Source organism: Python bivittatus, unplaced genomic scaffold, assembly GCF_059951505.1.
Source record: "Python bivittatus isolate LINGU-HERP-01145 unplaced genomic scaffold, Pbiv_v1 ctg000970_np1212, whole genome shotgun sequence".
NCBI classification, from domain to species: domain Eukaryota; kingdom Metazoa; phylum Chordata; class Lepidosauria; order Squamata; family Pythonidae; genus Python; species Python bivittatus.
This window is the reverse complement of record NW_028277121.1, coordinates 1811682-1955860: the sequence shown is the minus strand read 5'-3', so window position 1 is coordinate 1955860 and position 144179 is coordinate 1811682. Positions and strand designations below refer to the sequence as shown.

The 144179-nt window shown below is 38.2% G+C and overlaps 2 protein-coding genes across 6 annotated transcripts; one reads left to right on the top strand and one right to left on the bottom strand.

Moving 5' to 3' along the window:
• Window positions 1-26248: 26248 nt before the first annotated feature.
• On the top strand, window positions 26249-129085 carry ATP8A1 (ATPase phospholipid transporting 8A1). 5 transcript variants are annotated; one of them, XM_088131096.1, is made up of 37 exons: window positions 26249-26577; window positions 41456-41570; window positions 42432-42531; window positions 46478-46576; window positions 50956-51001; window positions 52675-52715; window positions 55567-55640; window positions 57630-57699; window positions 59832-59959; window positions 64387-64498; window positions 65201-65366; window positions 65960-66087; window positions 66704-66781; window positions 75843-75931; window positions 79289-79333; window positions 80022-80094; window positions 82232-82337; window positions 83478-83560; window positions 83705-83754; window positions 84996-85065; window positions 88335-88419; window positions 90187-90326; window positions 91109-91247; window positions 92509-92573; window positions 94602-94774; window positions 96950-97133; window positions 97234-97344; window positions 100281-100355; window positions 100458-100580; window positions 102778-102856; window positions 103868-103929; window positions 106298-106354; window positions 109886-109993; window positions 117007-117095; window positions 117694-117786; window positions 123715-123806; window positions 124626-129085. In XM_088131096.1, exons 1-37 carry the CDS (start codon window positions 26529-26531, stop codon window positions 124721-124723), a joined length of 3495 nt encoding a protein of 1164 aa, XP_087987222.1. In that variant the 5' UTR covers window positions 26249-26528; the 3' UTR covers window positions 124724-129085. The 5 variants fall into 5 exon arrangements, with proteins under 5 accessions (XP_087987222.1, XP_087987223.1, XP_087987225.1 ...); XM_088131097.1 differs by lacking the exon at window positions 55567-55640 and adding an exon at window positions 54304-54377; XM_088131099.1 differs by lacking the exon at window positions 79289-79333.
• Window positions 129086-132713: 3628 nt separating this feature from the next.
• On the bottom strand, window positions 132714-140815 carry SHISA3 (shisa family member 3). The gene is made up of 2 exons (XM_088131178.1): window positions 140530-140815; window positions 132714-137571 (listed from the first exon to the last, which is right to left on the bottom strand). The coding sequence occupies exons 1-2, from the start codon at window positions 140813-140815 to the stop codon at window positions 137183-137185; spliced, it is 675 nt and encodes a 224-aa protein (XP_087987304.1). The 3' UTR covers window positions 132714-137182.
• Window positions 140816-144179: the final 3364 nt, after the last annotated feature.

The following is a 144179-nucleotide window of genomic DNA, read 5'->3' as shown; positions in this document are numbered from 1 at the left end:
AATCTAGGGAAATCAGCTACTTTCCATTATAAATTCCCCCTATTGCTTCCCACTGGCAGGAGAGAAGGGCCCAGCTGATCCTAACAAGTATTGCTTTCTAAACAAGGCACACGGCTTTTTCTGAAAGCTTTAATCTTTAATCCTAATTACTCTTAGTTGGCCCTAAGTTTCATTTCTGGGATTGAATTTGCATTTCATTTCGTGTCCGTTACGCGTTCAGCCTGGGGTGGATTCTGTCCTAGCTTCCCCCCGCCCCGCCTGTTTGACAGAACAGGAGACAGAAGTGTGCACATTCAGGTCAAGGAAGTATATTTACAATTGAAGCTCTTGTCTTCCCAGCCCACGACAGGCATTGAAATCAATGCGGTGAATAAAAGGCATGGCCATTGTGTTGAGTGAACCATAAAAGCAACTGAAAGAAGCACCGTGGTGGGTAGGAGGAAAAGTTACTCAAGGGAAAATAAAGGAAATGTTGTAAGATCAAAACCTGTATTTTGTATGGGTTTACTACAGTACATAGGGCAAGAAAATCTTCTTTCCGTGTACGTGCGTATCATTACATTGGTTTTCAGCTCCTTTCAAAAATAAAACTATTCATCTGAAAATGAGGGGTTCTACAGGGCATATGACTGTAATTTGGGTGCTGTCCCTCACTAGCCATTTTCCAGTTCAATCCAATTTCACCCATGTGTATTTTACAATGAATTCCATGATGCTCGAGAGAATGGGTGCAGGATCATTCAGAGAGATCTCTGAATACTTTTGGGGGCATGTATATTATTTGCAATAATAGAATGCAAGAACAGCATTATTGTGTCAGTCTCACCCAAATCATGAATAATCTAGAATAAACAATGAATCATCTGGTTAAGAGAATAAGCATTGTAAATTTAGTATGCAGGGGACCAGCGAATTGCTCTAGGAATAATTACAGTGATGATCACTACAGTATGAAACTCTGAGGGTACAGATACTGTACATAAAGGCTGACATAATTTGCTACGGAAAGAGATTTCAGATGGTAATATGTATTACTTTTGGAATAACTGGTTATACGGAGGCAAAAAATCAGAAGTCTGGTAGTAACTTTTCCGACTAACAAGTTTTATTAAAAGGCATAAGATACTTTCAGAGGCTGCATTCATGAAAGCTTATGCTTTTTAATTACATTTGTTTAGTTGGAAAAGCCGCTACCAGCCTCCTTCTGGCTTTTTGCCATGATAAACTAACACAGCCATCCTCCTACAGTGATTCTATAGAGGGGGCTCCGTAGATAGTAATGAGCGTTACTTTATTTACTTCAGAATGTAATCCTGGAGTGGGGACTCTTCTCCATTCTACTAAATGGGAACCTAGAAACTTTTAATCAGAATTCTACAGCCACGAGCAGGACTGAAAACAACCAACCAAAGAAACGAGTCTCTCTCAGATGTGATTAGTAAACTTTATTAAGAAAAAAAGGTTAAGGTGATAGCACAGGAATTCTGACCAATACTTTTCCCTTCAAGCATGAAGTATGTAGGTATATGTCTGTCTGTCTGTCTGTCTGTCTGGCTAGCTAGCTAGCTAGCTAGCTAGCTGAGTGCCATTCAGAGCTGTTAGCTTTTAGCTAGCTATCTTCTGTGCTTTTTGGGGGGGGGGGGCTATGAAGCCTTCTGGGAATATGAACTGGTCTTCACCTGGACAACATTTTCATGTCTACCAACCTCCTTATCAGTGTGGAAGTTCACACAAGATCTCTGAAAGTTCTTAATCAAGGAATCCATTGAATTTTATGACTAAAAGTACAGTATACTAAAATGAAATTGTCCTGCCTTTGCCCCATCTGTTTTGTGCTCAGTATCTTATTCCTTGGTCTTTTCTACTCTTACAGCATTGGTGTATGTCTTTAGCCTTTTCGATAGCTACATGAAATCACTGAGTGAGGTCACCTGCCAGTTTGGGGTTCGGTGTGATCTGTATGCTGATGATATCAGTCGTATCTTTCAACTCTGGGCTGACCAAGTGTGGCTACTGAGGTTCTGTCCCAGTACCTGGAGGCTGTGAGGGTTTGGATGGGGAGGAACCATCTGCAACTCAATCCTACCAAGACTGAGTGGCTGTGAGTGTTTGGACTGCCTAGATCTGGGGATATTCCAAATTTGACCTTGGATGGGGTGGTGCACAATTTGAGGGTCTTCCTGGACTTGCAGCTCCTGATGAGCAAGTGGCAGATGGGGCCAGGAAGGCCTTTGCCCAACTTCATCTGGTGCCAGTTGCACACTTTCCTAGATTGGGGGGGGGGGGGCTTCAGACAGTCACTCATGAGCCAGTCATCTCATGGCTTGACTATTGCAATGCACTCTACATGGGGCTGCCCTTGAAGACCACCCCGAAGTTTCAGCTGGTCCAGAATACAGTGGTGTGAGCAGTGATGGGCATGCTGAAGCATGTAACACCTCTGCTTCATGAGTTGCACTGATTGCCGGTTTGTTTCTGGATGCAATTCAAGGTGCTGGTCACTACCTATAAAGCCCTACATGGCATAGGGCCTGGTTACTTGAGGGACTGTCTGTCTCCTATAGTATCTGCCCGGATGGTTCGATGTGGCAGGATTGGCACGATGTGGATTCCATCAATTAAACAAGGGATAAAACTTACAGGAAACCTGTGTGTCAAGTTTCATAGAAATTAGTGCAGGAATTTTCAGGTTTACGTGCTCAAGAGACTTTCAAGTCAAAAAATTTTCTTCCTATGATTGCTTCCGTGGCATTCACAAATATTTCAATAATCATTTATGGGTATAATCTGACAGAGACTTGCTCCTGTTTAGTTATCCTTAGGGAGGACACTACCTATAAACTAACAAGCACATAAATTCCTACCACTATGGCCAAAATGGGAACTGAGATGGAGGTGAGGGAATACAGTAAGGTTAAAAGATAGCATGAAGGCAGATATATTGAACATTGTTTAAAATTATTCTATACAATAAGAATAGAAGCTGATTAATTATTTGCAGGAGAGATGAATTAAGAAATTAGCACAATTAAAATTTTGCTTTTAAACAAAATTAAATATTGGAATATGTCTTCTGAGAGGAAGAGAAGAAGGAAATGGGAGGGAAAGGAGGAAAACAAGTTAGATGAAGAACCTAACTGAAGGAAGCTTAAACTAGAATAGGAAGTAGGACAGCCAGAAAAAAAAGTAAACCTGCTGCAATTCATTCAGAAGAGGGTGCCATCGCTACTCAAGTCAGGACAACGAAGAGGCAGAGAGGGCGAGAGATCTTGCATCATCTTGCCACTCATTCAAAATTCTGGGCTTGTGGTGACAGAGGGTGAACAGATTGTGATCTGATTACAAGGATGACTCTTAATAAGGGGCAACTTACCATCACCAGAGATTCAAGTACCCACCTTCCTTTCCCCTCAAGACGTTTTATATGACCAAGGGCCAAAAGATTTTAATGTAGTTGTAATAATGACACTTCTCCCTTTGAATCACATTCAACTCAACTACAAACCAGGGCTCTACCCTACGAGTTAAAAAACATGCAGAACTGCCCTATTCTGAACTAGATTTAGTCAAGCCCAGCTCTATTTTATGTCAATTTTATCATATTACTTGGGGGGGTTTTCTACTATCTATCTCTAATTGCTCCCTATCTCTAGTCTTTCTGTTATTTAAACAGTTCAGCTCTGTACTTTTCTTATGGAGCCTATATCTTTACCTTCCCTAAGATTACTAATATCAATGAGTTTTGTGAAATCTGGTCGATAAAACACAAAGAGAATTCAGACCAAAATCATTTCAGTGTAAAATGGATAATTTTTATGCAGTTGTATAATTGAGAAATATGTTTTAGAAAGCTTTATGGTACACCACACAAAATAATAATATTTCTCCATAGCAAGGCAAGTTTTCTCCCAAAATAATTACCTGTGAATGACGGGGGCAAGTGTGGGCAAGTGGATGGGGCATCTTTACTGAAAGGAACAGAAACAGAATTGGAAACAAAGGAATGAACCGAAGGGTCAATGACTGCAAAAATCAGCTGCTGAAAAGCCTGTATACCTTTGAATATTGCTCTCACAATTCACCCTAACTTGAGAGGGACTCTTTGTCTGCAGAATTCAGCCCTTTCTCTTTACTTTCTTTCCTTGCTCAATTACCACTCCTCCCTCATCTCCATATAGTTTCATTTCCCATTCTCTTTCCTTTCCCTTTCAGGGACAGCTATGTCTTCCTCTTCATCTTCCCCCAAATTCCTGTTGTTTTGCTTTCCTTTGAGGTTTCTGCTGAAGGAATGGAGGGGAATGTGTGTTTCTGTGCATATGGGAACCCTTGGGATATGCAGGTTGGAATCAATTAATTTGGTAAATGGGGTACCATATTCTATAATTAATTTTAATTCCAGTTTTTCTGTTTTGCTTTGTCTGTCCGGTGCCTGCCCTTTTTCCAAGTATGGCCTTGGTCATGCATACAGTAGTCCTTGCTTACCAACATTCATTCAGCTACTGTTTGAAGTTATGACAGTGCTATAAAAATAACTCTATGACCAATTTACAACCATTTACAACATTCGCAAGATCGCTCAGTCACATGATCACCTTTGCACTCAGTATGTGTTGTCCTCTGCCTGACCTGTGGTTTTTTCCTTTTTCCCACACACATGGATCTGTGAATGCCTGGCACTATACAAAGTCAACAGGACACTAAGGACCTTCCTCAAGAACTCAGTGGGATTGTGGAAGACAACACTGGAAGTCAACTCAAGACAGCTCACACAAGTGGCCATCAAGGGCAGCATATACCAAGGTGATGCACTGTCCCCACTGCTCTTCTGCATAGACTGGAATCCCCTCAGTCAGATAATCACAAGGATTGGATATGGATACAAATTCAAGAGTGGAACTACCATCAGCCTCTGGTGGTACCTCTACCTGGATGACATCAAGCTGTATGCTCAGAGTGAACAAGACATCAAGTCGCTGATCCACCTGACACGGATCTACAGTGAGGACATTGGGATGTCATTCAGACTGGAGAACTGTGGCCAGATGGTAGTAAAGAGTAGGGAGGTAGTTAAGACTGATGGGGTGGAACTACCAGCAGACCACATAGTAAACATACAGATCAGCTACAAGCACCTTGGTATCCCATAGTCACATGGGAACCACAATGAGAAGGCAAGGAAGACAGCAACATCCAAGTGCCACCAAAGGATAAGACAGGTCCTGAAGTGGGAAGAACAAGATCCATGCCATCAACACATATGCCCTGCCAGCTATCAGATACCCGGCTGATATAGTGAGCTGGCCAAAGGAGGACATGGAGGCTGCCGATGTGAAGAGCCAGAAGCTCCTCACAATGTACAAAGGTTTCCACCCCAAATCTGACACCCAGAGACTGTATACCAGACAGAAAGAGAGTGGGTGGGGTCTGGTGTCAAAGCCACTGTCCTGGATGAAATCCAGAGCATCAGGAGTACATCACTAAGATGGCAACCAAAGATGAGCTGCTGAGAGAATGCCTGAGGCAGCAGCAGACATGGGAGGAAGTTCAAGCAGAGGAAGTGCCATGGCAAGACAACCCCTTGCATGGGATGTACCATCGACAGATAGCTGAGATAGCTGACATTGGGAAATCCTACCAATGCCTGGAAAGAGCTGGACTAAAAGACAGCACTGAGGCACTGATCATAGCCGCACAAGAACAGGCACTGAGCACCAGATCCATAGAAGCAGGGGTTTACTGCACTAGACAGGAACCAAGGTACAGACTGTACAGAGGGGCCCCAGAGACAGTCCAACACATCACTATAGGTGTAAGATGCAGGCAGGAACAGCATACACTGAACAGCACAACCAAGTAGCTGGCATTGTGTACAGGAACATCTGCACAGTGTATGGGCCAGACCCTCCCAAGTCCAGATGGGAGATTCCACAGAAGGTCGTGGAGAATAACAGGGCTAAGATCCTGTGGGACTTCCAGATCCAGACGGACAGGCAGGTACTGGCCAATCAACCAGACATCGTGGTAGTAGACAACGACCAGAAGACAGCAGTGGTGATAGATGTAGCAGTGCCAAGTGACAGCAACATCAGGAAGAAGGAGCATGAGAAGCTGGAGAAGGACCAGGGCCTGAAGGAGGAACTAGAGAGGATGTGGAAAGTCAAGGCCAAAGTGGTCCCAGTGGTGGTAGGAGCACTTGGGGCCGTGACTCCTAAGCTGGGAGAGGGCCTCCAATAGATCCCAGGAACAACTTCAGAGCTCTCTGTGCAGAAGAGTGCAGTGCTAGGAACAGCTAAGATACTGCGCAGAACCCTCCAACTCCCGGCCTCTTGTAGAGGACCTGAGATTGAGGAAGACACAGACCACCCATCGGGATGAGAGGGAATTTTTTTTTTACAGTCATGTGAAAAAGTAAGTACACCCTTGGCTCTAATCCCTGATATTGCCCACTTTGGCAGAAACAGCCTCAAGTTGGTGCTTCTTATAACTGTCTCCCAGTCTCTGACATTGACTAGGAGGAATTTTTTCCCAATCCTCCATGCTTAATTTTTTCAGCTGTTTGAGGGGTTCCTAGCATGCACAGCCTATTTTAAATCACCCCACAGCATCTCAATGGGATTTAGATGTGGGCTTTGACTTGACAATTCCAGAATCCCCCCCCCCTTTTTTTTTAACCATTCCTTGGTGGATTTACTAGAATGTTTAGGGTTGTAGTCATGTTGCAAGGTCTACTTTTGGTTGAGCTTCAATCTTCTGACAGATAGTCTCACATTATCCTCCAGCACCCTCTGGTACAATGAAGAATTCATAGTGGATTCTGTGATGGTGAGTCACCCAGGCCCTGATGCAACAAAGCAGCCACAAACCATAACATTTTCACCACTATGCTTTACAGTTGGTATCAGGTGCCTCTGGTGAAATGCTGTTTTCTCCAAACGTGTCTTCTGGTACTGTGGCCAAATAACTTTTTCTTTGCCTCGTTTGTCCAGAGCACATTATTCCAGAGGACCTGGTCTTTGCCTAGGTGTTCATGAGCAAACTTTAGCCTTGTCCTGATGTTCTTTCTGGACAGCAAAGGTTTGTGCAGCTTCTTTCTAATGGTAGACTCATCCACTTTGACATCAACAGTGTCGAGAGCTATCATGCGATGTAGGTCATGTGATGAAATTCTGGGGTTCTTAGGGACTTTTTTCAGCATCTTGCAAAATTCTACTCTCTGGCTGGACTTGTTAGGACAGCCTGGCCTGGGCAAGCTGGCAGTTGTTTGAAATCTTCTCCACTTCTGGATGATGTTCCAGACAGTGGAATGATTGATGTCCAGTTGTTTGGCAATCTTTTTAAGTCCCTCCCCAGATTCATAGGCATCTAGAACTTTCTTTCTGAAGACCTCAGAGAACTCTTTTGATCTAGGCATGGTGATATCACACACTCCAAGAACAAAGAGGAAATCAGATTAAATGTCTGAGGTTTAAATAAGACAGGTTCCTCCCTAGTCCTCTCTAACAACATTCTAATCATTTGCACCTGATCCGGTACACATGATTCTAATTTTAGGTATTTTAAGTAGTGATAAATGTAGGAGTGTACTTACTTTTTCTACATGTGAAACTTGCATTTATGTTTATTGAAATTTCACAAGACTGCAAAATGTAAATGGTGTGTGATATCTTCTATATTCCCTTTATCAATATTGTTGAAATGAAGATCAAATATACTTATTTTTTCACAAGACTGAACATACAGTATACAGATATACATACATACAAAAGTGTGTCATATACACACATTTATTGAGTGAAATGAGGAATCTCCAAGATTGGTTTCAGTTGAACTTTGCAATCCTAATGTGGTAAGATGGAAAAATGGAGCACTGCACAGGATTTTTGTTACTGTTATTATACATTTTTTCCTGTTTAGTCTTCTGGAGGGAGGGGGGATCATTTTTAAATGTGAAGTCCTCTTTCTTTCTGGTAAATACTACTTGTTACATACTGCATTGCTTTATTAATAATTTACTGTATGGTACTCCTTCTCTAAATAGATATTTTTAAAACTCAATAGGAAAAAAGCATTTTCCAAAACTTATTTGTCGTGGTGGTCATTCTGAGAGCGCTACTGTAAAATTTGCTTTGTTTTTTTCACAAAAGGAAGAACATTCCCGTCATGGACTTCGAAGGGATGTGTCTCTGAAGAGCCCCATTTGTACAAAGCCAAATGCCACCTGGGCAGAACTGCAGTGAGGTTTTAGTATAGAGCAATTTCACAAGAAGGGAACCAATGGAAGCTAAACTATGAGAGGGAGAGACAGGGAGAGTATGTACACAGAGGAAACAGAATTAAGACAATGCCAAAGGGCAATTCCTTTTTTTAATTCAAATGTATTGCTTACTCATAGATGTCTGCAGTCTTCTTCCTTCTGTTTTCAAAATATTAAGAATACATCTCATTCTTGCTTTCAGCTTCCCTAATACATGTTATACACTAGAAGAGCAATGGAATAAACAGCTGAGGAGACCATGTTTTCCCTTCCATTGCCCAAACCTCTTTTTTAAGTTCCTAAAAGGAAACAGTTCAACACTTCTCAGGGCATTGCAACAAACCTCCGGGCCAACTGCAAATCATACATAAGACAGAGGCTTAAGAAGCCGGCTGCCATAAAGAATACACTCTGATACAAGTTTGGGATAGTTCTAACCAAGAATAACGCGTACCCAGTTTCATTCTTGTTCAGCTACAGTCCAGGCCAAAGGATTTTAAGATTTTGCTCAGCAAATGTAGACATGGTATGGCAAAACAATCAGAGAAGTCTTGGGGAACATTTTGGCTGTGTAAGATCAATAAAAAAGATTTGATATTGAATTTGCTAAATATCGTGGTTGCCTTCCTGAGCAACGAACACGGATGTGTCATCAGTATTTGCTTTAGAGACCCATGGGGTGGGAATTAGTTTACTAGCAATTCAACAAAAGTGTGTACTTATTGGTAGGCCAGATTCCAGTTATATTATCAACACAGTAACAGTTATAAAAGGGAGAAAGAGAAAATCATCAATAATTAAAGTGAAAACAGGAAGATTTACAACAGAATAAAGGAGATCTGCTTTAGGTATATTTGTCCCTAATGAAGAGCAGAAGACAATTTCCTAAAGCTGCAGAGGAAAAAGAAATAGAAACAGGAGAAACAGAAACAGGCTTTTTACCATATATGTACAAAGTTTGTAGTTAATATAAGTGAGAGAGAAAAAAGTTACTGGTTTTCTTTTCTATAGCATGAAATTGGATTGTCACATGAAACTGTACTGAGAATGGTATTATAGTGAGAGTCCCGATACAAATTATTCTAAAATCATAAAAATACAAAAAAGAAATCCATCTGTTGATTGCTGCAAAACAATTAGGTGTGTAGCTGAGTGAAAAACGTCTTCCTTTTTTCCAAGGTGTCCATGTATGTATCTCTCATCTAGTGGGCATGGAAAAATTTAAGGGCCAAAATTCAGAGGAACGTAGAGTAAAAGAGTTGACAGAAATCCTACAATGAAGTTAGGCTGAGATCTATAACAGAAAGAAAGAAAGAAAGAAAGAAAGAAAGAAAGAAAGAAAGAAAGAAAGAAAGAAAGAAAGAAAGAAAGAAAGAAAGAAAGAAAGAAAGAAAGAAAGAAAGAAAGAAAAAGATGAAATATCAGGCATAGCTTTGCATGAAGACACATATGTACTCTGTCGAGATTTTAATTCTGGTTGGCATTTATGACATCAGTGTTTATAGGGGTTTGTTTGCTTTGTTGAAATAAATTTAAAGGGCCAATGAAATGGCCATATTAAGAGCCAATAAACATCAATGGCCAACCATAAGCATCAAGAAAGCTCATAAGGAATATATTCAGCTCAAAGAAACAAAGACTGCTTCAGAATATTGCTTCAGAAGCAATGTATGTGGAGGGAAAACTTTGAGGAACAGTCATTAAGATGAAATGTGGCATGAGAAGGAACATAAGCATGACAGAAAACGAGTAGAGAAGATACAACTTAAAGAACAGTATCCGATACAACTCAAAATAGAGATCACTATGACATCACCCATAGCCATAGCCAAGGTAACGCCTTAAGATTTTACACCTTTGGTTCCAGACAATGCCCTCAAATCTTCCTGCTGATCTTAAAAAAAGCAGCAAGGAAAAATGGTATACTGGAGAAGGACTTCATGAAGTGAATCCCAAATACATCAGGGAGAGTTGGCTACCAGCTATTGGGGCTGCAGACTGAAGTGGAAGATGGAGAAGAAGAGGTGACGCCTCTTCGAGTACAGCCACATACTCCCCAAATTGCGGGCATCAAGACAATAAGGGTTAGAGAGAAAAAGTGTTGATGCCATAAAACATTTATTCTGAATCTAGGTGGGAAAAGGATGGGGAATGATGGAGATTCTGATCTTACCCATTACTTCCTCCAGACCTGCCCAATACTGGGAAATAATCCCAACGCTAATGCGGCCTTGGGAAGTGGAAAGATTCCCTATGCCTAACCCATAAAATGGGCTTCAACTTTTCTCATCATCATTCTGCCTCTTTGGAGAACTGCAGGAACACAGTTTTGTATTCTTCTAGCCCTTTTATCCTGGAAAAGATGAGACGTGCAAATAAAGACATCTCTCGTGTTGTTTTTGGCTTTTCTGACATATTCAAATCAATCTCAGGGGCCCTCGTCTAACTTCTTGCTTTTTGGAGCCCATTCTGTTAGGAATTATAGTTTTATGTGGGGTGCTATCGATCTCTGCCATTGATTCTCTATACTCTCACAATATAATAATTTCAGGATTCTTTGGGAAAACTGATCGGACTTAAAGTGGAATACAACCAACCTTGATTTATAACACAAATACACTCCATGTCATTTGTCTGGAATAAAAGTTTCTGCAAGCTCTGGTACTATGCCGTTGGCATCGTGTTTCTCTTGCTTCAGTCTTCATAAAGAAAAACCACTAGCATCTCATACTGTAAAGTTAATGCAGGGAGATTCAGGACTTATAAAAGGAAGTAGTTCTTCATACAACACATAGTTAAATTTTGGGGTTTTCTGCCAAAATATGTGGTTGTGATCATCTATCTAAATGGTTGTAAAAGGGCAAAATCATGGGGGATTAGGCTATCAATGATTACTCATCAATGGCTGTTCACTATTTAGGAAAAAAATATGGAAAAGGGCCATCTCTGTGAGACAGAATGCTACACAGAAAGGGCCTATGGCCTCATCCAGTAGATTTTTTTTCTGTTCTTATTTAAACTAAAATGGGAATCTTATACACTTGCTCATTGGGCACCACGCACAGCACATCGCCTACAGCATTTTCCCCTTACATAATTCCTAAAATTATATAACAAAATAGATGGCTATAGAGCTCTTTTGGGGCATGCAGGTCTATGCCATGGTTTGGCTGTACACTGGAAAGTTACAAAGATCACAGGCTTCCAATATCTATTTCAGCCACAGCATGGAATCTCAGTGCCCTCTGTTTTCTGACAGCTACAAGAAAAGCCTATTTGTTCCAGCTCTCAGTTTATATTTTTCCTAGCCTGTGATGAGCTCTTGTGTGAATAATGCCCACACAGGATTCAGTTTTTGCTGTGATACTAGAGATAGAATTTCTTTTAACTCTCCCACAACCGTAACAGGTGTTTTTCCACGCCAGCCAGGAACTCAAGTGATTGTGAGAAGAGACTCGTTCAAAAGTAATGACCTGAACAACAGTTATCTATATATGACAACACATAAAAAGGCACAATTGAAGTCATGTTCCAGATGTATTTTTCTTTACCTAAAAATAATTATATATGAGAAACAAGTATAGCACAGTATAGGGAAAAAAGAATGCAACATATAGAGAATATTCAAGCATGATATTTTTGAAAGCAAAAAGGTAAATCATAGACAAAGACAAATATAATGTGGTCAAAATGTTACTTAATTATTTAAACTATTTTTATGCCATTTCCCATTAAAAGAAATCTTGAAGAAGTTTAACAACTAAAAATTACAATTGTAACTAAAAACAAGAGCGAGCCAGCATGGTGTAGTAGTTTCGGTGCCAGAGTAGTCCTTTGTTAGCCATGGAAACCAGCTGGGGACCAGTCACTCCTTCTCAGCCCTAAATCAGTGTCAGGCTCTCTGACAAGCTGGCTGGTAAACAAAACTCCTCGCTGCATTATGCGCCAAAAGCTTCATTGTAAGAACTAGGCAAGCACAGAGCAAAACAAGCAGACCCTGCAACCATGCAGGAAAACGCTAAGAAAAACAATAATTAAAAATAATAGGTAAAAATCATAAAAACATACATTATGACCATTTATGGAATACAAGATAAAAATACAAATTAAAATCAACAGGACTGATGCAGCATACCAAATTAACACGAAGATTCAATGGTATCCGCAGTAAACCACGATGAAACCAAAAGGATGACATATGCAAAATGACATAATCATGCAAATGTTGTTATTTGCCCCTCCTGTTCCCCTGTGGATACCCATACAAAGAGCTGCTCTTTTTGCACCAGGGCTGAATAATGAATGTGGAAGCAAAGAAGAAGAAGCCGAAGAGCTAGCGTTTCAAAATGCGGGGACATCTGCATAGGAGTGGCCTGGAGTGGAATGTAGCAGAGACCTGAACTGGCAACGGTAAAGCAGGCAGTAGTTGGAGCAAGCAGGAGATACAAAGCAGGGAGGAATAAGAGGCAAATCAGGAAAAGCCTGCAGCCGAGGTCTTTGACACATGGTTCAGTGTTAGAGATCAGGATTAGTACCGCGTATGACTTTATCTTAGGCTGCCTGGTCTGTGCTCCCAAAGCTGGAGTTATTTGCATCACTGGTGCCATGCTAGCACAATGGACAAAGGTGATGATCTGGAATATTTTGATGGGCATATTAAAATGTGGCTTCTACCAATTTTGTTGATCAACGAGGAGCAATTATTAATTAATTTTCTTGGGATGTCATTATGGGTTTATTGTGTATTGTTGTTCAGTCGTTAAGTCGTGTCCGACTCTTCGTGACCCCATGAACCACATCGCGCCAGGCCTTCCTGTCCTTCACTGCCTCCCCGAGTTTGCTCAGTGTCATGCTCATTATTGTGTATCATTACCATGGAAAAATGGCATAAAGTTGAGGAGGAAGAAGATGGATAGAAGACACTATGCCTCACTATACCACCCCCTGTGACTCGAACAGATAGCACTACCAAATGTGTTCCAGATGATGCTGATCCCATATGCCCAGGGAAGCCTACAAAAATAAATCAAAGAAAGCAGTCAATTGTTTAAAAATTGATCTGTAGTAATTTGCATAAGTATATTATTATTTTTGATCTTGTAGAAAAGTAGAGAAATTTCAACGTATGACTGAAATTGTTTTCTTTTTCATTATTTTTAGTTTAAAAATAGTGATTTCTGGGGAGGGGTTGTTTGTTTGTTTATATTGTATTATTCGGCCTTTTTAAATAGTGATTTCTGGGGTGTTTTTTTCTGTTGTTGTTTGTATTGTATTATTTCAGCCTAGTTTTTCTTGAATCGTTTGGAAAGAAATATATGTTTCATTTTTATCATTTGTACATAGTAAAACTCAATAATACATATACACATGCTCAAAAACATGGACGGTTGTTAGAGAGCAGCAGTTTTCTCTCTGCTTTCATGAAGAATACTCTGGATTTTTGCAGCCCAGATCTGATACCCTTAATTATCCAATTATGGGCCAGAAATGAAAGCTTTAGGGTACAATCATATCTATGCCTACTGTCAAATAAGGGTATACAAAAATAAATATATTTAGAACCAAAGCTTTAGTTTGCAGCTAATGTTCATTTTTATTAACTAGTAATGTCATATATAAGACGTGTGCACATCTTTTATTCTGTCCTCCACCAAGCTGAACAGTGTAGCAGGTGACTCTAGTAGCCCAAATAAGGTTTTAATTACTTCTTGTATTTTACTTTTGCTTTTTGTCCAAGATCAGTAAAACGTATTTAGCTTTCCCTTACTCCACTACATCTGCTTAATTGGGCTGTGCGTTGTGCCCAGCTTGAGAGTTACTGTATATTTCTGCATAATCGCTCTTTCCTTGCTCATACCACACACTGTGGAACTGCCAGCCACCCACCCTCTAGGAATCCCTTTTCCAAATATCCTTCGTTAACTGTGAGCTCGTCACCCAGCTCTTCATTCGCGTCTTTCCACATTTAACTACCTTAACCTGACCTCCCAGGTATCCTGCATTTATTTATTATCTACCTTACTGAATGATTTCATGCAAATCATTCATAAATGCACTGAATAGTACAGGACCTAGAACAGAATCTCACCATATGTCACTTTACATGTCCTTCCAGCTTGTTGTGAAGCCGCCTGTTGGGTACAATTGTCCAAACACACTTTACTGAATACTTTGCTGAAGTCAAGGTACATAATGTCCACTGCACTCCTGACATCAGTTAAACTGGCCACTATCGAAAAGGGGATATCGGCTTGGTTTGGCGTGACTAATTTTCAATAAACTCATGCTGGCTCCTGCCAAGCAAGGTATTTTCATCTAAATCCTTACAAACTGTCTGCTAATTCATAAGTTCCAAAGTTTCGCTCAGTATCATCATGCTGATTAAGCAAGGCCTCTTTTTCTACTTTTTGAAAAGAGGAACAATATTTCTCCTCATTCCACCATGTCCTGTTTTCTATACATGCTCCTCTTTACCTTCAGTTCAGTCACAAGTTTCCTACGTGGTTCCCAATACTTCCAGTATCTTAATTTTAAGAAATTCCTAGCCATGCAGTATTCCCTTTTACCTGAGGATTTCTCTCCACAGGACTATACCTTTAATTCTAGGATTTCTGGTGCAGTTGTTTGCCATTTTGTCAGACTGAAACAAGAAAATTAGATAGAATTTGAATTACATTGTGTAGGCCAGTTGGTAGCCATATGGCTGGTGAATATTACTGCTGTTATGCAGTCTGCCGGTACAATTTTCCTGGGTGCCTACCGCTCATTCGTTTAATCACAGAAGGTCCGAGGGTGGATACATTTGCATGACTGACTTATGTGGAGAAGATGGATAGTGGCTCGCGGAATAGGGGGGTGGCATTTCTTCAGACAGAAAAAAATACAAACCACAATTCTTTATATAACTGTTGATTCACCTACAGAATTTGCAGCTAAGACGTGTGGTAATGACCAGAGTCTTTAACAGCTTTAATGTGTAAGATGGATAAGTCATTGGCCATTAACCATAAATCTAACCAGGGGCAATGAATATAATTGCCGGAAGAAACCCTTGTCTTCTTCCTCAATACAGGTTTCCTAGAAGCCGTGTTTAATTACGATAAGGAAGAGAACGCTGATCTTCTGTGAAGGTCTATTCATTACAGGTAGTCCTCAGTTAGCAACAGCAATTGGGACTGGAATTTCCATGGCTAAGTGATGTGGTTGTAAAGCATGTCATGTGACCACATCACTTAGCAACAGCAATCCCAGCACTCCCCACTGCCGTCATTAAGCAAGGATCACGGGTTGTTAAGTGAGTCCCAGGTGACTTGCAAGCAGGCCAGCAGGCAGGTAAGGTGCAGTGCAGAACACGAGTGTGGCAGGGCCAGGGTGGCTGTTGCTGGGCAGGCGAGGGTGTACAAATGGCTTGTGAGGCATGGCGTGGGTGCAGCCAGAGGTGGCTGCTGCCAGGCAGGGAGGGTGCCCAAATAGCCCACAAGGCACAGCATGAGCAGAGTGGGGCTGGGGATGGCTGCTGCCAGGCAGGGGAGGTTATGAGTGACTTATTGGAGCAACGTGTGACTTTCCCTGCTGGCTTCCCCTTTGACATTGCATGTGGGAAGCCAGCAGAGAAGGTCGCAAATGGCAATCACATGACCACAGGATGCTGCAGCCATCGTTAAGTGCGAGCCAGTTGCCAAGCACTCAGATCCCTATCACATGACCACAGGGGTGCTGTGACAGCCAGAATTTCAAGGACCGGTCGTTAAGTCTTCTTTTTCAGCACCCTCATATCTTCAAACAGTCACTGAATGAATGGCTGGTAAGCAAGGACTACCTGTTCTGTATGAGCAGGATTTGCCTGGGCACTGCAGTTTGTTTTTCCCAGTTTTGTAATCTGTGAACTATAACGGAAATATGCACATAATTTTTAAAACTGCAAGATACTTCAGCACAGTGTCATAATTTTTGGTAGACTTTTCATGTGCTGGTTTTGTCATTAATACATGGATGACAATGAAGGCCCGCTTAGCCTGGTGTCTTGTTTGTCACACTGGCCAGCCACCAATGTCTATGGGAATCCGAGTTGCAGAATACAAACTATAACTATAAATACAGATATGCCAGCACCTACCCAGCCTTGGCAGATCTTGGAAAAGCTAACCAAGATCAGACATGACTAGTACATAGACAGGAGGCCACCATAATATCCCAGGGCTTTAGAGTAGACTGTGAAGGCAAAAAACATGCCAGAAGGTCTAATCTATCTCGGTTCAATGAGTCAGAACAAGTGTAATTGTTTGTTTGTTTAAATTTGTATAGCTGCCCATTCTTATAGACTCAGAGTAGCTTACAAAATCCAAAAACAATAAGAACAGTTAAAAAAACATACAACAGACAGCCTGGACTAAAACAACCGCCATAATAACCAGGGCCCTACAACACTGACCAGTCAGATCTTGAGGTCTTTTTGGAACCCCAGGGAAGATGGCATCATCCATATCTCTTGGGAGATGCTGTTTCCTTTATATACAGAAAACTAGTCAAGACTTTTTAAACATGCAATCTTTAAACAGCAAACTTGTATCTAAGGGATTATCTTATTTTGTTTTCAGAAGACAACTGTGAGGCTCAGTATGATGTAAACATAAGAATGTGGAACTTCAAGTTCAAATTTTCACCCGTCTAACTGAACTTTGGCTGGCCCATCAGTAATTCCATCTCAACTCAGTATACTTAATAGAGCTATGAAATGAGAGTTTAAGATGTGTGGCCATCTGGCCCTACCATCATCTACCCGATGACATGAGGTGAACCTTGCTATCTCAAGCAGCTAATCTGAAAGTTTTATGAACATTTAATTTAATTTAATAAGTTTAATTGTGCTTCGTTTCCAATATTTCTGGGTTACCTGAGAGACCGCTTCTCCCTGATTACATCTGCCCGTCCCATCAGGTCTGGCAGAGAAGGCATGCTGCAGGTCCCGTCTGCCAGGGAATTACATTTGGCAGGTCCCAGGAGGGGTCTTAACATTCCGCACGTCCCTCAAGACCTGGCTATGGGCTCAGGCCTGGGGGCCCCAGGGGACTGGGGAGATTTTGCGATGGTTCTCTTATTAATATTATCCCCTCCTGTTCTCTTATAGCTTTTTACTTGTAATTGTTTTTATGTATGGTTTTTAATTGTTGTACGCCTCCCAGAGTCACTTTATGTGAGATGGGTGGCTATATAAATACGATAAATAAATAAGGAAATGTGTATTTTTGGCTCTCCATGGCCAGGGATGAGGAGCAGCTGTGGTGATAAAGGTGACTGAGTGCAAATGCCTTTGGGTGCAAATGGGTTGCAAAGTCAACTTGGTCTGCAGCAGCCCTCCACAAGCTCTTGTATCTCTTGGCCACATCCCCACTGCTGCTCAAACAAGTCATGATAATATATGTAAGATTTGCATTTTTGATCGCTACCACGCCATAAATGAATGCAGACTTTTTCCACACAAAACTGATTTCACCAGCAAAAGCTGGAGACCAAGACACCTGATAATTTCACCATCTGGCTCCAGTTTTTGGGCAACCAACTTAGAACTTACCTCAATATGATCAGTTTGGTCTAATGGTGAAAGCACCAGACTAGAAAGCAGGAGACTGTGATTTCCAGTCCCACCTTAGACAAGAAAGCCGGCTGGGTGACTTTGGGCCAGTCACTCTCTCTCAGCCCAACTCACTTCACAGGGTTGTTGTTGTGGAGAAAACAGGAGGAGGAAGGGGTACTGGGTATGTTTGCTGCCTTGAGTTATTTATAAAAATAATAAAGACAGGATAAAAAAAAGTCATATGTATATCCACCTTCTCTTGTAATGGCCTACCTAGTGACCCTTGGCATACCTTCCCCTGCCCACCACAGTCCGTCTGGGGATCCATGCTTTCACACCCAGAGACTAATAACAATCCCTCCCCTATCAGCATCAAATAACGTGTGCAGGATGAATAATTTCTAAAATGAGTACATAAAAGGGTAGTGGAGAAGGTAGGGAATGGAAGTGTAGGTTAAAGAATGGCCATCATTATCACTATTTGGATATTAGTATAAACATCAGTTCAACAGTGAAATCAATTATCCAGACAGATGGTGGGTTCTCCTTTATTGGATGTGTTCAAGCAAAAGTTAAATGGCCACCTGTTTTAATTGGTATTCCTCCCACCAAGCTAAAGATTGAATTTTATGGTCTAAATGACCCTTTCCAACTTTGTATATTGTACATTATTATAAAGTACAGTGCAAGAAGAGCGTGTTGTTTGAGCTCTGCTTCAGACAAAACAACACAAAACAAAGATCAACCATCTTGGGCCAACCCTATTCATGTAATAATTCCTTGAAAGATAGATAATTATCTGTATCAGTTTTAAGGAAGAGACTATGGGAAGAACTGGGGACAACAAATTAAATCCAAGCACCATTCTATAAAAAATCAGAATTGATATAATTGTTTTCTATTGATATTTTCTTTATTTATATCATAAAAAAATTAGAGGAACCTAAAGAAATGTGGTTGATTACCTGCATTTCATATTATTGGTTTTGCTTAAAGATGAATGCAACATATAGAGAATTATAAAAAAATAGTTGTGGATTTTTTAAAAAACATACTCAATATTTGATTTTTCTATTTTAAGTATTCAAATACCTTTTTCATTTATGTAGCCACAGCTCACAGTTCTTTGGATTAAATTAATGGAAGTCTCAAGATTCTGATAAAATACCTTATTTATTGGATAATGCAGGTAGCCACATCAACCATTTACATTCTTCTATTAAAGATAAATTATTATTGAATAGTTTGAACTATCTGTTAGCAAGGCTTTCAGTTTAGAATGATGTTCTCTGATTGGGCCCAGTGATAAGTAGATAGTTTGAGACTATACTGAATATTCTTAGCATGCTGAATCAGATTGGTGAAAGAAGGCCAGCTAGTTCCGTCATTCACAGATTATCACCATCATACTCCCTGCACCAGTTACACTATGTTGTCTATGAGCAACAAGCAACACAGAAAAATGACAGTGCTGTTTTACATAACAGCAAGAAAAAAGAAATGTGAGGCATTCACACTTCTGCTTTCATAAAAGTTTAGTATATAGAGAGATATTCAACTTTTCTTACACCAATAGGCACATTTGAAATTTTGAGCAACATTACATTGCTCTCATAAAATGAATGCTTTAATGGACATGACCAGCTGCAAAACATTAATCTGCTGGAAGGCAAAATAAAGATGTTGCTCTTCACTGCTCCATCTAGCCTCCTAGGACTCTACCATCTTAGCTTGTTAAAATTAAGATTAAGAACAAAGTTCCCCTCAAGATCTAGATGGCCCCTACTGCTGTTACTTAGAAAAGCCTTGAAGACCTGGCTCTTCACCCAGGCCTTTGGCGAGGGAAAGTGAGACACCGGGCTTCATTCCATGTGATCTGTCACGCTTGCCATCTTTTATCTTTATCTTTTAAGTTTTATTGATTAAAAAAATTGTGTAAATCATGGAGAGTAAAAAAACTTGGGTAGATCATGAAGTCTACCAGGCACCATGCTGGGGACAAATTTTAATGATTCATGTGAACTATGATTTCCTTATGAGTATTATAATGTAAATAAGGAAGGAAATAACAGTTCTTGCCACTGTTTTGGCAAAATACTATATGCCTCAAAGTTTGTAGTTTACTTACATAATACAGTAAATAAGAATTCAAAGATCCTTTTCAGTTTTCATTTTAGACATTACTCAATAATCCAGAGTCTCTCAGCATTATACATATGCACACACAGAATGCAAGGTGTAAATAACTGTAACTGACCCATTCACAATATAGATTACTGACAGAATGTATAGAACGTACTCTGAACATTTTAAAGCACCAAAAAAATAATCTTATATATAGTATTCAGAGAGCCTCTAATGATCATTAATAGTAAGGATTTCCACACTAAAAATGTGTACAAAACCTAGGCATTGCAGTGGAAATAAATCATTAATAGTCCTTATTTGCCACAGTGATGACTTGATGGAAACTAGCATGGAAATTCTCAGTAATTCATATATACCAGTTAGATATGAGTATACCCAGATCACATATTTTTTACTAAAAAGTAGGCAAATTATTGGGATTCACTTCTGAATCTAAAAATTTGCAAAGGTATATGTTTATCTATAATAGTGGATATAATTATAAGTTCTGGCAAAAATAGAACTATGAGAACAAGAGGAAGGTATCAACAATTAAGAGGAATTCTGAGGTTTACAAAACTAATGTTTTTAAAATGTATAATTTAAAACCTTCTGTGGTTGTAGTGAATGTGTCACTAACAGGAATGTCCCTGCTAAGAGATAGAGATACCCTTTATTGCTGATCCTTTTTGTGGTTTTATATGAGGATGAAATATATGTCACTCTAAGTTTTATTTATTTTACTACTCAGTTCCCTTTTCTATTTTCAGTTAGGTTTTTCAACAAATGATCACGTAAAATACCAACCTCTGTAGACTGGAGAGACTGCAGAAGACTGAATACTGCAGTGCAGACTAATGATGCAGAGAAACTATTATTTTTTTTTAGTAACAGACTGGTAGCAGGTTTCCTGGCTGAAAATCTTGGTGGAATTCACTTTAACTTCTAAACCTTAAGCCTATATGTCACACCAATGACATAAGTTCCTCTTTAATGATAACAAAGCATAATTTTAAAAACAAAAGTTGAGTTTCTTCCATATGTTTCTCCTTGCTCAACATGTAAATTTTCTTCATTGTATATCAGGAGAAAAAGAATTATTTGTATAAAAACTATTCCACTAGTTAAAAAGAATTTGTCAGGATATATATGTAGCACTACAGCTGAAATTTTGTCATCAACTGTGCTTATTATGCCTATTATAATGAAATACATTTTCTTTTATTTCTGTACAGACAGGATTAATTTGTAAAAGTCACAGTGTTAGCCTGTGTGGGGTATATCTGATTCTAAGAGCAATCAAATTACCTGGAACACAATGTATGCTTTACCTTTTGTCTGTCTCCAGTTGCAGTCAATCAATTCAGTTGTATTTCTTGGTTTAGCTAAACAGGACAGCATCCGCCTGCAGTGTTATTACTCAGCTCTCCTTGCTTAAATTAGAAATACTATTTTACTCCTCTGACATAGTTGACCTGTCACCTATTAATTATTATGCAAATTGTCTGTGTTAGTGTCAAAAGTAAAAGTTGATAGTGATGCTTTTTTCAGGAAGAATGGACAGACTGAACTTTTTAAATCATCATAAATAGAAGGGGATTATCTTAATTTCCACTGGTGAATTTGTCCCACTGTGACAGTGTGGATTTTTTAAGCTATGATTTTGAAATACTACAACTGAAGATAGTTTTATTTTCACAAAACAATGCTTAAATTTTTTAAATGTCTTTCTTTCAATAAATTGTAAATCATCTTAAAGGGGGATTTTTAATTGTTGATGAGGTTTCTGATTTTAACTGTGAGCCACCCAGAGTCACCCGTTGGGGGGAGATGGGCGGCATACAAATTTAATAATTAATAAATAAAAATAAAGTTTAGCCCCTAAATATAATGTGACTGTCAAAGTAACTTCAGTTTGTGTTTCTTTTATTTTGTGGAGAAAGGGGTCTGAACCATAAGTATGTATTGTAATGTGAAGTTCATTTTTTAGACTAGCAAAGCCCATTTGAGAGCAATATTAAGAATAGCAAATGGCAAATACCTAAAGATGTGAAATCCATAAATGCTATATTCTGGTAATTTTATTCCATTCTCAGTTTTAGTCCCTTACCTCCAATATTGAAACCATTTGGGAAATACCAGGCCTTGTGATTTCATAGCAGGAAAACCTTCAGTCACCTATTGTGAAATAGAAAACACACAACATTACCGAGACCAGGTGGATACAACATTGCTTGGTATGAAACTCTCCAACCTATTGTGACAGGTTTGTCACAAGAAAAGTCAGACAATATTTCTGTGCCTGAAAGTATGTATGGTGTCAATGACACTCAATTAGATTCCACCTACAAACCAATCTCCCTTAAATAAAAACATCCTAATTGTTATACTAAACAATCATCTCAATATATGCAATGTTTTACACTCCACATATGGAATTGATGCCTGAGACAAAGAGGGTGATTACCTCTGCCTAATATTATTTATTAGTCTTTTTGCACCTTTTATCAATTGCGTATCTTTTGTCAGAATTTATGTCCATGCCTGTTCTCATTTAAGTAAGACTTTCCTTTTTTAAGAAAGAAGTCTAGTTTTTAATGAATGGCACTTCTGTGGTACCTTTCCTTATATGAGGTACAAATTCTAAGTTAGATTCTACTATTGATGTTTTGAATAATCCCCAAGCATTGTGAAGAGGAATGTCCCTCTTGACTCTCTCTTTTAGCTTTCTTTTCATCAATCCCTCATTTTTGGAAGTCTGCTATTCTGAAGTCAAACATAAGCAAGCATTATGAAGCATTATGACCTCTGCTCCCAGTAAGTCTAATAAATTCTAGGTCTTGGACAAGATTCTGAGTACAACTTACAACTAAGTCCAGTGTTGTGCCTCCTCTTCTTGGCTTCTTGACTAACTGTTCCACAGTACAAACAAACCATAAAGTGATATGGAAACAAAAGTACTGTAGGCAAATTGTACTAGTCACACTGAAATGCATGGATTCCCTCAAACTTCTACAAGTGTCCTACCTACTGTGAGAAAGAAATTCAGGTTAGTTTCTAGTCTTCAAATGGCATTTTAGATGAGTTCTGGTAAAGTAAGAACATGTGAAATCAGCTCAAGAAATTTCTTCAGTCTTATAGATCGAATTTGGTATTTCTGAAATTCTTCCCCTTTGTTCTAAATTTGCTTTGAATTTCAACTTAAAGAAATTTTGATGGCAATTCTTAAATCAAAGAGTTTCTAAACCAAGAATCTCTGCAATTTATCCCATTTCTTGTATATCTAAAATGCAGTGCTAGCACAAACATTTAACCATGTGATACCACCAACAGAACATGGGGAGCAATTCCAGCATCATTAGTGAAGTGACATGGAGCATTGTTGTTGTTCAGTCGTTAAGTCGTGTCCGACTCTTCGTGACCCCATGAACCGCATCGCGCCAGGCCTTCCAGTCCTTCACTGCCTCCCTGAGTTGGCTCAGTTTCATGCTCATTGCTTCAGTGATGCTATCTAACCATCTCATCCTCTGCCGTCCTCTTCTCCTTTTGCCTTCCATCTTTCCCAGCATCAGGGTCTTCTCCAAAGAGATCTCTCTTCGCATTAGGTGACCAAAGTATCTGAGCTGGAGCTTCATTATCAATCCTTCCAATGAGCAATCAGGGTTGATTTCCTTTAAGATTGACTGGTTTGACCTCCTAGCAGTCCAGGGGACTCTCAAGAGTCTTCTCCAGCACCACAGTTCAAAGGCATCAATTCTTCGGCGCTCAGCCTTCTTTATGGTCCAGCTCTCACAGCCATACATTACTACTGGAAAAACCATAGCTTTGACTATGCGGATCTTTGTCGGCAAGGTGACGTCTCTGCTTTTTAATATGCTATCTAGGTTTGCCATAGCTTTCCTCCCAAGGAGCATTGTAACAACAACTAAATAGTATAGTATTCTGGGATACTTGAATATAATTAATCAAAAAACATGCAGTATAAGCATGTTCTTGGTAAAATAGCATTGCAGTTAAAATTGTTTCATTTAAGCATATTGGTCTTCACATTCTTTGTAATACAGATGTTTCAAATCAGACACTAAAGCAAAAATGCTTAAAATATACATTGGAGAAAGAAGCTGAAAACTTTTGTCTGTCTTTCACAAATCATCAGTGACAACTCAGTGAAACAACCCTTACCAATATGTTGCAAAATATTTTAATTTAAATGGCCATACCCTTCCAGAATGGGAAATATTACCAATTGAAAATGTTGCATGCTAGGGCACTAGAAGCTAAGGAAAGGTGCTGCATATATTCAGTATTTCTGGAACTTAATTTAGAGAATAATACTTAAAAAGCTTTCCTTATGCTTTTAGAATCTGAGGTCTCTCTTGAAAATATAGCACGTTATTTTTCTAAGAATTCTATCTTTATTATTTTCTTAAAATATTCTTGCTTTCAGAACCTAGTTTGACATTCACCTGTGTTCCTAACAAAGGTTGCAGGTAAAACTTCTAGCCTTTAAACCAATACTTATTTTGTCTGGAGAGTTCTTTTTTATTTATTTATTTATACTGACAAACATGTAGTTGAGTACAGTGTGAGCTTTATCTCTTCTCCATTACCAAGAATTTGGACTGAATATTTCCCATCCAGCTGAGCTTATGACACTTTGTAAAGTACGTAAAGAATGCAGCTGAATCACAATTGCCACCATACAACATAGGTCCTCAACAGCAAGGATGCAGTAACCGCTGTAGCAATTTACATATAAGATTATCTGGTGTGATGATCTGGCATGTGGAACAGGGACATCTGAGCACCGTATTCTGGAGTTGGCTGGTATTAGAAACCACTGTTTTAAAAGTGATACGTTTTCACAATAGTGATTTATAGCATCCTAAGGCAATACTCAGCCTGCCCTCATTAGTGACATGTCACTACAGCAATGGCTGGGTGATGCTACTGTATAAGATGCTCTGGAGCACTTGTGTGGAAAGGGTTGTAGGCGCAAAGCTCCAGTCACACAGGATGCTGACCGTCAGGCAACATCTGCTGCTTGACAGTGGTCACCTGTCCATAAAACTAACTGCGGCCCTGCTAAAAATGTGTGACAGGACTAGTTTTGGGCTATAGGGGGGAATCGGCTCTACTCCACGTCATGCCAGTCTCTCATGTAACAAGCACGTCCTTGTTAGTGCTCCATTGTCACAGGACGCCCCACGATTACTGCATATTTATGATTTTAAAAAGATATTTAAACATTTAAACACCTCAGAACTCCTGTGATGATTGCTGTCAATGTTATTTAGCAACAGCCCTGGCTATGTTATTTTGCTCTTTACTACCTAAGTTCACTATTGGAGACAGTTATTACGTTATATTGGAAATATATAGAATTTTGCAGACGTTCGTATTCATTTGTAACCATCTAAATGTCTGTGTCGCTGGGATGAAATGACACCATCATCACCCAGCCATCACTGCCACTGTTCTTGATTTTAAGCATATCTTTTGTTTTACATTAACGAAGTTTAATTGTATTGTTATTGTACTGGTATTGCCACTTGTGCACTGTTAACCAATGAGAGTCTGTGGACGCAGCAGGTATAAATATTAAAAGAGATATATACAAATAAACGCACCCAAATGGCTGAGCATTTCCAGACTAGTTACGTATACACTGTTATGGTGATACAGTCACCAGTGATGATGATGATGATGATGATGATATTTTTGTCCTGCCTTTTATTTTTTATACACAGACACGCACATACCTCAAGGGGGCAAACATGCCTAATACGCCTGCCTCTATTTTCCCCACTATTTTCCCCGCCGCTTCCCGCCAGCCTGCCCCCTTGGGAATTTCCTGGTGGTCTCCCATCCGCCGCTTCCCGCCAGCGCGTTCGCCCTGAGGGGGAGCCCGAGAAGGCGGGGCGGGAGCCTGGGCCTGGGCCTGGGCCTCGGCGGGGCCAGGAGCGCCCCCCCGCCCGACCGCCCCCTCGGAGCTCGGGCCCTTCTCCTCCCGCCTCCGCTCCTGTCAGGCGACGGCCCGCCCCAGCGGCGGCTCGTTCCATTATCGGCCCGCGGGAGCGCGAGGGGCGCGGCCAGGCCTGCCGGGGAGGCAGGACCCCGCGCGGCGGGGGGGGAAAAACGCCTCTTTCCCCGCCACGCGCTCCGGGCTCCGGCCACGAGAAGCCCAGCCGCGCCGACGGAGCGGGCGCCGTTCGGGGAAGGAGTTGGTACATTCCGGGCGGCGGCGGCGGCGGGCGGGCCGGCATGGCGGGGGCGGGGGAGGAGCGCGCCAGTCCCGGCGCTCGCGCGCTCGCCGGCAGTTGGCCCGCGGAGAGCGGCGGGGCTGGCTCGGGCGCGCAGGCGCGGGTCCCGCGGGCCTCCGAGTGGCTGCGGCCGCGGGGTCCCGGCAGGGAGGGCGGGCGCGAGCGAGCGAGCGACCGGCGCAACGGCTCTCCCCTGCCCGCTGGAGCCGCGGGCGCGAGGCAGCGCGCGCGCGAGGCGGGCGGTCGGCGAGGACGAGCGCCGCAGCCCTTCCCGGGCGGCCGCCGCTGGAGCCGCCGCGCTTGAGGCGAGATGCCCGCCGTGCAGAAGACCGTCTCGGAGCTGCGGTTCAGGGCGGAGGGTGAGTGGCCGGCGCTGGGGAAGACGTCCGGAGCCCGGCTGAGGAGAGCCCTCGCGCCCGGGGACGGCGGCGCCTCACGCCCCCCGAGCCGCGCGAGCGGCCGGCGAGGCGGCGTCTTCGTTCGCCGCCGCCGCCGCCTCGTCGGGCAGCAGCGCCCGAGCCCGGCGGCGCGTGAGGGAGCCCCGCCTGCGCCCTCCCGCGTCCCCGTGGGGCAGACCGGGCTCCGGAGGGCGAGGAGGCCGCCCCCCAGCCCCCTCGCTGCGCGGCCCGCGGACGAAGCCCCTCGGGGGCCGCGCGCCTCTCCCTCTGCCCGCGGCACCTGTTCCTCTCCGGCCCCTTTCCCGCCGGGAAGCATCCTCGGCCACCCTCGCGGGGATACGGCCGGGGGCGCCCGCAGAGGCGGCAGCCGTGCTCCCGGCCCAAGCCCCGCCCCCTTTCACATCCATCCGTGCGGGGGGGAGGTCTGATGCTGTCACGGCTGCCATTTTGACTTGTTTGACCACCCCTTATACCCATCCCTGCGTGGCACAACTCGGATTGGCTGGCTCTTAGAGCAGTGTTTCTCAACCCCAGCAACTTTAAGAGGTGTGGACTTCAACTCCCAGGATTCCCCACCCAGCACGCTGGCTGGGGAATCCTGGGAGTTGGAGCCCACTCCTCTTAAAGTGGTGGAGCTTGAGAAACACTGCTCTAGAAAACACTGTAAGTCACTAGTGGGAAAATAACCGGCATGTCTAGGTATCTGCTTTTGACAGTTCTTCCATCTTTGGATCGTCCTTCTGTTCTTCTGCTCTTGGATTGAGTTTCTTTTCCCAATCAACTCACACCCCTTCCCCAATAATTAAATAGTCATATGTTTCGTGGAAATACCAATAATAAATAATGTTTGATGGCCTTAGGGGTTGGCAGCCCCTGGCTGGGTGAGGAGGCTAAGCAGGGCCAGAGCTGAATAGTCTTGGATGGGTCTCAAGGCTGCAGAAGTCAAGCTTGATTCAAACATCTTTAACTTTTTACTTTAACTTCATGTTATATTTCACACAGGAAATAGAAAGTGGCTCTCCTGGCATGTTAAAATTCTGCTTTCATGGCTTTTGCTGTTTGCTGTGTGTTTTCAGGACTATTTCATGTTATAATGAAAGAAACAGAATAAAATTGTTGAAACACTGACACAGAGAGTGGATGTGGTGGTCATAGGCCTGTGGAATGGAGATAAATAACCTCAGGTTTCTCAGTTTCTGGGAATGTTCAGGTATTAGGGAAAATGTTAACTCGCCTTTACTGAAATAAAAGGAGTGAAAGAATAGCCCAAAACGAATTGAGGGGGGTTATTGCTTAAAGAATGATAAAATGTTGCTAGCATTTGAACTTCAGAGGTTTGGCTGCTCGAGCCCTTGACGATTTATGAGGTGTATCTCATTCAGTCTTAATCTTGCCCCCAAGTTGTGGCTGGAGTTAAAGGAGTCCAAACAAAAAGATTTATTTGTATTATAGGGAAGACCTTCCTGTAGCAGAAGGTAAATGGAGAAGCCTAGTTGCACACTGTGAGATTACATCTCTTGGTCTCATGTCGTATAGCTCGGTTTTCCCTGCAGCATAAGAAGGAACAGAGGAAAATAACCCATTCTGGACTGTATCCCTTAGGTTTGCGATCAAATGAGCAGCTTCTGCTTACCTAGCTCCAAATCTCTTCAAACAGTAATATACAGTAATGCAATTGCGTTGCAATATCAGGACTACTGGGGCTCAGATTTAGATGAGTAGAAAGCTGTGTTCTGTTGCAATATGGGGAAAATTTTGCAAACATTTACCTATCTGAACAATAGTATTAGAGAATGTGTTTTCTTTTAATAGTCAGAAATGTCATAATAAGTTTCAGTTGATATATTTAAAATAAAATTAAATGCCACAGTACGTTTTGAGAAATATAGATGGCACTTTCTCCAATTCAGTATCGATTAAAATTATTATTCTACTTTTGGAAGGTTTTTTTAATTAAATTATTTTTTGTAATTTCCAGAGCTGGAAAGGCAAACTTGATAAATCAACCCATTTAGCATTTCTTAATGTAACTAAGAAATTGATGAACAGTTCAGTCCTGTTCAGTTCCAGCATTCCACATTGAGACAATATATACCTAGTTTAATTTGTCAAAAATAGTATTGCACTGATTTGTAACCTCTGAAATGGGTAATAAAAAGAGCTCTTGATATGACGTTTATTTTTATAGCCAATATCTGCAATAGTAGTATCTGCAAGTGAAAGTTTTTTTCTGTGTATTTGCTTTATTTTTGTTCTGCTGATACAAAAAAGAAAGTTCTGTATATATCTGGTGTAATACAGTACTAAGTAAAATATTGTGATAAAAGCTTTTGTCATGGTTTATTCCACTGTAAATATTTTTATTGTATCCCTTTTTCTGCAGAGAAGAAATATTTCTTAGCATTAATCAGATAAACAGTCAAGAGCCATCCCAGCTTTTCATTACAATATTAAAATGTGTAGATATATTTATATAATTGTATAGAAGTATATTAATATGTGGCTGAAACATTAGACATTAATATTTGAAGATAAACTACTTCATAAACCACTTGTGATAATAAATCTGTACATAACTAATTTATAGTAGTAGCAGTACAATAGAGAAATATAAGTTTATTGGACTTTCTGTAAACTAGTACATTTGAAATTTTCTACAGATAGCAGTATTCTGTTTCTCTATTAGTTTTAACAGTGACTTCATAGTAGTCATTAGAGTTAGCAACTAATATTTATCATATAGTAGAGTTGAGAGCATTACTGTGGAAGGAATAAATCTGAATAAATTATTGCAAGGTTTCAGTTTCATTTTTGTGAGCATGATTGAATGTGGCATTTTAAATAATGTGCTTACCTTTGTTTTGCCATTCTATATTAAAAAGAAATAACGTTTCTTATGAAACATAAAATACATTCATTTCTTCTTAGTTTTAAATGAGTCTACAGAATGCCATTTGGTATGTAAAAAAATATGTTCAGTTAATTTTTTTCTCTTCTTGAGCAGTGAGGCTGATAAACTGCTTCCACCTGTTGTTACCAATCACATGAGCTAGGCTATTGGAGGAAAAGAGGTACAAAGATTACCCAGAAAGGGGATGGAATAATTTTATCCCATTTCATTTAAGGGAGGATCGCAGAAGTTACTGTAACTCAGAAAGATTTTTCATCTCAGAGGGACAAGGCTATATATTATTTTCTTGTTTTAAAAAAATGACTATGAGAATATAAAGCAGTGATGAGCTTTGGGGCTGAATGGCCATGGTCTACTTTTCTTTTTCTTAACCCCCAAAGCTCATCAATGCTACATTAATGCCAGCTATGAAAGCCTACACCAGTAGACTGAGAGAACAATTCAATATGGAAGGGCATATTTGTTTTTCCAGGAAAAGAAAGTTTTTCTAAGAATAACATATTTTGTTCTTAATCATAACACCTAATACAGTTTATTCCCAAATAAAGGTTGTGGGCACTGGGAAATTCTAATTTGTTCTGGAAGTCACATAAAACTTCTTATAGTTCAGCAAAGTTTCAGCCACATGTTCTAGCTAGTGAGGTGAAGGTAGCACAAATTCTTAAGATACTCTGGAAATAATTTTGAAGCATCTTTTACATCTTAATGCAGGGCTAAACAAGCAGAGCTGATGTGTAGAACCTATTTAAATACATTCCCTTACATTATTTCCCACATAAATGATTTTTTCTCCATTTTGCATTTGCATACAGTCATTGTGGAAGTGTTTAATGGTATCCCCAGAGTTTCCCTAATAAAAAACAGTGATACTTCCTGAAGGAAGTTTGGAGCTGGGAAAGAGGGTAAAACCTCCTCATTGTTCTTGATCAAGATTGCTGTGGGGAAGAACAGGCCTCTTTTCCTCAGCAATCCTAATTAGCATTGCAGGGATGGAGATCTTTAACCATGGCTGCTTCCAATAATCCTCATTAAAAAGCTGTTTCCTAGTGCCTTTTGCCCTCTGAACTTCTTCCCTTCCTGCTTCATAAGATATTTGTTTGTGAAACTGACACTTTAAAGGGAAAAAGCAGTTTCATTAAATAGAACTACAAAATACAGTTTTAAATCTAAATGTATTTGTAAACATTTCAACATGTAAATGTTGAATGATTATTTTTGAGTTTGAGTGCCTATCGGAAACCTTAGTTTTAAAATGACTAATCATATATTTGCAAACTGTTGTATTTGAAATATATGAAAAAGTCCTCATAGCCAAATAACTTACAAAAGAGCAAACCCCACACTCACTAACACTGGTGATATTACCTAGTCAGATAATGAAATGTCTGCAAGCAACAACCAAGCTCGGAGAGCACCCAGGACTCCACAGTTCTTATGGATTAGCTTAGGTAATAGTTTAGTATCAAGCACATACTGTAGTACAATCTACTGTCGTTCTAGATGGGGGTAATATTGCTGAAACCAGTTACTGAATTATTTGACCATATTGTTAATGCAAATGTAAGCAACAAAAATCTGAAAGCTAACTTTATTTCAAACCTATTCGGGTTTATTCTATGAGTCGTACAAATTTATGCCTGTGCATATATGAGAACATAAAGTCGTTTTTAATATTATTTTACATTATTACAAATATTGTTCTCCTGCAGTTTAGTCCATAAAATTGTTTCGTATAATTAAACTGTGTTTGTACATACACTATCTCAACATACTTAGACATACATTTTTACAGTAGAGGAGAATAATTTTCATATTTTCCACAGTTTTTCATATCCTTGAGAGGATTTCTACTACTGTTTCTTGGATTTATCAAATTGATAACCTTATTCAACTCATCTATACATGAGTCTAATTTTGCCTGTTTCCTAATTATCCAGAATTTAATCATTGGTTTTTCTAATAATGCAGTATTGTATACCTTCTTTCAAGTAATCAAATTTGCTATATCCAAGTTCTTCCAAAACCTAACAAATGCCAAGCTGTCATCATAAAACAATCAACAATTTTATGTTTTAAAGATACATTTGTGGGACAAAAATATGTAGTAGTGCTAGCTAGGAATCATATCAATTTCCCACTGAGTAATTTTATTTTCTTTCTTGAAAATCACTTTCCTAAAATTCCTTAATTTACTGTAGGTCCACCATAAGTAAATATATGTTTAGTTCTTAGTTCTTCATCTCATCCTGTAAATGATTCAACATGATTCTTTTATTAATATGCACTGATCTTGCCTGGAATATTATACTGTGTTTGAATGATTTTCTGTGACATTTGTTTGTGACAAAATCGATATATAAGGTAATTTTGCCACATTTTGTTCAACTCCTCCATTCCTCCATTTCTAGATTTGTCTCTTATATTATATTAAGGTACCACAGATTATCATCAAAATGTTTTTTATAAATTATTGATATTAAATCTTTGATTCTTGTCTACCTGTTTTAAATTGTATTTTTGAATTCTATTAGAATCTTAGTACTTGTTATTTTACTTTTTAAAAGAAATGTTCTAATACTGTACTATTCCAACCAAGAAACAAGAATTCTTTGTAGAGTCAACAGAAAAAAAATCTTTTCTAATAGGATTTTTATCTCTATAGAAGTCCTGCAAGTTGAATAAACCTAGTTTCTTCCAATTTTGTGCTTCTCTGTCTTTCTCACTGACATCAGGATGCAGAAAGGTGATAGTAGCAAAAAGCATAGAAAAGGTGCCATTTTCTAAGAGCCAGTTTGGTGTAGTGGTAAAGCCCCAGGCCAGAAACCAGGAGACTGGGAGTTCTAGGCCCGCCTGAGGCACGAAAGCCAGCGGGGTGACTTTGGGCCAGTCCCTCCCTCTCAGCACAATTCACCTCACTGGGTGGTTGTTGTGGAAAAAACTGGAGGAGGAAGGGGTATTAGGTATGTTTGCCACCTTAAGTTATTTATAAAAATAATAAAGGCAGGATAAAACAATCTAAAAAAAAAAGGTTTACATTGTCTTTCATGACATATTTTATTTTAAATGTACATTTTAATTGCACTTTTAATACCTATTATTCATTTCCTTTAAAAGGTCTGCATTTTTTTTCTTCCTAGCGTCTGCCCACAGGTGCAGGGTCCTTATTTTACTTAAAATACAGTATTGTACTGATCTGTTGTTTATCTCTACAAGCTCCATTTGAACTTATGGCTTTGTAGTGTCCCTTATTATAGAGACTAAAGGGTGCAATTGGTAGTCCTCATAATACAGTTTTAAAGAAAATAGAGAAGCATCATTTTCACAGCTATTATTCTACCATTCTAATTCATATTTATTTTTTTACTATTTGGCAAAGTATCTGTCCATAATGGAGTATAATTAACATGAAACGGTTTATTTGGTTGCTTGTAATCTTAATACACCGATATCTAATCTGCTTATTATACAAAATAATACCCAATCTTTCTCTTAATTTTTTCTGCTTCCTTCCAAAATATTAAAATATTCTGATTTCTGCAGATTAATACATAGGCCTAAGACTTCTTCAAAATCTATCAGTTCCTCTTTTAATGCTTCAGATGTTTTAAGTGGATCTGACAACCTGAGTAAAACATTGCCAGTGTATCAAATTAATATTTCTCCACCCCTTTATTGACTCCTGTAATATACATATTCTGTCTTAATTGTTGAGCCAAGGGTTGCATAGCTATAATGAACAGCAATGGAGATAGAAGGCATCTTTGTCCTGATCTACATTAAAGTTCAATAGGATTTGGATTTAAAATATGTGTTATTATTGTACATTGTTGGTATAATAGCTCAATCCCAAATTATTTTAAGTTTCATAAAGCCTTGTTTTCTTTTTAATAAAAATAATTTTAATCCTAACATCACCTTTCATGATGATTAAAACTCTTATGAGAAAAATCTCAAAACAAGGCAGAATCTCCTCAAAAACAGTGTACTTCCTGGAACAGGTAAAACTTAACTGTAAAAAAACATTCCATCATTTACTAGATGGATCCATCCTGTATAGTAGTGCAGTCTGTGTTGTAAGAGACAATTCAGGAAAGAACCCCTCTCATGTCTACTAAACCTGTAATAGTGATAAAAATGCTGAACTCTGAAATGCAGAAGGTAATATATTAGAACAAGTGGCCCCTTAGGCATCCTTCTGATCTTAGATGTCCAGTGCTCCAAAGATTAAAATTAGGAAATTAATTAAAATAAAGCTTTGACCTGTAATACTGTAACATCTATAGGTTCACTGGCTTCAGTGTAAGTTATTGAGATTTTTTCAGTCTTAGGGTGAATGAATGCCAGTTTGCAAAGAGTTAGTTAGGATAACTCTCTGACAACTAAACAACTCATCCAAATGTGTTGTAGGAGAAACTGGCAAAAGGAAGATCAAGTTTTGAGAATGCACTGGATCAGACTGGATCTATGGGAAAAAATCTCCCAGTGCATATCTATGTCCAATTCTAAAACCCTCCCTCTTCCCATTTGGTCATGTGATTCAGAGCAGAGCATTTGCAGCCTGCCCTCTACTTCCCAGTCCCTACTGGGATGCCCAGATGCAGGTTGAAGGAAGAGCAGAAGCACAGGTGCAACCCTTTATTTTGTTACACCATAGTTCTGTTTCTAAATATAACCAGTCATATGCTCGGAAGCAGGGAATGAAGGCTGAAGTAAAACTTCATCTGTGATCTTTTATTGATGTGACATAAATTTTTTAAAAATTATCAGAGACAACTCTATTATAAGTTGCAGCAGAGCTCATTCTTCCCCCTGCTGTTTAACTTCTACATGAAATCACTGGGAGAGGGTCATTTGCTAGCATGGAGTAAGATGTCATCAATAGGCTGATGATACCCATTATATATCTGCATCCTGAGCTGGATAGGAGATGCAGAAGAGGTTCTGACCCAGTGCCTGGAGGCTGTTAGGTTTGGATGGGGAAAAACAGGCTTTAATTGAAGTGTACCAAGACGGAGTGGCTGTGGATTCAGAAGCAGATGGAGTAGCAGATGGATAGCCCTTCTTTGACTCTGAATGGGGTAGCATTCCCCCAGATGCAGTTGCCCTGCAATTTGGAGTCTTTCTGGCCGCACATCTCCTGCCAGCACAATTATGTCTTGTGTGCTAGTTGTAGCTTTTCTGGATCAGGAAACTTTACTCAAGAGATCTATGCCTGTGGAAGAATACCACCCAAATTGAGTAGGTATTTTTCCCTCCTGAGATCGTTTTGGTGTTGCCTGAGAAGGAGGGTTAAAACAGCCCTTCTCCTTAACTGGAGAGTTTGCTTCATAAAAGGGAATCTAAAGCAAGCATTGTGTGGATGTGTCAAAGTAGGAAGACAACAGAGATGCGGGGAAACAGAAACCTCCAACCCAAAGGCAAGCACCTCAGCAGCACTCAAGCAGCAAGAGAAAACTGCAAGATCACTGAGAGGCAGAGCTGTGAGACGGGAGGAAAAGAGCCCAGCCAGAGTCTACAAACCCAAGCAAGCCCACTGCGTGCAGCAGCCCAGTTGCAGAACTCCAAAAACCAGCTCCAGCAACAGAAGACTGTGCGTGTTGGGGGGTGGGGGAGAGAAAAACCCATTTGCAAGTCTGTAGAAGAGAGAAAAGGGTTTTCGCAAGCAAATGGACTGAGATTGGGTACAAGACCTGAAGACCTGGGGGGGAAGGAAATATTTTAAGAGCTAAGAAATAGTTAAGGTAGGAAAACATAGTACTACAAAACATAGAGAAACAGAGAGATAGAAATTTATAGGTTAAATAATAGAAAGTTGTAAACATAGTAATAGGAAGACAGAATAAGATAGCTAGGAAAATAGAAACAGGTATAGAATTAGCATTAAGTTTAGAAGTAAGGAATAGGAATTTAATTTTGTACAATAAAACAGTTTTTTGTGGAAAAAACAAATGCAGTCTTTGTGTCTATGTTCTATATCATATTAAGAAAAACCCTAACACTCCCCTTCTCATCTCATTGCTAGATTATTGCAATGCTGAGTAGATGGTTCTGCCCTTGAAAGCCAACTGGAAGCTTCAGCTGCTGGGTGGTTATGGGGACACCAGCTTTCACACATGTAACAGCATTGCAGGATTCTAGTTAGCTACCAGGTGTAATTCAGGGTGCTGGGTGTAATCCTTAAAACCTTACATGGCTCAGTGACTATTTTTTGCATCTGAATGAGATAGCTTGCTAAGGGTCCTACTTTTCAAGGAGTGTAATCTTCAGGGACTCTGGACTTGAGACTTCTTGTGTTCTCCTTAGGGCCCAGGAAGGTTCCCCTTGTATAGTGGTGCATCAGGTTGATTGCTTATATAGGTAGTCCTCGTTTAATTACCACAATTGGGACCGGCAACTCAGACATTAAGCAGAAGGGTCACTAAGTGAAACGGCAACTGTGCTTATGATCTTACTCAGCTTTGCTTTGCTTTGTTGTTGTTGTTTAGTCGTTAAGTCGTGTCCGACTCTTCGTGACCCCATGAACCATATTGCGCCAGGCCTTCCTGTCCTTCACTGCCTCCCTGAGTTTGCTCAGTTTCATGCTCATTGCTTCAGTGATGCTATCTAACCATCTCATCCTCTGCCGTCCTCTTCTCCTTTTGCCTTCAATCTTTCCCAGCATCAGGGTCTTCTCCAAAGAGATCTCTCTTCGCATTAGGTGACCAAAATATCTGAGCTTGAGCTTCATTATCGATCCTTCCAATGAGCAATCAGGGTTGATTTCCTTTAAGATTGACTGGTTTGACCTCCTAGCAGTCCAGGGGACTCTCAAGAGTCTTCTCCAGCACCACAGTTCAAAGGCATCAATTCTTCGGCGCTCAGCCTTCTTTATGGTCCAGCTCTCACAGCCATACATTACTACTGGAAAAACCATAGCTTTGACTATGCGGATCTTTGTCGGCAAGATGACGTCTCTGCTTTTTAATATGCTATCTAGGCTTGCCATAGCTTTCCTCCCAAGGAGCAAGCGTCTTTTAATTTCATGGCTGCAGTCTCCATCTGCGGTGATCTTGGAGCCCAAATAAATGAAGTCTGTTACTGCTTCCATTTCTACCCCTTCTATTTGCCAGGAATTGATGGGTCCAGATGCCATGATCTTAGTTTTTTTAATGTTGAGTTTCAAGCCAGCTTTTGCACTCTCCTCTTTCACCCTCATCAAGAGGCTCTTTAGTTCTTCTTCACTTTCTGCCATTACGGTGGTATCGTCCGCATATCTGAGGTTGTTGATGATTCTCCCTGCAATCTTAATTCCGGCTTGTGATTCTTCCAGCCTGGCATTTCTCATGATGTACTCTGCATATAGGTTAAATAAGCAGGGTGACAGTATACAGCCTTGTCGTACACCTTTCCCTATTTTGAACCAATCGGTTGTTCCATGACCGGTTCTGACTGTTGCTTCTTGGCCCGCATACAGATTTCTCAGGAGACAGGTAAGGTGGTCTGGTACTCCCATCTCTAAGAATTTGCCACAGTTTGTTGTGATCCACACAATCAAAGGCTTTTGCATAGTCAATGAAGCAGAAGTAGATATTTTTCTGGAACTCTCGTGCTTTCTCCATGATCCAGCGAATGTTGGCGATTTGATCTCTAGTTCCTCTGCCTCTTCGAAACCCAGCTTGTACATCTGGTAGTTCTCGGTTCATGTATTGCTGAAGCCTAGCTTGTAGGATTTTGAGCATAACCTTGCTAGCATGTGAAATGAGTGCAATTGTGCGATAGTTTGAGCATTCTTTGGCGTTGCCCTTCTTTGGAATTGGAACATAAACTGACCTTTTCCAATCCCGTGGCCACTGTTGCGTTTTCCAAACTTGCTGGCATATTGAGTGCAGCACTTTAACACCATCATCTTTTAGTATTTTAAATAACTCGGCTGGAATACTGTCATCTCCACTAGCTTTGTTGTTAGCAATGCTTCCTAAGGCCCACTTGACTTCACTCTCTAGGATGTCTGGCTCAAGGTCAGTGATCACACCAGCGTGGACATCAGGGACATTAAGATCTTTCTTGTATAGTTCTTCTGTGTATTCTTGCCACCTCTTCTTAATCTCTTCTGCTTCTGTTAGGTCCCTGCCTTTTTTGTCCTTTATCATGCCCATCTTTGCACTAAACGTTCCTTTCATATCTCCAATTTTCTTGTAGAGATCTCTAGTCTTCCCCATTCTATTGTTTTCCTCAATTTCTTTGCATTGTTCATTTAAGAAGGCCTTCTTATCTCTCCTTGCTATTCTCTGGAAATCTGCATTCAGTTGCTTATATCTTTCCCTTTCACCCTTGCTTTTCGCATTCCTTCTTTCCACAGCTATTTGTAAAGCCTCATCAGACAGCCATTTTGCTTTCTTGCATTTCTTTTTCTTTGGGATGGTTTTAGTTGCTGCCTCCTGTACAGTGTTACGGACCTCCGTCCATAGTTCTTCAGGCACTCTGTCTACCAAATCTAATCCTCTAAATCTATTCATCACCTTCACTGTGTACTCACAAGGAATATGATCTAAGTCATACCTGAGTGGTCTAGTGGTTTTCCCTACTTTCTTCAATTTAAGCCTAAATTTTGCAGTAAGAAGCTCATGATCTGAGCCACAGTCAGCTCCTGGTCTTGTTTTTGCTGTCTGTATAGAGCTTCTCCATCTTTGGCTGCAAAGTATATAATCAATCTGGTTTCGGTATTGACCATCTGGTGATGTCCATGTGTAGAGTCGTCTCTTGTGTTGTTGGAAAAGAGTGTTTGCTATGACTAGCTTGTTCTCTTGACAGAACTCTATTAGCCTTTGCCCTGCTTCATTTTGTACTCCAAGGCCAAACTTGCCTGTTATTCCAATTACTTCTTGACTTCCTACTTTAGCATTCCAATCCCCTATGATGAAAAGGACATTTTTATTTATTTTTTTTTTGGTGCTAGTTCTAGAAGGTGTTGTAGGTCTTCATAGAAGCGGTCAACTTCAGCTTCTTCAGCATCAGTGGTTGGGGCATAGACTTGGATGACTGTGATATTGAATGGTTTGCCTTGGATACGCACTGAGATCATTCTGTCGTTTTTGAGGTTGTACCCCATTACTGCCTTTCCCACTCTCTTACTGACTATGAGTGCAACTCCATTTCTTCTAAGAGTTTCTTGCCCACAGTAGTAGATATAATGGTCACCCGAATTAAATTCACCCATGCCCGTCCATTTAAGTTCGCTGATTCCCAAGATGTCGATGTTCAATCTTGTCATCTCATGTTTGACCACATCCAGCTTGCCTTGGTTCATAGATCTTACATTCCAGGTACCTATACAATATTGTTCTTTACAGCATCGGACCTTCTTTTCGCTTCCAGATACATCCACAGCTGAACGTCCTTTCGGCTTTGGCCCAGCCGCTTCACTCTTTCTGGAGCTACTTGGAATTGCCCTCCGCTCTTCCCCAGTAGCATATTGGACACCTTCCGACCTGAGGGGCTCATCTTCCGGCGTCATATCTTTTAGCCTTTTAACATTGTCCATGGGGTTTTCTTGGCAAGGATACTGGAGTGGGTTGCCATTTCCTTCTCCAGTGGACCACATTTTGTCAGAACTCTCTGTCATGACCTGTCCGTCTTGGGTGGCCCTGCACAGTATAGCTCATGGCTTCACTGAGCTACGCAAGCCCCTTCACTACGACAAGGCAGTGATCCATGAAGGAGAGATAGAATATACTTACAACTAAAAGATGTAATTAGCGTTAAGAATTACAATGTAATTGTTATTTCTTGCAACATGCAACTGAATTGTAATATATTTATAGATAACTCAATAAAAACAATTTCTAAATAATTCTATGAATTTGGATGGATAGATGAGCCTTACAGCTGAGCAAAGGGGTTAATTAGGTAATGGCTTACAAAGATGGTGGAGGAATGTGTTGAAGAAGAGTAGAAAATGAGTGAGATTGGGATTGGGGAGCAGAGAGTGAGTGAGACCACAGAGTGCTGCAATAGATCACTGGAATTGAAAAGGAGAAGTGGAAGCTGACAGTTCAGCCATGGCTGAAGAAATGAAGATTTAGAGAATGGAAGAGGGAGAAGATGGTTGCAGAGAGGAAAGAAACTGAGAAGGAGTAGTTGCAACTGGAAAGTTAGACCTGCAGGAAGCAGATTAAGGGTATGATGGTTCTGGATGGTGGTAAAGACCCCAAAACCAGTGTTTGGATTGAAAGAGGAAAGAAAGGAAGGTGGAAGGAGGCCTCAGAATAAAGAGGGAGACTTTGGATGATTGGAATGAACTCGCCGTGAGTGGCGTCCCAGAGATGATGATACTCAGGGCAGAAAAACCAGGTGGCAGGCTAAGAGCTACATGTCCTAGAGAAGCAGTGGACAAAGTGTACGTCAAGGGCATTGGTTTTTGGAATACCTTTGGTCACTGGTTTTGGGAGGCACAGTTATTGTAACTTTACAACTGAGGGCAGAGACTAGAATGTTGGGCTAGGTCCCAGTTATTCACCAGTGTGGGCACCAGAAGTATGAATATAAGGCCCATGAATACTAAGGGGTCTTGTTGGGAGGTTCTACTGATGATAGGAGGCCTCAGATAGCTTCTTGAGACCTACATTGGCTTCACTTTGTGTATGTTGATATTAAACCATCATCCTGGGCCAGGCTAAAGTCTTGGCCTAGTATTTGGAAGCTGGACAAATCTATATGAGAGAAAACAAAGCTGAAGTTTAATCCTAACAAAACAGTTCAGTTTTCCCAACAACTATCTGGTTTCCTCTCTACTCCATTTATAATCTTGGATGGGATGGCACTGTCCCCTGAAGGGGCAGGACTGTGACTCAAGTGTTCTAGACTCAGGACTACTATTGGATAAAGAGGTGGCAGCCATAACTGCGGAGGCCTTCACCTAACTTTGGTTGGTACTCCAGCTGTAGCTCTTTTCTGGAGCAAGAGGACCTGGTGATAGTAACACAAGGTCTTATCACCATCAAAATAGACTATTGCAATGTGATCTACATGGGATTATCTTTGTAGGTTACTTGGAAACCACAGTTGATGTAATATGTAACTGTCTATGCGCTAGCAAGCAAGAACAGTTATAATATAGCCATGTGACAACTATATTTCAGGTATTGTACTGGCTTTCAGCAGATTTCAGAGTCCATCCAAAATGTTAGTGTTAACTTTTAAACTGCTTAAGTGTTTTGCTTCTAGGTACTTATAAGACCACCTTCTCCAGGTAGAATCAATCAATTCAGCATGCTCATTGCAGTTGAAAATGTTGAGTATTATTGATTCACAACAAATGAGATTAGTGGCTTAGAGGCAGTGTTCATCTTTGGTGGTCTCCACCCTGTGTAATAGTCTTCTTAGCTTCTTTTTGCTGAACAGTCAAGACTGAGGTATTCTATAAGACTTTTGGGAACTATCGTTACTCAATATTGGTGACTATCCATAACTAAAATTACAGTCACTGTTTTTATTTTAATGGTTTTCGTTATCTTGGCATTTATTTTTGGTTTTAACTGCACATTATTTTTTGTGTTTTACTACTGTAAACCTCTATAAGTTGCAAGATTCAACCATATAAAACTTTAACAAATAAGTAAGTCCCTGCCCAGAGTATACTACAGGCTATAAATATTATTAAATAAATAACATTAAAATGTAATTTATTTCTGTTTAATCAAAATATTCAATTTAAATACTTTGAGCAATTGAAAAAGCTACCATGCCAATAATGAAGTGGGGAAATATAAAATCATCCTAAATAGGAATTAAAAAAATTAATTTTATCAATACAAATGGTACTAGAATATGTACAAAGCATTTTTTTAATATTTCTCACTACTTATGTTTAAAAATAGTTTTTTCTATTTGAATAACCATAGTATTTAAATGTACATATTAAGTATATGTTAAGTTTCTAATATTTTACAGGTTATGAGAAGACAGATGATGTTTCAGAGAAGACATCATTAGCTGATCAAGAGGAAGTGAGAACTATATTTATCAATCAGCCACAATTCTCTAAATTCTGTAGCAATCATGTCAGGTATTTGTAACTAACTTTTTGTATAATTAACTTATATATTCTGATTCATAGGCAAAGCACTGTTGCACAATTGCAGCACAAGCTCTGACCTGTTGTGTGTGTGGTATCACATATAAATAATAAATAAATCAAGTTGCTTTAGTCATTTATGCCCCTAAACCTCACCCATGTATATCTCTGATCTGTTACTAGTTATTGTTAATATTTGCAATTCTACACTATGATTATTATTTTATTTATTTAATTTCTATAGCCACCCATCTCAACCAAGTGACTCTTATATTATTATTTTTTATTATTATTATTATTATATAATTATAATAATTTATAGTAATGGTATTCTCTTTGGAGTTTAGGAAAAATATGGTAGAATTTGTTAACATACTAAATTTTTATTATGGGTGAATACTTGGAAAAAAATAATATGACGAACCTTTACAGTGTTTTAAATGTTATAATCCCTGACTTGTAAGAGGTTTCAGAGAGTTGGAAAAATAGTTTGGTATCCTTACATATTTTTAGTGCAAATCAAAAGAGCTTTTTCTTGCTATTTTCTTTATCTGTTTGCTGCCTTATGGCAGTCACAGATTTTTACAACCCAGTTGTTGTACTGTTCTTATATTTTGAATTGTGGCCCCAAAAGTAAAACTACAAAACAGTAAGAAACAAAAATAAATATTGAATATTTAATGGCAATTCTACAATTTTGTTTCCAAATCTCTTAGGAGTTATATGTATTTAGGCATACAAATACTGAATTAACTCTTAAAATACTCTCTGTATACAGTGCTTAGTTAATTCTGATTACAAATATTACATATTTTTTATCTTAATTATGTGCTTTTAATTTCTGTCTCTTAGCACTGCAAAATACAATGTTATCACATTCCTGCCAAGGTTCCTCTATTCCCAGTTCAGGAGAGCTGCTAATGCCTTTTTTCTTTTCATTGCATTGCTTCAGGTAAGAGCGTGTGCAAGTGCTCTGCTCGCTCTCTCCCTACCCCCACCCCTGAAAAACATTTAATTGTTAGATATCACAAAATCATTTGTAATGTCCTGAATTGTTACAAGTTTGAATTATGTGATGTCCAAGTTCAGAAAAAATATTGGAAGTTCTTAGGGAGTTAAATTTTAAACTACAGAGATGTCTTTTTTTCTCTCTAAATATAGCTATATTTTCTAGCTTTTCTTATGAAAAGATTCCTAAGAAGTGCTTTGGACCCTGTGGAAGCATAGTACCTATCTACTATTCATTAAATTAACCGGATATTTCCCAGGTTTCAGCATGAGCCTGAGAAAAAATACTTCAAGCATTCAAAAATGCTTGCATTAATTTTAATGAGTTTATTCCTTTAAAGCATCATCTTTTTTTTTTCAGGCTCACTCAAAAATCTGAAAAGTCACACCGCTTTAATGATTAACAAAGAGATGCTACACTCATGTGAGGCCTAAAGCACTTCTTCCAAATCATTTTAGAAGAGTATAAATTAATATTTTCTGAAAAACATATATCGCTGTACTAAATTTTAAACTGAAACTTGTTTTACCAGTTGTACTTTCCCATGCATATGAATAGATATAATAAAGAATGGCTATGATGTAAGCATTTTTATAGGAAAGACCAACTCCTAGATTTTCTTCTCTAAATTGTAGCTATCATATAATAATGAGGAATTTAACTCTCCTGACTGAACTTTGTCATTGGGCATATATTTTGACTTCAGTGTTACTATAGAACATAATATATCAAGCAAAAAAAACATTATGGGCTCAGTTAAATAATTGTGATATGACTCCTTTGATATCACGTTAGGGGCTTTGGTTCTGTTCTAGCTCTATACAGTGGGGCAAAAAAGTATTTAGTCAGCCACCAGTTGTGCAAGTTCTCCCACTTAAAAAGATGAGAGAGGCCTGTAATTTTCATCATAGGTATACCTCAACTATGAGAGACAAAATGGGGGGGAAAATCCAGAAAATCACATTGTCTGATTTTTAAAGAATTTATTTGCAAATCATGGTGGAAAATAAGTATTTGGTCACCTACAAACAAGCAAGATGTCTGGCTCTCACAGACCTGTAACTACTTCTTTAAGAGGCTCCTCTGTCCTCCACTCGTTACCTGCAGTAATGGCACCTGTTTGACCTTGTTATCAGTATAAAAGACACCTGTCCACAACCTCAAACAGTCACACTCCAAACTCCACTATGGCCAAGACCAAAGAGCTGTGGAAGGACACCAGAAACAAAATTGTAGACCTGCACCAGGCTGGGAAGACTGAATCTGCAATAGGCAAGCAGCTTGATGTGAAGAAATCAACTGTGGGAGCAATCATTAGAAAATGGAAGACATACAAGACCACTGATAATCTCCCTCAATCTGGGGCTCCATGCAAGATCTCACCCTGTGGGGTCAAAATGATCACAAAAACGGTGAGCAAAAATCCCAGAACCACATGGGGGGACCTAGTGAATGACCTGCAGAGAGCTGGGACCAAAGTAACAAAGGCTACCATCAGTAACACACTACGCTGCCAGGGACTCAAATCCTGCAATGCCAGACGTGTCCCCCTGCTTAAGCCAGTACATGTCCGGGCCCGTCCGAAGTTTGCTAGAGAGCATTTGGATGATCCAGAAGAGGATTGGGAGAATGTCATATGGTCAGATGAAACCAAAGTAGAACGTTTTGGTCTAAACTCAACTCCTCGTGTTTGGAGGAGAGAGAATGCTGAGTTGCATCCAAAGAACACCATACCTACTGTGAAGCATGGGGGTGGAAACATTATGCTTTGGGGCTGTTTTTCTGCAAAGGGACCAGGACGACTGATCCATGTAAAGGAAAGAATGAATGGGGCCATGTATCGTGAGATTTTGAGTGAACACCTCCTTCCATCAGCAAGGGCATTGAAGATGAAACGTGGCTGGGTCTTTCAGCATGACAATGATCCCAAGCACACCGCCCGGGCAACGAAGGAGTGGCTTCGTAAGAAGCATTTCAAGGTCCTGGAGTGGCCTAGCCAGTCTCCAGATCTCAACCCCATGGAAAACCTTTGAAGGGAGTTGAAAGTCCGTGTTGCCCAGCAACAGCCCCAAAACATCACTGCTCTAGAGGAGATCTGCATGGAGGAATGGGCCAAAATACCAGCAACAGTGTGTGAAAACCTTGTGAAGACTTACAGAAAACGTTTGACCTCTGTCATTGCCAACAAAGGATATATAACAAAGTATTGAGATGAACTTTTGATATTGACCAAATACTTATTTTCCACCATGATTTGCAAATAAATTCTTTAAAAATCAGACAATGTGATTTTCTGGATTTTTTTCCCCATTTTGTCTCTCATAGTTGAGGTATACCTATGATGAAAATTACAGGCCTCTCTCGTCTTTTTAAGTGGGAGAACTTGCACAATTGGTGGCTGACTAAATACTTTTTTGCCCCACTGTACTGTACCATTTCCTGCATTAAAGGCTGTAAGGCACACTTGGAGGATGATGGGATGAAGTATAACACATTTTCACATTACAGATTTATATTCTGGCATAATCCCAGTTTCAAAATTGCAGGTAATTTTTTTAAAGTCATGGGCAAGTTAGCAGTATCTATGCTTTATATAGGCTTCTTCCTAGTCACGTTTTTAAACCATTTGAGTTATGATAAAAGGAATTTGATTACCTGAAATGGTAAAGTGGCAGTCTATTCAGTTAAACTTCTCTTGAGGTCACAGATTGTCTAAAACTCCCTAATTACTATTAGTATTGGAATGTCTTTTGGGATGATTATAAATATGCCATGTTTTTAATAAACAGTTAATAAGTATAATTAGGGTAGATAATAGTTATTTGCAAGTATTCTGGAATAAAGTATTGGAATATCCATATTGAAAATTCAGTGGTTAACAGACTTAAAAAATATCAAGTATGTTTCTTATTAAGAGGATGCTAATTCAGCAAAAGATTCTTTTTCATGTTTACTGGACATCATAGACCTCCATGGAAAATCAATACTCAATACACATCAATATTGAATAAGCTTTATAATGGTAGTTGACCAATTTTAACAAGAAGGAAAGGAGATAATTCTGAAATGGCAAATAAAAATTATAAATATTATAGCAAAACTAATCATAGAATGGATGTGGTAGAGTACACACAGCAAAGCAAACATTCAGAGAAATGAAATCACATTGGTTTGACAACAATAACTTGAGACTTGCAAGATTGATTTCAGCCCTATGAGGTAGACCAGACTGAGAAATGTACCGGGTAGACCTAAAACTACTTTTATTAAACAGCTATAATAACAGAACCTTGCAAGTCAGAATGTGCTTCCCTTCACTGGGAACTGGGGAAGAGGAGGGATGTCTGAGTCATTTTTGTAAACCACTTTCCTGGTCTGGGCTCAGCACTCATTTATCTGATCAATGCCTTGGCAACCAATCTTCCCTCTGTCCTTCAAGGCCGTCCTCTTATACTCACTACAATTATTCTATGTGGTCAAAATTTAATGTTTTTGTTGTTACTGTTTTCATTCTGTTTGTACTTTTCCTTTCTTTCCTTTCTTTTTCTTTTATATATTAAAGCAATAAAATAAAGAATGAAGAATGACTAGGATAATATATATGTATATACAAGTTGTACATATCATATCAGAAAGAAGTCTAAAAGTAATGATGGTGGGATAAGAAGAAAGGGATATTTAAATAATTGAAAGTTAGAAGCAAGAATAATTGAATCCTAAGGTTTCCCATTTCACTCCTTTGTTCAAACTTTAAGTTACCTATTTGAGAAATTGTCCTCATTAGCATTTAAATGGATTCTGTTGATGTCCCATTTTTATTGAATATATTTTCATATAATTAATTGATGCTATTAACGTTAAAATTCTTTTTTTTTTCCTTATTCTTTAGCAAATTCCAGATGTTTCTCCAACAGGACGGTATACTACTTTGGTCCCTCTCTTATTTATTTTAGTTGTAGCAGCAGTTAAAGAAATAATAGAAGATATTGTAAGTAACAAAATATTTTCTTAATAAGTTTAAACTAATGCTTATCTTCAAATAAGATATGCTGTTTAAATTTAAGTGGACTTAAACCAAATGTGCTCACTTTGGTCTTTTCTCTTTTTTCTCTTTCTCTTTCTCTCTTTCTCTCTTTCTCTCTTTCTTTCTTTCTTTCTTTCTTTCTTTCTTTCTTTCTTTCTTTCTTTCTTTCTTTCTTTCTTTCTTTCTAGCAGCTAAACAAAAAAACCCACACATTTCATTAAGCAGCATGCATCTATTATTTTATGTGTGAAATGTGGAGTCCTTGGGGTTCTCTAAGCTTGGTTGTTTTCTTGCAAACATTTCATTACCCGGCTAGGTAACATTTTCGGTGGTAGAATAGAGTGGAGTTTGCTCTCTGTTTATATACAGTGGTAGTTCCTTGATTAGGTTATTGTTTACTACTTGATTATATGTCTGGTGATAATCTTGGTGTTAATCCCGCCTTATCTGGGTAATGATTGATTGCTGGTGTGGAGATGTTCTGGTCTTTGTTTCCTTGTTATTGCCTCTTTTGAATAGTGTGTAGATGTTGTTTGTCCCTATGTGCCTGTTGATGGCTGCCTTGTCTGAATACCAAGCTTCCAGGAATTCCCTCGCATTTTTGGATTTAGCTTGGTCTAAGATGCTGACAGTTTCCCAGTTTAAACTATGGTTATGTCTGTCCATGTGTTGTGAGATTAAGGAGTTTTCATCATGTCTTCTGACTGTTAGTTGGTGTTCAAACTCTGCAATCTCTTAAATACTAATTTATTATTCATTTTATAACAATCAACCATGTGCTAATTTCCAAATCGCAGATGATCCTTTTATCATATACTCTACTTACAAAGATTTGTTTGTTTGTTTGTTTATACAATTTATTAGCTGTCCATCTCACTTTTTCAAGCAACTCTGGGTGGCATACAACAGGGTTAAAAAGCCATAAATACATTAAAAGTATAAAAAATATAAAAAACCAAAGTAAAACAGAAAATAATAGGTGAAGGGATATAAAAATAACACAGCCACCTCACTGGATCACCCATCCCCTGGGGTCCCTAGCCCTGCTGGCACAACCAAGTCTTGAGGGACCTCCAGAAGTTCAACAGTGACGAGGCCAACCTCACCTCAGGGGGAAGAAGATTCCACAGCGTAGGCGCCACAGCAGAAGAGGCCTGCCGCCTAGAGCCCACCAAATGTAGCTCCCTAGGCGTTGGAACCCGTAACATGCCCTCCTGCTGGACCTGGTAGGACCGGCAGATGAAATCAGGGAGAAGTGGTCCCTAAAGTAATCCGGTCCAATGCCATGAAGGGCTTTAAAGGTCAACACCAGCACCTTGAATTGGACCCAGAAACAAACTGGTAATCAATGCAGCTCACAAAGCAGAGGTGTGACATGTGTTCTACCAGAAGCACATATAACTGCTCGCGCCACTGCAGTTTGCACCAGCTGAAGTTTCTGGATACTCTTCAAGGGCAACCCCATGTAGAGCGCATTGCAGTAGTCTAACTAGGAGGCGACCAGGGCATGAGTGACCATGAGAAGGTCCCCCTGATCCAAGAACAGATGCAACTGGTGCACAGTACAAACTTGTGCAAAGGCCCTCCTAGCCATGACTGCCACCTGCTCATCAAGCAGGAGTCGCGAGTCCAGAAAGACCCCAGATTGCACACAGGGTCTGTTTGGGGCAGTGCGACCCCATCCACAGCCAAAGATGATAAAGTCCTAGAACCACAGGGCCCAAAGCCACTCAGTCTTGCCAGGGTTCAGTTGAAGCCTGTTGTTCCCCATCCAGACCCTCACAGTCTCCAGACACTGGAATAAGATGTCCACAGCATCACTTAATTCGCCAGGGGTGGAGATGTACAACTGAGTATCATCAGCATACTGATGATACCTCACCCCATGGCAATGGATGAGCTCACCCAGCAGTCTCATGTAGATGTTAAATAGGAGAGGAGAGAGCACCGATCCCTGCGGCACCCCACATAGTAGGGGCCGAGGGTGGGATCTCTCATTCCCAGTCACCACCGACTGGAACCAACCCCGTAGAAAGGAGGAGAACCAGCACAACACTGTGCCACCTGCTTCCAGTCCTCTGAGTCGATCCAGAAGGATACCATGGTTGATGGTATCGAAGGCTGCTGAAAGGTCAAGTAAGGCAAGGACGGATGCACAACCACCATCCCTCCCACCTCAGTTCTTTACACATCTAGGTTTTTTTCTCTATTGGATCTTCATAAGTATTCTTTAGGTTAGCTAAGACTCTATTCAGATTTGAAATAGTCTCTTCCTTATGGTTGAAAACTAAAACTAATTTGAAAGGGAACACCCATTTATATGTATTCAGTGTTTTGATAATATTTCTGTCCCTCTTGAAGGCTTTTTTTCTTTGCAACGTAGCCCGGATTTATATCTTGAAATAATAGCATTTTTTCTCTATCCTGATTAGGCTCCTTTATCTTCCAAGCTTTTCACAAAATTATGTCTTTCACCCAAGAATTTACAAATTTTACTATAACCCTTGGGTTTTGATCTGGTTGAACCTAAATAAATATTCTATAGCCACATTCTACACATCCATGTCTGAAAGTTTTAAATTTGGTTACTTACCATGAAGCTTTGATATAAGATATCCAATTAAAATAAGTCTTTTCTTCAGTTTCCTTAATTCCTCTAATTCTTGAATGATTTCTTCTATTCTGATCCTGTACATTACAATGGATCAGGACAGGACAATGGATCCTGTCAAATCCATTTCTCTTAGCAACATCATATGCTTTGCCAGCAGTTTAAGCAACCACTGAAATTTGAGAAGACAGTTCTTTTAGTTGTTTATAACTAATTCAAGCATATTTGCCAAGTCTAGCTCACTTATTCCATTCCACTTTTTGTTATTAATTGCATTGCTTAATTAGATTTGCTATCAAGTCAATTTCACAGCTTCATCACATAGAGTACTTGCTTTTCAGGTTTTTATTCCATCAGAATTCCATCATGTCATCTTTCTCCATCGTTTCTTTTTCATTACTAGAATGGGGGCTGCTTTTGGACCATCCATGCAAACCTTAATTCTTCTGCCTTTGGCATCTTTTTATTGCTGATCTTGACAATTAGTCAGATATCAGTTTTTTAAAAAGTGAAATTACATGAAAAGAGAAAGCATCAACTTAGTATGCCATCTTCTCCAGTGGCTACCACGCCCCCAAAACTGAATAATATTAAGATGTATTCAAAATCAAATACTTATTTAGAGGCCAAAACTAATGCTTAAATGACTTGTTCTTATTTCTTGTTTTAAGGTAGAAATTACATACTGTATAGATTTCCATTAATGGGCTTGCCAACCTACCATTAGCAAGCATCTTATTCTGGCAAGTTCTTCTACCTTTCCTCAGGCATGGGGGGAAAGTGACAGATATCCTTGACCTTAACCCCAACCCTGTAATAGGCTAAAAAATAATAAATACGTTTCCTAGTTTCTGATATAAAATCTAGGAGACTTTTTGCACTTTCCCAATTTCAGGTGAGAGGTGAATTATCAAACCTAAGCAAAACACCATAAACAAGGAACTATATATAGGTAGTCCTCAGTTAACAATGGTAATTAGGGCCAGTATTTCTGTTGCTAAGCAATGCAGTCATAAAGTGCAATGTCACATGGCCACATTGCTTAGCAAGAGCAATCCCAGTAGTCCCTGTTGCTGATATTAAGTAAGGTTCGTGGGTCATTAAATAAGGACCGCCTCTCAACTTCCTGCTGGCTTCCAACAGCCAAAGCCAGTGGGGAAGCCAGCAGGAAGTTGGAAGTCCCAGGTGGATTATAAGCAGGCTGGCAGGCAGGCTATTCAAGGGGCTTGGGGTGGCTGCTGCCGTGTGTGGGTGGGCGTGTAAGGGTGCACGAGGGGCCAGCGCAAGCGTGGTGGGACTTGGGGTGGCTGCTGCCAGGTGCGCAAGGGGCCAGTGAGGCACGAGCACAGTAGGACTTGGAGTGGCTGCTTCCAGGTGCACAAGGGGCCAGCGAGCCACAAGTGTGGCAGGGCTTGGGGTGGCTACTGCCACAATAGGCCAAGAGAATGATTTTTCAAAAAATAAACATTTTGAACAAATCCCATAGCAAAACACAAGCAGCAGTTAATAATGCTTTTTACAGCCCGTCTGCATAACACAGTGCTTCTTTTTAAATTAAAATTCTGCCTAGGTTTGCATAAAATATAAGTCACAAAAAACTAACCAGCTGGTTCTTTAACTTGATTTGTTATACATGTTGTGTGAACCTAGTCATAATTTCTTTTCATATATAACTTGCTTAATTTTTTAATATTCCCTAACAGTGATGTAACATTTATGCAATTTGTTTCAGAAAAGACATAAAGCTGATAATGCTGTGAATAAAAAGGAAATACAAGGTAGGAAGTTTCACGTATCACCATTTTTTAACTGTTCAGCGAGTAAAAATGAAGTCATAGGAAGTTTTCTGAATCGTGCTGTTTTTATAATTATGATAATAAGTTTTATTTATTTAAATTATTTCTATGGCCCCCCATCTCATGGCAGTGACTCTAGATGTTGTTCAAAGTTGAAACAACAATTTATAGAATGCAGTTCCATTAATTATTTCAGTAAAATAATTTATTTTAATTGTTGTACGCTGCCCAGAGTCATTTTGTGTGAAATGGGCGGCTATATAAGTATGATGTATAAATAAATTAAATAAATAAATAAAAATGAGTAGTTACTGTTAGGCATGTATGTATATTTTTCAGTGCTTGACTGGAAAACTATTAAACTGTTTTCAGAATATGATATTCAGCTTTCAGAGTGAGTCAGATGGCTCTACATATCTGGAGTGTATCCACAAGATTCTTTAGAGCGTGATTCAGTGATTAGAAAAATAGCTGAGCTGGATTTCAACATCACTTTTTACTGGATTCCAAATCCATAGCAAAATTTAAGGAAATTTAAGCTTCTAGTCTTCAATCAATTAACACAGAGAAAATAGTATCTTTACAGCCAGAATATCTCTTGTGTACAAATGGTTAACTACTGAAGTGTGCATAAAATCTTGTGGAAGCCCTGTTTTAATTCTGGCCATTTTAGAAAAATCCCACTTTTCCTTTAGGAGCCACAAAGCCAGCCAAATGTGTATCTGCTTAAAATGAGATTGAGGATTTAGGTGAATCACTTGCACATCCTCAACATTAATACAGAAACAAGAGACATGTATGGGTGTGCATGTGTCAGAACAGAAAATATTGTTGCAACATTGCAATTGAAAGGCCATACATTTGTACATGTAATGTATATGCAAAAGGGGCAAGACGTGAATCAAAGGGCCACAACCACTACCACCACCACCACCACCACCACCACCACCATCCCTGTGGATGCCACTATGTGAAATTGATAAGGAGGTATATTGTACCTAGAAAGTCAGCAGTGTTAAGTCACACACATTGACCCACACCTCAATGCTCAAGACCAGCAAACTCCTAATGCTTCGGCTTTTATAGAGGTAGTCACACTTGCTGATGATCAATTGATCAAGGGCATTTGATTAGCAGCACCTGGCTACTACTTAGCCTCTTCATAGCTATGGAAACAGTAAGGGTGTACTTCGTTTTTCACACATGGCTTCCCCATTTTGGCTTTCTTTTTGTAAAATAAATGACGACATGGTGTAATATGTCATGTGTTGTTGTTCATCTGAGGTTGTATTTACCTACTTTTGAGAACTGCTGATGACTGGATGATTTTTATTATGTCCTGATACATTAAACCATAGGACTCAAAGAGGGTGTACTTTCTTTTTCACACGACTGTATCTTGTTTTTTTTTTTTGTACAAATCTTGTTTTATATTCAAAATTCTCTGTTGGCACACAAGTTAAAATATATATTTTTTAATAGAATAAATTTATGTACCGTAAGTTTATTCCACATAATTTCATTTTGTCTTTTTATGTATAATGTCTATCTGATTATAATTGGATCTTTGAGCAAATTTTAAATTGGTAAAAATACATTTTGACCATTGACTTAATAGAATATTTGTGGTTTTATTGTCGTTTTTAATGATACAGTATTGAGAAACGGAGCTTGGGAAATTGTACATTGGGAAAAGGTATGCAATTTCATTATTGTTCAGAATGTAAAATATCAGTATGATTTGGATCCAAAGAACTGAACAGACCAAAATGCTTGTTCAGTGCTGTTCTGAAGATTGTTCTCACAAAAACTGTTGAAAGAGTATGTCTGTTGTCAGGATATTTAATAGAGTTTAGCTTTGTGCAGCCTTTTGCACTACCTCTTGTAAAAATGAAAGATTACATCTTACATTCAGTGATATAGCATACTAATAGTATAAGATGTAAGCAATTCTGTGCCCACAGAAGGGTAACTTTGGATCCAAATCTTTATATATGTCATGGTGAGTTACATTGAATAAATGAAATTTTATGTTTATCATATTGATTAAATTGTCATTAAATCGATTAAGTTTAATTTTTACCATATGTTTACCATATTTGTTAAATTGTAATTAGTTTATTGAAAATTCTGATTTATTTTTCATTGCCTACATAATAATTCAATGCAGGTATGATCATTAATGTATTAATTTATTTGCTTTGATGCACAAGGGATTTGGGCAAAAGAAATCCCCTGTTCTATGCCAATAGTTCCCAAAGTTGCCCTTTTCCTATAATATTAATGCAACTTTGGTTGCTTTCACACAGCATAGTTAGCAAATATCCTGGATTCTCACAATACTTTGAATGAAATGGGCTGGGTTAACCTATGTTAAGTCACCCAAAGTTTCAAGCTTAGCAAGTTGTAAAAATACAAGTGTATCTGATCTGTTTAAACATGTAAATGTGGCCACTGTGCTAACAAAGCATCATAATAAAGAATTTAATAATATTACTTCTCTTGCTTAGCATAGAATATTGCTTTAATTGTTCTTATAAATGCCTTCATTCATTATGGATTGCAGGGTTTACTTATGAGATAATAAGTACTGGACATTTGAAGTACAAATTCATTTTACATATTTTTAATTCAGGACAACTGTAAATCTATATTTATCCACATAGAAATAAGTTTCATTGAACTAAGTGGGGCTTACTGCAAAGTAGAATTTTTTGAATAAATCTCCTAATCAATTTTACATAGTCACAAGAGAGATTAATTTCTCTTGTAGTATTTGATTTAACAGATTTTATATTGTATAAACTTTATTTCTCAGCCAGTAAAGATCTTCCCAATTATTATAATTTTGTTATTATACAAGTGCTACAGGAGCCCATAATTCATTGGTAGAATTTATGCATTAAATACAATCCAAAGTTTATAGTTCTTGGAGGATTACTTTCAGACTATACAACATGATTTAAATAAGGCAAAGAGCTGACTGATTATAAAGGTGCCTTTTATATTCATATCAAGTAACAAGACAGATCACTATGTTTTGTTATGGGGAAATAGTGTTTTACTTTCTGTCATAAAATGAAGATAGAAATGTGCTCATTCTGTTAAATGGGAGAAAAATATATGTAGATGAGAATTCACATGCTTTTTGAACTTCCTATACAGTAAATTCCATTTAAATAGTTTACTAGTTTTATTACATAGTGTGTACTTAAATACCGCAAAAACAAAAAGGATTATTCTGCTAGTTTCAGACTATTAACCAATTCCTAGTTTTCTTTCAGGTAGATGTTGGAGATATAGTTTTAATAAAAGGCAAAGAATATATACCTGCTGACATTGTACTTCTCTCATCAAGGTAGAGATGCTCATCAATGCTTCCAGAATAGAGACTGTTTTCTCTCTCCAGCTTTGATCCATAATTGCGCCAAGGAAATAAAGAATAAACAGAAGTATTTAGGAATACATTTATTGCATACCTGAATTATTACTAAAATTTACTACTTTGAATGAATAAAGTCCTGGGCTTTCCAATGTATCTGATTATATTTTCTTTCATAGTTTGGAACTCAGGAGTTCTTACTCCTAATTTTATTTAATTTGTCACACAAATCTATTAATTGAAAATAAAATATTAGTTTGGGGCACAATGATGTCTTATTATTAACAAAGCGTTCCATTGACATTTTCCTGAGAAGATAGTGTTTAAAATTACAAAGAAGCCTTAAGTCATGCTTTCAGGATGCAAAATACTATATTTTATACTTGTGAAATTTAATCTTGTTTATCTATATTTCCTTGGACAACTCAATATATGAAACAATTTTTTTCAAAATCTATTTGATTGGGTCATTATCTCCAAGTATAAATATTTAAATAGATAATAGATAAATAAATCTTATTAGCCTTACCTGATGATTTTTAAAATATACAGTTCCTGTTTAGGCAGGCCACTTCTCAATGGAAGATGATACTTCACAATCTTCTTAGTATTGTTGTGAAGGAAAGCCCCACAGAGGAGAAGATCCTTCCTGTGTTACGTTCTGTGAGGCATAGCGATTTGATTTCCATTCCGTCTACATCATGGTAGATGTGCTGTATTTGAATTTCTAGAAGAAATATGAGAATACATCTCTAGGAGTGTGGAAGAGCCATGAATCCCAATATTTACTAATTCTGTTAAAGGAGTTCCCAACTTCTGAAAAGGAATCCAGGAGAAGCTTTCCCTTCATTCCTTTTTTAATTGTTATTATTTTGCTAAAGTTAAATAAAATATTGTTCTGTGGTATTTCACTTCTAGTATCATGAATTTGTATTGCAATTTGCTGTCTACATTTTAATTATTTGTAGGCTTATTTTTGTTGTACCTGAAAGTATTTTAAATGATATATTTTTCTGATCTGAATTAAATAGATTTTGAGGAAAAAAGACATCAAGTATTTATTAACATGCTTTATATAATAATTTCAACTTTCTATCTTTTTAATCCATTTGATTTCTGCCCTTTTATTTATTATTCTGTTATAATTATTTCAAAACTGGTAAAGGTTGCAGTAGGGGAAATAGTGAAGGTGACCAATGGGGAGCATCTCCCAGCTGATCTCATCAGTCTGTCAACAAGGTTAGAATGAACCAGTTATAGAAGAAATGTGTATCTGGGTCCTTCTACTAAATCAAAACAAAACTTTATTATAGATAGGCATTCATTTAAATGGAAGTACAAGGGAACTATGCTTAGGCTTCCTTTTTCATTCTTAAAGACTTTGTCTAAGCAAATGTATATTGTTAAGGCTGCAAGCGTAGACATACTTGTACTTCAGCATACACTCCACTGAAATTAATTGGAAGTTCAGTTATAAATCAAGAGGCTTAGAATGATAAATGATACAAAGACAGTTGATCTACTTCTACCCTTATTCCGTAAAATGAATGAATGAAATAAACTGTTTTGTAAATTTTTAAATCATATATCCATTTATACTATAGAGAACCTCTTGTTTTCATTAATTTTATATAGCACTTAAATGTGAGTAAATGATACATTTTGAGAATTATAGAGGACCCGCAGCACAAACATGAATGTTGCATGCTTTGTACTGCATGCAGTTGGCATTTGCTGATGGATGAACAGCATGATGCTTCAGTAAATGCAGTTTTTATATGTTTTTATATAGTTTGTCTGATGTGATTACATTTTATTGGATTTCATTAATTAATTTATCTATCAGGATTTAAATATATTCCAACTGAAATAATTTGCATGCTAAGCTGTAATCAGTAAATTACATTTTCAGAAAAACTGACTTTTAAAAAGTCCGTGTAAATTGAAGAAATTCCTGTTTAAATATGGACATGTTTTGTAATTTTACTAAATATTTTATGTTTAGTAAATATATTTATAGCATCAATGTAAGATCAACATTATATGTATTTTAGGAAATACTCTGGTATTTTCTTACAATGCATTTAATTATAATTTTAACTTTAACTCTTAAAACAAGTGTTTATACATATTTATTTTTATTAATCAGATTTATGTCCCACCACAATCATAGATTCTCAGCAGCTCACAATATTAAATAGAACATAGTAATCAAACAAAAATATCTTATAAATATATTAAATATAAAAGATTTAATTAAATATTCAATATTAATAATAATTAATGTTCTATTAAAAGAACCTGTCATTGACTTACACAAATCAGGCTGCATTCTTATTTAGCTTCTGATATTTTGCTCAGTATGACCACAGCTTTCCAATCCTAGTAACTAGAAATTTGTTTTTAAAATGTAAGGCTTTCGGGGATCTGAGTATTGGTTAGAAGTGCTGCCTGGATTCATCCATGTCAGTGTGAAATCATGTTAATTTAATAAGGTTTATATAGTGGGTATGAAAATGTACATGAATCTGGAATAATTTCATTGTAGTCCAAGGATCTGTGATTATATAGAGAGGTTTCCTTTCCTGAGAAAATTGGGTAAAGGCACATATAATACAATAATGATATGCAATTTTTTTGCCAATAGCCTTTTCCCTATTCCAGCTAGGTAACTTTTTTGTAGGGGGAACAAGCTATAACTTGCAGATATGCATAGCCATAAACCATGTTTTATTTGGATTTACTTAAACTATAGTTTAATTATAAGCCAGGAAGCAAAAATGTCCACTATCTGAGCTGCAGCTGTGAAGCTTGTACCCAAAATATGAAGAATATCACCTTGCATCTGGAATTACTCTGGTTGTGCAGCCTTTTTCACGCATGTAATGGTTCCTTATGGACTTCATGTTGCACAATTGCTTACTTTGTTACTTTATGTTATTCAAACCTATGGACTGCAAGCTTAGTTTTACCAGATGATTTAGCTTGCTTTTTCTGCCTGACACTTTGCAAGGAGACTTTAAGAACTGGAATCACTTAGTTTCTACCAGTGCATTAATGAAGGCAATCTGAGTCATTTGCATATTTTAAGAGTAATTTTCTGAAAATGTGAATTACTAGTTAATTTTTTTTTAAATGACAACATAAACTAAAGAATGATGCTGCATTTTAGTGGAAATAGATTCTGGACTACTTAATTTATAAAATGGATCTTCTCTTTTCTATAAGTGAGCCGCAAGCTATGTGCTACATTGAAACATCAAATTTAGATGGTGAAACTAATTTAAAAATACGACAGGTAAGAAATGAGTTTTTTTCTTATCAGTTAAACTTATTTATGTTGATATGGAGCTTCCATATTGTTCTAAGATGCACAATGCATAGCTTGTAATGTGAAGCAGAATGTTAAAGGGCACAAAATGCATGGAGGGAGAGGAACATCCATTCAAGTCCCTAAGAGATGTATGCAGTGATTCAAAGTGTGTTGCATACCGCTGGTGTTAGCCCTGTTATTTACATACGGAAGCATCTGTGTTTTTTTTCAGCAGATGAATTAAGCTGAAAGACCTTATCTTAAGGTCAAGAAGTTTGTTATATGGAAAAGAACTTGCACTCCCAACTATTTTGTACATATATCTTTGTATCAAGCCATGTATATTTTATATTTCTAATTTTTGATATGGAAAATGCATATAAATTTTACATCATGTAGAATCTTAATTCTAAATCAGTTTAAAAGCATAAATATCTTAAGGGTTATAATCCTATATATTCAATTACTAAGAAGTTGAACTTATTGACACCTAAGATTTATACAGTTACTTCACATTTTCAACATTTATATAGATAGCTGCAGCTTCTCTGTTGTTGACAATTCAGTTTAGCTATTAGTTTTTTTTACTACAGATAGTCCTCGAGTACAGCTGCAATTGGGACTGGGATTGCCATCGCTAAGTGATGCAGTTGTAAAGTGTGGTGCCATTAACTTTGCTTGTGGGAAGCTAGCAGGAAAGGTCACGAATGGTAATCACATGACTGCGGGACGCTGCAGTCGTAAATGCGAGCTGGTTGCCAAGCACCCAAATTTTGTTCATGTGAACAAAATTGCGGGGGCATTGCAGTGGCCAGAACTTTGAGGACCAGTTGTAAGTCCCTTTGTTCAGTGCCGTCATAACTTCGAACAGTCGCTGAATGAATGGTCATAACTCTAAGATTACTTTATACGACAGAAGTATTTTGTAGATATTCCTCATGCCCCATGCCCAATATTGTGGCACTGAATTCTGTTTCATGAACTACATCTCAGAATTTTTCAAAATTTCTTGGTAATGAAATAACACTTTATGCTCCAGATTTAGGACTGTTTTGATTGAAGGGCTGCTATCTAAAATATCCTTTTTAATCCTTTTAATAAATTAATTAATTTTAATTAATTCAGTATTTTCAGTTGCTTCCTTGGTATGAGTTTATGATCTGGTTAGCTCAGGAAACCTTGATTTATTTGCAAAATATTGGTAATATAACTATTTTCTTCTATGTATGCATTTTTAGAATTCACATATAAAAATTAATAAATGTCTTAACTTTAATGTTTGCAGTCTTCTCAACAGACTTCCTTTGATTGTCAGTTTTATGAGGGTCTCTACTTTATATTCAATTCTGGGAAAATCTGAAATGGAAAATTTGGCACTGCAGGTGAACAGGGAGGGAGGAAGGAGAATGAGAAGACAGTATCAAATTAAAAAATAAATAGGATTTTTTATGAAAATGTATTAAAATATGAATATGCTATCTAATCAATAGATAAATAATTAGGGCTAGTGAAAAGATCTAAACATGGTTTGAAATAAGTGTGAATACAGCTTAGAGCAGAGAAAAAACATTTGAAAATATTTTGCTTTTGTCTTAAATTTGTCACGTCACTTGTGAACATTAACTGTTACTAGTTTCAGCTAGCAAGCTTAGTGGGTCATCAGTCATCGTGCAGTTTGGGTTTGGCTTAGAGTGATATTTCTGAATCTTTCCATTCTGATTTAACTTTATTACGGACCACTTAAAATCATAGTTAAAAATACTCATTTTTATATAATTCTGTGTGTGTATGTTTCTAACTGACCATAATTAATATTAAGCGGTTTATTGCTCCAACAATGTGACATCCTGTTCTTAAATACAAATGAATCAGTTTTCAATACCTTGTTAACCATGTGGAAGTAAGAAAAAGAGAGCAGTAAATGCTCGTGAAACTGAAGCTGGCTGCAGGGTATGCCTGCTTAAATACATCGTGGTATAATTTGATTTACCATTACTAGTAAATGCAACTAATAAATTAATAAATAGATGTAAACACCAACATATAAGAAACCATAATCTTGTGTTATTTATTCTTAATTTTTCATTATTGCATTACACAAAATTTTGTTTAAACAGGGCTTGCCACTGACATCTGATATAAAGGACATTGACAGCTTGGTGAGGCTTTCAGGCAAAATTGAATGTGAAAGTCCTAACAGGCATCTCTATGACTTCGTTGGAAATATTAGACTAGAAAGCCATGGGTATGTAAACTTCTGAGTAAGATTTTTTTTCATACTATTTTTAAAATCTATAAAAAGTAGAATACTGATATTGATGCAAAGAATATTTATATTGGTGTATTTTTAACAAAAAACATTGTATGTGTTGGTGATACTGGTTTCAATTGATTTTCACTGTTTAAAGTTCTGGTGATAGCCCGCCACCACCATTTATACAGAAATATTAATTCAATTTGTTTATTCATGGTGTCATTATAAAATAGGTTGGCCATTTTATTTCAATGTAATTGTTCAAGCCTTAGAGTGGACAAAGACAAGGACTGAAACAAAACAGATTTTAATCATTAAAACAAACAACCTTTGAGCTCACAAGCATTTATAATTATTGTTTGGTTTTTATTCTTCACTTTAGAGTCACGTTCACACATTCATCTCCTAAACCTGTTTCTAACCTAACCTAAAACTGATGTCTCACTTATCTGATTCCCCAACCCCAGTACTCAAATCTCAACTGGTATTTTTCTCCAACATAGTAAAGCACATCACTCTTCAACCATTATGCCCATAGACAGTTTCCATGTCATACTCCTAGTCCATATCACATAACTACTTTTTGAAGTGAGCTTTATTCTTACCATATTGGGAGGGAACTGCAGGTTGTCTAGTGCAGCATTACAATAAACAGGTGGCCTTTCAGCCTTTGTCTGAAACCTTCCACAGAAAGGATGTCCAGTATTATTCTAACCATACTGTTCCACTACTTAAAAACCCTTACAGTCAGGAAATTCTTCCTAATATTCCACTTGAATCTCCAGTCTTTTAATTTCAACTATAGTTATATTAATTTGAATGTGATCACATTAACTTTAAAAGTTTCAAACTTGCTTTTTCTGGTTCCAGTACTTAATTCTGACCCGCTTTTTATGTCCTATTTATTTACTGATTTCTTACTAACGCATCACTGAATTTTTTCACTTTTCAAGAATGTGGTTCTATTACAGTTGTACTGTACTTCTCATTTCACAAAAGAAAAATATTTATTTATTAAATCATTTATCTGAACATTATTACAGTTCCACACCGCATTTCCAATTTAGACATGATTTTTTTTTTTAAATTAGCTAAATAATTATTTTGCTGCTGTTCTTCCCAGTGGATAGAACTCAGACCTAGATAGGTTAATCCCCTCTTTTGGAATTGGGAATGCAGAGCTGCAAAAGCCATAATTTGAAGTATTAAACTACCCACAGATTTCTGAAATAATTTTCCTGCCTGAGATAAGGAAGTAAGTTCTCTTCACAGTTCTGATTCAGGAATTTATTTTAAATTAGTGTGTTGGCTTTTCTTTTAAGATCAAATAATTTCTAGACTGAATTCTAGCAGTTGGCTTTTGCCAAATGTTCACAACCCACTGTTTTGATGTTCCCTTTATTGAGAAATTGCCAGTTGTTTCCCCAAGAAACATCATAGTAATAAAAAACATCAGTCCTTGAAACAGATCAGCAAATGTGATAATTGAAGTATTTCTCTATAGTCTAAACCCTTTACCTTGTTTTTATAGAAAAGGCATAATAGGAGCCAAGATATATTTTTAGAGAGAGAGGATAAAATATAAATATATTTATAATTGCTGTAAAGAAGATCAGAAGCTGCTTCTTTATATTTCTTTTTTTTCTTTTTTTTCCTCTTTTATTTCTTATTTATCCAGTTATCACTTTTCTTTTCTTTATATTTGTATCACTTTTACTCTGTAAAAAATCCCTTCAATAAAAATTAATTTTTAAAAAAGGAAAAGGCATAATAGGCCATACAGATATTTACATAAACAAGGATATGCTAAGAAATAATTTCCCTGTTCCAGCAAGCATTTGCCTATTGCTTCATTTCTGAGAGGAGATCAACACTAGGTAGAGAGCTTTGTTGTCAGTTAATGAATTTTCTCTGAATTTGGGAACATTTTCTCAGATATATTTAAACTAAAGATTTGAGTGATGGTCTTTCAGCATCAACAAAAACAGGTTTATTTAGCAAAAGCAGAATCCAGACACTCTTGATTTTTTTCTCTGAATGACTCCATTAAGACCTGCATGAGTGGCTGCATGAGGTTGTTGTTATAATACCAGTTTGTTAACCATTGTTCTGGTTAAACTGGGGTATAAAATCATAGTTTTTCCAATATCCAGACAGACTTGATCTGACAAAATTGTCAGCCAATCCCATATTAGATGTATTAGACTTTTCCTTGCACATCCTAGTTTTTTTCCCCTACTCTAGCAGACTTTTATACAGCTAGCTGATGTGGAGAGCAAAATCTGTTTCTATTTGTGGATTGACTCTCTGGGATCATAATGGCTCAAATAAGTAAGTAAACCTCTGCTAATTTTAAGGAAGGTATTTTGTACACATTTTTCCTCGATTACATCAGTGAACAGTACCCAATGAAAGAACCATGAATCTCCTTCCCCAAGGAAGCTGTGTGCAAAACAAAAATAAATTTGTGAAACTTCCCCAATTGGAACATTCGGTTAAAATGTTTCAAACGTCCTAAATTCAGAATGAACAGAACTTGAAACATTTTGAACATTCCTATATTTTGTTTACGGGAACTTAAAACAAGCCTGTTGCTTGCTTATTTTTCAGTCTAGAATCATGGCAGTAGGTGATGGCCAAAGCTAAGTAGTAGCCATCGCACAACCTACAGAAAAAATGGCAGAGCAGATTATTGTAAAAATTACTATCCCAAACAATAGAAGTAATAGTTAAAACCGTTTCTGAAGCCTAAATGCTGCTTGCACAAACAGCAAAGAACTGGACCTAGAAACAAAGAAAGAGCAAACGTATTCAGTTCAGCAGCACTCATGAATCAACAGGAAAAATCCACTTCTCTGGCTATGAGACCTCTTTCTAATCTACATGCTTGCCCAGTGTATTTGGCAGTTGCACAACCAACAAAAAAGCATAATCTTGCATTTGTCAGCTCAAAAGCTGGGCGGTATAACAATGCATCTATTATTCACATGTGCAATGCACATTTTTGTATATGGCCGTTTGCTGGCAAAGCTTAACATACAAGGCATAGTTTACTGGAAAAGCTCAACAACCACAACAACAGGAATATCTATGAATGGTTATACACAGTGCACATTTTTGCGTTTGGCTCTCTGCCCATAAAAGAACAATAGGAATTATCTACGAATGCTCATGCACAGTGCACATTTTTGCGTTTGGCTCTCTGTCCTTAAAAGAAAACACAAAGCACTTAGCAAATACATAGAAATCATTCATAATCTATGAACTTAATTTTCACATAAAAGAATTTAATAGCAATAACATACCTGCCATGTCCAAAATGGTTGTCAGTCTCTGAGAAATGGGGTTAACACCTTATTCTCCTATTCCCTTTAACCAGCTCCACTCAGTACTAGCAGAAGTAAAACCTACTATGCCTGCTTTTAATTGCATAATACAGTCCAAATCTTCATGGCAGACGGATTGTTTTGATGTTAATTATAAGAGATTGGAGCATCATTTTGAGTTGGAAATGTTTTGCATACCCTGATTTCCCATTCAGTAGACATAGCAGATAGTACCTAAAAGCCTAATATAAAGAAATAGGGGATATAAAGTTCAGCCAGATCTGTCATAGGTACCAGGCCATCATGCCCTTCCAGGGTCAAGTCTTGTATTGCAGAAGTCGTCTTTTAATGGGTTCAGTAGCATTTTAAGATCTGGGTGGTTTCTACTAACACACATAAGAAAATTGCTAATTGAAAGAAGAATCAACGCGGAAACGACATCATCTCTCAAGACCTGTGGTATTTCTACTACAAAAATGGTTAGCATTTTGCTTTCATCAGCAGTACAAAGACAAAGGAGGATAGAGGTTGTGTACTTTAATAGATTGAGCACTGATAGCAGATAAAGATGAAAAACTAAACTGAAAAGCTTTTTCTAGCGCTATTAAAGATACAAGAGGCCTTATTTCATTTATTCATATGTATTATCTCTAACTTTTTCACTCTTAAAAAATCCCTAGTGAAGTGGTGATGCTTAATTCTGCGACCCATATTAAATCAGAATGTGACTCATTTTTGGATAGTTTTGATAATTGAAATTAATACTTTAGTATCCATATTTAATAGGAATGGGAAAATATTAGTACAAAGCAGTCATAAAGCTATTTCTGGTTACATTTGATAAGCCATGGTCCAAACAGGATATGTACAATATATTAGATGCAAAGAGAAATATAATATATCCATACCTAATAGCACAGTTAAAATTATGTTCTGTATTGGTTTCTCATTTAGAAATCTTAAGAAAGTTACATTTAATAAATGTGCCTAAATTTCCCAGAACAAAAAAAATCTGTTTCTACATTAATGTTTCTGAAATAGTTATTTTGTGATCAGTTCAATTTAACTAATTTTTGCTGTATTCTTTTTTAGGACTGTTCCACTGGGGCCTGACCAAATTCTTCTCCGTGGTGCTCAGCTAAGAAATACACAATGGGTTCATGGAATAGTTGTTTATACAGGACATGATACAAAACTCATGCAGGTTTGTCTCCTAACTGAGAACACCCTTGTATACAAAGGGTGTTTGGATATTCTGGTTCATGTTTATGACATTATGGATGGGAGCAAAGGATGCCTGATTGTAATTATAAGCCTGAATATATACAAGGACACTTAATACCATGGACTTAGTATACTTGTCAAAAAAAAAAATAGTTGGCCATCACTACTATTTGGTAAATATATTTGTATCATTTGACACATGTCAAGGGATATAACCACCAAGAGTCTCTCAGTTACAGTAGATAAACATATGATTGAGTCAGAAATAAAAGTATGCATTTATTTTACTATCAAATTAAATTGACCGTAATTGATTCATTGGACAACAGAATTCCATGATACGTTAAGGACTATCAAGTTTATTATCACATAAACTTTCAGCATTCATTAATCTTTAAGACGCCACAACATTCTGGTCATAATGCTGCAAAAATCTAATGTAGCTATCTCTCTGGCATTTATTTCAACAGTAGTTCCTATTATTCCTTATTGATACTTTCATGTACCACTCAAGGAAAAACTGTACCATATTTTTGAAGCTTTTATAGTATAAGCTATATCAGTAATTGCCATGAATATTTAAGATTATTAATAAAAGCATGCACATATCATTAGAAATATACAAAACTAAAATAGCATATGAATGTCATATTTACTTGTGAAACCTCTGTTTCATCCACAGAACTCAACAAGCCCACCTCTTAAACTATCTAACGTGGAAAGGATTACAAATATACAAATTCTGTTTTTGTTCTGCATTCTTATTGCCATGTCTCTGATCTGTTCCATTGGTTCAGCTATATGGAATCAAAAGCATGAAGGGAGAGACTGGTACATCAATCTAACCTGTAAGCCCTCAAAACAAGTGTATCTTTTGTTGTCATAATATTTCTCTTACTTTATATCTACAAAGTAAAATAAATGCATGGTACGTATTTGGATTTATAGCTCTTTAGAACAGTATTATGGTTAATATTGATTAAAGGTTTTAAATGAAATATTTGTATAGCTGGCAATTTGAAGAATTGTATGTATATACTTGTATAACTAACTATATACAAGTTCACTGGAAGACAGATTTGTCCAGGGTCAAATTAGAAATTATGTGAAATTTGTAATTGCATTTCATGCATTATTTGGGAGAAGAGGCTAAACAACAACTATATTAAATAGGATCAGGACAACAGCACATAGTATGGTGGATTTATACCTTTCTGTTTGCACCATGATCTTAGCAGGGATCCAATTTAACTGCTGATTTCTGAGCTGTTTTTGACACCACTACACAGGTTCCTTTCTGAGGCAAATAATCAGATTCAAGGGCAGGTTTTATGGGAACCATGGTATTAGGAGAACTTTATATATAGTTTTTATTGTTCTGAATATTATAAATTATGCATGATTTTTTATCTTACAGATTTTGTTTTCCCTTTTTTAACAGATGGTGGAGCTAATAATTTTGGACTAAATTTCCTGACGTTTATCATTCTCTTCAATAATCTAATTCCGATCAGCCTGTTAGTTACACTGGAAGTTGTTAAATTTATTCAAGCATATTTTATAAATTGGGTAAATATAAAAGTTGTGCTATTTGCAGACAGTTTAATAATTCATTTCAAGAATAAATATATTTTATTTGATATAATAAGCTGTTTATTAAAATAATGCAGATTAAATTGCAGAATAAAATATTACAAAATATATTCTTGTATAATTGCAGGCTTCAGATTTTATAAATTAATGAAATCCCTTACAGTTAAACCTTTTAAAATAACAGCTTGCGAAAACTTGTTTATTCCTAATACAAACTACAAGATAATGAATTCTGTTGTATCATCTTTTTTCTAACAATGCAACAGGAAAGATGTGCTTCAGTCCATTTATTATATCCTGTCTGAACTGTAGAAATGTAAAAGCTAGTACACGCGTAACAGCATTCAGACAGTTCCTCTACCACCATCATCCATGCATAGTCTCAGCAGCTGAAGTCTACCTCCTAGCCCTACACCTGGCATTATGTCAAAAGTATATCTTCCATTCTGTCCTCAATATTCATACATTGAAAAAATTCTTGGTAAATTTTTATTTGTACATAGGTGGTGTTTATGCTTTGCTCAAAACAGATTGCAGTGAAGTTTGCGTACAAATTAACACCTTTTTCAGCTGTGGTTTTTTATTTTATTAGGATATTGACATGCACTATGAACTTACAGACACTGCTGCCATGGCACGTACATCCAATCTTAATGAAGAACTCGGCCAGGTATTTGGGGGGGGGGGTTGCTTTGTTTTGTTTTGTAAATTCTTAGTTTGAATTAATGTGATTATCTTCTTTAGCTGTTGTTTTTCTGATAAAAGGATAAGGTGGTAGAATGTAAATATTCTCTATCCTATGTTTAAATGTATTATGTTTATATGTGTCCCACAAATGTGCCAGTATAGATTGCCTAAATAAAAAATCTAAAGACAAACTTATTTTCAAAGCGTAACTGCTATGAATCTTTATTTTCTCTGTGCTTCTCCATGAGCACACCAATGCCATTTTCGCAGCTTGCATGCTCATGGAGAAGCATAGAGAAAAGAAGAAGTCATTACACCTGGCCTTCTCTGACCTAGAAAAAGCTTTTGACCATGTTCCGCATCAGCTGATCTGGTACACACTACGTGACCATGGTGTGTCTGAGCTACTCATAAAACGGGTCCAGATGCTCTACGTTTATACCAGCAGCCAAGTGAGATGCGCCACCAGCCTTTCCAACAGCTTTCCTGTCAAAGTTGGCACGCACTGAGGCTTGGCATTATCGCCATTGCCGTTCATTCTTGTCATGGATACCATCATGGAAGATCTGCATCACAGTGTCCCCTGGGCCTTGCTCTATGCCGATTATGTCCTGCTCACAGCTACCTCCAAGGAAGAACTGCAGTGGTGTGTCCAGGCATGGAATGAATGTCTTAGCCAGTTTGATTTGTGCCTCAGTATCAAGAAGACTGAGTATCTAGAGATGAGCCCAAGCACTTCCACCATCCATATCAGCAGTGAAGATCTAGTGAAGACAACTCCTTCCAGTACTTAGGATCTCATCTGCAAAGTAACAGCAGCATTAATGGGGAAGTGCATGCGAGGGTGAATGCAACGTGGCTGTGCTGGAAGGAGATTACTGGGGTGCTTTGCGATAGGTGCATGCCAATTTGCTTAAAATCAAAAGTATATGGAATGATGGTTCGCCTGGTAGCATTGTATGGTGCTGAGTGCTAGCCAGCCACCAAAAGTGCTGAACTACATGCCATAGAGATATATATGCTCCATTGGTCCTTAGACGTCTTCCTTCTTGACCACGTCAACAACGATATAGTCCAGCAACAGATGGGCGTTGCACCAATAACAGAGAAAATGCAGGAAAAACGCTAACAATGATTTGGCCACATCCTACAAGCAGCACCCCACACTGTCACCTCCACTGCCTACCACTTTTAACACCAATGGCAAACACCCACACGGAAGACCAAAGCAAAAATGGCAGGACACAATTGACGCAGACATGAAGATAACCCATTTGGACTCAGTTGCTATGTTCAGTCGTGTGAAATGGCATTCATTGTTCCAAAAAGCGGACCCTGTACCTGTGGGAAAACAGTGGGAAGAAGAACTACTGTCAATCTTATTCCTTTATCTTTCAGATTTTCCCATGGTATTCATGGATCACATAGAAATCTTTTTTCACTGTTTCCTATAGCAGTATCAGTCCCAGATTTGAGAGTTAGGGACTGTATGTGTTCATTACTTCATTACATGTGCTCGTTACAGGTTTCATAAGAGCACTTATTTTATTCCTCTGAATTGAATACAGTATATTTTTCACGGTCAGTTAATTTTACCACAGAATTTTCATTGATAGGTGATAGGTAATATGTGGCTAATAATAATGATAATAAGGACCTGCCACATAACACCCCAGACTTAACAATTGTTGATAAGAAAGACAAAAAAGTCTGGATAGTGGACATTGCAATACCTGGAGACAGCGGGATAGAAGAGGAAGAACTGGAGAAAATCACAAAATACAAAGACCTGCAAATATAAGTAGAACGAGTGTGGCAAAAGAAAGCAAAGATAGTACCAATAATAATAGGCACCTTGGGTGCAATCCCAAAACATCTGGAGTATCACTTGAAGACCATCGGCATTGACGAAATCACCATCAGTCAATTGCAAAAGGCAGCTTTACTTGGAACAGCTTACATTCTGCGACAATACCTTTAACACCATCAGACAATGACATCTACCTATCCCAGGTCCTTGGGAAGGACTCAATAGGATAAAAATGCAGTCTAAATATCTGGCTGACTGTGCGACAAACAATAATAATAATAGAGCTAGTTTGGTGCAGTGGTTAAAGCATCAGGCTAGAAACTGGGAGACCATGAGTTCTAGTCCCACCTTAGGCACAAAGCCAGCTGGGTGATCTTGGGCCAGTCACTTTCTCTCAGCCCTAGGGAGAAGGCAAGGGCAAACCACTTCCAAAAAACCTTGCCAAGAAAAAACTTCAGAGACTTGTCCAGGCAGTCTCAGGGAATCAGACATGATTGAACAGAGATGTAGTTAGAGAGATAGAGATAGATCTGCTTTAAGAGGTGCATTAGGAACTTGGTTGCTTTAAAGAATAAACTCATTAAAGTAGCCACATTTGTCAGGCTGACATGGAAGCTAGAAGAAAGAAATGGCTACTTTAATGAATAGCAGGCACCGTGCTACTACAGGTCTGAAGCATTTCTTCCAAATCGTTTTCACAGAATGAAAATTCTTCCCTTAATGGAAGGAGGAAACATGCCATCAGGATAAGTCCTTGAGGTTGGGAGGGCAGATTCTTTATTTTATTTTGAATCACCTGGAGAAAAGTCTTTTCCACCTCATCCATAAGGGGGGTAAGGGGGTGGGAAGGACGGAGGGAGGGAGGCTGGCTGGCTGGCTGCTGGCTGGAGCATTCCATAAAACTATTATTCAACATCTTTCTTTGCTTCCTTGCCATTCCACTTCAACCACTTGGTCACTCAACAAAGTGAAATTAGAACCAAAGAAAATGTCTTCTCATTTGCCATACAGTAATTTCTCCTGCATTACTGAAGAATATTCCAGGGTGGGCAGCTTTGGAATTTTGAGAATATGTTATTCACATTGCCATGGTGGGCGATTTACCAAACACCAGAATTAAAATTAATAAGGTTGCTCCTCACTACCCATTCTAGCTCCCAAGCATACTTTCTCTTTACTAGCTTACTATAACTTTTTTTTCCTATGCAGGGATAGGCACACTTTGAAACAAAGCATTGGGTTACAGTCATCTATTTTATTGTTTAAGAATGCCAATGGAATCTATGTAACATATTGTTAGAAAAACAGATTATGGCTGAGATACTTAATGGGAAGCTAGGAGGCTGTAAAGCAAAGAACCAAAGGGTTCTTTGTTTTGCAGCCTCCTAGCTTTTCATTTATTAAGTATCTAATTAAAGGAATCTTTAAACAAAAGTCAACTGTGGCAGTGAGCCTGGTGGGCAGAAAAGGAGATGTTAATGGGCACATTAGCACTCACTGGGGACTAGGCTCTAGGGACTATTCTCTGGAACATGCCAGAGTCTAATGAGACACATTTATGTCAATACACTTATTCAGCTACTCTTCTAACAGCAGAACATTTACAAAGTGTTCTACAGATCTGGAGGCAAGAAAAAAACTAGCATAGGATGCCATTTTAGCAATGTCTCATTATAGTAACAATTGACAACATCCTGGGAAATCATAAATATTCTAACTCAATAAGCAACACATATCTTTACTAATTAGAACACTCTCTAAGATTAAATCCTTGAACCACTCAAGAAACCTACAAAGATTATATTCTTGCATCACTCAGAAAATGTTATCTATGAAGAGAATATCAAAACATTCTAGGGTTATTTCAGAATGGACTGCATATGGTATTTAGTATCACACACTCAGCCTTTGCTTGGCTAATCACCTGCAGGTTCTTGAGGAATACATTTCTTCCAAACATCTAACAGGGCACCATATTCCTGTATGTATAAGCGATTAACACAGACTGGCATCTCTTTAAACTCTTGGGAGCCATTAAAAAAACTTGATCTTTTTGACACTATCAACTTTGAAAAGCTTTGAGTCTTCAACCAATATGAAGTTGTTCTTAGATCAGACACCCTCCTTCATCCTTAAACTGAACACTTTCAAAAGTTCCCAGAGATACTTCTGCCTTAGGAACACTATTCCACAAAAGAGGGATGGCATTTACTTAACAGGTGCTACTAGGTTTAATCCTATTCATGTATAGAGAACATAAATCTTCAAATGATCATTCTTAAGATGATAGTATTCCTAACTTGTGGCCTTTTGTAATCAACTCAGAAAAAATATGCAGAGTAGTCTTGCAGCATCCAGGCATTTTTCATCATGCAGTATAAGATATAATTTCCCTTTACTTTGGATACAAAGCCCTTCAGTGAATTTTATAGCATAAGTAAGATGGCATTGGGGAGCAATTGCCTTCTGAGACTGGGGCTATCTTCCTTGGGATTTACTGTTGTTTGTCATCCCAATATTCATTGTGTGATGAACATTTGAGCAATAAACATTTTGTTATTCTCAAAGGAAGAAATTGAACTAAATTCATCTAGGGCAGGGGTTCCCGACCTGGGGTGCCCGCACCCCAGGGAGTGCAAGATAGAATTTAACGGGGTGCAACAAAGAGTGGCTTGTGTCCCTTAGTGACAAGTCATCATGCAGCCAGTGTGCCTTGAGCAGGGGTAGTAGGTGGTTGTATTGCATAGATAGTAGTCTTGCTTATTTAATCAAAAGGAGAGAATAACAAAATTAACATGTAGGGGTAATAGGTGGTTGGATTGCATAGATAGTAGTCTCGTTTATTTAATCAAAGGGAGAGAATAACAAAATTAACATGTAAGTAAAGTAAATAACTGTCAGAGTACTGCTTTTAAAATCATTATAATGCAACATCTGACATAATCATTGTATATTGTTTCACTCATAAATTCACGATCGCGAGAGTTCGTTAAGTATTTCACTCCTCGGGACCTCTTAGCTCGCCTGTCGCCTCTGTTCACCCACACCGTGCCTCCCTCCCTCACTTGAATTCACTCAACCAATCCCATGCTTATCCCCACTTTGTCCAGCCATTCAAATGCGTCCCTCATTGTCACTGACTTCCCCGTATATAATGCGAAAGACTGAGGAACGCAGAGGAGATAGGAGGTAATGTTTGTCCTGAGCACACTCCACTCTCCCACTGCCCAAGTCAAGAGAGACATTCTGTTAGCCCAATCTATTCATTCACTCATACTAGCGAGGTGTGAGTTTATTGATAGTGAAATTGACCAACCACACAGTTTCATTCACTTGTCCAGAAGTTACTCCCACGTAAATTGTGGTGTTGGTTGAGTGCGCCATGACACAGTGTTCATCACAAATCTCATCACTCAAGCAGCACATTTACACAAGTCCATGAGTACAAGTGTGTGAATAATAATTATTAGAGGAAGTACAGTTGTGATATAGGCTTTACTTGGTGCATCACGCCTATCCCACACTGATATACGCACAGTATAATTATTGTGAGCATCAGGGAATAAGAGAGTAGCCTAATTTGTGTCGCATCCCTGTAACATTTCCCCCTGATGATTTATCTTGGCATAATGCAGGTAATATCGTAATATAAAATTTGAAAGCATATTTCTTGCAATACTTTGCTATAGGCTTGCCTGATTGAGTAAAGCGGTCATCCGAACTTAGTTTTTCTCATGTTAGCTCATGTTGTACTCTTTCAGTTTTACAAATTAACCATTCATGTCAAAAAGAAGGAAATGGAATGATGACTATGTGTGCTTTGGTTTCACTTGCACAACAGGAAACAATGGTTTGCAAAAACCTCAGTGCATTCTTTGTAGCGTTGTGTTTTCCAACTCAAATCTGAAGCCATCCAAGATTCAAGAGCACTTCAAGAACAAGCATAGCAGAGTTAATGTTGAAGGACATGGTGTTGGGTCATTGAAAATCAAAAAAGCTCATTTTGATTCACAAGGTACTCTTCCGAAATTAGGTTTCATTTCTGTTGAAAAACCACTGCTTCTTGCTTCATACCAAGTGGCATATAAAATGGCCAAATCCAAGAAGACCCATAAAATTGTGGAATATCTCATCAAGCCATGTACACTGGAAATAAAACAACTATCCTGGGCAAAGAAGCAACAAAAACATTTGAACAGGTGCCCCTATCAAATAATGTCATTCACAACCGAATCAGTGATTTGAGTGAAGATATTTTGGACCAAGTCATCTCAGATGTCAGAGCTACCTCTCTTAAAATCTGTATTCAGTTGGATGAGTCAACTGATGTCTCCAGTTGTAGTCAGTTCATAACATTAGTGAGGTATGTCAGTGATGGTGCTGTGAAGGAAGATTTCCTGTTTTGTAAAGATCTGAAAAAAAAACCATGACTGCAAAGGATGTGATGCAGCTGGTGAAAGATTTCTTTGCCAAACATGATCTAGATGTCAAAGTCATTGGTTCTGTGTGCACAGACAGGGCTCCTGCAATGCTTGGAAATAAATCTGGCTTTTCTGCATTGATGAAAAAGGAAATTCCAGATTTGCAATTTACCCATTTTTTTCTTCATCGGAATGCTTTAACATCAAAAGCATTGCCTCCAAATTTAAAGAAAGTCCTTGATACTTGTGTGAAGATCATCAACTGGATCAGGGGGCGTGCTTTGAACCATTGCATCTTCAAATCATTTTGTGAGGATCTAGGAAGTGAGCACTCAGTTTTGCTTTTCCACACAGAAGTCCATTGATTGTCACGAGGACAAGATTTAACCCACTTCTTTGAATTGTGGGAAGGAATCAATTTTTTTCTGGAGGAGCATGAATGCTATCTGGTTGGGGCATTGAAATCACAGGAATTCAGCCAAATGCTGGCTTACTTAACTGATATTTTCACTCATATGAATGACTTGAGTGTTTCTCTTCAAGGAAAAGGGATAAACATATTGAAGGCTCGTGGAAAGTTGAATGTCTTCAAAGAAAAGTTATGTCTTTGGTGTTGAAGGATAGAAAGAGGCAGTCTCTCAAATTTTCCTTCACTAGAAGAGATGGTTGATGATGCTGGATCCATAACTCCTGCTGTGCATGAAGAAATGCTGTCAGAATCATTTGATGGATATTTTGCTGCTGGAGACCTGAAGATTTCAGAAGAATGAATCATAAATCCATATTCCTTCAATTTGGAGAAAATGTCAGGTGATGAAGAGCTGAAGGAAGGTCATATTGATTTGTGGACAAATTGAGCTCTTGAAGTACAATTTAAAAGCAAGACTTTGGAGGAGTTTTGGTGTGCAGCACTGAATATGTTCCCAAGACTTAGTGGAAAAGCACTCCATGTCCTCATTCCATTTGCAACAACATACTTGTGTGAATCTGGATTCAGTTTTCTTCTGTCAATCAAGACAAAACCTAGGAATCGCCTGGATCCACAAGCAGACCTGTGGATCGCAGTCAGCAAGGAAGTTCCATGTTTTGACAAAATCATGAATGAGAAGCAGGAGCAAAGAAGTTGTTGAATTTTATGTTCACAATTGGGACTGATTTTACCTTTTACAATTTTTTCCAAATAAATTAGAATCGCTCAATTTATATTTGCATTTTATGCACTGAGTTAAAAGCTTATTTTTTTAAGTTCAATTTGTTCACCCGCAGTATTGCATGTGGTACAATTTGTGGTTAAAAAATTAGAAATTAGACTGCTTCATCTTCACATGTGATATTACTTTTGTAATATACCCACTTTTGTAGGGGGTGCAAACATTAATCAAACGTTTCCTAGGGGTGTGGGGCATAGAAAAGGTTGGGAACCACTGATGTAGGGCATATACCACATTAGAAACCTCCTAGACCAGGCTGGACATCTAGTCCAGCTTTCTGCATCACACGGTGGCCAACCAGATGAATTCAAAAAGCTCACAGGCATGGACAGGAGGGAATAACTACAGTAGTTGGTTGTAAGGTACGCTGCCATTGATTCAGGAGGTAGTAGTCATAAAAACTAATATCTCCTGACAGTCCAATCATCCAGAATTTGTCCATTCCCATTTTATAATTGTATATATTAGTGGTCCTCACTATACCTGATGGGAATTCCATAATTATGCATTGTGAGGTACTTCCTTTATACTCCAAACTAAAAAGCTGTAATTCCTGCAGAATGTCTTCATAAGGGAAATGCTCTGGCCTCTAATAACTGTGGTTGCACCTTTGCAATATTCTTTTTAGGGTGCATTCATCAGAACTGTACACAGTACTCCAAATGTGGTCTCATCATAAAGTTATACGTGGACATTTACAATCCTATGGACCCATTATTTTAGGACATCAAGGGAAATTAAAATGGTTCCTTCCTTCTTGCTTTCTCTCTTGATAACTGGAAAGAACTAAATATGTGAACAAGTACCTCTTCGAGCAGCTTTGCCTGAGGATTACGGGAAGAACCCCAGGATCTCTGGATTGAGTATAAGGCGATTGTTTGCTTTCTAGCTCTGGAAGATGAGCTTTTGCTACTGTTAACTGTCCTCGTTTATTTCACAAGGCCAGGAAGGCAGAGATAAATCCAGAATTTATCTGTCTTGAAAGAATTTGAAAAGTTTACTGTTTACAAACATAGTGGTAGTAAAAATACAGAGCAAGTATTACAATATCTTACCTTGATACTTAGGAAAAAATACAGTTATTGATGTGCCAGGTTATAATAAATACGCTGAGTACAGCATGTATTTATAATACCGAATAAATGTACCATTCCTTCCTTCTTGCTTCTAGTATGTTGTCCTTAAATACTTGTAAGTATGGGGAAGTTAATTTATAAAACAGTGATAAAAACAAAGACACATCTGGCTAAAACAGTGCCTTAAAGATCCCTTTCCTGCATGAGTAGGATGGGAGTAGGAGTACCTCTTATCTTGCTCAGGGAGTATGCTTTGGATTATGTACATCTAAGCAGCCATAAAATATTCCATCTCTGCAAAACAGTCGGCAGTCTTGGGAGCTGGAAGAGGTGCTGAATTCTAAGGGGACAGTTTACCGATCTGTTGTCTAAACTACCCAATACTGGAAAGGGTTTTCTTTCTGCTACTATGTTCAATATGTGCTTAAGGTATATAATTAGTAAATGCATTACGTTACTACCACAATGATATAATAATGTATACTTGATGAAGAATATTAACGACCATTTACCTTTTTTTTTTAAGGTCAAATACATATTTTCGGACAAGACAGGTACCTTGACGTGCAACGTAATGCAATTTAAGAAGTGTACCATAGCAGGAATATCTTACGGGTAAGTTTCTTTCTTAAGTAATTGCTGGTTTTATATTCTTTGCTACCTTTTTCATTAGAGTTGGGCATTCAGGAATTAACAGTTAAAAACATAAGCACATCGAAGAGAATCAGAAGCCTGTGATGCATGACTCTTTCAGTGCCTAGGTTTTACCGTTAAGTCAGTAAACAGTTCATCTGCTCACCCATGTAGCTTGATTGATCAAACTGGGTATTTTACACAGCTGTTTTCTCACTTTTGAACAAATTAGAATTAAGGATTGGACATAAGCAGTTGTCTGAGACACTTCACAGCAGCTGTGAGATATATACGTTTCTCCAGTGACACAGTCCTAGATATTTCTATTCAGAAATCAGCCCTTTTAAGTTCATTAGGACTTCCTCAAAATAAATATCTATAGGATTACAATCTCAGTGTCCTGATTTAAAAAAATATTAAAGTCCTTTAAAATGTAAAATATAGTATTTTATATGAACTATTGTACTGGTTAAACTCGAAATCATTACAATTGCTGAAACGAGCAGTTCGTTAATTTTCTATGGAACAGTTAAGTCTATTAAAAGAATAAAACAAATTGGATACTCTTGAGAAATTGCTTTGTTATGAATTTGCATGTATATGCATGCGTATAAGCTTGCGTATATACTAAGTATAAGTACTTAGAAATTCTTAGAAGTTATATAGCACAAATTTATTAAACCCTGGGGGGCTAGTAAGATGTGCAATTCTGCAAAGAAAAAAAAAAGAACATTAGCCACATAACATGGAAGCAAGGTCACACCTAGACACAACCTGAACAAATTTTCTTTGTAGAAATTTTCTGTCAAATGTCATTAGCATTTTATATCAGTCTTTCCTGAACTAAATGCAGCACAATTAACATGTTTCCTCACAGAGTATAGTTTCCACAGCGGTTATTTACTGGTGAAAATAATGTAATGCCTTGTGGAACTATGAACACGTGCTGATGTTTTGCTAACTTCTTCAGAACCGCTGTGAAGAAGCTAGCAGCATGGTGAAAGCCATTTCACCAATGAGATTTTTCTAAATAAAACTTACTAAAATGTATACCATACTTCCCAAGTAATCACTTTCAAAGCCCACTGACAGTTTTTCAAAGGTAGCGTTAGGTTGAAAGAGGAAAAACAGGGATGCTATTTCTGTAAAACACGGTGCGCGCAAAAGACGCTTGAAAGAGAGTCCTCATTCCATTTTTACCCACTCTTAGCCAGTGGGACCGCAGCCAGCTGGACGTTAATGACAGGCGAGCAGTCTCTGCCGTGCTTCTTCCCGGGAAGAAGTGATTGCCAAATAGCTAATTATTAAAAGTAACAATACTAAATACTAAAATACTACACATAATAATACTAAAGCTCTTCCAGTTATGGATGAAGATAAAAAGCAGTGCGAAGAACTTGTTGTTTTCAAACTTTATTTCTATGAGTCTGCGCACATTTGCAGGCGTTTAATGGATTTTAAAATATATGATAGCTATGGGGACCTACAGTTTCAGTGCTGTTGACTGTGAAACATCTCCTGCTCCATCTTCACTTAGAGTACTATACCCTCCTGTGCCTTGTGCCTATGTTTAAAACTTTCTTCCTTTCTCTCCTTCTTATTTGTCTTTTAGTTTACAGTATTTATTTATTTGTCAAGTTTATGTAAGTTATAAGTTGCAAAGAAGAAGCAAGAATGTCCCTTTATTATGGCAGCTGGTGTTCAAACAACTCTTGAACAATTATTCTGTAGTTCTTGAGTCATTTGTATTTCATGAATGAATGTGTCTTTGGCCTGAGAAAGTTTTATGAGTGTAGAAGGAAAGGAGGAGGTTTTGAACCTAAATTTGATTTAACTCAGGCTCTTCCCCACAACCTACAATGGGCTTTTCTCCCATCCCTGAGGCAGGATGATAGCATGTCACTTTCTAAATCGCTATTCTGACAGCCTAAGCCAAATGCATGTTATTTTCTGTGCTTTTTCTCATCCCAGAAGAAGCAGCCTTCTGGGATTCTCTTTTAAACTTGATACTGATGAAGCACTCACTTTTAAGGGACAAGGAAAGGCAGCGTGCGTGTGTGTGTGTTGTGTGTGTGTGCTTTCCTTCCCTCTAAAACTCAGAGCTTTCTTTGGAGAGGAGATTCCACACAGAACTTGGTCTCCCAGTGAAAGCCTTGTTCGGAGAGACTCTCTGTCAGGGTATCAAGGCTTACAGCCGCCTCATCATCTCTCACACATTTACTAGAGCAGAAAGAGGAGGAAAAAACCCCAAGGAAAGCTGGCTGTTGAGTGACAGTCTGTTCTGTCAATAGCTGCAACAGAAATGGCCATGGAGGCACAGGACCCTCTGGCTGGAAGGGAAGGGGGAGTGCAGCTATGCAGACCACAAGTCTTCCTCTGCGTCTTCCTCCATACAAATCAGAATGGATGATTTATTGTGTTTCCTAATGGAAATCACCATTTTCCTGCTGGATCACTTTGATCTGGCTTCAGCCTACCTCCAATTTAGAGTGGTTCTTACGTAGAGGCTTCTTTGTAAGGATGTGTCCTTCTCAAATAGTAAGCTAGCTGTCTCAGTGCTGGAGCGAGGAGGGTATCTGGATGAACGCTTCATGCAATTCATTAATCTCCTATATGCATTCCAGTGGTTGAAACGATAGCTCTCTTTACACACTCTGCTGAATGAGGGAAAGGCTTTAAACAGGAAAAAAGGATGAGTCCATGCACACAGCCCTATCTCTACTCTCCCTGTCCCCCATAGACAACTCTGAGGGACAGCTGTGTTTGTCTTCGCTTTGTAAGGAACATTTTGAAGGAGTCCTGGTTGCACTCCTGCAGGTCATTCTCTGGGGCCCATATTTTGCGGTCTTCCTTTAGGCAGATATTTGCAGTCCAAAAGAACAAGTAAAGTAAGTGTATTACAGAAATTTAATGTTGTGGTAGAAAGCCTGCATCTCTGAGCTTTGTATCCTCATTGTGGGGAAGGGGAGAGAGGAAAAAGAGGAATTATCAATATTCCAGTCAGGGAAAAGCAGAGTAGAGACCAAGAGAACAATCGCTTGCTATCTCTGGCCATACTCTAATGGTCACCAGCATAAAAAGTGCAAAGTATGGTGCTTTTGGAGCTACCTTTCGGACATGCTTGAGTTATGTAATATAGTCCATGTATTCCAGGTCGCTCACAAAGTAGGTTTCAAATAACATGGATCCCTTAAAAGAGCTATTGTTTCAATTACTTGAATTAATTACTAGATGACTTGTGATTCTTTTGCTTTAATTTCTCTTTTATGAGCTTTTCAAACTTCAAATCTTTCTTAGCTATTTTCCTATATTGTTCTGCCTTCTTTACATTTCATATAGCCATTCTCCTGAATCAGATGATTTTGGCTGTTCTGAGGATGATTGGTAAGCACTAATTTTCACTCTTATTTCTTTTTACTCACAATGATATATCGCTATTATTAACATATTGAAATTGAGTGTATATAGAGAAAGTAGCACCTAATTCTGAAACAGTACCTTCAAATGCCACAAATTTCATCTGTTGAGAAGAGGGGAGTTGAAACATCTGTTGCACAGACATTTATTACTCAGCCATTTTTTTAGACTGAATAAGCTTTACTGAACATTTCATCACTCAAATGTAAATAACCTGGTTTTAAAATGTTCTAATTAGAATTGTCTTATTATCAAAAATATTTATAAACATTAATCAAAACTTAATCTCTAGGAAAACATTTGTTGTCAGAGGCTGACTTTTGATTGTTTCACCACAGGTGAAAGTCTTGTTTTGATGTGATTTATATGGATAAAGTAGCTATTGATTTCATTCATTTTGTTCTGTATATTTATCAAGATTCTGTGTTGAACCCAATTAAATGTGTTTTACTGCATAGTTAATTGAACTACAACTATGTGGATGAAGGATAATTAAAATGTGAGATGCCTTAAGTACAGATTACAATCTTGTGTAACCATTACTTCAAAAAAGATGTAATCAGAATCTACATGATTTATACTTCATGAAGCTGCATTATATTTGTATCATAAATAAATGTAATATTGGTTTCATTTCTTTCACATTTGTTTTTAGGGAGAGTTCACAAGCAAGGGAAGAAAAAACATTTAGCGACTCATCATTACTGGAAAACCTCCAAAACAAACATGTAAGATACAGAAATACTGTTATGCAAAATAAATAATAATTTCAAAACTAACATAATTGTGGTTATCAGAATAGTTAAACAATATTTATTTTCTCTTAAAGATGTAACAAACATTTACAAGTTACAATTTTGGTTTACAGAAAAATATGTATGTAATCAAGAAGCAAATGGAGGACTGCTCACCTTTCTGATTCATAACCTGTTCTACTACTACATCTTTTCTTCAGTTACATTTTTGTTTTAGATTTGAAATAAATATGCACCATTCCAAACACGAATCTGGCATACTTCAAGAAATAAAACAGCTGAGGGCTTTATTTAAAGTGGATATGCAGCAGAAAGGATAAGGCATTCCTACTGTGGCCTTTTCCCAGGCCCAAATCAACCCCTTCCCAAAGCTGTATTTCTGTAACAAAAATGTTCACCTCAGTGACTAAATAAATTTATATAATACTATATGTCAAATTTTTGTAATAGTCATTTGATAACAATAGTTGTCTGAGTTCTGGAGCAAAAGCTCTGAGCACCACAGTAAGTGTGATATTTACTATTTAATAAATACATTGGCTTTAAAGGATAAGAATATTGTTTTTTCTTAGGGAAAATGCACACTAGCTGGTTGAGATGAAAGATTTTCTCTAATTTGAAAGCATATAATATAAGCTGTTAGAAAGTGTGATGAGTACACAGGGATGTACTTAGAACCTGACATTCATATTTTTAACTTCAATTAATTAATTATTTTCCCAATAAAGGTAGACATTTCCTATTTTTTCCATGATAGAGAAATGCATTCATATTGCAAAATGGGCTGCTTATTTTCTTGTTCATAGAAAAGATCAAAAAGGCCTAGTGGTAAATAGATGACCACAAGTCGCCTTTCTTACACTATATTTCAAAACAGCTTATTCCTAAAGTTTTACTGGTAAAACATAACAACCTTGCTACCCACATGTGCTAAGAAAGTGGATAAATGGATTAATACAGTAGAAGCCCATCTTACCCTTTTAGCATTGTTATCCATTGAAAGTAGGACAGCGATATCAAAAGAATTGATGAGAAATTAAATCTATTTTAGTTAACTTGTACAAGTAGTGTTAGCCCTTTGAGGTAGTCCAGACAAGAAGCACAACCATGAATACTAGCTCTACCTTTATTGTCAGGTTATGTTAACAGAATCTTGCAAGTCTGAAAGGGCCCCTCCTGTCCCTCGCTTCCCCCCCCCTGAAAACTAGGGAGGGTCTGTTCTGAGACCCCTTCTCCACCCCTCCTCCTTTGGATTCAAATTTTGTTTATCAGACCGTTGTCTAGGCTGTGGCTCTTCCTCCTGTCTCCCAAGATCATTCCCACATACCATTACAAGTAATCAATTGTTTGTATACAAACTCTAGAAAAATATACTTAGGACAATTTCTCCTAAATGATTATTTTAAAGATAACTGCAGTTGTAAGGCATTATATTTTGGTAAATATCTAGAAAATCTATTAAAGACATGTATTTTATTTTCCCAGATAGTAACAACCATGCTTAGGTGGCATAGGAACTAACTTTTCCAGGTTAGACTGTTTAACTACCAAGATACAACAGGGCGAAACCTAGAACCTCTTGCTTGCAGAACGTATATTCTACCAATGATTGTGTTGCTCTACTCTGATATAGTTGGAATAACAGCTTGTTTATAAGATTAAAATTAACAGATATGATGGTAACATTCATGCATTTTAACAAAAGTTATTTTCTTTGAGAAATAATTTATTTTTAAACAGCATAATATTTCCCCATTTAGTCAGTTACCATTTGGAAAGTACAGATATTCCTAGCATGAACATTCTTTTCACTTAACCAATAGCTTTTCCCAAATCAGAAGGCTTACTTCTATTTCTTAGGATCTGATTTTTTATTTTTTTATTTTTTTTTTTGGTAAAGAAAATGCCTATCCTTGTCTCTTTCATTTCCCCTACCATTTTGTTTCTGCTAGGTGAGTTTTTACTGTTAGGTGACCTTTAAAAATGAACATTTTTAAAAGACAATATTTCAATATGCTTTTATTTTTATAGCTACTTTTGTACCTATTTGTCTGGATGTAAAATTCTTAATCCTAGAATAAAGAATTCATTCTGTTATTTTCTGTTTTAGCCAACTGCACCTATAATTTGTGAGTTTTTGACAATGATGGCAGTTTGTCATACAGCTGTTCCAGAAAGAGAGGATGATGGGATAATTTATCAAGCAGCATCTCCAGGTAAAGCTTATACAGTAGCTGTAATTACTTTCAACTATGTAAAGTTGAATAGCTGTAACTATGTTCTACTATGTAAAGAGATATTCATATAGATAGATTGGAGTTTATTTTAAAGAGGATGCATTGCTAACTTTATGCTGAACATTGTCCTCAGAAGAATTATGGATTGTTTGGACTTTTAAATTACATTTTTGTTTACCACACCAAGTCATGCCTATAATAGGGTTTATGGGATTTCCTCATGCAATGTAATGTGAATAGTATGAATTAGAACTGCTTCAGTTTCAGCAAAGCAGGCACATAATCTATATAACAGTTCATCAGAATGAAAGACTGCTGTGGGCAGAAGCTCCTGTTCCTCAACTCTCTCCAGAACAGGCTTTGATTGTATCTATGCACTGCGCTCCTCGGAGATGTAGAAATAAACACCAGGCTCACCTTATATGTCCCTGCCATCTCCTTCCCAATTTACATTTATGATCGTTTCCTAAGCAGAAATTTATTTTATATACATCAGTGGTAGAAAACCTTGAGGAATGGAGGGGGCAAGCAGACTCCAATACTAGATTATATCATCTATTCTTCAGTCACTGCTCTGATTACTGGTAGGGTTCTGGGCCCAATTCAGAATGCTGGTTAGTACTATAATGGCCTTTATGGTGAAGCTGGGACGGTCCCTCCCTGGTATGTAGGAAAAGGCTGGATTTTTTTTTACTATACATGTTAATTACATAAACATAAAAGTATATAGGAAAACAAATACTTCTTGTACTGCTTATCAAAACCAATATTTGATTGATATTTTTTAAAAGAAAAAAAATGGAAGAAGTGGTAACAAACACAAGCAAATTGAAGTGCAAGTTGGTCATATTTCATTCCCTTATCAAATTACAGTATATGAACCAGGAAAGATTATATGGTAGAAATCTTGTTTGGAAGCACTCTTAAATTGTGGGGAGATGGGCGGGGACAAGTCCAATAAATAAATTATGAAATGTGCTTCTTTTTACTTGAAATGTAATGGAAAGTATGTAAAAATAATTAGAATAAAAAATCTGATTTCCGGCAGTCAAAAGAATAAACATATTGATTGAATGTTATCAATTTGTCAGTGAAATAATAAAGGATGGTTTATTACAGATGAAGGAGCTTTGGTTAGAGCAGCTAAGCAACTTCATTTTGTTTTTACTGGAAGAACACCGGACTCTGTCATTCTAGAATCTGTAAGTACTTTAAACTAGTAAATTGAAAGTTATTATTTTCTAACTAAAAATTACTATTAACATACAGTAGAACTTTGAAAATTAATATAGTGCCTTTGAAATTTGAAATAATAATTTTGTCATCATGTTGCTTTTTTTTTCCAGCTGGGTCAAGAAGAAAGATATGAATTGCTAAATGTGTTAGAATTTACAAGGTAATTAAATATGTCTTGATCAAATGTGTTTTTTAAGTTATTTCCTTGGCAAAAAGGTTTCACTTACAGGTTAAGATATGTACATTCCAAGCAGAATTCAATCCAGGTGTTAAATTCAGATAAGCTAGAACACTAACAATAATATATTCTATGGCTGACAACATTATTTGAATGGATATTGAATGGAGGGGTTCCATGCAAAGGACTGAGATTCAACATAAACGTGCTTCTCTCTCGTTGGAGAAAGTGCAGAAAGGGATGGTAACCAATTCTCCTTCCCCTCACAGTTTCTTCTCATGCCACCTCCTACATGGTGGGTTGTAGGAGAGTCTTCCAATCCGTTGAAGAATTTGAGAAGGTGCAGGGAAGAAACAGAATTGGCCACAATCTCTTCCTCTGAGTTCTGTCAGTAGAGTTCTACTCATAGAGACTCTAGACCAGACGTGTTACTTGGTGGATGATATCAGCTCTAAACAATCTTTTTATTAAAAGATTTAGATAATGTGCGTTTTCTTTAGAACAGAATGACATGCTTTCTAAAAAAATTTTATTTCCAAAACACTATGTTCCAGTCTTTCATAGATTAAATATTGTGTAACTTTATTGATACTAAGTTAAGGAAAACTTTAGGATTCAATGATTTTCATTACTTGTTTTCTTCCCCTGAATTACTTTCCTAATCCACATTCTTTTCATGATATAGTGAAATATTGTTTAAGTTTTATGTTAAGTATCTTTATTTTAAAAAGCTATCTCTTCCAACTCAGAATAGTCCCGATGTACCACTCAGAATACTCTGATCTTGGAGGCTTCGGTGAGATAACAGACCTGCAGGGTGGTAGTGAAAATATTCTTTCTGGCCTTTTCTTAGAAACTTTTCTTTCATTGCATATAGTAGGAGGCAATTAATAATGACTACCATTAGAGCTGATTTAATTGGCTTGAAAGTGTGGTACTAGTTCAAGCATAGGTAAGATTTAGATCCTGTGAAGTGATGCCTCTATAAATCATCCATGCTAAATTCCTTTCCAACAGTGTTGGAAATACAACACTGGGGAGAAAAGGATTGCAAAAGTGCCCACAGAATATGGAAGGGTCAGACTCTGATGCAGAATTTTCCCTCTGAGGTCACAGCCCTCTGTTTAACTTAGAAAGGGGAGTAATTCCTATATGTCATATGGAACTGGCATTTCCTCCTGAGAATTACAATCTTAGTCCCTTAAAACATTCAATTCTTTCAGTTCTAGGAAAAGAATGTCTGTGATTGTACGCACGCCATCAGGAAAATTAAGACTGTACTGCAAAGGAGCTGTAAGTTGTCACCGTTATTTTTTTAAATTAAAATTTCTGTAACTTTATTGTCAGTGATATTTTCTCAGTCAAGATAGTAAGAAGTAAACTGAATACAGATGATCGTTTTAAGTCATATCACTTTTTTCCCATTTTTTTCTATACCAATAAACGCATGACTGTACTGTGTAATTATAAACCTATGGCAGGTGCCATTCATGCTGGCTGGGCAACTCTGAGAGTTGAAGTCCACGCGTTTTCAAGTTGCCAAGGTTGAGAAACACTGGTGTAGATAATCCGCTTCCTCCAGGGTTCTCATCAACTGCAGACCAACCACCTTCCCCAGAAAGGGGAGGTGGGAGTCTAGACAAATCGTTTTCGAAAGCCATTGGGTCCAAGGACAGCCTCTTGAGGAGGAAGTATACCACTGTCTCTTTTAAGGCAGGAGGTACCCCTCCATCCAAGAAGGAACCCCACAGCATGGACCTGACTGTAGGTCATATCCCTGGGTGCTTTTAAAACCCAGGAGGGCCCTGGATCCAGTAAACAGGTGGCCAAGCTAACCCTGTCCACGTCCTCAGGAATCACTGGCTCACATTCATCCCAGATCACAGCCCCAGGCCATGCCCCGGGCACCTCAGCCTGACCTGCCCAGAGTCCGGGTTGGAGTGGATGTGAGCCGTTTTGTCTGCCAGACAGCCCAAATAACAACAGCCCCGTACGTGTTCTCTGCCCAGTGGGGAACGGGTCACCCTAAACAGAGCTATCTGCCCTTCCTCCCACCTTTTGGGAGATAAACTCACAAAAGATAGCGTGGCAGGCTCTTTTAGTCTAATAATTGTTGGATTGACCCCAGACTTGAAGAGACACATCAAGTCTTGAATGCTGGCCATTTTTTCATTTTACCTCCCTTCAGTTAATATCTTAACTGATATCTAATCAGAACTAATATCTTCTGAGTTTCTGTAGTTGTTCTGACCAAAACTCTGCAATTCTCTGCAAGTCCCCCAGCACTCGGAACTCAAGTACTGTCTGTGTCGCTGCACAAATCTACCAATGGGGAGATCTGGAAATCGCTAAGGGAAGGCGGGAGCACAAGCAATTGCCATCACCCCTGCTTTTTCTCCTTCCATGTGTAAACAAAATCAAAGTTTATTCAAGTAAAAGAAATAGAAAAAAATCAGATGTAAAAGCCTATTTGCTTTTAAATTTGTTGTTGTTCAGTCGTTAAGTCGTGTCCGACTCTTCGTGACCCCATGAACCGCATCGTGCCAGGCCTTCCTGTCCTTCACTGCCTCCCTGAGTTTACTCAGTTTCATGCTCATTGCTTCGGCGATGCTATCTAACCATCTCATCCTCGGCTGTCCCCTTCTCCTTTTGCCTTCAGTCTTTCCCAGCATCAGGGTCTTTTTGCTTTTAAATATCAACACACAACACAAGTTAAGAAAAAATGTAGGTTCTAGAGCTGTCCAACTCCAGGGGAAGCAGCAAGTGGTCAGTTGGTTAAAAAAGCTACGTACAACTTAAAACTAATGGAAAATGGGATGTAATACTCCACGCAGACCACAAGATGGTGCTGCTCCACTACATGATACTTGTTTGAATATTCAACTCCAGATTTTATAGAGCTCCAGCTTATGAAAGAAAAATGCTGATTTAAAGCAGTTCATGACCACAGCCCAAAATATGTAGTTCAGAATTGTACACTAAACCCCAATTGATAAAGAGACAAAAACATGAGACTATTTATTTATTTATTTATTTATTTGATGTACACTGCTTCGCTCAGAAAACAATTCTTAAAAATAATAGTGATTTAACTAATACACACAAAATAAGTAATTTAACTAGCTAAATAATTCCATGTTTTTACAGAAATAAGCAGGACTCCTGAAACACGTGTTCCCCCTGCTTCCTTTTTGCCCAGATTCACTTTTTCCTTGAAGTCCCAATCAGTTAATTCTGAAATTTAGGGAGATGTTAAATCTACTGTTTCCTGCCTCAGCCCAGCAGCTTCTCCTTTTTCAACCGCAGCTTCAGTCCACATCTAGGAAAGAGGGAGCAGCTTAGATCATCTTTGTCATGACCCAGAGCCTGGAGCATTCCCTACCCTATATGGTTGAATTGGTTACAGTTCATCTGGCCACTTCTACACAGGCTCTTTTACCACTTCAGAATTGGAAAATGAGGGTTATTTTCCCCCTGTTCTGCTATTGGTTTGTCATAAACCCAAGGGAAATTGTTTCCCTCCCCAATACTGTAGCTCTGCAGAGTTTGCCTTGCAGAGGCAAGTTTTTTTCCATTGGTGAGAAATCTTGAGTCATGCTGCATGTTGGCCCTGGGCTTTTCCTGGTACCTTGGGATGCAGCTCCCATTCTCCTTACTCCAGCTGTCACAACAGCAAGCAACTCTCGTGGGAATCCCCACAAAGGGTGAAACGTGTGCCAGGGTGTCACAGTGCACACTCTGTGACTTATGGACCTGTGTCAGGTGTCAGGAAGCAAATACGAAAGGGCGGGACTTGTGTCCGCAACCACATGAAAAATTGATGTATTACGTTATTAGGTACTGATACTACATCAAAGCAGGTGAACATGTATCAGAAAAGAGAAGAGTTAGTCAAGGAAGGAAAAAGATGTGGGACAGCTACCTGCTGGCTGGGGAATTCTGGGAGTTGAAGTCCACTCATCTTAAAGTGGCCAAGTTTGGACAACACTGGTTTAGGCTGTCTCGATGCTAGTGGCCAGAATGAGGCAGTGAGATCCCTTCACTGTATCCCTTTATTACCTGGAGTTGAGCCTGATTCAAAGGAGTTAATACCTTTACATCAATGAATTGAATAAGTGATTTCAGTGCTCCTTTTGAAAAATAAACTAATCTAGGATAATACAGCGTTAACATAGACTCTAAAAGAATAGTAGATATTGTTGCAGTCATCTGAAAGACAAATGCCATAACTCATGTACACATCCAATGCATAGTTCACAATCCACTAAAAATTGTAAAGGATTTTTACATACAGTATTGTTTTCAATCAGCCTTTGCACTGGTATAAAAATATAGAAGTTTTTGCTACAGAGTGGTGATTTTAAAAAAACATTCTTCTGTTTCCTTATGCTGAACCTTTTATGGAAAATGGGATATACATTTTTAAGTAAATAAGTGGTAATTAACTGCATTACTATACTTCACATTTTAAAAATGTCATTCTTCTGGCCTTGTTTTGCTTTTTAATTTTTTTAATGCTCAACAAAATAAATTTTCATTCAATGTGTTAATTATTACTATAGGACACAGTAATTTATGATCGTCTGGCTGAAAATTCAAGATACAAAGAAATTACCTTGAAACATTTAGAGCTATTTGCTACTGAAGGTGAGTACAGTATTACTATTTAATTATAATAGCACATTGTAATAAATAATGGAGGTAATAGTAATGATATAAATGTATTCTGCTTGGTAATTACTTTAAAACATTCCTTTATTCCTTCCTTTATTTCACATAGTCCAGTGCCAAATAGAAGTTTTTTTTTCTTTTTTCAACTCTAATAAACACTTTGCATGTTGCTTATTTTCTCTGAATTTAATTAATTCTAATTTGTCAACAAGTGATTGAAAAACATTGCATACAACATATGATGTTGCCTCTTTGAAAATATCAATTTGAAATTCTGTGCAACAATTAGCAAAGAGGAAGACCATTTATGAACAAACACCAGTTCTTTGGCCAGATTGAAGTATATAGAAACTATTTATTGTATCTGAAACATGGCTTTTTTTCTTTCATAAGAAAGATTGTGACTTCCTTGGAAGAAGAGATTAGTAACAACCAGTTGCTTGCAGATCAGCTGGTTCTCATGTCTGTGCAGATAATAGCCCATAGCAAAAGGTTGATCATTTCCTTTTTTTTCTCTCCTTATATAAATTTAGAGTGCTACCCAAATTAGCATATTATTCCAGTGTTTATTTTTATATTTTTGTAGGTTTTAATCCATTTTTCCCTAAATATATTTTAACTTTAGTTAAAGGTTCTTTGTTTTGGCTGGTATTGTTCTAAATACCTTGACTTTTTTCTATATCACTAAGGTATGATATTTAGGAAGACAAGTGATGAAGTTGGAAAGTTAAGATAGTTCTCATGTATGTTGGTATATCTGTACACACCGATTTAGATATTGAGCGGAAACTGTTATATACTAGCATAACTTTGACACTGATTCAGGATTATGAGAGCGGGTGGGAGGATTTATTTGTTTGTTTGTTAATTTATTTAGCAAACTTGTACAGCCACCCATCTCACGACTCTGGGTGGCTCACAGCATTTAAAAATAATGCAATTGCCTAATATAAAAATAAACAACAGCCAAAGCAGTCTAAACAAATAATAACCATACGTGGGCTCTAACTAACATTCTGGCCCTCCTGCCTAGGAACATATTTACATCATAACAGCCTGCTGAAAAAACCAGCAGGGTAGGGACCAGTCTTACTGCAGGGGGAATGGCGTTTCAAAAAAGCCATGCTTCCTGAGTCCACAAAATGACATTCTTTAACTGATGGGACCCACAGCATGCCTCTCCTGCTGGATCTAACAGGAGAGGTAGAAACAACTAGGGAGAGATGGTCCCACAAATAACCTGGGCCTATGCCATGAAGGGCTTTATGGGTGACCACCAGCTCCTCGAACCGCACCTAGAAGCACACTGGAAGCCAGTGAGGCTCATGGAACAGAGGAGTAACGTGCATACTGAGGCTTATTCGTAACTACCTGCACCACAGCATTCTGCGCCAACTGCAGCTTCCAGATGCTCATCGAGGTCAGCCCCATATAGAATGTATTGCAGTAATCCACCACAGGCCAGCAGTGGGTTATGATATATGTATTTAAACGATTGCTTTGATAATACTACTTTCTGTTGATTTGGTATTTCTATGTCCCTGGGTAGCAAATTATGATAGAATTATTGCAGTTGCTGTTGCTGGTTTAAAGATTCAGAAAAAAATTATATTTCCGAATTCTAAGTCTGATTGCAGACTTCGAAGAAAAAGAACTTTTTGCCTATAATCTAGTTGAATCCAAAGTTACAAAATTATAGAGAAGGAATAGTTACTGAATGTGAATATGTCGCTATTTCTATAGGTTTGAGAACACTCTGTTTTGCTGTTGCTGAGATTTCAGAAAGTGATTATCAGGAGTGGCTGAATGTGTATCGAAGAGCTGCAGCTTCTATTCAAAACAGAGCACTAAAACTTGAAGAGAGTTATGAACTAATTGAAAAAGTAGGTGGTCCATGTCACAATGTGAATATGGGGAGTCTGAAGTTTGCTTTGAGTCTTCATGAGGCATACTTCATAATTTTGCTGTAATGGTGGTTAGAAACAGATTTCTGTGGCCACTGTCCTTTAGGCCTTAGTACTTCAATTTGAGTAGTCCTTAGTGCTGAAAACCATCTTCAGTCAACGCCTGTCCTTATTAAATTCCTTGACAATATCCTTAAAAATCCTAAAACAAAAAGGGAGAAAACCCTCTTTTAATTTCCGTGGTTGATTTCCACCAAAATGCATGTATTTCCAGAAATGATTTCAAAGGTATAACAGTCCTGATAATTTGCTCCTTTTTATCATTTTATTGCTACAGACACTCAGCTCATTACCAGTGAAATATATCAATCTATTTCTAAATACTATACTTTCTAAAGTATATTTAGAGAGCTCTTAAATAAAACTTTAAACATGTAATCTCCCTCTCATTTTTCCTGAATTTTGTTGGAAACATAAGTCTGGACATCATTATCTTAAATTTGAAGCTCTCCTTTATTGTCCCCCAGTTTTTCAATTTTTTTCTTGCAAGAAAAAAGCATTGTTAAGAAGGGAAAGATGGAATAGCTGCAGAGGGCCACCTCACTGTAATACTAGGAATCTTCTGTTTGGAAGTACTTTAATTTAAGGAGTGTTTGCTCTAGTACCAGATCCTAATTCTAAATAATATTTTATTACGTACTTGGGTTTGGTTTGGTTTTTTTTAAAAAAGGTGGTAATTCTCTAATACGTTCTTTTTGAAGAATCTCCAGTTACTTGGAGCTACAGCCATAGAAGACAAGCTACAAGACCAAGTGCCTGAAACAATAGAAACACTAATGAAAGCAGATATCAAAATTTGGATTCTTACTGGAGACAAGCAAGAGACAGCCATTAACATTGGTAATATGTTAATAGAGTTGGTAAACTTAAATCTGCGCAGAATAATTCAGGACTTCTTTAGATTATTTCCTTCCGATACAGGTCTACATTTAGAGAGATACCTCCTGGTTATTGAGAAAGGGAAGCCTAGCCAGCCAGAGAGGCCCTGGCTGGCTACTGGATAAATGGGTGTTTTTAACTAGAGGAAAGGAAGGAGAGGCCATGTGAGATCAATTCTGGGCCAGTGAAGAAACAGGTTATGTCCTGGTTTCATACAACTCCAGCAATCACAGAGTGAAACATAGCAATAACTAATAATTAATAGAAATAAATAATTAATGTGTTAAATACTGTATACATGTCAGATATATTATGTTAATTATCAATATTGGATATTGTTGCATAAATATTGTCGTTACATTTATAGATATTATTGATTAATTATTGATTAATTAATAATGCCCATACATACTACATAGTTTAATTAAAGGCTAAACTACCAAGTGGCAGCTTCATGAAATCTACCAAGTGGTCATTACCAAGGGTCATAAAATTCCCCAGAAAAGTTTCAACAGGTCTCTCATTTCTGGCTTTTCCCTTTAATATTGTGATAGCAATGTGGCTGCCCCATAAGCCTCTTTCTGTTCAATAATTCAGAGTCAAGTAGATGTCACATAAAGAATATTGGCATTTACAATGGTGTGAGAAATGTTGTAAATCCTTTGAAACTATCCATAATCCTGCAGTTCTGTGATCTGAATTTCAGTAACTCCTATTAATATATAAAGAGATTCTGGTTAAACAACACAAAAAACAGTGCAGTGAGGAGGGTACCTCGAACTTACACCTCATTTCATTTATTTATGGTCCCAGATCAGTAATCTACACTTGATTCTTATCTCATTTGATTTCAGCTTCTGACTCAAGTTACCCTCTTAAGAGATTATCCTGTGGTTTAACGTATTTTTTCATATAAAGCTGGTGAATGTTGGCTGAATATGTTCTATAAAAGCATGATACAATACACTATTTTGTGTGTCGTTTGTTTAACCAGAATCAGAATTCCCAACTTTCTAGCATTCTCTTTAAATATATATTCTCTCAAGTGCCCTTGAATTCCCCACCGCACTTCCATATAGTAACTTAATGCCATTTTATTTTATCCAGGACACAACATTCTTGCATTTTAGTGTCACAGTGTTAGAAGTCACATTTATATTTTTATGTGTTGCAATTACAATTTTTAAAAATCTTGACAGAATAACATACTTTTTCCTAATAGGACATTCCTGTAAACTCTTGAGAAAGAACATGGGGCTAATTGTCATAAATGAAGGCTCTCTTGATGTAAGTATAACCTAATATTTGAATCTATGTACTGGGCATAGACTGTTTTAAAAATATTTCAAGAAATAAATATGGATTAATTATTTATATTCTGATTAACAGGAAGCATAGAACTGCAAAGCATTTTTCTTGTGTGATCTAAATGTGTTTCTGAAAATTACACTTTAGAAAACGTTGATATGAAGCTACTGGGCTAAACGGGAAAAATCACATGTCGTTCTCTTGGGACATTTTGCTTAGGAGCAGAACTTGACTAAAATTCCCCTCCCAGTGGCACGTGGTCACACTCTTTCTTCTTTCTTGAGACTTGGTAATCTGTGACAGAGGGCATTCTTCTCCACTGTATATACAGAAAGAATCTGGGTTGAATACCTAACAGTTGAAGAACACCACTGAAAGATGGATGATAACATTGTATTAACTGAACAAATCAGGCTCTACACATTTTAGAAAGGTGACCACCAGAAGGTCATTTTGCAGTTTTCTTAACAGGATTTCATATTGCCTGTGAAGATTAATTTAATACCCGTTCCCCACCATGCCACTTCCTGTCCCAGCCCCTCATAAAGCAGTTGGAAACCTTATTTCAATCTTCACTTCCTCTGATCTCAAAATATAGAAAACATGCAGGGAACAGCATGAGCCAATCAGTGCTTGTCCTTCAGCTAATCAATAGGAGAGTGCAGAAGATGTCATCTGATCACTATTCCGCATCCTGAGCCACTGCAGATTCTCAAACGTTAAGAATCTCCTGATCCCCATTGCATATACAAGAGAAATAAATAAAAATTATTTTTAAAATTCTAACCTTCGTTCCACCATGTTCTCAGTACATGCTGTGTGCTTTTGTCTGATTATTTAAAAAAGAAGAAGAACATGGAGGATTTGCAATGAGGGAGCCTTCTTGGCTACAAAGATACTATTCTATTATACCTGAGAGCCTCTTATGAGCTATGAAAGTGAAATGATAGTATGTCAGCATTTTTGTATCAAAAGAGTTTTTCCAGTAGCTCCGAATTTGATTGCATTTTACTGAAATGTCTCAAGTTGGGGAGAGACCAAGATACATCCTAAACAATGCCTACGATAGGCATCAGAATAGACACTGAAGTTCTTGAGGAGGAGAGTAATGGTTGCCTTGAGTTTAGAAGACAGAAAAGAGGGTGAGAAAAATAGATCACTAGCAATCAGTGCTGCAGTGTGTTATAATTATGAATGCCAGGATCTTCCTAATAAATGTAATCCCAGCTGTTTCTTCCTAGGATTGATAAAAACATGGTGCAATAGTATGTTTGGGCTTCTACTGCAGTAGTTTGTTTCTTCTTGGAGGAAAATGCAAAATACAATGATAATGTGTCCTGCATGTTTGTTTTACTAAATTTTACCAGAAAAAAGAAGTGGATTAATCTAGTTAAATAGATTTTCATCTCCTAGCAAATTCTTTCAACTTGGTTTTAAATGGGATGAATCTTTATATGTCCACTAGAAGGCACCACTGAGTTACAGAGCTTCATTGACAAAAATAACACGGGGTTTATTTCTAAGGAAGCAAACATAGATAGAATTTCAGCATATTACTTTTACAGTTATGCATAGTTTATAAAAAGTGATTAAAGGAGTCACATTTCCAACAAAATAATACAGAAATAAATGACATTAATGTAACCCAAACCCAATTAAATAGGAACCTGGTTGTGTGATCACGTATTAAGTATTGTATAAGAAGCATCATCATTCATATTTGCTGGGTGAAACCCTTTTTCTTCTCCCTGACAACTTTAATTGTGAGCCAAGCTACATTTTATTTTGTGGCAGCTCTATTTTCCCTTTTTTAATTGGTTCCGATTTAAATCACTGTTGCTGTTGATTTCTGTAGCTATTTTGTTTTACAGTATTTTCAATTGTGGTTTTAGCCTTGATAATTATATTAATAAAGTTATACAGAAAACTAAAATAAATATCTTAATGTAGGAAGAAATATAAGAACAACAAACAGGTAATGCATGTGCTTATTGTGATATTTTACAGGCAACAAGAGAGACATTAAGCCATCACTGCAGCACTCTTGGTGACGCTTTGAGGAAGGAAAATGATTTTGCGCTAATTATTGATGGTAAAACATTGAAGTACGCTTTGACATTTGGTGTAAGGCAGTATTTCTTGGATTTGGCTCTGTCATGTAAAGCTGTCATTTGCTGCAGGTAAATCTTTTTCTTTTTCAGTGCAAAACATTCATACAATTTTAGGAAGTATTCGTCTAAAATATTTTTCTGATTTTCGTTGAATGTACAGTAAAGTTGTACAAGCTGATGGGGACTATGTCATGTCTACACTAGTGTCAGACTGCTATCACTAAAACCGAAGAATGGTATTGTAATCAGCATTACTACTGGTTTTTTGTTCAGTACATAGCTGGCCCGGGGTCACCGTCCCTGGGGAAAACCAGTAAGGGAGCCGAGGGAGCATAACCCTTTGTCCTCCACCTGTCTCCATCTGGGCTGAGATCCTTATAGATGCTACTTACTGAAGAAACAACCACTAGGCCACTATTAATTGTGCAATAGCACTTGCAGCAGCGAGCCCATGGGGTGAAAGGTGGGAAGTTTCAGCCCCCTGTTATTAGAAATCCTCTCAATTGACCCCACCTTGACATACCTTCCTGCCTGCTAAGAATTTCCCATCAAAACCTATTAAGAAAAAAACCTAGGACAGTTCAGAGGAGAGCAAAATCTCCTACTCAGAGAGCCCAAGATGTGATCCACTTTTCATTTATTATATAACTGAGCGTGCACAAATGAGGTAAACTTCAGATACCATATACATGGTGCAAACATTAATCACAAATTCTTAGGAATGTAATCGTTCTTTTTGTTTTCCTTGGAATTCTTCCTAGCACCAACCTTTAATCAGCACTGGGGTGTGTTTTTTTTCCTTAGCTCCTTTTCCTAGCTAGCCCTCGTACCAATTTGTTAATATCTATTGATAATATTTAATTTACTGATAACAAATTGTGACATCAAATCTATTGCCAGATTTTGCCATTCGAACACCAAATGACCTAGGAAATAATGGCTTCCTTTTAAAGTGTAGAAGCATAATTCTACATGACTGCTTCTCCAGGAAGAAAAAAATCCTGTATTTAAAAATAACCTTATTTATGTAAAGGAGTTGATGAGAAAAGTGATCTTTGACATCCAGCAATCTATGTTCTCATTCTGCCATACAATTTCATATCTTTGGTGAAATCCAGAAATACTTTCACTAACATGTCTCTTGGTTTGTCAACTGTCTTTCAGTGTGACTAACACTGGTATTAATTGTACAAAGGAGATTTTAATGGCGATAATATTGAGGAAGATAAAATTACTACTGTTGACACAATTACCACATTGAAGTGAAACTCTTTGTTTTACATAGGAACTTATGGCATCCTCGCATTTCAGGCTTAAGGAAGAAATATAAAGTTGCATAAAAGCAAAGTTGTCCTGTATATTACTAAATTCTTTTTTATGTCCTATCATATTCATTTACTTGTCTGTTAACATCTGCCTTTTTCTCATCTGTAGTCCATTGATATCTGCGCACATATCGTGAATGACTGTTAATTTGCTTCTCAGCATTTGAAGTCTTCATACCTGAATTAAAACTGTCACTGGACTAAATAAGAAACAACCCCAGATACATGCAAACAAATATTGCATACAGGTAGTCCTCACTTACCGATCGCATTAGGGACCAGCAACTCTGTCACAAAGTGGCACAGTTGTTAAGCGTGGCACATGACCACAACTTGCAACTTCCTGCTGGCTTCTCCATTGACTTTGCTTGTCTGAAGCTGGCTTTGAGGGTCACAAATGGTGATCACATGAATGTAGGACATTGCAGTCTTCATAAATGTGAGCCATCTGCCAAGCGCCAGAATTACAATCACGTGACCGTGGTGACGCTGTGATGGCTGCAACTGCAAGGACCAGTCATCAGTCTCTTTTTTCAGCACCGTCATCAGTTCAGTTAGTAAGTAAGGACTACCTGTATTGTATACGTTTTTGTTTAATCGTGAAATTTTAATGTCTGGATTTAGTTTTTTTGGCTACGACTTTTCACGCAGATTGAAAATCCTGGTACTTACATAAGGACATGTATCACACAGGCATTTCTTGATACAAGGATGAAAAAGTTCACATAACCCTCCCCTCTGCATTGTTGCTCTGTAGCTTTTAGAAGAATGCAGCAAATTTCTGTCTGCAGTTTTAAATACAATTTCAGAAGTATATACTTAGAGGCAGAAGCCTCAACTGTGATTTTTTTTCTTGTCTTAGTTTAAGCAAATAAAACAGTTTAATAACAATATTCAAAATGTTTTCCATTTTTTGTAGAGTTTCACCTCTTCAGAAATCTGATGTTGTAGAAATGGTTAAAAAACAGGTAAAGGTAGTAACATTGGCAATTGGTGATGGAGCAAATGATGTCAGCATGATACAAACAGCACATGTAGGTGTTGGCATTAGTGGAAATGAAGGGCTCCAAGCAGCTAATTCTTCAGATTATTCAATAGCTCAGGTAGGGACTTCCACTGGTTAAGCATATAAAAGCCATTACAAAAACGTGATTCTAACTGGCAAAGGAAATTAAACCCTTTATGTAATTTTTTTGTTTGCAGTTCAAGTACTTGAAGAACTTACTTTTGGTCCATGGTGCCTGGAATTATAGCAGAATTGCTAAATGCATTTTATACTGCTTCTACAAGAATATTGTCCTTTACATTATTGAGGTAAGAATGAGATTGCAAAAATCTCTCAGACTTTTCTTCCCACATCTTAATTGAAAGGTACGGCTTTACCATTTAAAACATTACTTTCTATTCTGATTTATAAAATACAGTGCAAAGAGGAATTGGCATTGTTTAGGTTTGTTGGCCTGATGACATACCATAATTAATACAAATTAAAGCAGAGACAAGCAATGAATACAATCATAAAGATTTTTTATTTGATACTTCAGCAGGTAATTATTAAGAAGCATACATCCTGCAATATTTAATCTCTTAAAATCTCATGAAATAAGTTACTATATCAGGTTTTTTTCAATGAATTAAAACAAATCTTATCCCTACTTTGCCAAATAAATTATGCCATGTCCTGTTTTCTGGATACCTGAGGGGAGGTACATTCTTATGTTTTGTGCAACCTCTTTGGAACTATTCTTACTCTATGACCAAGAATTACAACATCCTGAATATAAACAGTCTTACTGAAAATATGAAGCCAACATATTTTCTGTCTTCCAGTGGAACCTTCTTTTTCAGTGACTACTTCTCTTTTTCTAGTAACTTCTCCCTTGACATGTGTGATTTTTTTCCTACTTCTGATATAATGGATATTAATTTCTCTAATGAAAATTCCTGTCAGTAGTGTCACAGTTAAGGGCACATTACTGGATAAAACATTTTGCAGCGGCACATCCTTAACTTAGACTGCGAGTCAAAACATTGTTTTTGTATAGCAATTTTTCCATCCCTTCTGTACCCAACTTCTTCCTCCAGAACCCTGAAAGTTTTCACTAGAAATAAAAAGTTCCCCATGCTGCCTAAACATGGGGATTTTCTTGCGGCACCAGAATTAACAAAGTTGCACACAAAATTTCTCTTTTTTGCTTCTATTTTATATTCTCTTTTCCAGACTAAAATAAATAAATGGGTGACTGAAACATAAGACATTCTTAGTTTAATTAAGCAATAAGAGATCAGTAGCTTGGTAACTATTATTATTGTTTTATATTAAAATTCTAACTTTTTAGTTCATTTTGCTTCTTTCAAGGAAGATGTTGAAAGTCTCTGAAACATTTCAAACGTATCTCAAAATGATCTACAAATCAATTAACCTACATTCAACTTTTGCAGCTTATACCGTTGTTAGTAGCTTATGTCAATATAATGAATGAATAAATGAATGGACAGAATATGCATGTCTGTAGCAAGGACAACGGCCTGTCCTGAACCTCTTTTCATTGTTGAAGCGTGAGAGCAGGGAGCTTAGTGAGAATCTTATGCTCCTATTTACAATGCTGAAACATAGGAAAATGTATGTGAAGCTTCTATGTTTCTGCTTTGTTTCTCTTTTTTCCTCTTGGAATTTCAAAAATAATCTTGACAAGGGGTATCTAGTCACATTTTATATTTCAATTAAAATGCAAAATTGTACTATAAATACATTAGATGAAAAAATTCTAAACTGAAATGCTGAACATAATTGCTTATATTTAAGGATTCAGTTGCATGCATAACATACATTTAGTGTTTTGCTTGAATATTTTACATCCTATTAAGTATGTATATAGAATATGAAAGCTGTGCTTTTGTTAAGTGAGTAGTTTTATTATTTTTTTAGTGTATTGCTGCTATGGCTACCATTAACAGCCATAATGGTATAACCCTAGCAACTGGGACTGGGTTGTATCTACTTGATTCCACAAATCAGTTAAATCAATGCAGCCCAATACGTATTAAATTCTAATCGTTTTGCTTATGTTAATTATTATGTGGGAGGTAACTCTCAGACTCTCCTCTCCTTTCCCTCTAAATATTAGCTATCAGTTAATCTTCTGTTTAGAATTCAGCTGTTGAAAGTGAAACCTACCATTAATATTTTAAAGATTAGTTAAGTATTATTTTTGTTGTGTCTACAGAATCCCTGTTACTTATGAAAAAATCAGAAAATAGAGCCTTGTGAAAGCATTGCCTTATACATGGTAACATTGCATAGTTATCAAAACATTAATCATACGCAGTTAATTTAATTTACATATAATTTTGCTAATATTCAAATAGTTGATGAGTATGTTGCATTTACTCAATTACATACCCTCAGATATGAAAAACTTTTAACAGAGTTTTGCTGAGAAATGCATTAAATTCAAGTAATATAATATTGTTTTGGGTTTTTAATCCTTAACAATTATTGTGTTGATTTAACATCCATTAGGATACCAATGTACTCTTAAGAAAAAAGAAATCATGTGCTCAATTACCTAATAAAAGTTAAACAGATATCATTGTCATCATTATCATCTTTTCCATGAGAGAAAATTAATGTTGTTGCTGTTGTGAACATATTTGGTTAGTAAATACTCAGTGATTTGGATCCTTCGAGTTGGAATTATAGGAATCATGCACATAGATAATGTTGTATCCAAAATAATCTAGATAAAACATTATCTCAAAGACAGATATCCTCAAGGGCTTGTCCTTAATCAGAATGTTTTCTTTTTTCTCTCTAAATACCAGTCTTACATATCATAGCCCGGAACTATACAAGTTGGGGAATAGCTGTTAAGAGCTCATAAAAGATGCCACAGAACGGCTCCCCTGCCAGTCTAGTTTGTCAACTGCTGACTATTCCATGTTAGTCACATTTCTCATATACTGGTTTCACAGATACCACCACCGTGTATAAAAACTATGTACAATCTTAACAAATTCAAAGATTTCAAATATCAGTATTGAATAATTTATCCAGAAATACATTTGTATATGGCTAAAGAATGGATACAACATTTGAATAAAATTATTTTTAATTATAGGGTTAAGACTTCACATTTTTGTTATTTTTTCTGCCAATAAAACTTCCCCCATTTTTAAATATTATTGATTCAAGAAAAGATATCCTTGAATCCATAAAATTGATATTATGTTTAAACTCTGTTCCTCAGATATGGTTTGCATTTGTTAATGGATTTTCTGGACAGATACTTTTTGAAAGATGGTGCATAGGACTTTATAATGTGGTAAGTTTTTATATATAATTTCTTTGGCAATGTTAACTATTACATTATTAAAATATATTGAATGTTTACTACAAATGTTATTGTATTTGATTTGCACATTAGATCTTTACAGCTATGCCTCCATTGACACTTGGAATATTTGAGAGATCCTGCCACAAAGAAAACATGCTAAAATACCCTGAATTATACAAGACCTCCCAAAATGCTCTGGATTTCAATTCAAAGGTAGTTGGAAAGAATTTAAGTAAATTTGTAATTATTTAATGTACACATATTTGATCCTATTTTAGTACAATGTGATTCAAATAATTCAAATATAAGTTTAATAATTATGGTACCGTATATCTCAGTAAGCTTCCAGTAACAATAAAATGAAATCCAGTCTTTCTTCCGTTTTTTGAGCTAGCTAGTCCTTCCAGCTGTAACCTCTAGTTCCCCAGAAAAGCTGTTCATGAATATGCATAAAATTTCCAGAGTAGGATTTGATGTGGTAAAAAGTAGTGGAAAGGAACTTCAGCAAACAAATCCTTAATACATTTGTATGGAGGTTTGGTTTGGTTTGGTTTGGTTTGGTTTGGTTTGGTTTGGTTACATTTGGAGCTCACTCAAATATAATAAAATTTACATATTTTATTATTATTTACTAATAATATTTTCATATTATTACTAAATAAATAGTAAATAATTGAAAAACTTAAAAAAAAAGAATAACAGATGTACAATTTCCAAATTAACACCGATATACTAAATAGTGTTTTAAAGCTAATTATAATCTGAAATCTGAGGTGGTATATTTTGCCGATTAAATTATGTAACCCAGCAAGTATAATTGATTGTGCGATTATTACTATTATGTTTTTCCATATATAATTCTGTGAATTAGGTATAAATACTGTAAACCTAACAGAAATACATATAGAACACTTAAATATGGACCAGTGTTTGTGATTTTATTACAGTCACGAAGGCTGTAATTAACAGAAAAATAATAGTACAGGTCATGTTTTAAATTAATAAGGCTGAGGTTTTATTTGTTTTTATTTCAATACCACTTATTTATAACACTTCAAAACTTTAATTAGCTTAGATTTCATGAGCTTCTTAAAATAAATGTTCCCTATGTTAGTTCTGTACATTCCTTTTTATTCAACTAATTACAATAATAAAATAATGGTATAAACCAGATAGATCCAAGAGATTAAGAAATATTCAGCAATTCAAAATGGTTCAGTAGGTTTTCTGTCACAATTTGTTACACTGCTTTGTATTAATACATATAATTATTTTTGAAAAAGTTTAGTGAATGCAAATTAAATGATTTTATTTGTACAGCGTCCTGTTTTGTTTTGTTTTGCACAATAGTGAATGTTAAACTCAACTCAGTTTTAAATGTTTTAATCGTCTATTAATTTTAGGAACAGATCTGGCTCGTAGCTCTTATTGTTTTTATTTCAAGTAAGTTTTGTGAATGCATAGTTTCAAACGGCTGTGGAGACAGACGTTCCGGGTTTCATACGCGGGAGGTTTAGAATCTTTGTTGCACTAAATGATGATGCATAGACTCATTGTGATAAAGGGGGTCAGAGTTCATGGGGCCATGGACAGAGGCTAAAGGATTAGCATGTGACAATAAGTATTCATCATGAAAATAAAAAAGCAGCCCTAATTTTCTTGCCCCCACCTGAGCTTTTTGTCAAATAATACTTTTTGGCAATGAGAGACAGAGGTTAATGAGTAACATAAAAGTTCAGATACGTAAAGTATTGTGGCATAAATTGGATCGTACAACCTTAGCTAGTTAGATAATATTACAAAGAGGATACAGGCAGAGTAGAACATTTTTTGAGGCAGCCAACATAATTTCTGTTGCTTGAACAACTTGAAGCAGTTAATAAGTTTCTGTTTAGCACAATAAAGATTATGTTTTGTAAAGGGATATGTAAGTACAAAACAACTTTCCCTTTTATAGAAGTGGCAAAAGTTTTTTTCTTACTTACTCAGTGCTATGATTCTTTCCATACACACATACATAAAAGCACATAATTCTTTTTATATTGGATATAGTTGTATTATCTGTGTTTGTTCCATGTTAATCAAGAAAGTGGTATAAATCAAAAATGTTTAATGTGCTCAGCTAAACTGCTTAATGTTGATGTTTGTGAATAGCAAATGTTGGTTTTCATTTGTTTTTGGCTTTACTATAAAAGGCATTTTTTTCATTTTGTTCAAAAAATTAAACATGAAATACATAAAAATAAATGACCCATGAAGAGCAGTGAGGCAGAAAATGCTGCAGCTATATTAGCTTTTAAAAGGGGGCTTTTGAAAAAAAAATCTGATTTTTTTTTTAAAAAAATCTATAAAAAGAAGATCAAAGTTAGTTGTATCACAATGATTCTCATGAATGTTTGTTTTTGCTCAGGTTTTCTGGGTTCATTGTTTAAATGGCCTCTTTCATTCAGTAATCCTGTTTTGGTTTCCACTAAAAGCCATCCAGTATGGTAAGTAAATATAAAAAATTGAAAATACTGCATTCATACTAGAAATGTAACATTTATTTATTTATTTTTAAACAAATTCGTGTAGCCACTCATCAGCCAGACAGAATAATCAAAATAATCATTCAGAGGACTTTTAAACAATGGGGAGAGTATATTTCCAGAAGTTGAAGAAGGAAAATAAAGTAGTAAAATTGAATTCATAAATCTTCAGGTGGTGGTTGTACATTTACACACAATGCTCTCCTTCCTTTCTTGAAATAGCTGCCTGGAAAGGCTCCTGGCAGCCTGCAGTATTCTTGGGGTTAGAAACTGAGGGGAAAGGTAGAAATTTATTTCAACAGCAGGCACATCCCTGATTTATCCCAGTTCTAGAAATTTCCAACACATGTTTTTGTCCAGATGCAAATGCATAGAACTACAGTGACTGGCAAGCAACCTGTCTATTCCTCCACATCTCACAGTACATAGAAATTTCCTAAATAAATTTATTTTTAAGTTAATACTAGACAACCCATGACCCATTGGGTCATCCTTCTTTCCACATATAATATAGGCTGATGCCATTTCTACTCCCCTCACAACCCTCAGTAACCGCCCCAGTAAAGCCGCCGCCACCTCCTCCTCCTCGGCTGACCCATGGAACTGCCTGCCACTTTGCTGGGGGGAGGGGGAACAAAGGGAGCCACAGACTGTGAGGAAAACTGAACCCCCACTCCCCTTCCTACCGTGTCCCCAAGGATCCCCTCCCACCAGGGATGAAGAGGGCTCACCAGTCAACCCCCAGCCAGCCCTTCCTCACCAGCAGGCAAATGTGCAATGTACATAGAAGTATGGTTGCTTACCTGTAAATGTAGCTGGTTGTTTATTCATTTATACAAGCTACCCTCTTTTCTTTCTTGAAGCAAGAGTCACTTGGCAAGTTGGCTGCCATGTAAATCTAATAAAACAAATAAATAAATAAATTCCATACATAGTGTCTTATTTAATATTGCCAATGTTATTATTTTATAGATACTGTGTTTGCCAGTGGTAAAACTTCAGACTACTTGCTTTTGGGAAATGCTGTATATACAGTAAGTTCTACTCTTATTAATTTAGCTCATATCTTAAACAGGAAACAGCAATTGACACTGCAGTGATCTTACTGAGCCCTACTTATGACTTACACTGTAAGCCATGTAGTTATAATTTTTTTCTCTTCCACCTGTAAGCTCATTCCCTGGTTACAATTGCTTCGTTCTACATTCCTGGTAAATTAAATCCAAAACAAATGGATTAACAGCCAAATACACAGCATGTGCTATAGTTGGCATTTTAAACTCTGTTAAATAATGCCATTGTCATGAGTACAAAACTAAAATTGACTTTGTGTCTGCTCTTAATGCAAAACATTCATGTTGAAATGTGCACCATTTGTGGCAGGGACAGAGCATATTGATGTGATCAGTTACATTCACATACAGAAGGATGGTTCGTCATAATTAAAAAAAAGGGGTGGGGGGATGCTGCAGGGAACAGGGTTGCCCCTGGAAGTACCTAGGATGCATAGGTGTTCATTCATCTGTCTCATCACTTGAATAATCAGTCAGGAGACTGCTGTGCTGCAGGACCTGGACGTCAGCTGTAAATGGTTGTGCATCGACCCTTGCCCAACTTGACCTCTCAGTGGCTTTCACTACCATCAACCATGGTATCCTTCTGGAGCAACTCAGAGGATTTGGGATGGATGGCACAGTGTTGTGCTGGTTCACCTCCTTTCTCCAGGGTCGATTCCAGTTGGTGGTGATTGGGGAGGAGAGATCCCACCCTCGGCCCCTACTGGGTGGAGTGCTGCAGGGGTCGGTGCTCTCTCCACTTCTATTCAACATCTACATGAGGCTGCTGGGTGAGCTCATCCGTCACCATGGGGTGAGGTATCGTCAGTATGCTGATGATACCCAAATATACATCTCTGCCCCTAGTGAATTAAGCAGTGGTGTGGACATCCTATCCCGGTGTCTGGAGACTGTGAGGGCTAGGAGCAGAGTTCTCAGGCAACAGGTTCAGGAGCCAAATGTATAGAGTTCAGACAAGTGGAACAGTTGTTCCCGACAGAGAGCTAATGGGCAGGGACGACTCTTAAATAGAACCCATGCCAAGTGCAGACAATCAAGGGTGGGAATGTCCTTGATGTGCAAGGAGCCATGGAGATCTCTTCTGTTCTGCTCTGCGCTTGGCTCTGCATGTTCTAGGGGGAAGTCCCAAATCAGACCCCTCTTCTTCTGCTGTGTCCAGCTGTCCCAAATGTTCCTCAGCCATGTCAGCCTCAAGTGCCTGATTGCTAGACTCCCCTTAAGCCTGGCATTTGTCCAGGGCACCTTCAAGCAGCTTCTTCCATCTCAGGCTCTTCTCAGTCTGAGCTGGCCATCACCCATACTCCTCATACAAAAATCATTGAATAGGACCTCCAAGGCAGTCTCAAGTCCATAGCCCACTCTGAAATCAGTTTCAAATGAGTCGAGATAAATTGCTTCCTCTAGGTCTCTTTGTAGCTGAGAAGACATTGTTCTCTCAGTTACTTTACCCAACATGGGACATTAGAAACTAGCTGAAACTGCCTAACCTTAAGGAATCCTCTTCTGATTTCTTCAAAGGTCTAATAATTGCTTTCTTTAAACCACCAGACAGGCTGCTCTCCCTCAGAGAGGCAATTGTGAAATTAATTAGGTTTTTCAAATAACCTCCTGGGTAGAATTAAAAGTCAAGTGGGGCAATCTTTATTTCAGTCAATAACCATCATAAAACAGAGTCAGTCAAACAAACAACGAATAAGAAGAAAGGAACTCAACAGAGAACTTGATCTCAGATGACATCCCTGTTGTGCATATATAATAGTCTAACAATAGTATTAACAATGATATTAAAGCTGTAATTATAAAGCTAAACTCATATTAATGTTTAAAAGTATTACATATTAAGTGTACCTAAAGTCCCTGGAGAGATTGTGCTGAAATTCATCATCAAATATTCGAGTGTCATTTCTCAATAATTTTTCATTTACTAGCAAAGTAACCAGTTGCATTATCCTTCAGATATACTTAGCATACATTAAACACTAAAGAAAAAACAAAACTACCTTCCAGTGTACATAAGGCATGTTATCTGCCATGACATTATTTTATTATAGTTACACGCAATGGAGCCTTAAGATTTTTTTTTTTTTTTTCCTGAAAGAAACTGGGTGCCAAAAATTGATCATCCTGCATTTTATTTTGTGAGGGCTTTCTGGGAAAAAAAATCTAAGACATCCTCCAAGTTGGATTGGTTATTGGATAAAATTTCTTAAATTATGTATATAGAAATGTTAGTGTGTTAAAAATGGCCTTTAATTTTGAAATCTCATATTTCAATCTGAGTTAAACATATCTGGTAAAGAAAAGTAATTTCTCTCTTTTTTTTTAGTTTGTGGTAATAACTGTGTGTTTAAAAGCTGGATTAGAGACTTCATATTGGACTTTGGTAAGATACCTTTTAAAATATTATAAAGCAATAAATGATAGTGGTTCATTCATTTCAATTTATGCAATGCAGTGACACTTTTAATTACTGGTGGGTGTTTCATTTGCTTATTCAAATTTACCGCAAATAACAAATAGAGATACCATCTTTTATCTATATGCAAATCCTTATGTACACAAAGAAGAACAGTATGTGATCCTCATATGGCAAATATAAGTCTTCCTTTTTTTATAGTAGCGCTTGATGCCAAATGGCAAACTTTTTAAAAAACTACTCAGATTCAGAAATATCTGGTACAGATGCTGTACCAGTTAAATGTCCTGCCTAGACACAAAGGGAGCCCCACATAGTTAACATTACAGCAGTCAAGCCTGAAAGTTACCAGTATATGCACTACAGTTTTATGGTCATTTTCTTCTAGAAAGGAATGTAGTTAGTACATAAACTAAAGCTGATAAAGGGGACTGCTGGCTGTGTCTCCAATCTAGTATTCCAGAAATATTCCCAAACTGCATACCAGTTTCTTTGGAGACCAATTCTGTATAGAATAAAGGGGATTGACTCCTACCTGGAATTATGAGCACTCCCAAGTGAGCACCTCTGTCTTGTCTTTATTCAATTTCAATTTATTCTCTGTCATCCAACCCATTTCTGACTGTAGGCAGGCATTCAGGGAGTCATATGGTTACCTGAAGATGTTACAGAGACATAGATTTTGGTATCATCAGCATATACAGGCATGTAGCTTCAGAATTGTGATCTCTTCCAGCACTTCCATTTCGGTATTGAAAAGCACTAGAGATAGAATGGAGCCCTGAGGGACAACATATAATTAATTGTACATGATGCTGATGAATTTATACCTGCACAGATTAATGCTCTGGAACATTCTTTAACTGATGAGTACTGGCAGGAGTTCCACCCCTAAGTGCCTGTTTAGCGCTAGCCCTTCAGTTCCCATTTTACTACCACACTGGAAACTTTATAGAGAGCGTGCTCTGTGAGTTGTACTCTTGATGAACCTCTCTCTTTTATTTTATAGTACTTACTAGGAAAAAAAATAGAATAAGTTATTGCTTTCACATTACCTGTTTTCCTTTTCTTTGGAAACAAGCCCCTTTGTTTTGGTTAAAATCTGTGGCCTCGAGCCTTTTTTCCAAAAATGTTTAGCTGTGGGAATAAAATTCACTTTAAGTGTTTCGTCTGTTTGGGTGAGGGCACAAAGTAGATTCAGGCATCCGTTACTAAAACAAACTATAGCTGTGCCAGAATCCGTGACCTTGCCCATGCACTTCCTTCTGGAAGTAGTATGGATTTAAAATGCATCACTTCGTATCCTCGTAAGGCCTCTATTCCAGAATGACACCAACCAACATTTACTAATCCCACAGTACAGCAGTTGATCTAGTTAGACTGAGATCTAAGTTAGACTCACTTTCAGAACTGAAATTCCCACCTGTTTATACAATAGTATTAACTCTGGCTAGATTACATTTATTGCCAGCATTAGGACCTAAAACTGTAGAAGGTGTAAAGTAATTTGGAGATGAAGGAAGGATTGTAAGCACCACTAAGAAACGTACTCTAAACAGAGTCTCAGATTAGATTAGCAGTCATCCCTGTTGATCATCACTACGCCTTCACCTCTAGAGTTGGTCACAATTGTTAATTCTTAAGATAATAACTTCAGCTCAGGCTGGCTGGGAAATTCTGGGAGTTGAAGTGCACACATCTTCAAGTCTCTGAGGTTGAAAAGCACTGGTCTACATCCAAAGCTATATGTGTAAAATGTAAACAACTTTATGCTTATCAACATTCTCATTTTAGAAATTATACCTAATATTAATATAATCTTCTTTATCTTTAAAGGTTTAAGTTATTTAAACATTCAAGTGTTAACAGTCTCTAGTTAATACTGTATAAAGGCTACTGTATCCAAATAATATAATATACTACTTGTGATTTATAATAATACAATAAAACAGGATGGATACAATAAATAATACAATAAAACAGGATAAAAAATTTGGAGTCAGGATGAAGAAGACCTAGAGAAGTTCCTGAACCACCTAAACAGCATCCACCCCAATATACAATTCACCATGGAAAAAGAAGTGGATGGCCAAATTCCATTTCTAGACACGTTGGTCATACGCAAACCAGACCTCAAATTAGGACACAAAGTCTACAGAAAACCCACCCACACAGACCGGTACCTACACAAAAACTCCAACCACCACCCACGTCAGAAAAGAGGCATTATCAAAACCCTCATGGATCGTGCCAATCGGATCTGCGAAACCCAATTCCTAAACTCTGAACTTAACCACCTTAATTGGGTCCTACAAGCGAATGGCTACTCCAAGAATGAAATAAAAAGAGCCATCAAACCAAGAAAGCAACATGCGACTGAAGAAGAAAAACAGCCACCCACCAATAAAGTATTTCTGCCCTATATCAAAGGGGTCACAGACCGCATGGGAAAACTGATGGAAAAACACAACTTCCAAACAATCTTCAGACCCACCAGAAAAGTACAAGAAGTGCTAAAATCAGCAAAAGACAAAAGGGATCCCCTCACCGCTGCAGGAGTATACTGCACACCATGCAGTTGCGGGCAAGTATACATCGGGACCACAAAACGCAGCATCCATACCAGGATAAAAGAACACGAAAGACACTGCAGACTACAGCAACCAGAAAAATCTGCAGTAGCTGAACATGCTCTCAAGCACACTGGACACAAAATCCTATTTGAAAACACAGAGATACTGGACAACACCAACAGCCACTATACCAGGCTATACCGGGAAGCCATTGAGATTCACAAACACCAGCACAGTTTCAATAAAAAAGAGGAGAGTCTAAAAATCAACAAAACCTGGCTACCAGTCCTGAAAAATACAGCCTGCAAAAGGTCAACGAACTCAGCTCAACCACCAGGACATGTGAACAGTTCACACAATGAACTTGCTAATCACCCCCAGCAGCCCCTCGTTAACAATTCAGTAGAAGAAAAACCCTGCCTAATCCCCAGGAAGATACACACAGATGCTGACACCAAAACAAGCAGCCACTCAGTAACCCAACCCCACCCACACACCCCCATCCCCCCTCCCCCCCCAGATCTCTATAAATACCCACAAAAGGGTCACATCACCCTGGGCACAGAGAGAACTGCTCCTGTCTGTGCTCCTGCACTCTGAAGATGCCGGTCACAGGTGCTGGCGAAACGTTAGGAAACAAGACTTCAAGACCACGGCCACACAGCCCGGAAGACCCACACCAGCCATCGTATGCCGGCCGTGAAAGCCTTCGACAATACACAATACAATAAAACAGTTTAAAAAAATAAGAAACACTGGTTTAGATGAAAAGAGAAGCCAGGCTATGTTTTGACATTTTCAAAGGGAGCAAAATTTAAGTTAGACTTTAATGCGTAATGTTTTTATAACAGACATATCTATTTCCTTATATATATAACTGTTTTAGAAGTATTCATTTACTAACAGTTTCTTTTCTTTTTTTCAGTTTAGTCATATAGCTATATGGGGCAGCATTGCACTCTGGGTAGTATTTTTTGGCATCTACTCTTCTTTATGGCCAATCATTCCTATGGCACCAGACATGTCTGGAGAGGTAATGTTTCTTTTAACTAACATATAAATCTTTGCAAACATGTATTATAATTTTTCTTTCAAGCAAGAGATGATTTAAAACTTGTCAACAGTTAGGAGTTCTCCTGGACAACCTCAGGTCATGGTAGTGCTGACACCTAACGTTAAAAAAGTTTCAGAAAAGCATTTAAACAGAAACCTGAAGAATCATCTCTAGGGAATGATGATGAAAATATTTTAGAATGTTCAAATGCGAACACAGTAAAAATAAACCAGGACCATGTAATGGTACAAGACAGCTAGTCAAAAAAGGTGAAAGAACATAGGTAAAAATGCATTTGCCAGAGATATGTATTGGTGTTTTGATGCAAATGCTAATATAAAACAGAGTATATTTTAGAATACATAAAAAATACCACATTCAATTTCAAATGCCATAGTTTTGCAGATACTGAGTTTCTTTTAGCATCATTTCTAAAAGTAGATATAAATTATTTCTTTATTTATATTTTCCTTGTCAAGTATTTTAATCTTTTTTCCTACTCTTTTTCAATACAGCCAAAATTGGCATAATCAATATGAAATGTACCCATGATGCTACATTCCTAGAGAATTTTGATTTTGGTTAATTAGTACACTGGACTCAAAGTAATTGACAATGATAAAAGTAGTAATAATAAATCATTCCTCAAATCTTCCCAATAAAATCTATCATCCGGTTAATCTAAAAATGTGAATCACAATCAAAATTTTAAAATCCACAATGCAAAAAAAAAAACGTCAACTCCACCATTAGATGCTTATCTAAATAGGATCATTTTCATGACCAGTTATGTGGGGGCTAAATGAACCTATGGGATAAGCTGTTCCATAATGCCAGGACTGCCATTGAGGTTTGCTTCTGGGGCCCCATCCCCTTCACTTCTCTTTGAGTAGAGGTTCTAGGAGAGCCAATCTTTCATTTTGGTGAAATGGTTAAAGGCACTGGACTAGAACCTGAGAGACTGAGAATTCTAGTCCTGTCTTGTGCATGAAGCCAGCTGGTTGACTTAGCTCCAGTCAGTCTCTCTCCAGGCCTAGGAAGAAGGCAATGGGAAACTAATTATGGAAAATGTTGCCTAATCACATAATGATAAGTATGTAGTCACTATCGTAAGGTCTGTCTAGTCCAAGAAGGGACATAACTGGTGTACCAGTGAAGCTGGGCAAAAATTCCTCTGGCAGCTCAAGCTGAAGCCATAAGTCTAGGAAAACCCCAAAATCATAGACTTGCTCCCTCAGATAGAATGGAAAGCTGTCCACAGCTAATCTCAGGACCAGAATAGAGCTACATCTCCAACTGATTCTGAAAAGGTGGTGTATAACTAAGTACCGTTGGCATTATTGTAATCCAACAGATGACTTCTCCCAACAGTTTGATGTGGATGTTAAATGACATGGGGAGAGAGCCAACTCCTATAATATATATAAGATATATATATATATATCCTAGAGCAAATTTCTCCTTCCCCATGACTGCTGACTGGAACCATCTACTCAGGAAGGAATGGAACCACTGTAAAACAATGTTCCATCCCCCAACCTTTGCAGGTGGTCCAGAAAGATAGCATAATTGATAGTATTGAACATTGCCCAAAAGTCTAAGACCAAGAGGGATACACTTCCTCCATCTGGGTCCCAATGCAGATCATCAACCAGAGCAAACTGTGCCCAGGTGTAAACCCTGACTCAAAGGTCCTCCGTAATTGAGTGCAGAATGTTGTTTGCAAGGGTGGTACTGTGCATGAAACAGTAAGTATTGGGTAGTCCATGCCTGGACCAAAACACCTCCTTGATCTGAGCATGGACCTGGAACACTTTTATACTGGGGAGAGGCGTTCTGAGGTGGAAGATGAGAAACCACAAGGCCTTTAGTAGCACCTAGTAGCAGTGGCTAAGCACTGATTAGGAAAAGGAAGGCACTGGGAAGGTTAGAGAGAAGGGCAAATGAGTCAGTTGGGTAGGGCAGCAGCTACAAGAAAGAAAGGCACTGGGAAGATGGGAGAGGGCTGGTTGCATGGGTCAGGATATGCTGCATTTGAATTCAAGCTCACCAGCAATGACTATGGGAAAGGAAGCAATTGGGGAGAAATCACTGGAGGAATTCATGGGCTAGTCTGGTATTCCACGCTTGAATTCAGGCATAGCTGTGACAGGAAAATAAGGCAGTGGGAAGAACAACAGACAGGCTGGCACATAGACCATGCAGAAAAGAGGAAAGAGCAAAATATATCAGCCTTCTATATATGCTAAGACCACCCCCAAATATTTCTCGGACAAAACTCAGAGCAACTAAAATGTTCGTTTTAGTTTGGCCAGACTGTGACATGCTGTAATGGTCCAACTGAATTTCTGAGCTCCAAAGCTGGGAGAGTCTATGTGGGTGGACAAAATAAAACACATTTTCTGGTTTGTGCGTACTACTAAGAGTCATTAATCACCTTCTGAATTCAGCTGCACACACATTTCTGGCTGCCTGAAGGAGACAGAGCACAGATCCAGCCCACGTGTGGCAGAGATTATGCTACAAAAAAACTTATTCACTCCTCAGATTCCTGAAGCTAAAATAAATCCCAGATGACTGTGCAGAAAGTTGCCCCAGACATCTTTTTCAGTACAATCCATAGTGGGGTACAATCCATAGCAAACATGAATAATTTTATCCACGCTGAATCTCAATCCAGCGGCCTCTGCATTAACCTGGTTCTCCCATAAAATGTGGGTAACTTTGAACAAAGCAGGTGGGCAAGAATCCACACCTTTGCAACAAGAGCAAAGAACTACAACCACTTTGCCATTTCTGTTGTCACAATAGAGACCCAACCCTGAGTATGTAACCATATTTAGTCATGCCTTCATCCTTTGCCCCCATGCTCTAGGAGCCTCTTCTGTCAATCTTCCTGCCTGACAGATCAATGGGGAAATCCACAAATGCCTTCAGGAAGCCTGAAAAGTCATCAGGTGCCTGGGACGCACCATCCTAATCAATCTACTTCTGCAGAGATCAGTTTCCATATTAACTAGAAAGTGAACTGACTGCAGCAAAGGACTTAGCCCAGTGTCTCCCATCACGTGTATATATGTGCTGGGCCTGAGACGACCTGGGAAAAGCTCTTGGTTTCCATAGAAGCCATGGATTCCTGATCCCATCCAGGGCATGGAGATTGAAATTCTCCAGCACTAATAGTTTGAGGGGTCCCAACATGAGCCCAGCTATAAGGTCCAAGGGTTGCAGCAGAGCTGCTGCTAAGCAGAATGATAATTGGTATGCCAGCGTCAGCCCTAAGTTGTCGCTACAGCCCAGCTTCATCTGTATGCATTAACAATGAGTCACCTGTGGACTGCAATATCTAGTCACTGCTGTGGTCTGTTGAATTAGGGCCGTCGCCCTGCGTCCCTAACTTTAGCGTTGCAGTTGCTGAAGCACTCTTGGTTGATTGCAGATACACTCATAGCCAGGACAGCATTTTTTCAGTTTCTAGGAACGGTGTTTTCACGAAGCACAAAGAGTTCATCTACAACACTCCATTTACAATCTCCAGAACTCTCCAGAGTGTGAAAAACTAAGGAAGTCAAACTTATTTGTGTTTTTTGGGGGGAGCGGGGGCGGGGTTGTTAGCTTTTAAGCACCTATAAGACTTACAGTTCCTATTGGCCTTCAACACCCAAGTCCTAAAAACTTAGTTCCAACCATTTTGGTGAAGGCATGATGTCACTGGCCATGCCCTGTGTGGCTTCTAAGTTAAGCAAGAGAAAGTGCAGCCCTCAGGTAAAAAGGGGATAAAAAGTGGGGGGGGAATTCCATGAAAAGGGGGGTTTTCCATAAAAAGAGAATTTTTTTCCATAAAAAGGGGATTCCTCATCCCTGTAGCTAAAAATCAGGAAAAGCAGCTTATCCTTTAACCATTTTTAAAAAATAATTGAATCATCAGTGCATAAAAGTTATATTGGATATAGTCAAGAAGATATTTTGTAATGATGGAAGACGATGATGGGATTCATCGCAGTTTGCATGGATTTATTTCATAAAGCCACGAATTGCCAGCATTTGTCAGTGTTTCTTCCTAATACATACGAGAGTACAATCTGGCCTAGATTTTTAAACTAGTAGAATTCAAGTAAGAAGTCCACTGTTAGTTCTAAAGTAACAGCAAGTTCAAACCTTGTGGGATGTGGAGATTCTCTGGCTATGGAACGTATCTACTTGGTCGTTTAAAGTTAGCTTATATATATGCTGGTGATCGGCTATGCACAGCATTCAAAGGGTATTTTGCGAATAAGTTAGTGCGTGCACACTACCTCCCCTAAAGCACTGAGGCAGCTACACCCCAGGGAAGACTTCAGGATTATCATATATAAATATATTTCTGTAAACATCATTTGCTGTCATATTAATGATACCTTTCAGCACTTTGATTAAATTCCTCCAATTAAATAGTTAAATGTTTCTTGCATGTTTCTGAGTATCAGTTTTTATACATAATAAATTAAGAGGGACATTTTCATTTAACAGGTTTTAAAAACTTTCAGTTCAGTTAAGGCCAATTAATTGGAAATTTGTATTTTTCAGTTGTGATTGGGACCGAGCCACTGTTTCAGCAGATCCCATTTGATTTCCCAAGGCCAAAAGGGGCAAGGGCAGAGAAGACTTGGCATGCGCTGCCGATGAATTTGTAAATCGCAAAAAGGCAGACAGAATCCATCCCCGGGACAGGCCGTCCCTGTTAGCACCATTGTCTAAGCTGGATCGGTTAGCCGTTTCCCAGATGACCTGTCTCTGTGCAGAGAGATGTGAAAAGTTAGAGACAAAAATGGTTCAGCTGAGCCCGGAGGGAGCTTTCTTGTGGGATTGTATTTTTCTCCCTCTTCATCCAAATATACAAAGAAGCTTTCTGTCTTTAATGTGAATGTCAGCTTTAAATCTTTTAGTTTTGGATTAACTCTGCAACGGGAAAAAATCTGACAGGCTTTCAAATATGATGCAGAAAAACGTTTTTCCCTTCAATTCACGTTGCTCATTTGTAAAGCCAAAGGCTGGATTGACTGAATGGTAGGCGCCTGTTGTTCCTCCATTCATAGTTAGCATTACAATGGTCAGAATTAACATCCTGAGACCTACATGATCAATTCTGCTGTTTCACCAAGCAACTTTTAATACAGGGGGGATTACACAATGACAGCTCTTTGGTGGTTTCCCTAACTTTAAAAGTCATTAAGAATCATTTAAAAATAAAGGAATTCTATTTAAATCGCCACCATTGCTGCCTTTATTTTTAATTCAGAAATCAACCCGGTATGTTATTTTAACGCCTTGCTTTTTTTCATTAGAAGCTACATATCAACTCATCCTTTCTTCTTTAGTACTTATGCAATGTATTTAGAACAGTAAATGTCCTATTTTCTTTAATATGTTATCATTCTGTGAGCATCCTTTGTTTCTCTGTGCATAATATTTAGATTAAATTACAAAGAATAGCTTCCATTCCACCTGTAAAGTCACAAGCTATTCTTTATAATTTACATATGGGCAAAATAATTAACATATTGTTATTTGATGAAGACAAAGGAGCTATGTCCAATCAATAAACCTTCAGTTAGATTTAAATGTATTCTCAAAGCACAAAATACATCACTGCTACACAAGAGGGGGCACTAATTTCACTCCCTGACCCATCTCCCCCTGCCTTGGGAAAAAGGGTCTCTCTGTAGTGATTTTGGGGCCCGCAGGCTGCAGCTTGAGGGGATTAGCAAGCCTTCCACTCTTCCAGGAGCATTTTCAGATCCAAGCTAGTGGCTTTTGAGGCATCATATATTGTTGCCATTCAGCAGAAGAGTTTAAAAGTTTTTAAAAGCTCCACATAGAGACTTCCTGTTTGTCATTTTATGAACTGGGATTCACATAGAACAATTTTGAACAATAGACACAATGCCAGAGACTAATTTCCAACATCTTAAATCAACATTTTATTTTAAATATTGTTTGTGTGTTTCTATCATCTAGAAACCTGAAATTTCTGCTGCCATACAAGTACGTCTGGAGCTAATAAGAAATATGAACGCGTGTAGTTAGCCCCGAGCCTCTAAATTACTTAAAATATCTTGGAAATTTCATTCATAAACTTCTCCTTTTAATGAAGAACTTAACTGTATTTTCACATATTACAGTATCTTCACATAATCTGTCTACTTCTCTGGAAAGTGAATAAAGGATTATGAAATGTAAATGAAAAGCTATCAGTTAACCAGCAACTGTTTTATAGATTTTATTCAGCATATTTTATACTACTTTATAGAATTTTTCAAGGCAGTGGTATTAAACAGTAAAATGATATAATGACAGTGCAACAAAAATCGTAATAAAAATCACATTAAAAATATCCCTAGAACAGAGAGGAACAACCTGTACCCAACAGGTTGCCTATACCTCTCTTCCCAAAAAAGCATTTATTTGTTGTTTCAGTTTCTAAAATGGCCCACTCACCAGTGATTCTGGGTGGCTTACAAACTATTAAAAATAGCTATCCTGAGGAAGATGATTACAACACTACAATGTTCCAGAAGCCCACAGAAATTTTCCTATTGAGCTTTAATGGCAAGTAGCCAGGTAAATTTTTCAGGAGGAAAAAAAAAATCTTCAAAGGTACGCAAGTCTTCTTTTAGGTGTAACGTATATAAAACCGGACCGTGTCTCCCATCGAAGGGCAAATCCCTGCCCGTTCCACTTCTGGGAGATTCATGCAGCGCCAGCCAGTGGTCTTCATCTCCAGGCAATGAAGTGCACCTCCAGCTGCGAAGAGGTTCTCCTTCAGCTAGGAAGAGCCACTTAGCTTCTCAAGCTCTGCAGGAAATACATGCAACCTTGCTGACATTTTCACTGGTCAGGCCTAATTTTTCCACATAGGTGATTTATGAAGATTAGCTTTCACAGATATTTTATTTAATATCATTGCAAATGTTTCATTTTATATACATATATATTTTTTTAAATCTATGTAGGCAGTGATGTTATTCAGCTCCGGAGTCTTCTGGATGGGCTTATTAAGTATTCCAATGACAGCACTGATATTTGATGTAGTATATAAAGTGTGAGTATGATATAATTAATATATGGGCCCCAAAATAATTAATCTGTCCACTTGTTAATTACCTAAAATTACTGTGCAGCCTCCACAGCTACTCAGAAGGAAATCCCATTAGTTCAACGGGATATATTCCTAAGTAAGTAGATTTAATGATGCAGTATAATTATTGGCATATCTACTTAATTAAATACAAGCTCAGTTAGATTTGCACATGTATAGAGAATTGATTCCTTAGTCTACTAATAGATTTATTGGTTAGTTGAGATTGCTCTTCAGAAGAGAACAATGTATATACATCAGAATTTAATAATATAATATAAAATATGAAAGCAAAAGCACATATGTACCGTTGGAATGGAATGCTTCTTTGGAAAATCTTACTTCCTGGTTCCCTAATGGTTAAACTTAAAAATAAATGTATAATCTGAGCTCCCTGTGGGCTGCTGAAGTGTAATTTACATTCTTTCTTAAATAATATTATTGTGGGATTGAATTTAATGTTACTGAATTAAATTTAATTTTACACTGATATTCACAGACAAATAAAAGACGTAGAATTTTAGAACAAATTAACTGAACGTTTTTAAAATTATTATTTTAGAGTAAAGAGAGCAGCATTTAAGACTTTAGTAGATGAAGTTCAGGAGTTGGAAGCAAAATCTCAAGATCCAGGAGCTGTTGTTCATGGGAAAAGGTAAAATATTATTATAAGTAGTTTCCCCACTATTGAATATTCACATTCCATTTATGTGGCACAGAGGTATTTTGCTTTTCTCTGATTGGACTTCATTGCTTTGATCAAAGATTATCATAAAGGTCTTTGAATTAATTTTGCTGATAAAATGAACCAAATATTGTAGTTAAGGATTCTCTTGCCTTGATTTAATTTAACAGCCTTTTTAACTAATTATGCAACTACTTCAGCATGCCAGGAGTACCTTGCATTAACTGTAGGCTCTTATATTGCATAGAGCAAGTTAAGGGACATTTTTTCGACTAATAGTTCATTGTGAATTGTACATTTCAGTGGGCATGGGGGGAAGTAGTTCAGTCCCTAAGAAGAAGAGAAGCAGCTGTTGAAAATAAGGGACTTCAAATGGCTGCAAATACAGCTTTACAAAACAAGGCTGCCTTTGAATATACCTGAAGATTAGCCTCTGCTTGGGAGTAGCCCTTTACCTTGTGAATTTGACTTTTTTGTAACACCTAAATTAAACTCTTTCTTTGTACTATCACTTCCTCCCCTTGCTTCATTTTCATCTAGTTTTGTTCCCCCCTTTCTCTTGGCTTCCTCTCCCGGAGTAGCTACCCTTTCCTCTTATCCCATGATTCTCCCAATTGTTTTTCTTTCTTTTTGCTATCTGTGCCGGATGAAGGGAGGGAAACGTTTCTCTGTGTATATGTACTTGTATGCTTCTTGGTTTGTGTGAGCGAACAGTTCATATCTCCAGATGAAAATTAATTTTATAAAAGGTACCTTATGTTACGGGTAGTTAATGTTAAGTAGTAGTTATTAATTTAGTTAATATGTTACTGGAAAATTATTAAAAGACCCCACCCCAGTTTTAAAGCATAACCTTTAGTAGGTGCATGAACATTTAGGATACCGGATCTGAGTTTTAAAAAAATCCAGATAACACTAGATGCTACCAAGTGGTTGCCCAGATTTTTGTGGCTCTGTGTACATATGCACACAGATATTTAAATGAATCACGTGCATATTTTTAATGGGGAGGGGAAAATCTTCAAAATTTGTTTGACCCAGAGCTAGGAGCTCTAAGCTGACAAGGTGGAGAGGTTAAACATTAGACATGATTTTGTCTGTATTTATAGCTTTTTTTATCTATTCTTCCTTGAGGTAGTAAATTATCTTCAATTCAGAAATGTCTTTCTTTCAGATATAAATATTTTCTTCTACTGGAAATTTTTGTGAATAGTAATATTCCAGTGTGATATAATGGTTAAGATGGTAGACTATGATCAAAGGACCCAAGCAAGTTCATATCAGCCATGGAAACTCACCAGGTGACTTTGGGCCAATCATTCTCCTCATGACATAAAGTCCTCTGAAAAAGTATTCACATCTTTTAGGATTTTCTTAATTTTTGTGTATTATTTCCACTGAAAGTTACTCGAGTTTCATGTAGTCCTATATAAAAAGAATCTGAGTGAACAAGTAACATACAAGTTTAGTGTTTGTTACATTGGTTTTGAACTTGAACCAGTTGTGTGAGTATCTCGTTAAACAATCAGGGCTGATTCAGCCAACCCTGTGTTATGTAAACCTCACAAACCTGGCTCCCCTCATCACAGTGAAGTTCTCATCATACAGACTCCAGAGACATGTTGCACTGTGCTAAAAAAAAAAGTCACTGATGGATGAAAATGATTACAAACCATTTCCAAAGCTCTGGAGCTACCTGCAGTGATCAACAGTTAGACACAAAGCTTGAAATGGAGATTTGGCACAATAGTAAATCTCCCCAAGGGTGGCCATCCTGTCAAAAATCACTCTGAGAACTGCCTAAATGTCCAGGAAGTTGCAAAGAACCCCAGGGATCTGCAGTCCTTCTTTGCTGTGGCTGAAGTTAGCATTCATTACTCTACCATCAAAAATACATTGCATAAACATGAGATTCATGGGAGAGTAGAAGAGCAGAAGCTGTGGCCCATGCTTTACTAAGAAGAACATTGATATTCATCTCAGGTTTGCCAAAAAGCAGCTGGATGACCCTTCAGACTCCTGGAGAATATTCTGTGGACAAAAGACAAACTCTTTGGACTATGTAGGTATTATGACTAGAGGAAACCAAATGGAGCATTCCACAATAAGGACCACATGCTAGCTGTCAAGCATGGAGGTGAGAGCGTCATGGATTTGAATGCTGGCTGAGGACCTGGACAACTTGCCATCATTAAAAGAAGCATAAATTTTGCTTTGCATAATAAATCCAGTGTTTTAGAACTGTTACATCCAAGACCAGACCTAAACCACAGAAATGTTGTGGCAAGATCAGAACCAAGCAATTCATGCTGAAAAACTGTTAAATGCCACTATATGGAAGCCGTTTGTCCTGGAAGAATGGGTTAACATTTCTATACTGTGATGTGACAGCAATTACCAATTACTGGAAGCCTTTGACAGCAGTTGTTGGAATTCAAGGTGCGGCACTCAGTTACTGTATCTAAAAGGGCAGTTGCCTTTTCACACCGGCACAATGCATGGAGGATTATTTTGTTTAGGAAATAAATGAAGCAGGTATCAAACTCAGATTCCCTTTTGTATCAGCAGAACTCACATGGCAAAGATACACAAAAATTCAGAAAATCCAGAAGGGGGCAAATACTGTTTCACAGAATTGTACCACACAGAGTTGTATTTGTGCAGATAAAATGGAGCAACCAGATAAGTTGACTTGGGATCCTGGAGGAAAGGTAGGATATACGTATAACAAATCACAACAGTAGTAACCACCAAAACTACTATATATCAATTCACATCATTCTCACACACTTCTTGCTATTTCTCTGACATGGTAAATGAAAAATTAAATTACTACATCACACATTTAAAAACTTACCATCCTTTGACCTTGCCTTTCTTAATTCAAGTTAAGACAGTAATTATTTCTTTAACATACAGTGGGGCAAAAAAGTATTTAGTCAGCCACCAATTGTGCAAGTTCTCCCACTTAAAAAGATGAGAGAGGCCTGTAATTTTCAGCATAGGTATACCTCAACTATGAGAGACAAAATGGGGAAAAAAATCCAGAAAATCACATTGTCTGATTTTTAAAGAATTTATTTGCAAATCATGGTGGAAAATAAGTATGTGGTCAATATCAAAAGTTCATCTCAATACTTTGTTATATATTCTTTGTTGGCAATGACAGAGGTCAAACGTTTTCTGTAAGTCTTCACAAGGTTTTCACACACTGCTGCTGGTATTTTGGCCCATTCCTCCATGCAGATCTCCTCTAGAGCAGTGATGTTTTGGGGCTGTCGCTGGGCAACACGGACTTTCAACTCCCTCCAAAGGTTTTCCATGGGGTTGAGATCTGGAGACTGGCTAGGCCACTCCAGGACCTTGAAATGCTTCTTACGAAGCCACTCCTTCATTGCCCGGGCAGTGTGCTTGGGATCATTGTCATGCTGAAAGACCCAGCCACGTTTCATCTTCAATGCCCTTGCTGATGGAAGGAGGTGTTCACTCAAAATCTCACGATACATGGCCCCATTCATTCTTTCCTTTACACGGATCAGTCGTCCTGGTCCCTTTGCAGAAAAACAGCCCCAAAGCATGATGTTTCCACCCCCATGCTTCACAGTAGGTATGGTGTTCTTTGGATGCAACTCAGCATTCTCTCTCCTCCAAACACAACGAGTCGAGTTTAGACCAAAACATTCTACTTTGGTTTCATCTGACCATATGACATTCTCCCAGTCTTCTTCTGGATCATCCAAATGCTCTCAAGCAAACTTCAGATGGCCCCAGACATGTACTGGCTTAAGCAGGGGGACACGTCTGGCACTGCAGGATTTGAGTCCCTGGCGGCATAGTGTGTTACTGATGGTAGCCTTTGTTACTTTGGTCCCAGCTCTCTGCAGGTCATTCACTAGGTCCCCCCGTGTGGTTCTGGGATTTTTGCTCACCGTTCTTGTGACCATTTTGACCCCACGGGGTGAGATCTTGCATGGAGCCCCAGATTGAGGGAAATTATCAGTGGTCTTGTATGTCTTCCATTTTCTAATTCTTGCTCCCACAGTTGATTTCTTCACACCAAGCTGCTTGCCTATTGCAGATTCAGTCTTCCCAGCCTGGTGCAGGTCTACAATTTTGTTTCTGGTGTCCTTCGACAGCTCTTTGGTCTTGGCCATAGTGGAGTTTGGAGTGTGACTGTTTGAGGTTGTGGACAGGTGTCTTTTATACTGATAACAAGGTCAAACAGGTGCCATTACTACAGGTAACGAGTGGAGGACAGAGGACCCTCTTAAAGAAGTAGTTACAGGTCTGTGAGAGCCAGACATCTTGCTTGTTTGTAGGTGACCAAATACTTATTTTCCACCATGATTTGCAAATAAATTCTTTAAAAATCAGACAATGTGATTTTCTGGATTTCCCCCATTTTGTCTCTCATAGTTGAGGTATACCTATGATGAAAATTACAGGCCTCTCTCATCTTTTTAAGTGGGAGAACCTGCACAATTGGTGGCTGACTAAATACTTTTTTGCCCCACTGTATACTTCAAATTGATGGTACTTGTTGTGATACTCTGTAATGAAATAGTATTTGAATATCTTTAACTTCCGAATCCTTTACGAGATTAGGTTAACTACATATACAGTATAGGTATAATGAAATATGTTGCAGCACTTAGCGGGTTTTCACATCTATTTTCCAAATGTGTACTTATTTTCATCTACAAACAGATGCAGGGTTTTGTAGTTCTTTTTATTCTTTACCACTCTCAGTGGAATGTTGTAAAGAAATGATCTAAAGGAGGTAAGGAATCTGGCTGGCTGTCAGCCTGACAATTGTTTTAAAACTGAATAGCAAGGGACCAAGTTTGGTGTGGAGAGAGAAGCCAAGGGGGGAAAATCTGAGTTTGAAAATGGGTCTTGCAGAGAAAAAACGTCCCCCAAAGGCATCCCTCTAAAACAGTTCTGAAACACTGGATTTATTATACAAAGCAAAATCTGTGCTTCTTTTAATGAAGAAGCCCCCTTTCTGCCCCCTTTCCCAGTCATATGACCTAGAACAAAACTGTTGTTAAGGGGATGGAAGGAAGTCCTTGAAGCCGTGCTGGGCACACTTGCCCTAATTTGTTTAATTCCTGTATTTTGATGGCTTAGGGCTAGATCCAGCCTGTTTTTAGACACTGGGTCACTCAGTGAAGTTTGTCTTCCCTTTTTCCATTTTGCAGCTGCTTGTGCCCCCCCCCCCCCCGCAAGCTTCACCCAGGGAATTTGGGAATCCATCACAGCAAATTTGAGAATGACATGGAGTGGATGCAAATGATGTAAAGAGAATGCCCTGGCATGAACTGTCCAAAACCATTTTTCTCCCTAGTTCATTCGTTGATGCCTCACTGCCAGCAATGTGACAACAGTTAGTTGCAGGCCTTGCTGATTAAGTCATAAACTTCAAATGTTTAAGATAACATTAATGAGGTCTCATTTACACAGTCAAATCTTCACCAGAAGTGTATTTACATTCTACTGAAAACATACGAAAAGTTTTGTTTCTCCCTTAAATTAGTTTTGAGGCTAAATCTACAGCACTGATTTAAATCATAAAGTAAACAAAAATAATAATAATAATATTTCCAGTTATAATGCTTATTACAAGCCTGATCATTGTGAGATATAGGAATAGGAATGTTCTAGTGGCTTTGTAAATAGGAACTTAAAGCAACTTCTCTTGAAATAGAGTTGCCAACAGATAGTTCCATTTAGTCTCATCCTGTATGTAGCTGCTCAGATTCTATTAAGGTTAAGTGTGTGGTTGATGCCATCGCTCATTTTCTGTAATCTGTTCAATAGTCATCATTGCAGACTGGATTTCCCCACCCCCCAAAAATTTTTTTAGTGCATTTAATAAATTTGTTCTTTTTTCCCTAGCTTAACTGAAAGAGCTCAGCTATTGAAAAACGTCTTTAAGAAAAACCATCTCAACTTGTACCACTCTGAATCTTTGCAACAAAACTTACTTCGTAAGTATTTGAGATATTCAAGAAATCAACACAAATTCGAAAGACACAAATAATAGCAAAGTCATTCAATATGATTCTTATTAGAAATTTCCTCACACACTGATTATCTCCTATATTATTCTAAGGATTCATCTGTCTACTACATTATAGCTGATTTTCAGCTCCATTGAAGATTTAAAAGTGAAAAAGCAAAATACAAATATTTCAAGTAAATAAAATTTTAAAAAACAATATCAGTTTTACAGAGAATTAATCTCATGATCTATGATTATATGGCTAACAGACTAATTATATAAAAGAGAGCAAAAGGTAAAGTAAAAAATGGTTGAGAAATTCAAAAGTGCCTTGCGTTCAACAAGGTGATCTCTCTGAAATCTGCCAATTCTTCTCCCCTTCACCCTGTCTCACGTGGATACAGAACGTCTTTTGACCTTTATGAGCAGTTTGGGTGCTACAGTAATAGCCAGTTGCATCAACAGACCTCTACTTGGGCTAGATTTGATCTAAAATGTGTAAAATGTCGTGGCACTTTAATTCCTTCTTGGAATTTGGTTTTAAAAGAACATAAACTTTAATCACAGTGGTTTGTCATGTTACCAATTGGTTAATAAATGTTCTTCTATATACTGTTTGGAAACTCAGTATTTATGGCTTGCAAAATCTTTTTATCCTTTCATGCCATATTCTATGCAAGTCCTCAGTGTTAGCCTCCACAAAATGTTTTTCAGTATTTCATTTCAGTGATTTTTTTCACAATGTTTAAAGAGCATTAGAACTATCACCACTATTTCTAATTGCAATGGAACTCTCTACTTCCAGATGGATACGCTTTCTCACAAGATGAAAACGGAATTGTTTCACAGTCTGAAGTAATAAGAGCATATGATACAACAAAACAGAGACCTGATGAATGGTGAAGGACAATGTCACAGAGTTCCAATATTTGCCATATCAAGGCAAATTAATGCATATTTCCTGCATCTGCACACATGGTCCAGTAACAAGATTAGAGGGAGTTGTATGTTGTTACTCTTGTTTCTTGAAGTTCACATATTGAGTAGACATAAGCACTGTGCAACTATACTCTAATACACCATCTCTAAAAATTTTCAAAAGTTGCTTGGATTTTGTAAACGGATACTGATAATTACCTGCAGCCTTTTCAAACAGCTTATTTACAGTGAAGATGAGTACTGTTCCTGTGTATAGAGAGAAATACTGTGGATATAGATATCTATCTTGAATATAATGAACAACCAGATTGCTCAACATACTATACATTGAGAAGCATAGCCTTTGCAAAGGTGTATACATGGTGAAATTATTTGAAATAATGAGCCTTTGATTTCCACAAGTGCTAAAGAACCATTTTAATTACCTTAATTCATGTGATGAAGAAAGATTTCAAAGCAAGTATTAACAAGGAATTGTGACAAATGAGCTTGTTTGCCAAAGAAGTTCCATATTTCTCATTTTAGCCATCATTTGTAGAGATAAAGGATAGTGATAGCAATGGTGTTTGATGTCAGAATTGCATGTTTGATACTCTGTACTTGAAAAGTTTTACAATAATATGAAAACTGATATAATTTGATTTTTATTGCATTTATTTTCAGATCTGCAGTTACTTTCACCTTTGGCCTTACAGACACCTTTCTTTTCTCTTTTGTGTTCCTTTAACAGAATGTGTACATTTAACACAACATTCATTTTCTCTGTCATGAGTATGTGTCTTTGAGACTTGTTACCTGCTTTAAAATCCTGATTTGGAGACATTTGTGTGCAAGATTGGGCTGTGTTTAAGATGTTCCTTTGCCACTCTCCCTGTACATATAATCAGAACTTTCATTTTAAAAAGCAAGGGTTACTTGTTGGGGTTGGCAGAGAGAAAAGATGGTGCCTTAACTAAGTTTCCTGTTTCCCAAACAGGCATGAACACTGTCAGAAAAGAAAGAGCCAACTACTGTATATTATTGACTGTTTGGACATAGTTCAAGACCATAGTGCATTGCGTACATCCCACATGGATACATATGTATAGGCCCCATAAAGAGAACCCAAACCAGAATTTTGTAATATTTACAGAAGCCAGAAACAGATTGTTCTTAGTGGATTGGCATGGAGGTGTTCTTCAAAATGCAAATTTTATTTACAGAACATTTTACGTATAAATTAGTTTACTATAAAATAATTTGCTTTGTTAGTCGTCGTCATCTAAAAAAAGGAATAGATGTTATCAGCTTAGTACTATACTATACATTGTTTGCACTATAAAACAGTTTATTTTTGGTATTTAATATATTCTGTTTATACATTCCCAAATTTGATTTAAATTAGCTAACGTTTGAGAATTTAAAATAATAAGGTTTGTGTGTGTTTTAAATAAAAACATTTTCTAACCAGTAATGTAAAACTTCCCTTCTCATTAACTGAAATGTTTTGATTAAATGTTTTTAAATATGTCATTTTGTAAAATCATAATGAAAAAAACTAATATTAAATTGCAACGTCCTTTTTTCCACTGTGCGTGTTAAGAGCCATTTCAATTGGTCAATAATATATTTTATATAGACAGTTCCATGTCTGATTTCAGTGACATGTCCAATTTGTTTACCTATCTATGGACAAGGATAAAAATTATGGTAAATTCAATATTTGTGGGTTGTGTTTCTACATTAAGTCCATTTTTAAAAAGTAATGCGAAATAGAAACACTATTTATTAAATATTGCATATACTTCTGAAATATTTCATATATTTATGATTTAAGTATACAATTTTTCATACTTATTTCATAACTGTGCTCATAGTATAAAGTTATTTTTCTCTGGCTAAGCAGAAAATAAACAAGGAGTCAATGAAGTCTCTCGTTAAAAAGGGCTCTCCTTCTAATCTTGCAGCCTGAAATTGCCTTTAGGAAAGCTATTTCTGGCACAGATCATTAATAAAGCAATGAGAGCCAAATAAATTGACCTACTATACACACATACACCCACACATTCACACTGTCACATATACACAGTTAAGGGCATCTTCAAAAACCTGGATTATTGCTTTATATTAACACAAAATATTTCTGAAGCAAATTATTAAAAAATACGATAGCATATTTACAGTACAGTTTTAAGCGGCGTATATTTCTTTTAGAATCAAAAAAATAAATTCAGATAATGATTAAGCAGAAACTGAATAACATATCCCGTTCGTTGCTTATGACCTTAAGGCAAGCTCTTATTGACTCTGACAGCGAGAATCTTTAGTTCAGCCAGCAGCGGCAAGCGCATATACGGTCCGCATAACGCTACATGTAGATGGACACAGGGGTCAACCCCTGCTCCATTCCCAACAGCATGAAAGGGAATGTTTTGCATGCGAGTGACCTAGAATAATGATCTGCACGCAGAGTCTTGTTTCTGCACACAGGGGATCCTGTTTTCTCACACAGATTGTCCTTGGTGAATCAAGATGCAGGCATAAATACCTTGCATTAACTAAAATTCAGGAAATGAAAGTTCCCCAGTTGCCCAGCCTTACAAACATGGTAGACAATATTCACTGCCAGTTATTATATATTACATTTTTCTTTCAAATGTGCCAGTTTATTCAAGGTGCCAGACCTCAGTGTTTCGTTTTCTCCCATTTTCTAACCACCTAGGAAAGATGAAAAAAACTGTTCTGAGAACGCGCTTTATAAAGTAAATGGTATAGAAATGTTTGATTCAAAGAAAAATTTTCAGACTTCTAAATAACATAAATCCAAGTAAACGAGAACTGTTGAACAAAAGTCAGGATGTACAAAGCATATGTAATTTGCAAACCTATACCTTTCATTTAAAAAAAAGGCTTTAAAAGTTATTTATTACACTATAATATAGAAATATATATTATATTATAATATAATATATATTTAGGGAAGTTGGTTGATATGCATACTTTATTCAAATAGGGTTCTTTTAGATTACAGTATTTTATTTTAAAGTGATAAAAATTACATTTTTCTTAGTTACCTGCATTAAGGAAATTGTATATTATGTGTATATTATGTATTGTGCAATATTTATGTTAACATTTAAAAAATCATTGTTGAAAGAATCTGCTACCATTCAGAAATCAAAAGTATGTCTATACCTGTATATTATTTTTAATTAAATAACTGTAAGAATGTGGTACTATTTAACCAGAAAATCAACCAACTGGATACACTTTGTGAAGCCATAAGTAGTCATGTTTTCTTAGGTTAGACTTATTTGCAAAAATAAATTTTAATAAAATTAAATAATAGTTTAAAAACCTTTTTAGTTGTATACCAGTAGAAGAAATGTTTTAAAAAGTATAATACAATCTCTCATGGGAAGACCTCCTTTTTATCATCAATTAATGTTAAATTAATTATTTGCTTGACAATTGGACCACGTGACCTTTTTTCCCCTACTGACTTACGTGTTGTGGAAACGCAGTTGTCGTTTTGGTTAAGTTTTAGCAATCTGTCTGCATGTCACAGTGTGAATCTGAACGTGATGCATGCTTGTGCTGTAACGCTTATTATTTCTTTGTTAGCTGAAACAGGCATCAAAGCGTGTATGTTTGGTAAGCAAAAGTGAAGTGTTGGGTGAACAACGGGAGTGCCACCTTCATTTTGTTAGCATGGAATGTCAACTCAAAAGGAGCCCCGTAGTGAAAGCATTCCAAAATATGCGCAAGGCCCAAGAAACTGATTGAATTAGTCAATAAATTATAGTGAAAATCGACCGTGATGTATCTACTTGCTTTATAAGTTGTTTCAACACAGACTTGTGCATCCATTTAATATTTTGTACTTGCAAAACTGTGACCCAGACGTGTAAAAGCTGAATCATGTTTCAGTGTTGTTGTTTTTTTCTTGTTCTACAATTTAAGCCATAATGCATTAACTTAGTTTTCCGCTGCAGTTTTCATGAAATGTTCATAAAAAATAGGCACTATATAATACTTAGGACTGCATTCAAGGTAAGGTAGGATTTTCCAGCTCCCCTAAATCATTACTGCTGAAACTACTGTGGAAATTGTGAAGCTGCATGAATGGAGAGATTTTTGACTCAGTGTTTATGGTAGTTTTCTCAGGTTTAGTTTTAAATGGATGTTAAATGCACTGTTTTATAATGTTAATAAATTTTAATAATATATTCACTTCTATGCAGTGTTACATGTCATTGGCATTTGGTGAATGTGCATGTTCTGAACTGCAAATTTTAATTGTTTTGTCTTCTAATTGTTAAACAATAAACCTTGCCATTAAGTATATTCTGATGTTTATCTGTGTCTTAAATATATAATGATGTCTTAGAAATTTATTTCAGTGATGTAGCCAACGAATCTGTAATATCATATGACTAATATATTCCAATGCATCATGAAAGCTTGTAAGACTATGAGACATATATCCATTTTCTAAGCAAAATGTTTCTATTAAACTTTTAAAGGTAGTTGGTTAGCACAATTCAGATCATTAGAGAAAGAAACTAGGTGATAAACACATTTCGTGTTGCTAAATTGGCCATTAATAATTTCCTTTGCACCTTTTTTTCTGTCAGTCTGAGGAAGGTGCTCATCAAAAACAATAACATATTAGAGAGAGGATATGCAGAATAATTCAACCTAAGTCTCGGCTGTTACATGAGAAACTAAAGGGTTCGTTTGTTCCAGTGTGAGACACGACGGAAATGCCATCCCATCAATTAATTTAATTAAATCAATTAAGTAAAAGCAGCCATGGAAGAATGTAAGTTTTTTTTTTTTTTTTTAATGCTGAGTCCCCATAGAGGAACAACCATTTGTTTAACTATACCTGGACAGTTACATGCGGCAGACACGCGCGTAATCCAATTTTTATAGAATCAGACGGAAAAATCACTTTTAGAAGATATCGCAAAACCCCTGAAAAATAAATGACACTATGAATTCAATCAAATTGAGCTCATATTTTCCCAAAGACATGTTTATATACATATTCAGATCCCATGAAAACAATACATCGTTTTTCTGCCCCACCCACCCAAAGAACTTCTGTTAATATATGTTGGGCTATTGAAGACACATGAACTAAATGACAATGTAATTTTTCATCCAGAATTATACTACGTTAGAATAACAGGTAACAATAAATACACATTCGTTTTATCTGACAAGTTTAATGCTACTCAAGGAATGAGTAACTTAAATGATATAAAATTGCGTATGCCCCTGTTCAGCATTTTGCTTCGATTCTATTTAGGGGACTGCATTATTAGGCCACACGCTTTGGAATCGGCAAGTAAAATGTTATCTCCTGCCATATGCCTATTTCATTTGAGGTTTCAATCCAACAGTTATTCCTATGCATGTTTAATCCTATATGCAGTTATTCAAGAAATGAATTCGATAAGAATTACTTCTTGGTAAGCATTTTTAGAATTACAGCTTAAATAAAATCAGTGCTATTAGAAGGATCTGTTCACTGTATTTTTTTTCTTTTTAATGTCAGAAATTTCTGCTACAGACCATCGCTTCTGCATGTAGCTCTTTCACTGCTCTTGCAATGAGCAATTTAAAGGTCTGGTCTTGTTCTAAAATGTGTTGTTCTGTTTTTCCAATTGAGACAAGATTTTGTAGCCAGTCTAGTTTGCTTATAGACAAATATAAAACTCTTTTGGAATAGCAACACTGTCAAAACATCTTGAATATCTCTATATAGTGGAAGTTAAGAACTGTTTATATTCACTCCACATGCTGGAGGGGTTATTTTTGAGAACATTGCTTTTGCATTAATATGATGCATTAATTTTTACTTCTAAAATTGAAAAAACAATCAGGCCAATATTGAATTATTTTTGCAAAATATAATGGCTGCCAAAATTCAAAGCTCCAAAGCAAATTAAATTCTGGATATCACTAAAAGAGGTAAGCTGACAAATGAATTACATCAAAGAAATGGTTAATCTTACTGTGATATTCCCATTCCAGCATTAAAAAATATATAACAACAACACCAAGTAACATCAAATTTGTTAGTTTATATGCCACCCATTCCTGAAGGCCCTGGGCAGCTAAAAGCCAAAAACATCACAGAGCAAAAAATGCCATGAGAAATGATACATTTTAGGGAATGAGATTCTCCCTAAGATTCAGGTGGCTCCCACCCAGATGCCATTCCAGAAAGCCATAAGACCTAGCTGTTCTCCTTGGAGTGGATGTGTTGTATGTTCATATGTTTTGATATTAGTGGTCTGGATTTGCCATTTTATTTCCTTTACTGTATCTTTTTCTTTTAATTGTATTGTTTTTTATACCATGAGCTGCCCAGAGATGGACTGGAGTCAGGTGGCCCCAAAGCCAATTTAAACAAATCAATATACCACCCATGAAATAAACCACAGTATCAAAACTGTTTGAAAAAAGAAAATGTACAGAAACATGAACCTGCCAAATTAAACTTGTCAATTACTGCACGCCCCCCTCCTGCACTTGATGGAACAACCAGTTCTTAACTGTTCTCCTAAAGCCCAGAAGGGAAGGAGCAGGCTGGACCTCCATGGGGAGGGAATTCCAAGTATGGAAGTGGCAATCCAATATGCCCTCTTTGTCAAATGGCATCCTCATATAGACAGAGAGTTGACCCTATTCAACCTGATCTAGTAAATAGATTAATATAGAAGGTGGTTCTTCAGATAAATAGGTTCAGAGCCTTAAAGATGACTTTGAATGATATCCCAGAGGCAACTGGCAACCGATGCAGCCTCCAAAGTAGGGGAATCACCCAAGTAAACCAGGATGCCTCCACCACTGCCCAGGCCACTGCATTTTGAACCAGATGTAGTTCCCAAATGCGGTCCAAACTCAGCTCCACGTAACACGCATTACATTAATCCAACAGGGAGGTGCCCAAGGCATGAGTGGTGGTGACCAGAGTCTCCCAGTCCAGGAATGGCTGCAAATGGCATACAAGTTACAAAAAAAACCCTGGCCATGGCTGTCACCTGCTGGTTGAGCAGGACCAAGTGAGTCCAGGAGGACCCTCAAATTGTGAACCATCCCTGAATGGTGGAATGGAGGTCCATTCTGAGTTAAAGATGGTATTTCTTTAGAATCGTATAGTCCCCTATCCAAATCCACTCCCTCTTGGAGGGGTTCAATCGTTGCCTCTCCACCCTGCCAACTTCCAGGCACTAGGTCAGCATTTCCATTGCATCACCTGAGGTTAAGATGTATAGCTAGGTATTCCCGATATATCAACGATACTGGACCACATGTTGATGGATGATCTTCCAGAGTGGTTTCATGTAAACATTAAAAAAGAAGTAGCGAAGGAAAAAACCCTGGGGCACTCCCCAAGCAGTGGCCTTTGGGCAGATCTCTCCTGCCCTACCACTGCCAACTAGAACCGACCCCTGAAGAAGGATAACCACCGCTAAACAATATTCATTAAATTCATTAAATAATTTGCTGCTTGGTTTTGATTTGATGGCTTATACATTGATGTTGATGGCTTATACATTAATCCAGCTAATTGCAGCTTATTCCACGAATCAAGATTAATTTATTATTTATTTGTCAGACTCGTTCCACAGCTGAGGTTGGACTTCAGCCTGGGTCTCTCCAGTGTTAGACCAAAACCTTGAAGATTACCCTTCATAGCTCAGTACAATGTGTGAACTCAGCCATTTGGTTAGTAAATCATGATTTATGGAATGGTCTGCATCTTCCATCGGCTCAAAAGCTGGACCAGGCTTTGTATGGTACACAAAAGGTTGCATTGCCAAACTAGGGGATCTAGGAATTATGGCTTATTGTGATGCTGTGTGGACAACTGATTTATTCAACAAACCAGGGCCTGGTGTATGAGTGTATAGGTTGGAAGGAATAAATACCAAACACCCTCCATGCATTTCAAGTAATACTTTCATTGCTGGATTTAAGTGTCCAAATACATTTGTTATATCGGAAGATACATGGTGTTTCATTTTTTCCCCTCACTATGTTTTTAATATAGAAATAAAACCAAGAAATTACTGCTTTAGTTTTGTCATCTTAACTCATGAACTTTAATCCTAGACATTTATTAAGAAGCCTCATTAAAAACAAGACACTAGATATAGAATTGCAATCTAATGAGAAGGAAAGACAGGAACATTTGTTTTAAGGGAGTTTGCTTCTATGTTAATACTTAAAAGTCAGCTATAGATACTGTTTAAACTTTATTTCTGCATTGATGAGATTAATCTTTTAATGTAATATAAGCAGCGGTATGAACTCAGCAGCTTGACACAAAACTTTATAACATAAGAAACATACAAAATTGTAGAAATTATATTTTTGTTAATTTAAACTGTAAACATCAAATAAGCATAATATTATTTTACCTATGGAATGATTTATTGGAAGAAAACTGAGTACCACTAAAAACGTTTAATATTATTGTTACATGTTAAATTACAACTCTTAAACATTATTCTGTGTAGTGCTAATTTTAGAAATAAAAATGTAATCCCATTTGCCCCATTTCTGTATCCAAGGTCTACAACAACATACAAATAAATACATTACTGAGATCATTTGTAAGGCTGATAATGCTTTAGCATTTTAATTTTACACTAGCCCTCAATTAAATCATTTTAGATAAATTGAGATGACGTTCAATCTCAACTATGACAAACCATGTTCACAGTTCTATTTTAAACCTGATTAGTAAAATATGTTTCGCAATGAATTGCAATTCTAGTTGTATTATTGCCACCACATGCAAAGCTCATAGCCACCTTTAGGGCAATAAATATAGGAAATGGTGGCCTTTTTCTAACTTTGCATATTTAGACATTAAATGACCTAAAACAAAACATCTTATTAATTTTGGAGTACCCTTCCTTGACCCAAGCTCCAGAAAAAAATGTTATTCTCTGCTGCCAGTCCTCCAGTTTAATTAATAAAAACCCAACGTAACATTTTGCCCACAATGGTAATTAGACTAAAGGCTTACAGACTGAAAAACTTGTCACATTTTTTACAATAATACTATTTCTGTTCCATCCAAGCTCTAGCCAGATTCACTGATGTGAATAAAAATATGTTGCAACCAAGGTACCCACCAGGCTAAATCATCCTTAAAACATTTCATCATATGCTCCATCTTCATCTGGGACTTTTCTGGAGGAAAACTGACTTAATTATACACCCTCTATCTGATTCTGTTACTCTAACTATTTGGGTCTCTTGCTTAAATCATGATGATCAGTACTAGGTAGGTGATAACCCCCCAGCCCTATTAAAAATAGTCTGAAAATACATCAGCTTTAGCAATATCAGCAGTACTTGGAAATGCATCCCATAATTCACCAGAGTCCAGAATTTAAGGTTTTTACTAACTATAGTTAAAGCTAGTTCTCTTGATTGTTTGGCTGAAATTGCTATTTCTTTCTTTTTAATATCTCATCCTACTTTCAAAATACCCTTCCAACACACCAGACTTAGGTGGTCAATTTCTTCCCAGGCAGAGACTCCTTATCAAATCATAGCTGATCCTGTTGAGAACCTCACTTTTTAGCTGACAAGAAGGCTAATTTAGATCTACTGATGGCCAGTCATTCACTGAATTGAACCAAGGCAGGATGGAAGTCTCTCTGACAATGTACCAACTGGGATCGTAGGTTGAGACAAGTCTCCACGTCTAAAACCATTGTCACCCTATCACAATTGGTTCCAAAAATACGGGAACCCTTAATTTTTAGTGACCTCATGAATCCTAGCATTTAGACTGGCTTTCTTTGGAGATCACTGTCCCTGTAAGAAATCATTTTTAAATTGAGAACCTTTCTTGGCAGGATGCAAGAGACGCATATAATCAATCACATTAAATTGTCTTTGCTGTGACAGATGTGACTTTCTCGTCAATATCGCCAGGCCCTATCCCATTTGACACAGAGTCCAGAAGCCTAGGCAATGCCACTCCACTTTTATTAATATGCACACCTTGCGACTGCCAAACTGGCCCTAAAAAAAGGCCAGGGAAAGATAGTGTCCCCTCACAGGAAATCTAGATTATGGGGAAGGGTACCTACTTAATTGTGGTCCCAGGATACAAGGCACGGATTCTTCCCCTCAGCCCAAATGTATCTAAAGGACAGGGCAAACGGCGGTCCAGCTATAGTCTTGCTAAAATGGAATTTAGTATGTACAGCACAAGCATCAGGTCCAAGGAGGGACTTTCAGCTTTGGTCCTGGAAACAAAAAGCTGACACAGCTGGTCCTTCATGAGAGTGAATACAGGTGGTCCCCAGGTTAAGAACGCCCGGGTTACAGACGACCCGTAGTTAAGAACGGACCCTATTGCAGCAAATTTCAAGGGAAATACACGATTCAAGTTAAATGCACAATGGTTTGAGCATTACACAATACTACTTATACAATAATATTGCTCCAGGTTACATACAAATTCGACTTAAGGACAGACCTTGGGAACGGAACTCCTTCTTAAATTGGGGACTACCTATATTCACATTCCCCCTCTTAATTCAAGGTATTACCTACTGGAACTTACTTTTAATTTAGGTACACTTGCTTGAGCCAAGTAATCCTTATGCAGTCTTGATACTACCTGGAAATTGTAATGCCGGTGTGTGGAGCAGTGACAATTTTGACAGCTTTGGGAACTGATCTCTTTCTACTCCCCTACAAGACTGCACAGCATTTTAGGTAGGACTGCAAAAAGGTAATTTAGAGCGTACAAAGGACCTCTCTGCAACTCAGCTAAGTCTTTTCCAGGCTAGATAGCTGCAGAAGGTATCCATGTGATCCCAGGAGAAGATACAACTGCTTTAAAGAGCTGTAGATAAATGCTATGTTTGAACTCCTGTGCACTCCAATGTACTTTCTAGCAACTGAACTCAATGCATTCTGAAATTCTACTATCTATATTCCTGACGCAGCAAGCTTTAGGGTTCAGCTATTAGGCTGCAGTTCTATCAAACTTCCCTGGGAACAAGCTTCACTGAACTCAATGGGATTTATTCCTAAGTAGCTATGTTTAGACTCTTTATCTTAATATTAAATATCTTAATCATTATTATTAATCACTCTCATTTTATAACTTGCTTGCTTTAGTGTCAGAATAATACACTAACTACTTATAAAATTCTTCTCTTTATAATAAGTGATTAAACTTCTGGTAAAAATAATATACTGCACTTTAAAAATATTATTAAAGTTAATTGGGGGGGGAAATGGGCAAGGATTAACCCATAGGTATCCCACTTCCAGGAGGAAGATAAGCATGATTTTAAGTTCCCACTGAAATGATCAATAATGCTAACCATCTAAATCAGGAATGGGAATCCTTTCAGTACCCAACTAAGTGAAAGCAACTTGGCTGATCTCAAAAAGCTAAGCGGGATCAGTCCTGGTTAGCATTTGGATGGAAACCGCCAGAAAATTTCAGGGCTGCAGAGGAGACTGTGAAGTCAAAATACATCTCAAAAAAGGCACTGGCATGTCCATATTATTGCCAAGAAACTTACACAGATGCACCCATGAAGCCACTAGGAGATGAGTTCGACTTGGAGACCTAGCATTGTAAAGGAAAAGTCCATAATGCATGTTGGGCCATCACGCACAATAGGCGGAGACTGTTGTACACACTGGCAGGAGGAACCTCTTCTGTAGTTCCCTGGGTTTTCCCCTTTGTTTATAACTACATGAAGCCTATTTTTGAATGGAAAGTGTTGAGAAGCAAATTGCCATTGCAAAATAGCAGGAAAAAAATATCACTGATTTTTGACAATTGGAAGTGGGCCATGAAGGACACAAAAAAGAAGTCCAGGACGTGATCATCCCTGACAACTCTCCATCACGGTTACTCAAATTGCAATCTTAGTCATGTCTACTCAGAAGTAAGTTCCAATGTGTTCAATGCGGCTTACTTCCAGGTAAGCTGGTATAGGAATGCTGCCTTCATTATAGATTTATCTATCTTACGTAGTTACGTGTACAGGAGCAGTGCTCCCATCAGAAGCATAGCTGAAGGCTTTGGACACCCAACATAAAATCACAGTAGTCAGATGAGCAATTTTGAAAGCAATATTGCTGCCGCTCTGAAATGAGCATTCAGCTATGAATGAAACAGAGATATTTGAAACTAAAACAGTCCCCGCCCACCCAAAAATGTGGACTTTGAAAAGAGCAACTCACCATTCACATAGTTTTCAATCCCAAAACCAGACAAAACATCAGTGAAACCCACACAGTGCAGGTGGTTAGTTGTGCTTCTTTGTAAACACATCATCATCCTCAAACAACAGAACCTCTTCGACTCTGCCTTAAATCTGGAACCCAGTTCCCACTTAGAGACAGCTCCGGGTCAAAGGGGATGCGTTGTTATGGTGTGGCTGACACCAAAAATCCAGATGACTGAGAGAGGTTGAGGGAATGGCCCATTGGTAAGCAACCTGCTGTGTATGGTGGCGGTGAAGTCAGCTCCAGGCTTCCAGGTTCGGGCTTGACAAGGGAGAAGTGGCAGAGGTAGTCAGCCGGACAGCTGGAGCTGCTCGCTGGACTGGATTGCCTTGAGGGAACCCGTAAACTCGATGAGCTCAGGATCATGGGTAAAGTCTCCATCTGGTAGCTCCGTAGAGAGAACCTTATCGGCGGCTGCAGGGTTGGCTTAGGCCTCAGGCAGGTACAACAATAAACAGCAATGAAGGAGCCCACGAAAATGAAAGCAATGAAGATGGATCCAACGATGAGAAACGGTACATAGATAGGTTCTGAGCAAAAGGAAACAGATGATCAGAGGAAAAGGTCACCCTTGGGTTGATGGAGAAGCAAATTATTAAAGGTATTCTTCTATGTTCTTCCTAGTGCCCCTCCAAGATCATATCGTAACAACCACTCTTAAAAACATAGCAAATCAACATGTGACTTGTATTTTTTAAAGTAAAAAATAATATGGGTAATTGAAAAAGACCTCCTTGCGCAAAGTTTGACTCTTTGGGACACACAGACACACCCATGTAGTTTTCCTAGGAACAACACAAAATCAGCAGCTTCTTCTAAGATGCTTTTGTTGGCTTGTTTACCTCACAGTCCAGCCAACATCTTTGGGATCTCCTCATCTTCCATTCACATCTATCCAGCTTATCTTTCCCAGGATTAGCCAAGGTTGACTAGATCTGTCAGCATATAAATTCTCCTTAAACTGGAACACTCTATGCTACTTCTCATCTTGGTCCTTTTTGTTTCTAATTTAACCTCAGCATCCGACATGAGATAAACTTTGCTGGACAGCAGCTTCTAGAAGACACATGTTGATATCAATTGTTGGCTAAAAACTTCTTACTGGTTAAATCCACCTTAAATCCCATTTTTTCCAGGCTGACATGATACTGCTTGCTCTCCACCATCTTTGCAATCTCATGTTTTTTACATAATCTGGGAAGAACTTTTCACCCAAATCACCTTTTTGAAATTGTACCCCATGGCAGACCACAGCTCCTGTGCTGGACCACTGGGTAAGCCGCAGCATCCTTTTCTTTTTTCCTCCATTTTTTTTTAAATTAACACTGAGCTTGACAAAGATTTCTATGAAAAGGTAAAGTTAGGTAAAGTTAGGTTGGAAGGAAGGAAGGAAGGAAGGAAGGAAGGAAGGAAGGAAGGAAGGAAGGAAGGAAGGAAGGAAGGAAGGAAGGAAGGAAGGAAGGAAGGAAGGAACTTTGTGTTGGTCTCTTTAGGATTCTTTACTTGGATGAACCGACATTTGGTTGTCGATATTTGTTTTTTATTGTATAGCATAAGAATGTCTATCCCAACACTAGAATTATTCACTGTCTTGATATTACACCACCAATTAAAACAAGGATAATAGAGACAAGACTGTAATCTTGAACCACTCTGAATGTTAGGATTTATTGTTAAACAACAGATGATTCAGGCTGTAGTCTTGCAAATTCAGAGTTGGCACAGGTGGGCAAGCTATATAACTGGATACTTGATGGGTATACAGACTCCATTACGTAGGGCAGAAATATCCAGAAGGCAAAATTCTACAGTCTGACCCATCACACCAATGAGCTTCCATTCATTTGCTCTGAATTGAAAATGGGAGTTTTCAAATCCTGATTTGGTGCCACTTGTTCTAGATAAAAACAGTGAAAGTGGTTTTATCTTGAGGCACCCCCCTCCGAACATCATAAGCACTACAGATACTATAAATCTATAACCATGATAAATATTTTGAAATAAAAATGAAACAGAAAGTTGCAAGCTAACTATGGTGTGAAACGCACTTCGCATTAATAAATTGTGCTAACTTGCACAATCATTCAAGGATTAAGTTTCACTGAAGTAAAAAAGTGGATCCTAGGTATATTTACAAACCTTTTGAAGTTGTTTTTTTTTTTAAGGTGAAAGGTTTGCAGACAAGAGGATGATTTCTGAATCTGATCGTTTACATCTGGTTGGGAGCACCCTGTCTTTTTAAAATAACCAGGTACAAAATTCAGAAAGAGTTTTCATACATAAAAGTTTCATTATGCGTATTTGTCACCTAATCCCCCCCCCCCCAATTCTCTAGGGATTAATACTGAAGCATCAGGAAAACCATCTTCTCTTTTTATAGCCATACACTTTAATATATTTAGGCAAATTTTGGAGATGTGTCCTCTCCCAAAAAAGGGCAGCAAAGTTGGGGAGTCAGAGACAGCAGAAAAGTTCTTTGGGGAGTTTCATAACTTCATCTAAGCAGCTGTTGGGGCAGACGAGTCAAAAAGCAGCTTCGACGACCCTCTTTCCCTTCAAGCACCTGCATCAGGGGCAATTTCCCCCCTCTAAAAAGGAAGCAGCAGTGAATGGACCCTTCCGCGGGGGCTTCGGGTCTCGCCCCCGGGGCCCCTTTCTCGGTTAAGGGGAAGCAGGACATCCTCCCGTAACAAAAGGGCGCTCTGCGTTTTGTACTTCCAGGACGACCCGCCGCGCCTTCTCCCTCGTACGAGGCCCGCCGGCGTGGAGGTCCCGCGGCGACCCGCGGCATCTGCTCGCCGGCAAGAGCGCGCGGGGAGCCGCGGCGGCTCCGTGACTGAATCCGCAGCTGCCGCTCGCGCGAAAGGGACGCGCTCCCGCCTTCGTCGGAGGTCCCTTCGCGGCGCAGCGACGGGCGGAGACGCGCTTCTCTCCGCTGCAGCCCTCCCGGGCAGGCTGACTCCGAGGCGCAGCCCGCTGCGTCCAGCGGCGCTCCCCGCCCGACCGCCGCCCGGGACCGGCCCCCTCGGGAGCTCCAAGCGGGCCCTTTAAAGGGGCCCGACGGGGCGCTCCCGCCTGGGTTCGAGCCACGCGACTCCCAGAAGAAGGCTTTCGCGGGCGGCGGGAGAGGGCGGCCGGCTTGGGTTGGAAAGCGGCTATGGGGCGCTCCCGGGGCAGCGGCCGCAGCGGAAACGGGCGGGGCGTTTCCGAGCCGGGTTCGGTCGACTCCCCCAGAGGGGCTCCGGCCGTCGAGCAACGCCCCGGTCCTCGCGGAGCGCGGGCGGGAGCCTCCCAGGACAGGTCCTCGGGGAGCGACGCTCCGCGCGCGCGTTCTGCCCGCGACCGCCCGGCGCCCTGCAGGGCTTGCGCCCGAGGCGACCTCCCTCCGAGCGCCACGGCGAGACCCGGCCGGCATCCCCGCCCTCCGCGCAGAAACGCGCAGGAGCTCCGCGCGCGCGCCCCCGCCCCGCCCCGGCCCCGGCACTCACGGGCGCTCCCCGCGGGCAGCGGCGGCTCGCGGTCGTCGGCGCAGCCGCCCTGCTCCAAGCGCGCCTCGGCGGCGGCGCAGCAGTAGCGCAGCGCGCACGAGCCGCAGCAGAGGGTGGCGTCGGGCGTGTCGAAGCGCTCCGGGCACAGGAAGCCCCCGTGCGAGCGGCCCTGCGCGTCCCGCCAGCCGTGGCAGTACTCGCCGGCCGGCCGCTGCTGCGCCCCGGCGCCCCAGCGCCCCGCCAGGCAGCAGCCCAGCAGCAGGCAGCGCAGCCACCCGGCGCCCATGGCGTCTGCCCGGGACTCTCGCCCCCGGCCGCGCCCGGAGCCCCGTCCTCCCTCCTGCCTGGGAGGCCCGGGCGGGGGCGCGGCCGCGGCCCCCCGGGAAGCCGAGGGGGATGCTCCGCCGAAGCCCCCGTCCTGCGCCGCCTCCCGGAGCTGAGGACGTGGCCGGCGGCAGCCCCGCCTGCCCGCTCTGGGCGACCCCTCTTCGAAGGGGCGGCGGCGGCATCTCCGTCGGGGCCCCATCAGTCCGGCAGGAGTTTTCCGGAGGGGGGGTGATTTGAGGCGTGGAGGGTTGCCAGGCGCTGCCCTGAAAGACAGGGGAAATGTAGGGTCTGTGGGCAGAGGGTGGGAGGCCAAAAGATGGGCAAAAACCCATCCTTGTCTTGAGCAGATGTCTGGGACGGTTAGAAGCCACCTGCTTCCAGGGTGAAGGGAGACCTCCAATGCGTAAGCCTTCAGCCCCCCAAACTGGCGATGCCAGCAGGAGGAGGACGGAGTCAAAGTAAAGTTGAAGATGCCCTCAAGTCCAGTTGAACAGGACAATTAACCTCTTCCAGGAGGAGAGAATCTGTGTAGCTCAGCGTTGAACTGTGCAGTCCTTGGTGCCCTCTCAGCTTGGTCGTTTACTTGCAGACGTTTCATGACCCAACTAGGTAACATCATCAGTGGGTAAGGAAACGTCTGCAAGCAAACAACCAAGCTCAGAGACCATCAAGAACCCCTGCAGTTATCTTGGCCCCATACAGAAGGGGTTGGTGGTGCTTTCCTCCGGATGCTTTGCTGAGTTCCTTGCCCAGCTCACAGCCTTGCAATTCCCACCCAAGCTAACTAACCAGGCCCACCACCGCTTAATCAGTACTAAGACCAGCCTTGTCAACACCGTGTAGTATGTGACTGCAGTGAAAAACCTGTGAAAATATCAACAAGGGGAGGCTGGTCTTCTTCAACTTGATGTCTCCTAGGTGTGCTGGGTATAATTCCCATGATCTTCAATGCCATGCTGAGTGGGGATTTGGGGAATTAGTCCAACATCCCTATTCTGGGCTATTCTGGCTATTGTGTTTCCAGCAGTGTGTATCCTGATGCCTTTGGGGAAGGTGCAACATACAGATTGTGGTCCATCTTTTTCTTCTGAAGGATGGCTTTCAAGAAAAGGATCCATCTGTCCTGCTGGAAGGCATTAATCCGTGGCTTTATTTGGATTTTGAAATCTGTGGTCATACCATTAATGCTTTTATCAAATGTTGTTTGTGGCCAGAATTGTTGCCGGGTTTTTTTAATAAAAAATGGTTGGCGGAGGTTGCCATCCCATATAAATTATTCATTATAACACCTCCAAAGTTGCATGGAATGAACTTCATGTGTGGGCACCTTCCCAGGAACTACGAAGGAGAAATAATATTTTCCAAGATAAAGATTCCATTGTAGACTTTTCAGAAGGTTCACAAGAGAAAGGTTTATTTTAAGCATGGAAGAACTGCCACCTGTATGAAGGTAATGATTCTGGAGGGAAATGATTCGGTACTTATTTTAGTGCTAGTTTATATCTAGCACTAGTTTTAACTTCCTCTACTCCAGTGTTATCCAAACTTGGCCACTTTAAGATGGGTGGACTTCAACTCCCAGAATTCCCCAGCCAGCCATGCTGGCTGGGGAATTCTGGGAGTTGAAGTCCACTCAAAGTGGCCAAGTTTGGACAACACTGCTCTACTCTGTCTTTAAATTTTATTAGCTGCCGTTGTTAATCCTTGCCAGAATAGCAAGACAGGGTATTAAAAATAAATGAAATATGCTTACACGCGCTCCCAGATTCGGCTGATGACCACTCACGTACTCACAGCCTGCCGTGGCACGTGGATCTTGTCTGCCCCCCTTGCTTTCTACCTGGGTTTCCCAGAGAGCCGCAGCCAGAGCAGACAAGACACGCGGCCCTGGCAACAGCCAGGAAGTCATTAGGGGCACGCACAAATCACTTTCAGCCAAATGCTGAAGCACAACAGTTCTTTGGAATACACGGAGCCCCAGCGAATTTAAAGTAACAGCAAAACTTTACGGTTGCAGGGTACATTTGTTCTTTCTCAAACACACACACACACACGCTCATCCACGCTCACCCACGTCCTTCCCAGCTAGGCTGCCAGGCACTAGCTAGAGGGACGGACGCCGCCAAGTCTGGATCCAAAGATGATGCAAGGAGTTGGCGGGCTTCAGGGCCCCTTTTTATCCCCCAAATTTCTTGCCTTGTTGATTAGCTGGGATTGGGGTTTTTTCCATGTGCTCAGGCCCAACTCCTTTGCCTGGCTCAGGTGACATTTTTCCCCTTTGTTTCCTTAACAACTTGCTTCCTTCTTATCGACCTCCCTGAAGGGATCTTTCAGACAAGATTCCTGCCTTTTGGTCCTCTCTGCTTCCGTGCCTGCTTCATCTTTAGTTATGGCAGCTTCAGCCTGGCCTCACACCATGTGCATATAAAATAGGTAACTTCCCCTCCATAACAATTATAGCAGCATGCAGCTCCCCCTTCTGCCCTAAGGTAAGGAAGTATGCTGGCTAATTGAACAAAAATGCTAAGATGTAGTTGTTTAGTTCTACCTCCTATCCTCAAGATGGTTCTTTAAGGGCCAACGTGGTATAGCAATTAAGATATTGGGCTAGAAACTCACTGAGTGATTTGGGGGCAGTCCCCTCACAGGGTTGTTATCAAGAAAACTTGGAAGAGGAAGTGTTGTGTGTGCAGTCTTGAGCTTCTGGAGGAAAGATGGATGATAAATCTGTTGGATAAATAAATGTTCCTCCCAGCAAACTCTTACACATAAGCCTTATTCCTTGAAAAATCCTGTTAAGAAAAACAGAGCAATAAAAAGAAACCACGGAGGAAGAGATTGAAAACAGAAATGCTAAAGGAGATTTAGTCTCCGTATTTCTAAGTAGAAGACAACAGTTGTGAGTCTCCTGTTTGTATGTGTGTGTTGCTATCCTACTGTGGCCAAGCTGGGGAAATCCAACATCCACGGCATCGCTGACACTTCTGTATTTAAATAGATGATAGCTTATTTCAAATTTATCTTTTTATCAGATGGTTATCCCACTTTTCAGTTTAAAAAGCCTTCAGTGGAGTTTTCGTCACACTGGCGTTCCAATCCCAGCACCACATTCAGCAGGGTAAAGACAAACAACTTTTGGAATAGAATCAGGTTGGCTAAATTCTCTTTTTTTCTTTTAAGAGAAATGGGCTCGCTCAGGCGCCCAAGGAGGAGCCCTTCTCCATTAACCGTCCCAAAGATGATTCTCTTGGAATTCGAGCTGATGTCCTTGCAGATAAGGGACATTCAGATGGAGCCTGAAAGTTATCTAGAAACCAGGAGTT

Excerpts from the sequence above, each read along its gene's own strand:
- SHISA3 (XM_088131178.1), bottom strand. The coding sequence starts at position 140,815 with ATGGGCGCCGGGTGGCTGCGCTGCCTGCTGCTGGGCTGCTGCCTGGCG. Across the intron at positions 137,572-140,529 it reads GCTGCCCGCGGGGAGCGCCC|AACCTATCTATGTACCGTTT; the intron begins GTGAGTGCCGGG and ends CCTTTTGCTCAG.
- ATP8A1 (XM_088131096.1), top strand. The coding sequence starts at position 26,529 with ATGCCCGCCGTGCAGAAGACCGTCTCGGAGCTGCGGTTCAGGGCGGAG. Across the intron at positions 66,782-75,842 it reads TTAATGAAGAACTCGGCCAG|GTCAAATACATATTTTCGGA; the intron begins GTATTTGGGGGG and ends TTTTTTTTTAAG. Across the intron at positions 117,787-123,714 it reads GCTGTTGTTCATGGGAAAAG|CTTAACTGAAAGAGCTCAGC; the intron begins GTAAAATATTAT and ends TTTTTTCCCTAG.